Source organism: Passer montanus, unplaced genomic scaffold, assembly GCF_014805655.1.
Source record: "Passer montanus isolate IOZ18808 unplaced genomic scaffold, ASM1480565v1 scaffold56, whole genome shotgun sequence".
NCBI lineage: Eukaryota > Metazoa > Chordata > Aves > Passeriformes > Passeridae > Passer > Passer montanus.
The window spans coordinates 3,011,747-3,155,925 of record NW_024370595.1 but is presented as its reverse complement, the minus strand read 5'-3'; the positions used below and the strand labels follow the sequence as shown (position 1 = coordinate 3,155,925).

The 144,179-nt window shown below is 38.8% G+C and overlaps 6 protein-coding genes across 12 annotated transcripts in view; 2 read left to right on the top strand and 4 right to left on the bottom strand.

Annotated features, from left to right (window-relative positions):
* The window catches only part of CRLF2 (cytokine receptor like factor 2), an 18,734-nt gene extending 13,274 nt beyond the window's left edge, over positions 1–5,460 (bottom strand). Inside the window, exons 1-2 of one of the 2 annotated variants that reach the window (XM_039725705.1) lie at positions 5,360–5,460; positions 3,368–3,463 (exon numbers count right to left, since the gene is read on the bottom strand). In XM_039725705.1, coding sequence (XP_039581639.1) covers positions 3,368–3,463; positions 5,360–5,414 — 151 coding nt within the window. In that variant the 5' untranslated portion in view covers positions 5,415–5,460. Of the gene's footprint in view, positions 1–3,367; positions 3,464–5,036; positions 5,165–5,359 lie in introns of those variants that run through there. The other variant, XM_039725706.1, reaches the window with a different exon arrangement.
* A 25,544-nt stretch (positions 5,461–31,004) lies between these two features.
* On the bottom strand, positions 31,005–55,127 carry LOC120510180 (interleukin-5 receptor subunit alpha-like). The gene is made up of 12 exons (XM_039725707.1): positions 55,045–55,127; positions 46,846–47,043; positions 45,043–45,240; positions 44,551–44,705; positions 44,249–44,396; positions 43,589–43,697; positions 43,311–43,498; positions 41,136–41,272; positions 39,489–39,633; positions 35,641–35,728; positions 34,381–34,468; positions 31,005–32,153 (listed from the first exon to the last, which is right to left on the bottom strand). Exons 3-12 carry the CDS (start codon positions 45,143–45,145, stop codon positions 32,031–32,033), a joined length of 1,284 nt encoding a protein of 427 aa, XP_039581641.1. The 5' UTR covers positions 45,146–45,240; positions 46,846–47,043; positions 55,045–55,127; the 3' UTR covers positions 31,005–32,030.
* Positions 55,128–61,595: 6,468 nt separating this feature from the next.
* On the top strand, positions 61,596–83,713 carry LOC120510197 (interleukin-5 receptor subunit alpha-like). Its single transcript, XM_039725757.1, has 14 exons — positions 61,596–61,670; positions 63,447–63,576; positions 63,669–63,844; positions 64,558–64,697; positions 65,310–65,348; positions 66,084–66,225; positions 75,000–75,126; positions 75,218–75,396; positions 76,732–76,871; positions 79,706–79,744; positions 80,766–80,895; positions 81,947–82,043; positions 82,524–82,605; positions 83,389–83,713. The coding sequence occupies exons 2-14, from the start codon at positions 63,449–63,451 to the stop codon at positions 83,461–83,463; spliced, it is 1,494 nt and encodes a 497-aa protein (XP_039581691.1). The 5' UTR covers positions 61,596–61,670; positions 63,447–63,448; the 3' UTR covers positions 83,464–83,713.
* A 3,012-nt stretch (positions 83,714–86,725) lies between these two features.
* Positions 86,726–103,664, top strand: LOC120510186 (granulocyte-macrophage colony-stimulating factor receptor subunit alpha-like). Of its 4 annotated transcripts, none has more exons than XM_039725726.1 (12): positions 86,726–86,926; positions 91,354–91,451; positions 91,623–91,759; positions 92,735–92,855; positions 94,151–94,280; positions 94,372–94,547; positions 95,368–95,507; positions 97,282–97,314; positions 98,199–98,328; positions 98,950–99,043; positions 99,670–99,751; positions 102,489–103,664. In XM_039725726.1, exons 2-12 carry the CDS (start codon positions 91,364–91,366, stop codon positions 102,549–102,551), a joined length of 1,194 nt encoding a protein of 397 aa, XP_039581660.1. In that variant the 5' UTR covers positions 86,726–86,926; positions 91,354–91,363; the 3' UTR covers positions 102,552–103,664. The 4 variants fall into 4 exon arrangements, with proteins under 4 accessions (XP_039581660.1, XP_039581659.1, XP_039581662.1 ...); XM_039725725.1 differs by having other exon boundaries at positions 91,334–91,451; positions 91,626–91,759; XM_039725728.1 differs by having other exon boundaries at positions 91,334–91,451; positions 102,493–103,664.
* Positions 103,493–108,688, bottom strand: SLC25A6 (solute carrier family 25 member 6). Its single transcript, XM_039725729.1, has 4 exons — positions 108,504–108,688; positions 107,084–107,570; positions 106,265–106,405; positions 103,493–105,857 (listed from the first exon to the last, which is right to left on the bottom strand). The coding sequence occupies exons 1-4, from the start codon at positions 108,612–108,614 to the stop codon at positions 105,700–105,702; spliced, it is 897 nt and encodes a 298-aa protein (XP_039581663.1). The 5' UTR covers positions 108,615–108,688; the 3' UTR covers positions 103,493–105,699.
* A 3,053-nt stretch (positions 108,689–111,741) lies between these two features.
* On the bottom strand, positions 111,742–138,499 carry ASMTL (acetylserotonin O-methyltransferase like). 3 transcript variants are annotated; one of them, XM_039725722.1, is made up of 13 exons: positions 138,344–138,499; positions 137,120–137,251; positions 133,987–134,034; positions 133,306–133,370; positions 132,114–132,175; positions 130,018–130,126; positions 126,019–126,445; positions 122,883–123,045; positions 120,952–121,136; positions 119,138–119,267; positions 117,902–118,045; positions 117,281–117,403; positions 111,742–112,077 (listed from the first exon to the last, which is right to left on the bottom strand). In XM_039725722.1, the coding sequence occupies exons 1-13, from the start codon at positions 138,434–138,436 to the stop codon at positions 111,863–111,865; spliced, it is 1,896 nt and encodes a 631-aa protein (XP_039581656.1). In that variant the 5' UTR covers positions 138,437–138,499; the 3' UTR covers positions 111,742–111,862. The 3 variants fall into 3 exon arrangements, with proteins under 3 accessions (XP_039581656.1, XP_039581655.1, XP_039581657.1); XM_039725721.1 differs by lacking the exon at positions 111,742–112,077 and adding an exon at positions 114,168–115,156; XM_039725723.1 differs by lacking the exons at positions 111,742–112,077; positions 137,120–137,251; positions 138,344–138,499 and adding exons at positions 114,168–115,156; positions 136,292–136,295.
* Between the last annotated feature and the right edge of the window lie 5,680 nt (positions 138,500–144,179).

Genomic DNA, 144,179 nt, shown 5'->3' with positions numbered 1-144,179 from the left:
AAATTTAGACTGATTTTGCCTCTCAAATAGGTGATCTATGCTTGGGAATCTCTTTGAACCTGTGACTATATATCCTACAACATGCCAGCAGAGAAGTAAAGATCTGGTAAAGCTGTAAGCCACCACTCCATCTCTGTGCATGTCAGTTATTGAAATCCTTTTTCAGGGTGCCACATTTTCCCTCAATACCAATGTGAAAAAGACACCAGCATTAAAGCCCTGTTTCCCATAGCATTCTTTCAAGAGGGAGTATGATGTCTCCAAACTCTCAGTGGATTGTTTGAGGTATGACTGCTCTAGAGATGGATACTAGTAAGGCAACCAGAGGAATCCCATGGCATTTCAACACAGTACAAAGTGGACAATGACTAGCCTGTTGGAAGGCAAAAAAAGGCACCAATTAATTCTGAACCTTAAACAACACTCTTTATTCTCTATCTTTTCAAATATATTATTACTCTGCACTACTTATTAGAGGCTGCAATTCAGAGGTGAAGACTAAATCTTGGGTTTGGCAATGAACATTTTTGTATGGCAAAGAATATCAGTTTGACTCCAGTCCTGCAGTGATTTATTCATGGACCTAACTCTGAATAGTTGACTTCAGCAGGATTGGTCAGATTGTATCAACTTAATAACATAAATAAATATTTCTAAATCAGAACTTTTTTTCTGCAAAATATCCCTACATATTATGGATTAAAATCATGGGATTTAAAAATAAAAGTATAAACTCCAACAACTGCAGTTATTTGTGTACTGAAAATAAACAGTCTATTCTTTAACAAGACATAGAAAGTTAATTGAAATGGAATACAAATTATAGTAAACCATCTGGTTATATATACATATTCTTTCTTGTGCTCCAATTTTAAAAAAATTCATAAGAAGTCAGTGTCAACATAATTAAGTAGGTATGTAGGACAGAATCTTACCAATCTTTTATCATTAAAGACTTTGTTTTCAGAGCTCTAGTCAGAGAAATTTTCTTCTGTGATTCCTAATTTCATGAGTTGTGAAGCCTTTTTGAATGTAGAATGAGTTGTACTTTTTGTAAATGTACAGCAGGTATTTGCATGTGTCTTTTCAAATTATAACATGTATATTTTACATAATTTAAATTTCAGCATGAAGGCAAGCATAACCTAACTGAGTTTCTTTAAAGTTTAGCTTAAATTGGCATCAAATCCTCTGAGGATATCTACAGTTTATCTGACATATATTTTTTTCTTTTTGATGATGTTTCCCTTGTCATTAACTGAAAAGGTATTTGGTTTTAAGCAATTATACACCTATACTTCTGCAGGCAGAATCATTTGTATCTTCTGTTGGTGGAAAGAGAAAGAGAATAGAGAAGACCATTTCTCTCCCTTAATTTATGATGGAATTTGTTTTAATTCAGCTGTGACATCATAGATCATTCCTGGCTGATATGTCAGCTCTCCCACAGCAATTGCAAATATTTAAAGCCTTCTTCTAATTGTGATCCTGGAGTCATACAATACACCACACCAGCACATTCATAATTATTCTTTGTATTATAATAATAGGTAGATGAAAAGGTCAAAAATGTTATGAATGGGCAGTCCCTGGGCTAAAAGAGGTGACAAAACTTTCTGTCTGAAGATGACCTGCTGGTCTACCTAGGTATGCAGCATGCTGCAGTGCTGCAGGATACATACCAGTGCCCTGGGGCAAGAGCTTCACAGAGAATTATCCAAGCCTACACCTTCCATAAAACCAGACAGAGACTGGTAAGTTGCCGCACAAGACTTGAACACCACAGGCCCTGCTGGCCACCTAATTCTTCTCAGGACAGAGAAGCATGGAAAATACCACTATGGTGTATGGAGAAAGTAGTTCTACAGGGGAGAAAAACCCAACATTTCCTTGAGCAAAAAATTATGCAGATACAACCATGAGAAAGAGTATGAGCAATTGCATTCCACCTCCTTTCTATTTTTCAAAGTTTATTACTGAGAAAAGATGTTACTAAAAGGGAACATGCAAAAAGGCTAAATGTCATGGAACAAATTTTAAAAAAGAAAGGGAGAGGCAGAATATCAATCTTCAAAGATAACAGAATGAAACATGTATATACTGGAACAGTTGCAACCTCATTGATGCATAACAAAGAAGAAAAACCACTTTTGATTTCCTTACACTGATGGAACCTGATAAGTAACCACATGTTGAACTTCCACATATTGCAGTACACTGTAGAGAAACTACTGGAGAACAAGACCCAGATCTGAACCTATAGGCTTTAGTTACCCTTAATGTTGCTGAAGGACAGTTTTGTTTTTTGATAGGAACAAAAGTAAGCGAAAGTGCCATTTGTGCACAAGGCTGCTGAATTGAACACATAGGACAGAGAATGAATAGCAAACATCTTTTCAAGAAGAGGAAAAAACCAGCAAGTGAATGTTTTTTATAGACATTTTGAGACAAGGTATAATTCTTATAGCATAATTTGTAGAATCTACCAAATTGAGTGCTTTGGGGTTTTTCCCAGAAGGTTGCTGACCATTGCCAGGCATCACAATAAAATAGGCACCACAGCTCTAATTTTCAAATTTTGTTCCACAAAGGCATGCCATTACCACTGCATGGCTGTAGGTGATTGTCATGTCAGGGCAGAGAAGTCACCTTCCCTCACAGGACAGACAGTGACTCACGGGGACAATTAACCCTGGGGAATCAGGTGGTGCAGCATTCAGCATTGCCAAAAATGGTATTTACCATATGTATGGCAGAACACAGAGGTAACTTATAGGTTGATAGCATGAGATTATAACTTTAAAGAGTTTATTTTTCCTTATAAAATGAATTACAGGGAACTTGTGGGAAATTAACTAGAGTGAGAATTAGATTTTTGATGTGGGTGTTGAGCTTTACGTTTGATTTCTGTAATAATGCATTTATCTTTGACAAGCTATGACTAATGGCATTGCAGACAAATACCTAAGACAGAGATGTTCTTAGGCAGACAAACAACTGGTCTTTAATAATTTTGCTGTGTAATAGTATTTTTATCTTGATGCTTTCTCAGGAGAAAAGTATTGCTGATCTTTTCCCATAGTGTTCATTCTTTCAGAGTACTAAGTGCAGATGTCTTACTTTGAATGTTCCTTCTTTGTTCATTGAAGGCTAGTCTTTTTCGGCTGCAAACTACTCTGTTAGAAAACTTTCATAGAAATCTGTGTTTAGAGGACCACTTTTATTTCTGCTGGATATTAATATTTTTGATTCAATCTTCTAATCAGAAAAAGCACTGAATATTGTAACATATGAGGTAAAATATACACAGAAATATTGTTAGCTGATATATCAATTTCTAAATAAATATATGGGGATTTGAACTTACCAGATGACTGTGACTGAGAAGCCACCATGTTGCCTAGTATGAAGATCATTGAATATGCTTGAAAGATGGTTCTCATGGTTGAAATGACACAACAGACTGTGAAGAAATGAGTAATCATAATCTCTGGATTTACTATTTGATCACTTTATACCAGATGCTGGAGGGAAGCGGAGGAAATGACAACAGGAAATAAAAAATGGCTTATCTATAGCTACAAACAAATCAGAAATGCAGGACCTTCTTCATACAATGAAAAAAAATATTATCAGAATATGAGTATCTCTTTTCCCAGCTGTATCTTCTCACAGCTGTATCAATCAGAGGAGACCAAAGCCCTGAAGCAAACCAGGACAAGGCAGCTGTGCAGAGGTGTGACCACACAGAATCACAGAATCAATCACAGAGGCACAGAACAGGTAAGGTTGGAAGGGACTGCAGTGGGTCATCTGTTCCAGCCTCCCTGCTCAGGCAGGCTCATTCCAGAGCACATGGCACAAGATTGTGGTCAGGTTGTTCTTGAGTATCTCTAGTGAGAGAAACTCAACACCCTCTCTGGACCATCGGTTCTGGTGTTGCAGTCACATGCGCAGTAAAGTTCTTCCTTATATTCAGGTGCAATTTTCTGTGCATCAATTTTGTGCCCATTGCCTCTTGTCCTATTGCTTGTCACCCCAAGAACAGCCTAGCTTCATCTTGGAACCATCCCTTCAGAAACTGAGAGACATTGATGAGGCATCAGAAAATGTACAGTAATCTTTTTCTCATAGAGGGGCTCTCTTGGCAGATGATCAAGTCAGTCATGGTGCATGTGGAGTGCTCTGGGCACATACACCATGCTGCCTGAGACCCCTGAATTACATTTTGCTGCAAATTTCTTAAGAGTAGGAGCTTGTCTGCCATGCCTAGTACTACGTATTGATGGCTGGAAATACACCCAGAAGTGCTGCCATGATGTTTTTTAGGCTCATTTTCATTCCTCTTAGATCCCTACCTAAAATGTTCACAGTCCCAACAAAACTGTTTGTCCAATGAGACCTTTTTCAGCTTAGTCACATCATCAAAGTCTGTGTGTCTCAAAAATACCCATTCAAATCTCAGTAATTCTTGGAAACCCCAGTACAACTCTCTGATATACATACAGTATTATGTTAACTGTCTGGTTCCTGCTTTGATCAATTTCCTCCAGGGAGTCATTAATTCCTGGAACTAAAGTAACAAGCAACACAAACGTCAAATACTAAACTAGGTCGTAGGTGATAGTTAATGGAAAGCTAGTATCACTCATGGTTTCCACAGTTAGCATTGCAAAAGTCAGTGAGATAAACAAAGTCAAAGGTACAAAATCCTCAGGTTCCTCAGGACGTGGTAACCCCCACATGTCACCCTTTGGGTTAAAACCAAATTTTTCTTCCAAAAAATTAGTCTTATCTGTCCTTAGAGAACATGTGAGTGTGATGGAGCCAAATTTGTCCCTTTCTGCTTTTCACACAGGTAAAATACACTGGACTTCAGAGCTCCTAAGGTAGTTCATTGTTAGGAGGGAAGGAATAAAGGAAGACAGCAAACAAAGGAAAGATATCTAAAATACCTTCTGGATTATAATTATTTTGAGACACTGCATCTTAAACAAGGTCTAATTCTCAACCAACAACATCACATTTTCACTCACCTTTTCCTTACACCATGTATATTGGTACCACAAGTAATTATCCCTCCCACCAGTTTTGTCTTCTTTTTCATATACTGAGGTCAAACAAAAATGAGTCAAACAAAATCTCTGTTTTTACTACTTTGGAACCCAAACCTAGGGCTGAGGACCTGGGGAATAAAAATGACATCTAGGTCAAACAAACTGCTTGTATTAAGCTGGTGCACTCTTGAGCTATTTTTGCTGCTGCTGAGAGAAATATCAGATTTGGCACTTGAGGGATGTAGGGCTTTGGCACCTCCCACCTCCCTCCCATGCTGGCAGATACTGGCCCAACCACGTACCTTGGGTTCTGTTTACTGGAAGCCAGCCCTGACTACCTGATTTGATTTTTTTCATGATCCCAGTCCATGAATTGAGCAGCTGCAAGTGATACCATAAGATCTGTTCCCCTGGAGGACTTTTTCTGCCTGCCTGCAGGAGTGTGCTTGATTAACTTGCCCATGGCCTCTGGGTCATTGCTCTCAAGAGGACGAGGACAGGGCGTTCTCACATTGTGGCCCCTCTTCAGGGCTCACACACAGTGCAGTGTTGGATTGTTTGATCTAGAAAACAAGATTCATCCTGCAACTGCGTGCAGGAATAGGAAAAGCGAATGGTGAAGGTGAGATGAAAAGTAGCAGCCATGGCTTCTGATGTGACTGCTGGAAGAGAAAATTCTTATCAAGACACACAGAGGATGAGAACAATGCAAGTAATGCAAGCAAATTAAAAGAAGCCCTTTTGACTTCATTTTTTGTTTTGGATCAAACTGCACAAACAGATCTTGGCCCTCTGCCAGCTCATCTACCCACAGCAGCTTTTGGGTGGCTGTACTTGCCAGCTGCAACTTCCAGCACCCTTGCTAACTTTCATCAGTTTCCTTCCTCTCTTTTTATTCCCCTTTCTATAATGTCATTGTTGGTGTTAAATGGGTCTTGGATCACCACATAGTTCAGCAAAGAAAATTGTCACAGTTTGGCTTTTTCATCACTTACAGCCAAAGCAATTAATAGTCTGTGAGTAATTTTCATTTCTTTTTACTTATTTATTCATGGTCTTGCTCACAGCTCCCAAGCTCTGAAAAACAGCAAATTTATATCTTTTTGCAGAAATGACCCCTTTTAATTTTTAGCATTAACAGGGTGCGATTTCAGTGTTCTTTGAGTCAACTTGAGACAGTGCAGCCCATTGTTGTGACAGGAGAACCTGATTCCCTGTCTTAATATGCTGCAAAGTGCATGTGTAAATATCTCTACTGCACACTTTGGACTCATCTTCTACCCATAGGAAAAGCCATGGGGAGCAATCTTCAAGTGTTCCTGGAATTTTAAAAATTCGCACTCTTATACAATCACTGTAAAAAGTGCCACATGGTGGTCTGTCCTTGCGTTGTATCATCATGGCTTGGCCTTTCCTGTTCTCTTTTATGAATGACAGGAAAGAAGTGAGGGGAAAAATCCAAGAGAAAGTGGCAGGTGGACTGCATGGATGACAAGGAGCTCCTACCTAAAATCAGACATGAAATGGATTCTACACACAAGAGGTGGAATCTGGTTGAACTTTCAGGGACAGGGTTAGAGAAGTCGAGGCCAGCATGGAGTTGAATCTGTTAAGGGATGTGAAAGTCAACAAGAAAAGATCCACAAGTGCATAAACACTAAAAGGAGGGCTAAGTAACAAAGACCTGCTGCTGAATGAATCTCGTGCTGTGCAGGGCCTTGGTGTACACAATGGAAGTTCTCTTTGTTAATGTCTGGTACTGACATTAACTGCTCCCATATAAATTTCAAATCCTTGCCTAAAAGAATAAGCATGAAAAAATGTATCAACATAAATGTTCCATCAACAACTAACAAAAAGTAGTCTTTAAAGAATAGAATAGAATAGAATAGAATAGAATAGAATAGAATAGAATAGAATAGAATAGAATAGAATATTTTAGTTGGAAGGGACCTACATTGTTAGAAGGATCATCGAGTTTAACTGCCTGGCCACTTCAGGGCCCACCAGATATTAAAGCCTGGTATTTAGGGCATTGTCCAAATGCCTCTTAAACACTGACAGGCTTGGGGCACTGACCACATCTTTGTAGGAAGAGTCTGTTAAGTGTTTGACTTGCCTCTCAGTAAAGAAATATTTCTGTATGTCAACTCTGAAATTAAAAAAAAAATCTGCTGTCCAGAGTTAAGCATTTTTTTAAAATCAGAAACAAGCAAGAACCTCTACAAAACTAATAAGTGAATAGTTGAAGTTATATAGCACTGAAATTTAATTGAAAAAAAATTAAAGGATAGTATACAACAATTTGTTTATTAGATGGGATAACTTGTTTTATTTAGAAAAAGTCTTTCATTATTCCATTTAATGGTGCGTGTTCCAATTTTTACTATATTGCTTTGTTGAATTTTATCCTTGCTATGCATATCCTTAAAAATATTTATAACAAGTAATACATTTTTTTACTTTAAGTTGTGCTTTTGTTTTCTGGGGAAGAAAATAATGAAATTATAGGGATGCATCCTCTATTTTGGGAGTATTTTGCATCAAATGGAAACCTGACAGTCATTTACACTTCTATTCTCTTTCTCTTTTCCCATCTATTTATGTCAATGCCACATGCACAGTCCTTCAATTAAAAGTCAAAATGGCCAAAGTAAATTTTACAATACAGTCTATAAAACAATCTGTAGAAGACAGAGTAGTTGTGTACAAGTAAATTTATGAAGACCTTTTGGTTTGATTTTGATTTGATCATTAAGACTATGTAAGATTAGGATTTTCATTATTTAATATACCTTAATATGCATTAATTGTGAATAAGACTATGTAATTACATAATTGCAGTATTACAGTTCTGTAATGCTAGGAAATATTAGAGGTCAAATATAATTTCTGTGGGTTTCAGTTACTCTCTTTTGAAGAAGACTGCCGTTTCCATCTGCCATGATAGTGTATTTTGACCTAGTTTTGAGATTTCCAATCCTTTGGCACATTCCTTTTCAAAACACCCAACACATTTGCCCTTGGTCTTTCCTGGTAAAAGGTGGGGCTCCTATCATCCTGGAATAATTGCTTTGACAGGTGAGGGCCTTTATTCATATTCTCTAAAATAGTGAAGTTGAGAGGGATGCAACAGTGGGAACTGATAGTGAACATATATATGGGAAAAAGGTCTGAGTTATTAAAGAATGTATAAGCTGTTATAGGTAGGAAATGATGGTGGATTACATGGGAGAAGACAAAACCTAAATAGTCATTTTGGAATGCATTACTGGAAGAAAACATATTTTACTAAAGTGCATCCTTCTATCTAACTGTTATAGGTAGGAAATGATGGTGGATTACATGGGAGAAGACAAAACGTAAATAGTCATTTTGGAATGCATTTCTGGAAGAAAACATTTTACTAAAGTGCATCCTTCTATCTAGGTACTTTTCCCACACTTACATAAAAAGTAAAACAGGAGACAACAAGAAACTTCAAACTAGTTACTGGTATTTCCATTGCTAAAAAAAAAGAACAAGTAATGGAGGCAAAATAAAACCAGTCATCTTTTCCCACCATAAAGCTACTTCATCATGTGTACCTCATTTCTCCATGAGCTCTCACTTGCTGAGTGCAGTGGGCAGGAGACCACATCAGGAATCTGTCTGGGCATTATTTAATCTTTCTGAGTTTGAACTCTTTGGAATGCATCCGACAAAACATGCAAAGCAAGGTGGTGAAACACCTCTTAGAAATCACAGCATGAGTGGGGAAGCTCTGACGGTTAAATAACCATTTCAAAATGGGATCATAGCCTCTCCCATAAGTTACTTACCAACTGGGGCTGTGCCATGGAAATCCTGGCCTGTCTTTCAAATCATGAGGTAAATAGCATTGTTCCTGAAAATAACTTTTGTATCCCACACACCATGCACTGACCTATCTGTTGCAGAGATTCGTGACTATCACTGTCACCTTTTCACCTCCTGGAGTCCATAGTGGCATTCTGTTCTCATGTAGCAGGCTCACGTGAAACTTGACTCCAGTGGAAGCTAAGATGTTAGAAATGGTGTGGGAGGAAAAGAACAAGCTTTGGTCTTGATTTGCTACTGGTTTTATAGAGAATAGATACTGTCCCCAACGGTGAGATGGGAGGGATAAGACTGCAAGGAAAGCAGATGACAGCCAAAAAGGTTTTGCCTGTAACAGGTACACCATCTCTAGGGCACAAAGAAGATGGGCCACCAGACAGGCACTGATTTCATGCTTATATCCTCTGAAGGTGTTGAAAGCTCCTGCACATACTGCTGAGTCCCAAATGGTCAGGAAACTCCATTAAATGCACCCTGGGATTTCCAGCTGGCTTCCTTCCCCCTCCTCCCCTGACTGCTGCAGACAGAGATGGGGAGGAGATAAGGATTCAGTTTAAGAGCTCTTCCGGAGAAGCATCTGCACATGCAGTTATATAGGAGATACCGAAAGTAAGATAAGGACATTAAGAATTATTTTTTCCACAGTACTTTTAGTTTCTTATGAATGCAGTTACTTTCTATATTATGGGTAAATGCCATTGTTGGATTTTTCTGCTGTTGAGTGCCAAATTTGACATTGTGAGTCAGATTATTGAAGTAAAACTATTTTGTTGTTTACAACTGTTTGGGATATTCATTGGAAAAGGACACGTGACAGGTTGTTCCTGCAGCCTCTTGTGTGACTGAAGTCATGCAAGCTACAGCACCAGCAAACCAATGTAAGATGTTAATTTCAACATACACTGACATAGCCTTGAAAAAGCCAAATACCACCAGATTTTACCCATTGCTGATGTGTTGGCGTTTCAGAAGCTTGCCAGGTGAAGAATGTGTAGACACAGGCTAAATGCTTTCCATACTTAATGTCTCTTCTCCACTTAATAGCAAAATCTTTTGGAATCTGGAACATTTTTCTTTTTTTTAAAGAACATAACAGTGTGAAATGATGCTAGATTGAGTAGTAAATAATCTCAGGATGTGCCGAGATGACTGCAGATTCTTATCTATGAAAAGCATTTAAATCCTTGTCTCAGGTATTTGTTTTGAAAGACACAGGTACCACATTCATTTCATTCCTCAGACAGTTCATTGCATTGACTTATATATATATATATATATTTTTTTTTTTAGAGAAGAAAAAGCTGCCCAAAAATTACAGCATACTTAAAATTCCATTCTTTTGAAACTACTGAGCAAGGAATTTTGGAAACATAGGATTTTAATTTTTGAACTGGACCAGATCTCTCTTGGTGTTTTATTGAGAATTTTTATTTGTTTTCTCATATCATTACAATTCTTATCCCACATGGGCTTTGACTGAGGATCATCACTTTTCACCTCTAACATGCCTAAATTCAAAGAAAGATCTTCATTGCTGATATTTGGAACTGAGCCCTGTGAACCTGTGATACACTGAACAGTTCATTCTCATTTTCATAACGGACTGCATCTCTCATGAACTTTCTACTCCTGAAAAAACCCACATTCCACCACTGTTGTTAGCACTGTCTTAAAAATATTCCAGACTGCAATTACTGTTTAAAAATATTTTAGTGCTCTTGAGTTTAATTCTTGCACAAAATATGATAAAATCAAAGATATTTTGAACAGTGTTCCCTTGATCTTGAAATCAGGTGTTGAATTAATTTAATTAAGATTAAAATCAGCAAATATTTTAGACAAGCCACAGGGCAGTGCAGGAATCAGAATATGAGAGCAAGGAACCGTGAAGGAGAAATATGCAGAGAACAGAACCTCCTTATGCTGATTTGCTCTCAGGTAAAAAATACGCCTCAATCACAGCAGTGAATTTGTACCCCTGATTGAATCAAGGAAATACAAACATATCCTTTTGTGCAAACAGCCCAGTGTGCTGCACAAGAAGCATTTGCCACTGGTGGCAAAAGTCCTTAATTTTTCAGGGTTTTGAAGACTAATGGGTTTTGCCAGAGTATAAGGCCTGGGAAGGGCTTTCTAATGGTACTAAATCTCTGGAGAACCCTTAGAAGAGCTACAGATTAGCTGTCAAAGTTGTTCTAGAACAGGTTTGCTCTGAATATTGTTATCTGCACTGAGCAGCAAGCAGGGAGCAGAGATCCCTGACCTTGCAGACCAAGGAGACACCTACGGCATGTCATCTGAAAAGAGAAACAAGTTTTGTTCTTGCTCTAGGAAGATCATATTGTTTATTTGCTTTACTTCTTCATCCAATTATTTTAGCATCAACTATTTTGAATGTGCCCTATAGAACAGGCACATTTCCACTTTAACTTACCCTGTGTTTTGTGAAGGGTGGTTTCAATCTAACAGCAAATACTTTTCATGAAACCTGCTGTGATTCCTGAAACAATCAGTCGAGGCACCCCAGCAAGTGCCCAGCTCTCTGAAGCTTTGCTTGAGGCTGTCCAGGAAGGAGCAGAGCTTCTTCTGTAGCAGCAGGCTGGTGTGAGAGCTGTCATTGCTGGGGGGGATCAAGGGAAATCACGTCTTCCAACGATGAGAAATGGCTGGGAAAGCCTCCAGCATCTGGCAAGATAAATGCTAGCAGGTTTGGACTCTGATGGGTCTCAGTGGGACTTTAATAAATGAGAACTACTGAAAATTTGCCAGGTTTGATATAAATTAACTAAAATATAAAAGTGAGGTTTTCTAATATTCACAAAAGAAACATGAAATGACTACTTTTTATAACGTACCCGAGAAGTTGACCCTGAGAACTACTGAAAATTTGCCAGGTTTGATATAAATTAACTAAAATATAAAAGTGAGGTTTTCTAATATTCACAAAAGAAACATGAAATTACTACTTTTTGTAACGTACCCGAGAAATTGACCTTTATATGTTAAAAATAGGATCTTTTAAGGCATCCTGAACTGCACACCTGTCTTTCCACATTGTATCAAGGTCAAGCCAGATTTTCATTTGCACACATAATAAAATTATTTGTATCTTGCAGACAGCAGAAGAGGGAAGACAAGCCAACTGTGCCCCCTGGCTTTGGGCTGTATTCTTACTGACCATTTCCTGCTGGATTATGAGGGCTTCATTCTGCACCCTGTTTCTGTCTTTCAGCTCAGGGGTTGATATTCCTTAGATCTTTCAGAGTTCTTTCCTGAACTCAATTCTGAGACTGAGTTCTTTCCTAGTGTTTTTATGTTCTTGATTTTGTGTGTCTGTGTGTGCACTCACACACACATCTGTATGTACAGCTTCTATATAAATAAATACATAAATACATGTGTAATCATATTCTATGAGAGATTATAGCTATGTAGACATATGAACATACTCATGTGTTTTGTTATTTTACCCTGGGATGAATCAGATACTTATAGTTCATATTTCTGGATCCAATGAAATCAGATTTCAAAAGTGATTTCAGCACACCCCGCATACACTGTACCCTCCTCTGTCCTGAAAGTCTAATATGGCAGGTAATCTGCCCTCCTGGCTCACTCCCACTTGTGATGTGGGAGTGTTGAACACAACCAAATGTGTTGGTTTACATTTGTAAATTATACACACAGCAAGTGCAAGAACTCTCATAGCAGGTGGAATCACTGTCTATGCTCAAGTGCCTTCAGATGATGGACTTTATACCATAAGCATCACAAATTGGACCCAAAACTGGTATTTCTTTCTTGGGTTTGACCATATTTGAAGCACTAGCTGACAAGAGTCCTGACTTTCTGGCTATGCCAGGTCTCAGGGAGGCAGTGCTGCCCACTGACACCACCTGTGTCCAGTGGTCCTTGAGACCACAGCCAGTGTGGGGTCAGGAGCAGCTCTGCCTGGATGACAGCTCCAGCTCTGCACTCAGGCTTCAAACTCAGCCTCTTCCATGGGAGGACAAAGCCATGTGAACACACATTTCTGAGTGTCAGAATGGAGATGAACTGTGTGGGGATAAAGTCCTCCACAAACTCCTCAAGAGAACACAGACTCTACTTAAATTAATACTCTGCTGTCACTACCTAAGTTGTTGGACTAATGAGTAGCAACTTCATGGATCTCCAGTGAGGATGCTCTGGGGAATACAAGGAAATAAGATGGCTTTGAATGCTTGAGTAGTGAAAAGTTGAAAAGCAGATAAATTTTAAAAATGAACATTTGATTTGATGCAGAGCTGAGCTGACAAGTGGGATACAGCCAGGCACAGGCAGAATCAGCAGAATCAACTCCAGCTCTCCCAGTTTAGCCACACCAGCAAAGCCACAGATATCTGTATTTCACCTTGTTAAATTACTCTTGTGCTCTGTTTTACTCCTGTACTTTATTTCAGAATGAAATGAAGCACAGATTTCTTTAACTCATTCCATCAATAAGGGGTTCAATCTTTTTTTACATTTCATTGTATGTATTCAATTAGCAAACAAAATTAATACATAAAACATTATTTAAAATTATACATATTAAATTTTAAAGCATTTACATCACCATCTCTAAAGTTTTCAAGCGTTAAAATGTTAATTTCTCCAAAGTTCTGATTTCATTCAATGAAAAAATGAAATTATAATGGCAATAACATATTTAAATGCTTTTTATTAAAAGAGATAGAAATAAGAATGTCAGTAGTTGGGAGGGCCAAATACATAGTCCTCAAAAACATCAACTGCTTTTAGAGAAAACCTTCCTCTGCAGAATGTAGCCATGGATGAAAACACTGGAGCCTTTGCTTATTGAAAATGTTAGGCTTCTTTGAACACACATGAAAGTACACAAGCACCATTTAGCTGACAAAGGAAGACTGCAAGAATTATTCATGGGAATAATTAACAATCGTTTACAGACCTGATTACAGGACAGTGAGCTAATAAAAGCAAAAATAAATAGACAAACAGAAGTAAATGCACAAGAATTCAGAATAGCACCTCAAAAGGAAAACATTTTTAAAAGTGAAAGAAAAGGATTATTGATTTAGAAGCTTATGTTGTGCCTCTGTTTTGCATTTTGGTTTCAAATGTCTTCCAAAATATACTCATGATTTCATGCATAATCATTGTGACATGAAATTACAGTGACTGCTGATGCAAATGAGGTAATTGTGCACGCCAATTATGTGTAATATGCCTGTTGCCTTGTTTAAATAAGCAATTACAGAATTTATAGAGACAAACATGTTAACTAGGAATGCATATTAGGCACAAAATTACCACCACTTAATTCAGAAAATCAGGCAAAGTAGAATTTAGCTGGGGGAATGGTTATGAATCTTGGCATTTTTCCTAGACATAAAATTTTAGTTTCATTATATGAATTTCTTGCATTTATACTAGCCTATGGCTAGAAGTGATTTAGAAAATAAATAAGCTCAGGAAAATTCGAGACAATGCTTAGCTAAGCATATGAGTGGTCATTCTGATTACCTTGGCACCCCTCAAATTTTCATGCAAATCTTGTGGAAGCAGAGTTATCCATGAAGAGCTTTTAATTTTCTGCTGAGCTGTGGTTGCACCCCTGGCAGATTAAACAGTCCCACATACTGCCTGGCAGAGGAGAGACTGATGAGCCAACACGCTACAACCAAATTTTTAGCCAGAGCAATGCCTGATGCTTTTTACCTTTGGATTCTTGGCATCCTTAAATTGCTGTTTTTATGCCCAGTCTGAGATGTGCTGTCAGACAACCCCATAACATCACTCACAGTGGTGATAACTCTTGGATAATCCAGTCTTTCTGAGTGCTTTGGCCATTGGCTGATCCAGATAGATTCATTGGTGGTTTCCAAGTCTCAAAATGTCATGCATATCTAAAAACTTACTTCTCTTATAGAATTTGTAACAAATGAAGCTATTATATGCATTTGTCAGCTTGAAAAGCAAAAGTTTGTGTTTAATTTTTCCTGGTGGTGGTTTTTTTTTTTTTTTTGCGTAATCTCAATTCTAATTAGGTGTTGATTATTGTAATACAAAGATATCAATATAAAGAGAAAATTCAGAAAAACTTATACTTTATAACCTATTTCTTGATATTTTTTTTTAAATGAGTGTTTCACATTCTTTTCAAATTGCACACAAGATATTTTATAAGCACTTATATATATTCTAAGTGATAAAGTCAATAATTTAGTACTCTTTAAAGAACCCTCAAATGAAGACCACAGAACTGGCAAAATATCTCTTCCAGACCCAATATCACAAATTTGTTTTTTCCCCACTGAGGATATGGTGGTCCTTTCAATTAAGTTGTTTGCATGTGCAAGACTATGTATGCCAATCCATGAGGATAAACCAAGTATTTAGGAAATTGTCTGGAGGTCCAGATTATAGTTGAATTATTTCAGCTATTGAAAGTTTATATTTTTTGTGTTTTGTAAAACCAAGAGAATATGTTGGTGAAAACCAAGTCCCTGGAATATCTAACAAAGTGTATGGATTTGGGATCAATCCTTTAACCTGCATGGAAAGCTCAGCAGAAACCTGAAATATATCACCTAAGTTGTCCAGCTTTTGGCCCCTGTTGTTGATGCCATAAACTCCTGCATTTCAGCACCAGAGATTCATGTTGCATGAATATTACATTTTTAATACTGGTGGGCTTGCAAAGATGTGGAAACAATCTAGTTCTCTCTTTTTAACAAAACAAAGCAAACCAAAACAAAATCCTAAAATTCCCTATCATCCCCTCTCTTCCTTCCCCTCGGCTCCCTTCCCCTGTCCTTCAAGGCAAACATGGTGGGCCTGATCAACCTAAATTCTAATTTCATTTGTATGCAAAAGTCACCCTCTCTTACAACTGTTTCAGAAAATGCTAATAATTTATTTTGTTTTTCCAAGAGTCAGTCTATTTTATTCATTCAAGTTCATATTTAACATCAGTTGCTTCTCTGTGTGGCAAGATTTAAGACCTTATCACTTCCTCTTGTCTGTTCACTACAGCATTCTGATAACACACTTATGTTAAACTCACAGCAATTGTTTGCAGCCTCTATGAAGCCTCAGTATTCCTGTGTCCACTTCAGGTTAGCAAAAGGTTTCAGTGTGTAAAAGCTTCTGTGTGATTTTTTTCCAGGTCTGTGTGTTTGCCTTTCCTGACAACCTTTTTGTTACTGCATATTCCTACATAGACTTAAAAAATGCTTTTTAGTATAAAAATCTTCCTGTTAAAAATGGAAACATGATAGAAATCTTTTTTTATAGGAAAGTGCCATTTTCTTACTTCTCTTGTAGGAAAAAATTACTCTTTTTTTTTTTTTTAAGTACTTTGCATTGTTGTGGTTTCACAAAGACAGAAATGTTTCTAATCAAAAAGATCTGATTTCAGGTAAACTTTCTGAACTCTTGTAAAGTGCCACTCTGGTAAGTGTGTATATACAGTATATAGTGTTTGGGTTTGCCTTTGGCAGCTTTTCTACACTGGGTTTTGGCTGGAGAAGTTCAGGCATCTATGTTTACCCAGCAGTGCTGCCTTTATAAAAATATGCAAGAATAGCGCATAAACATCTGTCTCACTTGTTGAAGAGCTATGATTAGTGTTGTTTTTATCCGTGCCATATTTTAATTAGTTCTATACTTCTAGAAAATACAATTTAGTGTAATAGACCAGCAACAATTGAAATTTTTAGTGAAACAAGTCTCAGTGTCATGAGGTTTTTGAAAACCACACTTCTGTTTGACATACTATTGGCTGATGCAGAATTATGCTGATTCATGCCAGTCTTGTGGTGTTTTACAACTTCTTTCATCTGTTCTCAGGTGAACCCATATATGTAAAAGTTTACGACCATAAGATTGGAAAGTTAACTTTATGCATTCTATCTTACCTCTGGTTTGTATTTTGAACTGAGAAATCCCAACTAACTGTAACCTGAACTGTTTCCCTTTGTTTCAGACCATGGTATGCAACTTTTTCAGAAGATTAAAACTATGAAAATTCAACACTAGAACTTTTTAAAATAAATTTTTTTTCTTGTATTGTCATGAACAGTGGATTACATATTAATCCTATGTATTTTTTTAAGTCTATACTGGAATTCAAGATTTGTATTTTACGACTATGGGTTTAATTATTATTTTTTTATGTGTGTGTGTTTGTCATTTAATAAGATTTTATTTCTTTATTTTCTTTCTCATGTTGATTAGAGGTGAATTTCTAGTATAAAGTCCTCACATCTACCCACCAAGACTTTCTAAGAAGTCCCATGTCATATTCATCCAAAGTTTTGGGTTCCCCTAAAAATTATTCTGTCTCAATACTCAACAGATGGTGCTGGACACTTTGTGAGAGTTTTCTATCCTGCCTACCACTATCTTAGTCCAATATAGCAGAATGGGATATAATGACTGGAGGAGAGTTTGGGTTCTTTGCAACTGCAAAAGGCTTTGTAGTGGCAAAGGAGGCAGGGCGCTAAGTGGACATTTAATGATACTCCCTTGCACTGAACAAATGGCTGCTCATCATCAACTAGCTAAATATGTTTCTACTCACTCAGGTCCCACTTTGCCTGTAGTTCTGAAAAATTGTATTAGAATTTTGAATTTCAGAAGGTACTTGTTCAGTTACTCTTGGGTTATTTGTGCTCTAGGTAGTACTGAAGATTTAAAGCAGGCCTGGAGGGAAGAGCTGCTCAGGTGTGGAGGCATGAGTCAAGTGAACTCCATAGCTGATTCTACAGTAAAAAAGATGGAGATGTCATCCATCTCTCTGGACATCTGCCAATCCTCTGCCTTCAGGGAAAATAATTTTTCATCCAGGAATGAGATTCATGGTGTTCATCTTTTGTTATCTGAACAAATAATAACAAAATGTTCTCATACCCTTTAATGTCTGACTACACTACATTTCATGAATCTAGAAGAGCAAGGATGGAAAAATACTCAAAACAAGGTGATATCTTAGACTGCTGTGTCTAGATAGAGTCTTTGTCCATTTTTTCCACAAATGCCACTTTTTTGGGGGCTGGAAGGGAACTCCAGCCTGGAAATTTTCTTGCTTTGTTATCCTCTGATCCAGTTTCAGTGTCTAGTGACTCCTGAAGAGAACCTTCAGCGTAAAATTAACTGGAAATGAGCACACAACAATATTCTTAAGTGGGTAAATCTGCTTAAAGAAGGAAAGAGAAAACCAATCTCTACAGTCATTTGCACTAGTTTGCACTAGTAGCAGCTTGGGTTTTTTTCTCAATAGCTCCCATTTTATTTTCTCCGTGAGTTGTTTTAAAAAGGAAGCAGGGACCCTTCTCAGAATTGTAGCAAATATAATTGAATTAAAAATGTTGTTTTCAAACAAACAAACCATAGAAAAGTTGAGGATGGGGAAATATAAGCAAAGTTTTCTAAAATGCTCTTATGCAGGCAAACACATGTTTTGAGTTAGATGAGCTCATTTCTGGTAACAATATTAACTTTCTGATGGCCATGACCAGCAGGCATATGGAAAATGGAGGGTGGCAGTCTTTATCAAATTAGATCTAAAGAGGAAGAACATGTATTTAGGGTCTTTTTTTTTCCCCCTTAGCATTTTTTTAGAAGGAAATCTGCAAAGGGCAAGCAGAGGCTGGGAGGGCTCATGGAAAGATCATATGTTTTGGAGCTGGAAAGAAGGATTTTGCTTCTGTTGAAGAACATCTTTTCAAGATTATACTTTCTATTTACTTCTGTTTAAAATGTGGTACTGGTATGGAAAATCAGGCTGAAAATTTGTATCTGCTTTTCCTGAAAATTTTCTCCTTTGTCTTGATGTTTGGGTCTGACAGAATTCCCTGTGCACATAAAAGGAAGCAAAGTAGTTTCTATGCTACACAGATATTTCATAATTATATAGTTTCATAATTATATATTATATTTCATAGTTATATTCCATTATTTTCTTTTCTGAAACCTATTCAGCTACAGAGAATTTAATGAATCCATGGATAACTGCAAGGAAATACTGTTTGACCCAACCCTTTGCCCAATCCCAGTCCTTTACTGTAGAAGGTGCTTCAGTGATGTGGACTAGAGATAAAAAGAAGTTGTGGATATTCTAACTAAAAAGGGCTTCCTGGGATCACACACTCACAAAAGGCTGGAATGTCACACGTCTATCAGTTTGCATTGCCAATTAAAACCACTTCTAAAGCCAACTAAGAAGCACTTCTGAATTCTATCTGTAAGAGATTTAGAAGCAATAAGTACAGGCTTCCCACCTCTGCTGCTCCTCTGCCCCTCTCCCATATAAACCCATTTATGCTGCTTTAATGGAGTGGCTTTCAGAGCAGAGACTTTTTTGGTTCACTTACGTGACAAGAGGACCAAAGCTCACAGATAAGGAAGGGTCAGGCTGAATGCTCAGTGTGTTTCAGCACAGACATTGATTCCCTCCACTTCTGCATGAGTGGAAAACAATCCGATAATGGATTTGCTTCAGTTTTGTCTTACTTTACCCTGGTGTGGCCTTTGGTGCAAGCCTGCAAAGTGGGATTTTTCTGGTTTTCTCCCCATCCTTCAAGTTTCAAACATGAAACTATGAAAGACAATATTTTGTCAATATTTTCATAATATTTTCATTTTTCTGATTAAAGAAACCCACCTTGTGCTGCAAGGAGAGCTGTGGGTGGCTGCAACCCATCTCTGCCACCCCTCTCACCATGGATAGCAAACATTTTGTCGGTCAGGCTCATGATGTATCTCAGTTCTGTGTTGAAGTACAACCATAAATTAGGGATGAATATATTCAGATTAGTAGGGATGATAAACTGGACAATAAGAAATGAAACTAATAAATTCTGCTGAAATTAATGTCACATTAAGAAAGAGAAGCAAAGTTTAGTGGCATGTAATACAAACTACTTACAGGGAAAAAACCAAACAGATCAAGATAGAACTTTTTACTTTTTTCTCTTATCTCCAATTTTATTATCTCCTTTATCAATCAGCAAAGCAGAGAAAGCAGAACACATTGAGCAAGTTTAAACTTTTGTTTTGAACAAAATGGATTCTGTCTGTACCACATTCATGCTCAGGCAGCACTTTTCAAGGGGAAAGGAAGAAGGTAGAGGAGGGAGTCAAAAGATGAAATGTGCCCACTGGTTCTGGGTGACCCACCTCTGAATTCACATGCAGAGATGGAAGCTGCTGCAGCCAGTGATGTGCCTGTGCCCACAACTCAGCAGGAATAGCCCTGCCTGTGTGGCCATTAAAAAGGGTCACAGAAGGTCAAAATCACAGATGGCTCCTCTTTATGGCATTGTTACTGTGCCAGGTTATATTTTAATGATCACCATTTTTAGGAACTTTCTACAGACTTTCATTACACAGGTTCCAGGAAGAAGATACAGGCCACACCTACTCATACTCCTATTCAAAGGTGATAAGCCTATCTACACCTCAAAAACTGTATATTTTCTTCCCCTTGACAAGAGGTGTACAAACAAAAAGAGGTTGGATCTCTTTTCCAAATCTCTTCTCTGTTCCCTCCCAGGCAAAGAATGGCTTTGTCTCCCAAAAGCCCACTCCTCCCCAGGCAGACAGGGCAGATCCTTAGCCCCTCCATATCCAGTCTGGAAAACTCCATGCCAAAGCTGAGGTCCCAGTACAGGTGAGGAGGACACCTGGCACTGCTGAACCAACCTCCAGCTGGCATACCTGGAAAAGCCAAAGGAAAGATGTAAGAAATGCAGCATGCAACCTCCTCCTCTCTGGTTGGCTAAGAAGAAAAATAAGTCTATCCCAGCCAAAACCAGGACAGTAGCTCAGTGGCTTGTTGGGCCACAGAAGTGTGTTTGACTGTTCTAGATGAATTAAGGCTTACTGTATGAGATTTTTGAATCACCTTTTGAACCTATGCTCATCAACATTAATAGCACTCCTTGAAAAAGGTTTTTAATGATTAGCAATGCATGTTGTTGGAAGAAAAGTATCTGATTTGCTTAGTTTATACCCAGTTCTCTTCCAGGCCAAAGGATCCGAGGCCACATAGTTCTTTCTCAGTGTGAGCTGCTTCACACCTTTTACCTCTGTTGCCTTTCAATTTCTAGACATATTTTATGCTTCTAGGTTGGACAAACAAACCTGAAGGCAGTATTTGAGCCACTATTACACCCTGAAGTTTTACAATGTTATGATAATATATTCTGGTTTGCTGTTTTTTACCTCAGTAATTCCAAGAATTCTTCAAAACGAGAAAATAAAGCATACTCATAGAGCAACATCAGAAAAAAGTAGATAGAACATCAGTTTATCTTGACAGGATGTTTGTGTTATGATTCAACAAATCAAATTGCTGCTTTATATCACGTATCATCTGGCTTTGGAAAGAAAAAAGGGAAAAGAAAGCAACAAAACAGAAAACAAAACCCCAGACAACCAACCCCAGCCAGATAACCAAAATACACTTTAATCTTTTCCACTATACGATTCTGCATTACTTAAATATCATTTGTTCCAAGAACTTCAGATTTGTTTCAAAATACTTCCTGTTTACACAATTATACTGGCTTTTTTAGCCCAAAAAAATCTTCATTCTGATGTCATGCTCAGTTGCCACCTACCTGTCCCACCTTCTGTGGATGAGACTGGACTCTGATGTCAGTTTCTACCTTGCTGTGCTAAACAGCCAGATTTTCTGCAAGAACTATACGTACTTCCCAGTGTTTCAACAGAATAAAGAAATTCCATGCACTCGGTGAGAATTTTGCTATCAATTTCTTTGAGAGCAAGATTAGTGTGCCCTCATGAAGATTTCATAATTGTTTGATTTGCATTCAGCACAAGTGCAAAAATTGTATTTTAATGACAGAGTTGAACACATCTTTAGGATGTGTGGAACCACAGTAATGAGTTACATGCTTTTTAAAGCAGATCTTTTTAAAAACATGTTATTTCCAAGCAGCTCAGTGTTTATCTCATTTGGTTTCCTTGACAATTTCCTGATTTTAGATGCCTTGTAAAACAATTGATTTTGTTTTTCAGAGAGCCCTTTCACTCAGTATCACTTAAGGAAAGACCTTATACACAGTAAAAAAAAAAAAATCAGTGATATTTTATTCTTTACTGATTACAAAAGTAAAATTTACTCTTCAAAGCTATAAAGTATGAAACATACCAATTAGCTCATTAGCTGAAGACTGCTTAGTGTGCATGAGACTGATTTAATTGAGTTAAATAAATATAACCAACTTATTTACAGGTCAGATCATATGCATGTGTTTAGTATTTTGATAATTTCATTTTTCAGAACAGTAGTGTGTCTTCAAGAACTTTGAGCCTGATTCATTGCAATCAAATTAAGTTGGATTGATCCTGCTGTGTGTGTATACAGACCTATGTGTCTTAGTCACCTCTTTTTCCTCAATCTTACTTGCCAGATTCAGCTACAGTTGACTGAAAGTAAAAGACTGATAAGCATTCAGTGTTCACAAACATTAAAGTAGTCATCAAGGGATAGGGCAGACTCAGTGACAGTCCAGTTCATTCAACTTCACAGCCATGACAGGATCCTCATTGGCAAAGAATGCAGAGTTTTTTTGTTATGGTAGACTTCTTTTGCTCTACTTCAGCAGTAAAACACCAAACAGTGTTGCATAGCCATTTTGGAACAAAAGATCCACATGATCATTTGGATGGATATAATTTTTCTTATGACTGCATCTCATAGATTGAATCAGCTTAGCAGCACATGCTCTGGTTCTAAGTGAGGCAAAGACAACCCTTGTGACACCTGGTCAGTCTCAGGCTTCAAGCAGCAAATGAGTTCAAAATTCATCCACTTTTCTGGACTGACTTCAGACAGTTATAAATTACCATTTTAAGCACTCAGGAGAACATTTTTGGTGATGGTTATCAGTCTTGCAAGTTCACAAAAGAATTATAAAAACAACAGAACTTGAAAACTGGTGGGTATATACAGGTCTGAAGACAGAGGGCACCTGACAGCCATTTCCTTCTTTATCACTATAATGTTTCCTCCATCTTTTCATTTTCTACACTTAACTATGCTTTCTATTTATGCTGTTTGATATAACAACTAGTGTTTTTCCCTTATTTATTTTCAGCTGAGTTTATGTGCTGAACTAGAGTTCTTGCAGTAAGAGTGTGAGCAAGAGGGAGGTCATGGGATGTGGGGGTGTTCTGATTTTCTAACACATGCACCTTACTTAAGTGAAATGAATCTGGGCATAGGTGTTTGCTTGTTACTCCACACAGGACAGCTCTTATCTTGGTAGAAAGCTGTCATACAAACATTTCTAATTTTCATTGATTTGAGGAGCTGTTGTGGCCAACATGATGATGCGCAGCTGTAAAAGTACCCTGAAGTAAAGGGAACCAGAAAGTAATCACAGTAAGAAGAGAGGCACATAGATGTGGAACTCGTTCATGGCTGTTTCTTTTTATCACCAGGAAAAAAAAAATTACTAAAGCCCTGATGTGAGATCAAACAAACTAAATAAAATAAAAAAGACCCAAACAGTGATGATCAAGACCTCAAAGAGGCTGGTTCTCCAGCCCCCTCACCTTCTGCATAGGTCACTACCTATGCTCAGTCACAATGCATGAAGAGTGGATTGAAAGGCAACTGCTCTTGTGGAGGAGCCCTGCACATGGATTCATTGTCTCACAAAATAACGAGTACTGAAAAATCCAGCTCTGGTCTTTTAGTCCGGAAGTTGTTACCTGCCTTCTCTAAAGTAATGCCATCAATGGTCCTTGAATCTGTGGGCTGACACGTGAGAGAGCTGCACTAATCCAACCTTTAGTATGCCAGGATCAGACAGTCAAGAGCAGTATAATCCTAGCACCTGGAATATCACAGGTTGGGTGAAGAAAATTGTGTATTATGGAGTCCGCATATCATAAAAGACATTCCTCCTCAGACGCTCACAGCAGAGATGCAGTAATTTTAAATATATGTGTAAAAGAATAAAGATCATAATTGTAAAATACAATCCTTCATGCACTCTAGAGTAGGTTTCCATTCAAGCTACACAGTGGCATTTTCTTAATAGTTCAGTATTTGAAATTACACACATATATGATTCCAGGAAAGAAAAACATGTAAATGTGTTTCAAGAATAGGTAATAGATTTTTGGAGGACTACTGAGACTACTGAATTAAATTGTAGCTGAAGAGATTAATAAGAAACCTCAATACCTACAAAGTCAAATTACAGAAACTCTTTAAATGACCCAGAGGATGTATGTGTCCTGACATCTGGTGGAGCTATGAGCATGTGGGACAGGTCCATGATGCAATCCAAAGGGAAAGCCCTGTGCACAAGTCACACAGCAGAGCTATCCTAGATATCTGTGCTGGGAGCTGAGTGAGGACATGAGTTGGGGTCCTGAGGCAGTATGTCTGTAGTCACACAGCAGTTTGCTTAATCAAACAGTTCCCCTTGTATATCATTATTCTATGGAGAGAGCTCTGTTATCACCATCTCTTGAGGTACCAGATCACTAAAATCTGGATTCACAAAACGGGAGATTCTCAGTGTGGAGGTGCCCTAGAGGCCTGATCTATTAAGTCCAGTGGATCTTGCTGCAGCATGGCACTGTGAAAATTTCATATTTGGAGAACTGGCAAAAAGAGAAACTCAAACTATTGGCAGCATTTTAAAGCATTTTTATTAAAGAGCTCTTATCTGTCACAACAGCTTTGCTGCAGGCATAAATTTGTATATGCCAATGATAGCCTGTGGGGAACAACCTCCACAGGTCAGGATGAGTGTGCTTTCTTTTGAAACACAAGTTTTTTAGAAATGGTACAGAAGCTGAAGTGGAATGGGTGAAAGAAAGAGGAATTTATTGGTCACCTGTAACATTAGACAACAGATTAACAAGTATTTTATCATGACAGTGTGAATGCTCATAACAGAGTATTCAAGGCTAAAGTGTGCAAGCCTCTTTATACAAAAGGGTTTTCTTTATATTTCCAGGCTCTGAGATCTGTCTAAACAGCCCTATGGAATAATTGCTTCACCTGACTTTGGCACAATTGTAATTATTTAATGTGTACATTATTTTACATTATCTCTTTAAAAGTTTTTACTGCCAAAGATGAATGTGCTGGAGCTTGAGAGCATGCCTTTGAGAGGTGACTGACTGACACCTAGTGTTTAAAATCTGGTCACACTTAAAAAACAAATGTACATATACACACACAAAAAGCAACCAAAAATGTTTATTTCTAGCAAGAAGGGCTCCCATTTTTTTCAAAGTACCACCTCATCAGCATTGCTCCAAGTCAAGGGCTGAGATGTTCCAAAAAGCAGCATTTAAAGAGACCACATGACATACTGTCTTATTAAGTCCACAATCACCTTGGTCTGATAATCATCAAGTTTCCACTAATTTAATCACCTGAAGTGTGCTGCCTCTACCCCAAATCTCCCTGTGCTGGTACATCTAACCCATTGCTCTAGAGCTGGGAGGGAAGCAGCCTATCATTCACTGGAGAAGTGACCCTGGCAAGTCCATGATCCCACAGAGCCCAGCAGTGCCCCACTTTCCATTGCAGGAAGGTGGTTTCATCAACACTTTTATTACAAGTTCCTGGAATAGAAACAGGGCAGGAGGGGAACAACAAAAAAATCCCCAAAGAAGTTTTCTTGAAGACTCTTAGTTTCAAATGACCAGCAGTAGCCTTATTACCAAGCATAGCCCTTTCCTATAACAGACACTATCTTCAATTTCAAGGAACCCAAAATATGTGCAACATATGAGACAGGTATTCTCTTATTTTATTTTTATTGGTTTTCACAAAAAAATCAATTGAAAGACGTAAGGATGCAAATAATTTACAATTTCTGTATAACCCTGAAGACTTCATAGTTTCCAAATTCTTCATTCGAGTAGAGCAGGTTTACAATGATCCAAAGCTGACTGTGTTAACAGTATAATGAGTATATGTTATTGTAAATTCTCCCCAGCCTGCAGAAAGTGGGCACAATTTTGCTTGTGTCCATCTCTTTCTATTGTTACCAGATGTTGAAACGGGCCGTGATATATATATATCACTATTTTTTTTATTAAATGTCCAAAAGGGATCAGGGATGAAGCTTTTCTATCCTGTGTGTTTTAAATAAAACTTTTTTTTCTATAAAAACCACCTTGTGAATCAAGATGCTACAGAAATTATACAAATAGATAAAGACCCTTGCCAAACTATCACTGAAAGTCTGGATAAATAAAGTTTTCCCAGAAGATGAAGTTCATTAATGAAGATGAACTGGAATACTCTATGAAGCCAAACAGTTCTGCTGGTTTTGGGGTTTAGGTGTTAGCTGAGTGTCAAGTTTTGCTCTTCTCCTGAGGACAGAAGTTGCATACTTGGTTTCAACATTAGCAGTGAGCTCCTTAATCCCTCAGTTCGGAAGCACACACGATGCCTCAGCCATTCCTCCAACTGCTCCAAAGATATGTCTGACCTTGACCAGTGGTCTGTTTTCTCCCAGGTACTGCCTGTAGCAGGAGCCCGGGGAGAAGGCAACAAGAAGACAGCAGTATGCTCCCTGTGTCTTGCAATTTTTGAACAAATAACCACATGAGTCACAAGAGTTGACATTGTATCTAAAAAGTCTTTGATGGATATTTTTTCATGGTTTTGTCAAGCTTCCTTTTGAGTACATGTGCATTTTCAATATCCTATAGCAAGTAGTCTAAAAACTGAAGAAAGGCTTCCCCACATAGTAGCCTTCTGCACAAAATCAAGGATGAAATGAATATTTGTTAGCTATTGTGGTCTAGAATATTTACATAATCACCCTATTTCTCATTTTTGTCATTGCTTAGAAAACCAAATAACAGCCAGAAGCCAAAACAAGCTTTAAAACGTAATTATTTTTCATCCATATGAATGCAAAGTGACAGCTTGCTGAATCCAAACTTATTTTGTGAGTTAATGAAAACATAATAATCGTGCTATATGGTCTGGAATACTAATTCTTTTCATTCTTCCCCCCTACTTTCCTCTGTTCTTTCCTTCTTCATGAATGTCTTGTTTTGCCTATCTATTACACTTAGTATTTTTTAATCCTTGCATGTTTTGATTTCACTGGAGCTAGATACATATGATTGTGGTTTCTTTAGAAACTTTTACGAAATTAGAGAATATTAAGAGGAAAGTTGAGTAAAGCTATGGTAGTTTTTACTCAAAGATGTCAATTGCTTTGCTGGTTCTGTGTCTCTCTGTGTCTTTCTGAACTAAATACCAATATCATATTCTCTAACTATTTATCCAGTGGGTAGGGATTTGATCACCTGCCAAGTTTCAGGAGAACGAGAGCATGGTGACAGGCTTTATATACAATTGCCATTCAAAGCTGTGACCTGGAATTTTTATTGAGATTACCAAAAATAGGCTGATGTATATACTCTGACAAGGTGCAGTAATGTAACTCTAAGCACAACCCTGTGCTGCATCAGTCACCAAAATATTTTTATCTTCCAATGTCACCTTTATCTTTATTTTGTAGGAGCCGTCTGGTTCCTTTCCATATAAGTAGACCAAGTTGTATCAGTCAGCTGGCACTGGCTGATCAAATGCCAGCAGATAACTTGCACATCAGCAATGCAGAAATACAAGGCAGAATGGTAAGAACACCACATGGACTATAGACTTAGTCCTAAGGAAAATTGGTGCTGTTTTCCATACAAACAACATTTCCTTGGCTACGCGTGTGTATCCACAAACACACACCTACACATTCCCATGCTCTTCATGTGATTGACACATTTAAGTATTGCATCCTCCAGCTTCTCTGCTTGATAATGATAAGAATAAAATTGTGAACCCAGGCTTCAGACAAAACACTGTGGCCAAAGTTTGTCTGTCCTTGCTCTTGAGCAAGGGTGTTTCTGATCAAAACTGGTATTGCTGGCTAAATAATGCTGGTCTGAAACATTATGAGATATGAACTAGGACATCTTTAACTGTGCTGGGAAGACTCCCAAATGCAAAGGCTGTAACTGCCACACAGCTCTTCTTTGGCCAAAATATCTCCTTTCACTAGGGCAGAGAAAGGCAGAATAACCAGGTCAAGAAAATGTGGGCATGTACTCTGAGTCTGATCATCATCTAGTGTTTAATAAGAAAGAGGTGATCATTCTGCCTTGGACACCTGATCTAGACTGAGATTGCTGGAGATCTTCTCTGAAGATCCCAGAGCCGTGGCTGGATCTGTTTGATTAGATACCCAAACATGAGGAAGGAAAAATTGGAATCTTATATCTTGTAGTGTATCTTATCCCTAATAAAGGACGTCTTCAAGTTAGAGCAGGATGTATATTTCTTTAATTCTCTCAGTGCAGTTAAAGCAACAGACTTGCTCCAAATTAAACCAATTTGGAAAACTTGAGGAACATTTCTGACTGGAAGTAGGTTGTTTGTAGAGCAGGTAGCAGCTTTGGGCAACCAGACAAGCCTTTGTGCTGAGTCCCAAGGCTGAAGGCTGCTTTGCTGACTCCCATCATCCTCTTGAAACTATTCTCCTTTAAAAACAAAGAGAATGGGCTGTTTTTCCTTCAGGAGCTTCAGTAAGATAAGTCTGATATCTACATAGCTACTGATGTTCAGGGAGAAACATGAACACCAAATAATGCTCCTAGCCCTGAGTTCCTGTGTGCTATGTGTCCTTTACTGAAGTGGGGACATGGAGTTGAAAGCATAAAACCAGAAGCCATGACATTTCACCTGATTTTATGACCTCAGAAAAAGGATTTTGACTCTGTGCATGCATAAGTGGAGATGAAGAGCAATCTATGCACAATGCACTGCCCAGTGTCTCATAACGTCCCACTTCAGTACCAGAAGGTGAAATCTTATACATGAGAGTGTCATTCAACTGGAGCAAGAGCTTCATTGACAGGAGAAAGCAAGCCAAGCTGAGTAGGGGTTGGAAGGGACCCTTAAAGACCATCTACTTCCAACCCCTCACCATGGACAAGGACACATTCCACTAGATCAGGTTGCTCAAAGCCCCATCCCACCTGGACCAGAACACCCCTAGGGATGAGGTATGCACAACCTCTCTGGGCAGCCTGTTCCACTGCCCCACCATGCTCACAGTGATTTCCTCCTAATTACTAATCTAAACCTGCCTCCATTCCCCCTTGTCCTACCACAGCATGCTCTTGTGAAAAGTCCCTCCTCAGCTCTCTGGTCAGCCCTCTTTAGGTATTGGAAAGTGCTGTAAGGTCTCTCTGAAATCATCTCTTCTCCAGGCTGAACAACTCAAACCTTCTCAGCTTGTCTTCTTAGGAGAGGTTCTTCAGCTCCCTGATCATTTTGGTGGCTCTCTTCTGGACCTGCTCCAACAGGTCCATGTCTTTCCTGTGCCAAGGATGTCTTCTTAGGAGAGGTTCTTCAGCTCCCTGATCATTTTGGTGGCTCTCTTCTGGACCTGCTCCAACAGGTCCGTGTCTTTCCTATGCCAAGGACTTCAGAAGTGGACACGGGACTTCAGATAGGGTCTCATAGGAATGAAGTAGAGGGGGAAAATCACATCCCTGCTGTAGTTTGCCTTCTTAAACATCATGACATTCCCATAGGCCAGGTGCTAGAGCTTGACCAAGTCCTTCTGGATGACATCCTGTCCCTCAGATGTGTCAACCATACCACTTCTCTTAGTGTTGTCAGCAAATTTGCTGCGTATTTGTATAGACTGAGGTGTTTAATGGCAGCAATATATCAATTTTGCTCTCAGATCGTTACCTTTCTTTATGCATGTATTGCAGATTAATCCACTATTGGAGAAAAGGTGTTGGATAGGTTTAGAATAATATTTTATTTTAAGGAAAAGTTATACCATTTGGGAATTTGCTGGTCAAATATTTCTTAGAAGGTTCCAGATTATGGGTTTTGTTTTATCAAATTTGCACTTTAGGATTAATTTTCAATACAACTGATATTATCATAATGTTTTATGTGATGTGTCTCTGGAGGCTGTTATGTTCATGTGGGCAAGCTCTGTGTATTGACCAAGGCCTCTTGTAAAAAAAGCAATTTTTATCTGAAAGAATTCTATTTAATTCTTCTATTTTCAGATAACATAATAAAATTCCTTTAATCTTTATATTCCCTGTCTTATTTTAAATCCTGGCACTGCTTTAGGACTTCAAGCACTGCAAGCCAAAACTATATAAAATATATGTATAAAAATATATTTTTATATTTTAATTGAATTTTAATGAACAATATTTTAATGAACAATATAATATTCACTGTGGCCTGATTTCACTCTATGAAGTCTGTGTTCCAGATGTGAGTGACCAGTGTAGCTCTCCTCTCCCCCTCTTAACTCACTTATATTGTGATATTTTCATTTTATCCATTCTATATCCTCACCAAGAAAGGAATTTATACGTTCATTTTGCTTTCTAAATGCCTCCTCTAATGATTTTTATCAGAAAGAAGGAATTCTTTCCCCTCCTCTTGAACAAACATGTCTGAGCCTTGAACCATGGGATAAATTGTATTGTCTACCCACAGAGATGGTGTCTGATCATCCAAAAGAAAAGTTGCTATGTTGACTGAGAGTTTTCCCCTCAGCACTCAAGACAGAGGAGATACGACAGGAGTTGTCTCACTGAAACTTGACTCAGTATTTGATATCTACAATTTACTTCTGCCTGATGATTTGTGTGAGCACCAGGTGTGGAGGGGGGAGCACTGGTGTCCAAAGGTAAGAACACCCTTACCTTCTGTGAAAATTACAAGAGGAAATGTCACATTAGCTACTAAAGCCGATTGTTCTTTTGAGGTCATTAACTGATCTTACAGCAAACAAAGTCACTTATAGTCCTTCTGTTGTTCAGACATTTCTAAACTGAGCTTTCCACTTGTCACCCATTCTTAATAATAAAGGAGAAACAGTGTAATCTTCTCCATTGTGAACTTTTTACCAAAACAAAAAGCACATTTAAGTAAATCAAGAGTCAGCACCAAAGTGTATCTTAGAAACTTTATATTTCAAACACACAAACAAAATTTTTATATTGTTATTTCTTCCAATTAATATTATTCTGACCTGGAAAAATATTACCAGTAATGAAAGCAAGTAATTTTTAGGCATCTTCCAAACCTTCCAGACAATTATGTCCATCATTGATTTAGATTTCCCACTTTCAGAAAAGAAATACCTTCCTTGCAAAATCAATTCATTCCCTTCTAGTCAAATAAACACACTCCCAGCTAAGAGTTAGAATAATCTGCCCTGATTGTATACATGAAAATGAACTAGCATAGCTCATCACCTCATGGAATCAGTAGGAATGATTCTTTAATAGGATAGGGAAAAATAAATAGCAAAAATTTGTCAGTTCTGAACTTATAACTTCTCTGAATTAAACTTACTTTAAAAAATCACAATACATCAGAAAACTTTGTTTTCTTTACCACGTCTGAATTTTTCTCGTCTTACTTATTTTACCAACTGCAAAGTCTACAACATTAAAAGACCTTGTCTTCACATGTATCTCTCCTTTCTGGTTGATGTGTGTTTACACAATGCAGTGACTCAGAAAGGGATTTTTTTTTTGTTTTGAGTTTTAGACAACACTTGTGAGATTCTCTTGCTGTGTCCAGAAACATTTATTGCTTCTACCATTTCTCATGACCACTTCAATCTGATGTTGAATAGCTAGCATGAGATTTGTATGAACAGCCAATCTTCAAAAGGTCTTGATCTATCAGACAGTGCTTGGAAGCTATTGTAGTATTATGAAATATTCACTCTAATTTCATTTTAACCCAAGTGGACCTCAATATTATGCAGACCCAAATGGACCTCAATAACATGACCGCTCATGTTTTCTGAGATGCTCTAATTTTACTGGTTTGAAGATCAGGTTTTTTGAGACAAACTGCAAGATATCGCTTTGCGTCTGTGATCCAAAGCATATTTTAAGAGTTACATGTTGTCAGAGCACAAGTTATTGGGCTCAGACAAACTCTCCTATCAGGTGTCCTTTTATCTGTTAGAATATTGTCCATCTCATGGAAAGGTACACTTGCATGCAGATAAAAAAGGCATGTCATCTCTACAGGTCTTCTAACACAAATTCCTTCAAACATTTCTGAAGTTCAGTGTTCTCATCTCTGTTCTCTTCTGCTGTTCCCAGAGTAATCTCTGAATTCATCTCCATTTGCATTGACATAGGTTGCTGTTGGATAAAAATTATATTATACACAAAATCTGCATTCATTGGTATGAAAAATTCTGTGCATTTTTACAAGCACTCAATTTATTTGGCATATATCTGGGATTAGTACAGATTACTTACTCTGTTGCAACTCTAATACAAAGATTATATTAATTACTCTGTCAATCTACAGGTTGCTCACAGGCAAATTTGTTTAGTTTTTCTGAGCCTTAATGTTATTTCTTGGCACTCTCCAGGCCAATATGACCATTGTGCCACCAACAATCACTTGAATCAAAAGATCAGAGTGTCATCCCAGTAATTTGTTGCTATCATGTAGACAATGACTCCCCAGCTATGCTGAAGTCTTCTGTCAAATAAACATTTGACAGTATTTGTAATAGTTTGGGGACAGAAAATGCTTCTTTCTCTGTCAACAACATTAAATATAGGGTTTTTTTGTGATTATATATTGAATACAAAGACCCCTACACAGCAGTTTACACAGTACTAACGTGAAGGGAGATACAGAATATAAAGCTGATGATGATGATTCTTTATTCTGCAGCCCATATTCATAGCCACAATGGGAATTATCTATAACTATATATTAAATTATAGCTAATTTGCTCACAATTACTGGTAAAAATGGGTGAGAAGGACTTTAGCACAGAAGATGTGATAAATGCACTCTTTGACCAGCTGAGCTCAGGGTCAATGTCACTTTTATCATCAAATTTGGTCAAATTATATTGACTAGAAATGTCCTAGAAATTATTCTGAATCTTGAGAATAAGAGACTTGGCCTCAAGCCAGTTCTGGAGCTCTTGAGCTTTTCTGAGAAGATGAGTGTAGTGAAGAAGAGGAGCACAGTCTGCTCTGGAACCCAGACAAAGGCTTGTGGAATGAGCTCCAGGTGCAAGTTCAAAACACTTCAATCTTTTAATTTGTCATTTGATTACATAGAATATGTGCATCATTTCCCCCATAAATTTGTTTTGAGAAGATAAAATAAACAAAACAACCCATTCCTCTTGCCTCACACCTCAAATTATGATTCCTGGATTGAGATGATCTGTGGTTTCTGTCAGAGTTTGTAATCATTTAGATTTATTATTAAGAAAAGCCCCAAACCACAATATTGGAATGCATACATCTTTCTCTTGGGAAAGAAAAAACCATAAGGTAACACACTGGAAATTGCTAGTTAAATTGCTGAATGCTCTACTAGAACATATTTTGATATTGCAGCGTAAGTACAATAATATGGCAGGATAGAGTAAGATTTACAGAAATCCTACAGAAGCTCTGAACAAATATTTTGAGCACACAAAGCAGAGAAAATCCTCATTACAGTTTTGTATTTCAATGGTGTTTTCCACCAAAAAACCCCTAATTTGGGCACACCTGTGTCTTCTCCTCATGTGTTGCAGAACTAGGTAAGAAGCAATCTTACTGTGCCTTCTAGCACACAGTTCACTGTAAAGCTTTTCTGAAGTTGCACAGGTCTAAACCACTGCTTGACTAGCACATTTTTCCCTGCAACTCACAAAAGGACAGCAACAAAAAACACTGAATGTGCAAGCCAAGGAGCTCCATTAATGACAGTCACCAAATACTGTAAATATTTAGTCCTTGTTTTGCCAAGCTGACTAAAGACTTGCAATCTGGTGTGAGATAAGCAAGCACCTGAACTCATAGTGCATCAGGTCTTTCAAAGTGAACACCTCTGCTTGTGGCTTTGTCCTGAAGCAGGGGCACAGCTGGGGTAGGTTATATTGCATGCATTGTGCAGCCTCCTCCTCCCTGCTATAAGAATGTGCACATTTACTACTGCATAGCCAGTGACTTGCAGATCGCCACAGAAAATTCCCCTTGATAACTGGCTGACATGCTTATATGTGTAATATCCCATAACTGACTATTTCTCAAGAACTAAGGGAGATCACTCCTTAAAATTTTGGCCCACTGAGTGTGGATATGCTGAAACACCTTGGAGCACACTGGAAATTTTAGTGGGGATTTAGTGAGGATTTTCTCCATCCTGTCTACTGACATCATTGGCCTATTACCTCCACAAGGTATTCTGTTCTCTTCTGGCTTCACTACAAATGCTGTACATACCTTTTTCCCTCTTTTTTTGTTTGTTTTTGTTTTAATTACATGCTGGTCCAAATGCAATGTTGGACCCTCTGATTGCAAGTAACATTATGCGTGTCAATGTGGTGAGAGAAAAAAGACACACTACCTGGTGGTGAGTCTCATCTGCTAACCACGTTTTGATATTATTTGAAGGATGTGGAACAGGTGTGGTTAAAATTTCCAGGCATCTGTACCTGCAAGACAGTGATACAGGCACGCGACTATTCTTGTCTGCAGGAACAGATCAGACATTAATGCTTTGTAATATATATTCAATTTCCAAGACAGGCATCTACTATTTCTAAAGCCATTTAACTTTTTTTTTTCTTTCTTTTCACTGTAGACACTTTTCTCAATATTTTCCCTAGGTCTTCTTTAGCCCAACTGGTTTCTAACCTGCAAGAGTTTTAAAAGGACTGGATGTATAGAAAAAAACTTATGATTTCTACACAAATAATATTTCCAATGAAAGTGAAAACTGGTGGCATGCTACTGTGTCCGTAGCTTAAAAAATTGTTCCTATGCGCTCTTTCCGTAATTAGAAATTGATAATTTCTTTTATACAAATCAGGAATAATGATTAATTATTAATTAAATGATACATTTACTTTTAATCGAGGATCCACTTATACACTGCACCTTCCAAATTTTAAGATATCTTGAGTTATCATTCTATCCTGGACAAGTTTATTTCTCAGTCCATGAAAGCCTTTGCTGCCATATGCAGATGTCAATAGGAAAGCTGTGTTGCCAGACAAAAAGTAGTGGCATAGAGAGAGTTAGCAGCATTAACTGTTCGTGGGTGTGGGGCCACTACTGTCACTTTGCTCTACTAATGGTGTTAATAGTACAGCAAAGGAAATTCATTCCACCAGCCTGACTTCCCTCTTTTATTTCTAGTAAGCTCTCCAGCTTAGAGTGAAAGACTGCTTTCATAACACCCATGGATTATGAAACGAAATTGGACAGCATGACATGCAGTTCATCTCTGGTCTGATTAATATAGGTGGCCTTGAATGCAGAACCAGTGAAAGTATGGGGTAAGGTCACACTGAAGACAGGCAGTCAGCTGTCAGAGTAAGATTTAAAAATACCATTTATAGTGGCAGAAATACATCAGAGAGTAAGGTGTGAGACTGGATCTGTGAGGTACTGTGGTAGCGGCTGTGAGAGAAGAATTACAAGTGCCAGTGTCTTACACTAGGTCATAACATCAAGCACGAGTTTGTTAGAACAATAGTTGGAAAACCACAATTAACTGCTTCCTGAGAAAATCTGTGTTTGAATTTTATTCATTGTATGGTTTACTCTCATCCTGACCCCATCCTGACCAGAATTTTATGCGATCATCAGAAATGCACACTACCTTCTACATGCATGTATCAGCAGACCTCCAAGGAAAGCCAGAGGACAAAACAATGCGAGGCTTAGCAGTAGAATATCCACTGTCTTTTCTTAAAAAAAAAAAAAAAAAAAAAGGTAATGTTAATTATATGGGAGATACTAGAATAGTTAATAAGTTGATGAATTACATATGGACTCATAAATATTGCTCTATTCCTGAACTGTCATAGATTTAAAAAATCATTTCCTGGAGATTTTTTTAGGGGAAAAGGGCTTCTGACTTCAGCACTGTTCCTTCCTCCCCTTCCTCCTTTTAGCCCTCAGCCTTGCTGCTGGTTTTGTCCAGCACTTCCTCTTGCTTCATTCTGCTCTCATATCCTGGGCATGGCCTGTCCTGCCACTGGATATTTCCACAGAGCCTTGATTCCTCTGGATATTAAACCCTCTGTCTGTCTGCTGTTGGTACTTCTGCTGCTGCTCCAGCTTCTCCTGAGTTCCTACTGCTGCTGCCTCCCATCTCCACAGACCATGGGTCCCCCACTTCTGCCTCCTCACCACTTCACACCTGTAACTGATTTAAGGAAAAATGAAAATAAAAGCATTTTGTCAAGTAAAATATTATTTTTGATTCGAGAAGCAGCATTTGGTTTCTATTATACTTACCTTTTTAATCCTGCTTGGCATGGTGCTAAAGAAATGCCATCAGTACATATTTATATTATTCAATAAATACTACTACTCTGTACCTTGCATTTCTTCCTCCAAAATACCCAAAATAGCAATGTATTTGGTTGACTCAGAAATGTTTTTCTGGTATATTTTATTTCTTGTTTAATATCTAGCTTCAGAACCACAACTAGTTTGGACTGATTTTAACTAAGTATTTTGAAGAAAACCAGGCAAGGACAGCTCTTAAAACATTTATAGTCTGAGGCCAGTTAAACAATGGTTTTAGGATCAATCTAGATTAAAAATCAAAGTATAAAAGAATAAAAGTTCTGAGTTTGAACCCATTTATTTCCACAAATTTCATATGAAACCAAGAAAAACTCAGAAACTTGTGGGCAGAACATATAAGAATATGCCTTATCTTATTTAAATTACAAAACTACTCTTTATTCACTTTAAGATCAAAAGGAACTTACTTTCTTCTTGCTGTCTGCGATGAGGGCTCAGAAAACTTATTCTGAACCACCTCTGAACCATGTAGTAGATGTTTTTTTTTTAGTTTGTGGTAATTTCTCTGCATCATTCTGCTAACTCTACATCATGCACACACCCAGGAGAAGAGGAAGTCCTGTTCTTATCATCAGCTGAACCACAAAGAGGTTTACTTCTCCTGCTTTCTTACTTCTTGCATTTTGGAAAGCAGCAAGAAAAAGAAGCACATACATTCTTTTGGGTAGACCATTTAATGGTAGGGTTTGTTTGGCTTTTTTTTCAGATGCAAATCCTTTAATTTTGACAGAAATAACAGAACTTCGAAACCAAAACAAGTGGCTTGGTTTGCAAAAATGCAGAACACTTCTGAATTACTACAAACTTCAAAGTGATCTATGAATGCTCATCAGCTCTAAAAATTAGACCAATTATTTCAAGTTTCTACATATGAATAAGCTGATTAAACATTTCTTTTTTTAGCAGAAAGTTTCTATAGTAAACAGCTCAGTTCAGGTTAAATTGTGAAGGTTTTTTTTTGAGGGCATATGCTAATTCCAAAGGAGAATTAATTTTTCCTCAAGAGAAAATTAGCAAATTCTTTTCATGTCAAAGGAACATTTCAGAACAAATATTTTAGTTATGTTTTGAATTATGTTATTTCATTTTGATGTTTCAGCTTTTTTTAAATGAAGGCTAAAATGCCTTTTTAAAATGCCCTATTAAAGAAATGCTGCACATTTGCTAGATGAAACAATAGAATGTCAAGGAGATGCAAACAGAAAGCAGGTCATGCCACGCTTCTTCAAGACTTTCAGTAGAAAGAGATCCTGTAACACCAGAAAACTCAACATGTTCCAAAACAAAAATATAGAATGGATGTTTTCCTATTCCAGTTACTTGCATAATGTCCATTTATACATGTTTCCAATTAGAAGCAAATAGAATAATTTCCACAGAATACAGAGTAAAATGGACAGAAAAATTTGTCTCAGCATGAAAGAAGGTATGTAAAGAGATTTAGCTGAGCACCTGACCCTCCAATGGAATATGTCCACAGATTCATTTTATAAAAACCACTGATCCTTCCTGAGTAGGAGGGAGGGAAATTGCTGCACCGCATGTGCAGTATGCTCCAGGGTAAATCATCCTGCTGCACTGAACACATGCAGATATTACAGCTTATGTGCCATCTGGGTCTTGTTCATCATAAACTTTTCTGAAGTGGAGGAAACATGCTGTGATTCTCAAACCTCAGCAACAGCTGTAAAGGAAGCTGGGAAGGCAGTAGTGTTGGAAACAGCTAAAGGAGACTGGCAGATGCTGAGAGCAAGTTTGGGTAGGCTGGAACCAGAGTGGGTGACTGCTCAACTCCATTTCCTTCTTCAGCTGAAAGGCTGGCTGGGAATGACTAAATCTACATGCCTCCTCCCAGAGGATCTCTTCTGATTTCCCCTGTGTACACATCAGATGTGTCTGGCCTGATGCCAGGCACACAGACCAGGCAGATGCCTCCCAGGCCATGCAGTGGTCCTAGGCTCTCTCTGTCTTTAGTGAGAGGAAAGGGGAGTCTCTAAAGAGGAATTCAAGACTCAGGGCCTGAAAATTTCTCTCCTTCACCACAGTGAAAATGAAGAGCAGTTAGGTTTCTTTCTCCAGATATTTCACAAGTGGAATGCTTTTGAAATTAAATTAATTAATTTAGGCCAAAAAGGGTTTCAGCAGACCAGTGGGATTCAATGAGGCATCTGATAGAGCAGGCAGCCAGTATCCAGTAAACTCTACAAGTGAATTTACAGTCAATCCATTTAAAACATAATGTCTTGCCTGGTATTTCCTGTCCTCAGATAAATATGTATTTGAAGCTCCAAGATTAAGAGGACATATTCCAAAATACAGTCTGTTGTATTAACTAATGATACTCACCTTGTTTTATTTTACTACCCATAGTACTGTAGGTTTTTTTTTGCATGTCGACACTCATGTTTGTCTCTATAAATACAGCCTCACACCACTGTACTACTTCCCCTCTCCCTAACCTTCTCCAGAAGCAGGAAGCTTCTGCATGTGGAGGCTTTTTTGTCGTCATGGAAAACACACCAGTATTAGGGTTTTTTTTCATAGAGGTTGAAGGAAAAGTATTGCAAGACTCTTGTTTATTTTGTGCTCGAGTTGGGGCCAGAGCACATATGTTTAAATGAGAGCTAAACCATTTCCTATCCCTGTCAGATACGAAATTATTCCATGGGTGTAATAAGGGACATTTTGGACTTGGTCCTTAAAGACTATATAGTTTGATGAATGGTAGGACTTTTGTGGATCTCTTGGCTTACTAACTCCAGTTGAAAGTATTTTTAGAGATGTGTGGGCTATCCTTTGCAGGGCGAGGCAACAGGGTGGAGGGATGATGGGGTTAGGACTTAGTCAGCTGCTGACCATTATTATTTCCTAAAGGTTGTCACGAGTCGGGTGTAACTTAACTCAGGACAACAGTTCTGTAAAAGTCACAGAAGTAGAACTCAGACTAAGGACTCTCCTTACAGCAGAGCTGTGTGAGCCTGGTGTGTGCCAAGGACCCCTAGGTAGAGTTACGCCCCAATACCAGGCTGGAGAAGAAGAGAGGCAATAATGAAGTAAATAATTAAGTAAATATAGTAAATAGTAATAACATAACCCATGAAAACAGTTATGAGTAGTAAGTACATAACTTACCATCATGAATAATTACTGGTTCACTCCATTCACTCCAGATCTTGTTTGCTATGCAAATCTCTTTCTTTACCCTCACTTGTGCTGCACATCTTTTTACTGGCTTATGAAATGGATACTTATAGTTCTCATCAGTGACATTTGCAATCTATCAAGAGAGGTTTAGGAGATTACTTTAAAATATTTTACATTGCAGTTCAAACAGATATAAACTAGGGATGTCAAATACTATTATTTACATCTCTAACTAGTAGGAAGAGATTTTCAGAACAAGTCCTTATGTCCAGATACAATTTGACTGTCATCTGATGTGTGTTAAAGCTCAGAACTGAACATGAAGACAGACTGGAACTGATAAGATGCAAGGAGGTATCATTTATGGCAGGGCATTAGGAATTTGAAAACACTGATTCCCCTTTCTTTTTTTATCACACTACATATAGGATGAACACAGTAACTATGGAACTGCAAGTTTCAAGATTTTGGTGGGGGTAGTGTGCTACACTTGCTTCTCTGTTAGAATAAAATTCATTTTTCAGCTGAAGAATGTCCATTGTTTTTGTGGCTATCCTGAAACATCTTTAATTGTCCCTATGGAAAAAAAGCACATCACTTCAAAAGATCAATTCCAAACATGGAGTGGTGGAATTTAAAGCAGAAAGATCTTTAAATAATCCCTAATCACTTTTAAATACTGAAGCAAACTTCTATAAATAAACAATGTTAAAATTTTAGGGGTAATAAGAAAGAGAGAAAGCTCTTGCTTGTAGAAGTTAAAAGTGATGTTGGAAGGCTGCAAAGAAGTAGAAAGTATGAATCTCATACATGGAGAAGCATGGAATCTTTGCTTCCTTGGTGCTAGGAAAGCATGTTCTGTTCTCTTCATACTGACTGATGTGGTGTGGATTTGACTCTGTGCACCATGTCACTTCTTTCTCTTCCCTTTAAGGCTTTTCTAGTTCTGGTGTCTATTAATATTTTGTGGTATCCAAAGCACAATATGAAACTTCAGGGGAAACTCAGCACCTAGATGGGCAAATTAGTCACAACCTGCATGTTACATGTGACATGCTGGTAATATATACTTGAACAACATTTGACCTTTGCCTTACACGGAATGATTGACTCAGTCTATGGTTCAATGCAATCCACAATCTTCTTTCTTCTGTGATGACTCCTATATTTTAATTCCTTATTTTGTGTTGACATATTTGACCTGTATTTCCTAATCATAGGATTTTCCTTATTACTGAGTTTTGCCTTGTTGATTTCAGACTTAACCAGAATTTCAAATTCTAATCTTGTTTTCCATGGTACTTGACAACTTTTCCTAGCTTTCAGACGATACTTATTTTTCTATAACAAAAAAGTCAATATGATCTATGTGATAATGATGTACAATTCAAATTTCATATAGAAGACAAAATCTTTGAATTCATTTCAATGCAAGCCTGACTCTGAAAGATTTCATAAATTTTAATTTTTAAAGATTTTAATTTTTATCAGAAAGACAAGTTGGATTATTCATTAAAGACAATGGGATTTCTTTAAAGTTTGTTTGGGATTAAATTCTGTTAATTTTGAGGGATGCCTTGTTTCTGTGGAAGTTAAATTGTACAGACTAAGTGTACTACCAAGGAAACTGATTACCTTGTGATCTGTTATTTTCACTTGGTACAAAAAACACTTTTTCCTTGCTGAACCAATAGTAGGTGGAGGTTTCCAATGAATTTTAATACTTCTGTTTTCAATCGAAACTGAGACATTGATTGGTGGGTTCAGCTTCTCTGAAAAATAAAGATCACATAAAGACCTTCTGTACCTCATGCTCTTTCTCCTATTTAAACAGATGTAAAACAAATGCAAGTACATCAGTTCTTAAAATACACAGCTGAGTGTTTTGGAGTTTGCCCCACCCAAAGAAGACAATCTAGCGAGTGACGCATTTTCTTTGAAGTTGCTGTTCAGTAAGTGCCTCAAAATAAGGGGACGTAGTCGGGGTTTTTCACATATCTTTCTAGGAAAGGCAGAAAAAGTGGAAGGAGAAGAAGGACCTCTCTGGAGTCAGTGTTGGTGTTGAGCAGACCTTGATTCTGCTACTGGCTTCCTGTCATGTAGGATACATGTGTTTTGTCTACCCATAGTCCTGGTATTATTACTTAAAAAAAAATAGAATTTAATCTCTCACAGAAAGATTACAGAAGGGGCACTTAGAAATTCTTCATAGAATCTTAGATGGGTTTGGGTTGGAAGGGACCTTGAGAACCATCTAGCTCCAAATCCCCTGCCCAGGGCAGAGCCACCTCCCACTAGAGCAGGTTGCTCAAGCCTCCATTGAACCTGTCCTTGAACACTTCCAGGGATGGGGCATCCACAGTTTCTCAGAACAACCTGTTGCCCAGAGAATTTGTCTGATTCAATCAGGAAGGTTTCTGAAGATGCTTAAGAAATATCCCTTTCTCTCTCCTGTAGAGGAGCAAGCAAGCACTTGCTCTGGAGGAAGTAGAGTATTGGAAGCAAGGGACATTTGTGTCCCCAGGATTTCAGCCTTGGATTCATATAATCAAATCTATAGTTGTTTTTTAGCATGGCAAGTGTTAGAGCACTGCTCCTGAGTGTGTGCTCAGTACTCAGGCATCCTTCTCAGCTGCTGCTGCATTTCTATGAAAGGAGGAACTCCAGCTGGAGTTTTCTGAAAAATCCCTCCCAGCAGAGACAGAAGTGCATGGCAAGTTTCTGCAGGCGGGGTCAGTGAGGTCTGGGGATGACAGGGCTGCAATGTGAGAAAAGCCAGACAGAGGCAGAGAGGGTGAGTGTCAGCATTCACTCAGACCCACCCCAGACAGGTCCATGCAGCTGCTGTGCTTGCTCTAGCAGCCTTTGAGGGCGGGGGCACACCATGAGCCCTGAGGAGACATGAGCCATGAGAAGAGGAAGAAGCAGGGGTTTTATGTTTAATCTCTAAAATGCTGCTGCCAGACCATTCTCCATTCTGTAAGGATGTCAAGAATAGGCAGCAATTTCATGTCATCCTTCTGTCATATGTCAGATTATAGCTGGCTCTGATTTCAGTGTAAAGATTTAGGTAAGCAAACAACTCTAATGTCTTAGAAAAGGTTACATGAGATCTAACTCAGAATAAATATTTAGAGTTTTGAATTATATTTTTGCAATCCCTTGAGCTATGACTAATTCCCAGGTTACAGGTCTGGAAGATGATCAACATGTTAAAGACTTAAAAGGCATTTAAACTTGCAATCTTTTCTAAATTTCAGGTGAATTTCTTACCCATGAGATTAATTCAAACTTCCCAGACAAGTTAGGAAAAGTAATTTTATATGATCATTCAAAACTCTCAATAATTAAAAATAACTGCCAAGATATTTTTAACTTAAAAAATAAGTTAAAATGCTACTAATGTTTGAGAACATTCATATTCTTAAATTCAGATTATAAATGAGACTTGTGACTATTTATGTTCTTTTTCTTAATCACACTTCCTCGGCACTATAAAAAAAGGATAGAAAATTTAAAAAATGGAGAAACAAGGGTGCAATGCTTATAAATATTGTTTCCTCACATTAGCCTATATATTATTTTAATTAAAATTATAGATAAACAGTGTTATTAAATCAGGAAAAAAAATTAAATAGACTTCAGCCCTAATCCATTTTGTTTAATGTTTGTGTAATATGCACACTAAGATGAATGGCAAAATAATTAGAATTAATATTATGATTTTGTCACACCTATTTCCTTTTTTGCTTTTCATGAAGTAACCAATAAACAAACTTTTCATAATATAGAATAATAGACAATATTTACCTATTGTCTGAGGTGTGAAAGATTTGTAATAAGATGGTCCTCTTGAACTATTTGTCAGATTCCTCACAGTTATATTTAAATTTATTTTCCTTGATGGTTGGAAATGCATTTGTTTCATATAGCATCCAATATTTTTCTTCCTTGCATTTTTTATATATTGCTGGCATGCAAAAACCTTTCCTACATGTCTGTGAGAAGGAAATATAAGGGTTTTTTTTTTAATCAAAGACTTAGGTCCAAAAGCATGGTTTCATACTTATTTTGCTAAACATCCTTACTTGTATGAGAAAAAGATCTGGATGTCTTCAGGAGCTTCTGCTTTGATGTGCCATGTGCAATTGAAAAAAGAAACATTATATATGATGCACGAAAGATTCTGAATGTAAACTGCAACAAAGAAATGGTAAAGAGAAAGTCATGTTTAGTATAAATTGATTTCCGGATAACAACCTGATGATTGCCTTTACAAACCCATTATATTGGCTTATTTCTAGAAGCATGAAAAAGTACTATGTGAGAAAAAATAGGTCTTTTTGCTTTTTAGACAGTGCAGACTGGTAAGCATATCAGCTACTAACACCAAAGCCTTACTAACCCACTTAAAAATAAATTAAAATCTCTGATCATTTAAGAATTGCTGAAATAATGGGATACAGAGGGCAATCTTTATGATACATGAGTTGCTAGGGAAAATGAAAAGAGTGTTTGGGTCATACTGACATCTTTCTCAGTGGAGCTGGAGTTTTCTGAATCTGAAGACATCTAATAAAGGAAATAATTCTGCAATATCTCAAGGTATTATGAACCATATTCTTAATATATCTGTGCAAAAAAAAAAGTAGCAGAAGATAATAATGAGATTTCAGAATTTCTCCAAGTAAGACAGGAAATTATCATAAATGCTTGGATATCCTAACAACAAGCAGGAAATAGCTGACCTGGAGGTGCCTCATAAGTAAATTCTGTCCAGTCACTCTCCTCAATCATGTCTTCTGTTTCTTTTGCAAAAAGTTGTGTCTTAACTTTAGCATTAAAACCAGAATGTAATTGAAGACGTATTATTTTTTCCTTCTCCTGCAGTCTTTCCTAAGAGGAGGAAGAAGAAATTCCATGAAGGCAGACAGTCCTAAGTATTGAAAGAGAAATTATGCAAACTCATCTACTGAATAATACAATATATTATTTTACTTTACACAAAATACAAAATATTTATTTTATGTGCAACCTCTGAAGAACTTACTTTCCTTTCCTTAGAGGTATTGAAGAACTTATAACTCAAAATATACTTCACAGTGTATTTCTTGGTTTCTTCTTTTGTCAGGTTATTGTTCCAGGACAAAATAACTCTTGAATCATCCTTGGTGGCCCACAGAACATTATGTAGCCTAAGTGCATCTGCAATTACAATGATATTACATAGAGAGAGGATCCTCCACTGTGTACACTAAGGAATTGTCTCTCAGCAAGGCTTGCATGCCCACTAGCTCTACCAGGACCTCTGTTCTTGCATGGAGTGGGAGCTTCTGAGCTTTGCTGAATATGACTTTCAGCAATGGGAACCATGCTGCTCTTTGCAGCTCTCAAAAATAATTGATTCACTTTTGCCTTTCTTGGACACCTCTCCTGCTGCAGGTCTCTGTTTCTCTCTCTGGGCTGTAGAAAGTGCTTTGACACATTCGGATCAGACATGTGGGAAGGTTAGCATAGGGTGAACTGTTAATAGTCTACTTACCCTTTATGTCTTCTTTTCCACTTGCCAGAATTGTGCAAAACAATGTCTTATGTTGGAAAAAGCTTAATATCAGCAGGACAGGAATGACTGCAATGCATGCCATAGCAAATGTTTTGGGCCACAGGTCTGAGGAATCTGAGACTTTACTTCCAAGTTTGGTTGAAAATGTAGTTAGAAGATAACTTTTTCATTTTGCATCTGTGAAATATTAGGAAACGGTCACCTACATGCTTAAAAGGTGTCTCAAGTACAAAAGGTAAATATGAAAATACATCTATTTGACAGGTCTTGTTGATTGGTGCCTGCTGTCGCCAGGATGTTTGCATTCAAGCCCACTCTTTGACTGGGTGCCAGGGCCAGAGAGAACGTGTGCCACTGAGCACTGGTTCTGAGTCACAGCACAGCTTTGATTGCAAGCCAACAGCACAGATATGACACTACTGACACTGCAAGTGTTTAGGCAGTTCCCACCTGACATAACCATGACAAGATTTAAGCCCAGTAGCTCCACTTGTATGTGTTATCTGGCCTCTTGTGACCGTAGAGAACTGTCATTTCTAGACTGTGACTTGTTATCTGGTTTAGCAGGATATGAACCTTAAGAGATGAATCCTGCCATTTGAAAAAGTATCAGCAAGAGAACTTCAGGTGTTTGCTAAATTTGGAATACAGTGAGCAAACAGATTCAGACTGATCAAAGTTAATTTTAGCAAGACAGCATTGCTTTTTCTCTGAAGTGTCTCATTCAGAGATTGCTTTAATGTTAAACAACATTTGATACCTTTTGTGTTCATATGCCTCCATGTTCAGAGACTTTCACTCACTGACTGATTTATCTTGGCTCTGATTGTTTTCACTTTTAAATTCTCAGACATACTGTATCCAGGGATCAGCACCTGGAGCCATATCAAAAGGTTCACAATACATTGGCTAATAAGTGGCACTGGTCATGTACAGGAAAATGTGTGAATGTTTAGCACATCAGAAAAATCTACAATGGGGTTTCCTGGAGAAAAGAAATACACATACACTTAAAATTACATACATATACAGATTAATTTATAATGCTATTTTATCACAATGCAGTGAAAAGGAGGTCACTTAAGGAATACTGCCCTAGTTATGAAGAGCTGTGAAAAATCATAGCAGAAAACTGTAAGGCAGAGGTTTCCCCATTCTGTTCATTCTGGAGTGATCTCAGCTGTAGCACCAGCAGCAGCTACAGTGTGCAAGTCACACTATGCACATGGCCAGCCAAAAAAAGAGTAAATCCTCCTGCTTGGTGTGCCCTGGTAAGGAGCCAATTCTAATTGTCTGGAGAGGGAAGGGGTGAGCTGTGCCATTATTGCTGTGCTCCTAGAACAGTATGGAGTGGCAAGAGGAAAAAGTCAGGAAAAATATAAAATAAAAACAAAGAAATTTTGATGGTTTACTATTCAACATATAGTGGCTCATCCCTCTCCATGGAACGCAGCAATCAAAAACAGTCCTAGGAACACCTAAGTACTTTATTTAAATAAGCAGAAATGGAAAAATGAGGATGGAAAACACTAAGAAAGTTAAAATACCTGTGGCTAATATTAACATGATTTTTTTTGAAAACACAAGTCAAAAGGGGATGTGGAACAGGAAAAGGAACAAAATAAATCTTACAGTAGCAACGACTTTTGGTGTTAGAAACAAAAATGGACATAATTTGTACAGCAATATAAATACATTCATAGCTGGAGAAAGGACACACAGGGACAGACAAGGAAGACTTTTAAAGTAAGTCTGAACAAGCTTACAAAAAAGCCAACCAACCTGATTCAAAGAAAGGCATTTCAGGTGAGACCAGTGCTGTTTCCCAAAGGTGAGTTTCTCCTAGGAGTACCTTTTGTGTAGGACTGAGAGGCACCTCTGCACTCAGTGTGCAGTGAGCACTTGCACCTTCTCCCAGCGACACCGCGATGCTGGGCAGTGTGAGCAGGCTGCAACAGGAGCTGGCAAATGCATAGAAAGCTACAAAAAAAAACCTATTAGCGGTGCATGCACAAGCTCACATCCCTAATTCAGCAGCTGTAGGTGCTGGGGGAATACTTAGGGAATGAGCTGCAGGAGGTGGCCAGAGTTGGGGATTGCTCCTGAGTAACATCTCCTGTTCTCACTGCTGCAGGCAGAACAGCAGAAGGACAGCTGGGCTGACCCCACAGGGTATTTCTTATGTTTATATACAATTAATTAGTCCACAAAAATAGTAAAGTGAAAGCGCTGCAGCATAATTACACCCAAGGTGACCAGGAGGGAACAAAACCTATCCACACATAAAAAGCTTTTGATTCACAACTTGTCAAAGAACACATATTTTCATTTATGCCAGCATAGATGAGCTGAAAGACAGAACATTTCTTCTCAGACATATGCAGACAGGGCTTTGTGTTCCTCATCCTGTGCTACAAAGACGTTTGAGTTAACATTTGGTGCTGAAATTCAGTCCATGATGTGCAAAATAAAATTCAATGCCTGACAATTTTTTTCTGATAAGACTCTCTGGCTCTTTTGTCTCTGAAAAAATTCACACAGGCCAAATATACTTGCAGACAGACCAGTTAATTTAGTGAGATAGAAATTATGTCAATCTAAATAATCAAATAAATAACAATAATGCAAAAAAGCAACCAAACAAAAAACCCCAAATTCTTTCTAAGCTGTGTCCTGTCAAAAATGGGGCTTTAAAAAAATACTATATATATTTTACTATTTCTTTTTTTTAATTTGTCCCATCTCTTTCACTTCTGAGCTTCAACTACAGCTAATACCTGTTGGTTGGTGCCCAGCAATATCTGGTTTACAGTAGTGCATTGCTGGAGTAAGAGAAAGGGAATAGAACTGACAGGAGCTGCCAGCTCATCCACCACTGCAGCTGCAAATGTTGTTTGTACAAAATCCACCTGGTGAATTTGGGAAGTAGACAGAGAAAGAAAAATGAAAATAGCTAAACTAGCTTCATAAAATTTAAGAGCTGTCAGTTCAAGTGGCAGAACATTAAACTATTTAATTTTAAATCTGCATTATATGTGTTTGAATAAAGCTATTTTTGAAAAGTTTCTGGGGCTAATTTTTATATCCTCCTAAATGCAAAAGTTATTTTTTTAAGAAATAGTATACATACATATATATTTTTTTTTCTTTGAAAAATAAATAGTAAAATTGTCAAAAGAGACAATTTCAGGTTGTCTTGAAAATTACATTATGCCAAATTTGAAAAGTAAATGTAACCATTAAACAATGAAATCTTTTATTCATTGTTATATGAATTCATTGTATAATGCACAGTCTTAAATGAAGGCAATCACTGGGACTGTTTGTCTGATTAACATTACCTAAAACTTAGACTTCGTTTAAGGTTGTCAGGTCATATTTTTCAACACTCCCCATCCCCATCCCATATTTAATAGCAGAAAATGTAGAAATTGATCAATGAATGATTAAATAATCAATATAGGTCAAATGAAATTTAAATCTCTTGGTAGCTGAAGAGTCAAAAGAGGAGTACCATTTACATTCTTTTTTTCAAAACTTACCTTGATTTTAATGCTTGTTAAACCCTGGGTACCTATGCATCGTTTGGCCTGAGAAGGGGGACAGATCAGCACTGGAGAATGTCTTGATGTAGGACTACAATGAGAAATCGATTCAAGAGACTTCCCTTTTTGCAAGGCACTCCCTCAGAAAAGCCCATTGCAAGGGCCACTTCCCACTGAGGGGCTGAAACACACCTCTGAATAAAACAAACACTGCCTGGAACCTCACCCAAGGTCTTTGGACTTCTAAGGAGACACATCTCTGCATCATTAACTCAGAAGTCAGAGCTGTTACTATTTTCCCCTTTTTGTATATGGAAGAGAAAGGTTTCAAAACTTTTAATGTATTTTAATAAGCTTTTATCTTTTAAGAAGAAGTTAGATTAAAGAAGAAATTAAATCACACAGTTCAAATGGGACCTATGAAATTAAAATCCCAGAAAGATCTTACCCTGCTTGCCATTGTTCTGCTGGTTTTTAGTGGCTAATATACATCTTTCAGAGTGCACCAAATTAGACCAAAAAAAAAGTCATAGAACTAATAAGGAAAAAGAACAAATAAATCTTGCATCTTGAACAGGTCTGTTTAATTCTTCATATCTGAGGGTTTGCCCAGCCTAGTCTCTGAAATTTCCCTTTTAACTGGCTTGCTTTATAAAGCAAGTTAATTTCCAGTTAACACAAATGCAATTGTGAAGACACAGTGACAACTTACAAATGTCATTCTGGGCGGAGTTGACTGACTTGATAATAAGTGGGCTTGAAATCAACAACTTTGTTCAGACACACTGATATTTTGCATTCCAACTTTCCAGGTTAAGATGGATTTGGAGGGATAAAAATAATGGATAAAAATTGTGGTGGTTTTTTTTTTTGGTTTTTCTTCAGTTGGTTTTTTGGGGGGTTTTTGGCGGGTTTTTTGTTTTTGTATTTTGGCTTGGAATACATATGAGTCATTGTTCACATAAAAAAGTTTATTCACTAAGAGTCTGACCCCAGGTTTTGGTGCAAAAATGAACTTAAGGTGTCAAGACTGCAATATTTTTTGCCTTTTCAAAAAATGCCAAATTTAGACAAAATATTTCACAAAGGGCTTCTACAAAGGGCTGAGAGGTCAAATAATATAGTTTTTGTCATTTGCTTGCTGGTGTGATCTTTTCCAGAGCATAGAAACTAGCTCTTCTTTGTTTTCCCCATCTTTGGGTACTGGACACACAGCAGAGAAATGCTGAAAAAGGAAGAATCCCATAAAACACCTTTGAGGCTTATTCAGTGAAATTCTAGAAACCTACAGATCTTCATTGTAATCCCAGGCAGAGGCTGTTACAGTTATGTATAGAAATAGTTTTATTCTTTCAGTATGTGTGTTAAAAATACATGTTTCAAAGAAAACACAAACAAATGAACAAACAAAAAAAAAATCCAACTATAGAAATGTTATAGACAAGATCAATTAAATGTTTTGGCTTGTTAATAGTACAGTCTTAAAAAGAGCTGCTTTGTCCTTTGGGTGCATCTTTCTTTCAATAAAATATTTTTGACAGTGATTACTCTGACTGACTTATATCTAGATTTTCCTGATACATAGCTCCAATAAGTTAATCTTGATTTAGATTAGAAGAGCATATGTTTAGGTCCATGTGTTTTTTGATTTTTTTGTGGATGCTAGGTAGTACAATTCAAGGTAAGGCTAAACCAACTTTACCTCAAGTGCTTGAAGCCAATTGCTTCCTTGTTCTGGTGTTAATCAGACATGATCTTATGGTGGGGATGTACAAAACCCACATTTTTCTAATGATGAACTAAGATAAAGGGAGGTAAATGCTTCTGGAGAACTCTGACTATATTTAGAAGTATGTCTTATTTAAGTGAGAAGAGTGTGAGTTGGAATCTCAAATCCAACGGTACTAGTGCAAACCTGACCAAAAGTCCAGTACTCAAATTTTTTAATGTAGAAAACTTCATTTCTCCTTGTATCTTCTGTTTATCAGAAAAACATGAAAATTTTGTCTGGTTAAGGTGTGGTTTGTACTTTGAATTAATGCTAGCAAGTCCACAATTGCAGTATGTTTCTTCCTCTTCTCTTACACCATAACTCACTGCCATTACTGACTTCAGAGAAAAGAAGTTAATTACCTTACACACATTTTCTGGAGCTCTCTCAAAATTTTAAATAATTAAAGATTTTTATTTTATTTTTCAAGTCTTCATATGTTGTTAATTTATTCAGGAAAGTCAGAATGGTAGGAATTGAAAACCTTTTTTCCATCCTTAATAGACTCTCACACTGAGTTGTGTTACAGTTTCCATCAAAGCGATGCATTGGAACCACGTGTGGATTTGGGCTGATCAAAACAGCCAGTCATGAAAATAAAAATATCCATAAAGGTACTTCAGCAGGGTTTAGGTGCCTGAAGAAAGGAAGGACTGCAGTGCTTAGTGCTTGACAGCCCTTTCTGTCTCAGTCCTCTGAACCCTGTGTGGGGCCAGTGAAGTCCCATGCTTGTGACTAAAGGACAAGGTCTTTCGCTTCTCACAGTCCCTGCAGTCTAGTTTGTTCTGGCAGCACAGCTAGTGTTTGCAATCATGTGCTGGGGATATTTGGGGTGGTCTTGAGTTCCACCTCTGTTTACACCAAGGGAGGAAGAGGGAAAAAACTCATCTTTTGCTTTGTACTGAAGTGAAAATGAAGTTTCAGAAATGTGGGCTGTTAGTAACACATTTCACTGCAAAGGAGTAGTGAGGCAGGCTTGAAGGATAGCTGTAAGGTAAAGGGAGAGTCCTGAAAGTGATACATGCTTGTTAACAGAAGGGAATTTTGAAATCACAGCTTTCTACTGCAGTGACTAAATTTCCACCATCTGGGTCTCTTAGTTCTGTTTTTAATCTGATCTCATGTTTCTGTTTCATATAATAGGGATGGCAGTTGTCATGCAGCCTTCTACTCTGAATCTGCAGTCTCAAAATGTAACATTTCTTTTGTCATGGATTATTTTGTCATACTTTTCAAACTATGTGTATGTGCATACACCAATGCCAGGCTTGAGAAGAGATCTCCTGGAGGAGACATCTCTGTTTTCTTAAAATTAACAGTTGCAAGAAATAGCCAGCTGTTGACAGTGAAAGTCAGCCTTAGAGACAATGCCTCTGCTCCAGTTTCTCTCAAATCCTACAGGAGATTTATGAGAGAGCAATGTGCAGGTTTCGGGTACACTGTAGGGTATGGTGACCTTGCATCAGAGTGAGAAAGAGTCCTATAAAGGAGTGCAATATATAGCCATGTTTGGCCTTGGCTAATCAAGAGAAATCAGTGAAAGATTTCAATTATAAGAACAGTGCTGTTAGTGTTGTGAGTACAAAACCATTAGACTAATCAAACCCATTTAACACCTGCCTTAGGATATCCACTGCATTTAACGGGAGAGATGGAGGAGGGCATGAATACATTAAAACAGATCCTTAATCTTTCCTGAGTGAGGAACTGAAACACAGAGAGATTATACAAGTTTTCCAAATCACACCAGATATATCTGAAATAGCTAATTGCTACTATTCTGTCATTTCCGTTTTAAATTTAATGAACTACATTAAAAAAAAAACCAACCTCCTAACACTGGTCAGAAGCTGATGTCTCATTATGCACACAAATTTCCTCTGGGATGATGCTCAGACTCCTGATGCATCACAATAGTTGTGACTACAAGCAGCCTAAGAGAATAAGGCTTGAAAGAAAGATTTATCTTTTATCATTAAAAAAATAGCTATGAATCCTGAATATTTCTAGGAAGATATCCTTCTGTATTATTTCAAGGGAATTGGTGAAATATAGCCTAATACAGAGAAAATTCCTAGGCACTTCAGAATATATATAGCATCACCTGATTATTAATTTGTGTAACTATTCCTGATCAGATATTCAGGTGCTGACAGCAAAATAGTTAATGTCTGTTCCCCCTGTTAGTATAAAACCTTTAAAACAAGAAAAGTTTTCTCCATTCTACTCTTTTCATGAATCATTGTTAAATTATGTCCATGTTGCTTCTATACAATTAATATAAAAATGTCCTTCAGAATTATTAATTCTATTTTTGTCCCTTGTTGGTATGCAGAAAATATTTCAGGTACTCAAGAACACTCCCTACAACATTTTTAAGCTTTAGGTCCTAATTTTCCTAAAAATGCCACCATCAAGAACTAGGACTGGCACTGGCAAAACATTTATTGATTTACAAGTAGTTACTAAAAATCTGTTTCCTGTCTTGATTTCTGATATTAAATAAAATGTCTTCTAGCGTTCCTGCTAAAAATGCCACCATCAAGAACTAGGACTGGCACTGGCAAAACATCTATTGATTTACAAGTAGTTACTAAAAATGTCCTATCTAGATTTCTGATATTAAATAAAATGTCTTCTAGCACTCATGTTTGTGCTTGTGGCCTAACCAAATATGACAACATATATGAGGAGATGGCATTCTCAGTGAAGACAAGTATGTCAATGTTCATTATAAAACCAAACATAGAGAAGAAAAATGTCTATCCACCTGCCATAGCCATCATTCTAGGAAAAATTTTCTTACCCTTGTAATACTCCTCCCTACCTATCTGCCCAGAGCACAACAGTGAACACTTTGTTCAACATTTAATACTCAGTTGAAAGAAAACTGACTCTCAGCCAAAGAGTCTGGTGATATAAAATTCATCAGAGACAGGCAGAGGGAAAATGTCCATCCATCTGCCAAGTGAAAGTAAATAAACTACTTGTTTGTGGAACAGCTTTTGCTCAGTTTCAAAACATGTCAGCTTCTTCACAACTGAACCATCTAAGAAAATAATTCTTCTTGGTCATTTCACCCAGAGAGATATTCAGAAATTCATTCTCTATTAGATAAAGACACATTTCTAGGGACTTTGCTCATCAGTATTAATTATTGGTCAACATTGATAATTGTGCTTGTTCAAACTCCTTATTGCTAACCTGGAGCTCATTAATATAAATTCTTCCATTGAGGTCTTGTGTTGGCTCAGCCTCTGCTCAGGGCCAATACACTGAGAAAGAAAGCCCACTGAAAGGCAGTTTTGAGAGACTGGAATATTAAAATGGTTAATGACTTAAATCAACAGGCTATTTGCAAAAGTTTCAGGTACTTTGATTACCTTGACCATGCCCAAGGTAATCATCAGGTGCAGAGAGGGTGCACCATCACCAGCAGAGGCTACAAGCTGGGGTTTGAGCCAGGTAAGGGAAGAGGCCTGTAAGAAGCAGATGGTGTGAGGTGGGACGTGCTTTTACCATGTCATGTGTCCTCCCTTACACAAAGGACTCAGTGAAAACTCCCTCCCAGATGAGGGATTTCACAGGCATTCAGATGTGGCCTGAAGATATTTATCCCATCTGATGGGCCATAATTGACTCAACTAAGGTAAGACAGAGGCAGCTGAAATGTCTTATAAGGTGTCATAAACCATCAAAGACCCCTTACTGCCTCGTGATCCACAGTCTTGCATCAGACAGTGGAAGACTCTCTGCCCCACGGGTGGTGTCTCAGCATTCTCACTGAGCCTGAGCATATATTGATGCACTGAGCTTTGTGGTTTTTGAGTTTCCACCATCCCCAATGGATTAAGACTCTGACCATCACTTTGACCAATAGGCATGAGGGATATCAAAATTGCAACAATCAAGTCTTGTTTTGGGGTCTATGGGTGGTGATATCTTTCTACTCTTATCCTTTCTTTCTTTGCCCTTATACATTTTCTTAAGTGTTATTTTTATGCTTTTATATCACTAGGGATAATAACCAAAACCTGCTTTCCATTGCAACCAAGAGAAAGAATAAACCATGCCTATTAATATTTCTATTATTTCTATTTCTATTTCTATTCTTTCTATTTATATTATTTATATTACTTATATTTATATTCACCTATCAGTCAATGTCATTTCATTCTAATCTCCCTGGGGTGGATTGTAACAGCAATAAGATTTGAAACAACTATATTCTCACCCAAAAGATTGACCTATCTACTGAAGCTGTTGTTTGTCATCAGTTAAAAAAAAATAGCTAGGAAATATTTTGATAAAGTCCTAAAATCTTACATCATTAATAAATATGTTTTATTCTAAATTTTAGAAAGATTTGTAATGAGAGCCATCTGAAATCTGCACCTCTGCTCAAAATAACTTGAGAGTGCAGAGTGGGAGTTATTTTTCAGTATCCCAGTGGAGGGAACTTGATTTTTCTGACTAAAATATAATTTTTTGTTTGAGGATTAACAAAAAAACAATGAGGGTGGAGGAGAATCTGGGTTTAAATCTGTCAGACACAGAAAGGCTGCTCCAGCACAGATAAATGAGGGAGGGCTCCTGCCTCTGGAAACTTGAGAGAACCGAGTGAATTGTGCTGACATTTTAAAAAGAAATGTTGTTAGGACTTACCTTTGGCAGAGGTTCACAGCGGTTTCAGTCCATCCATGGTTTTCACTGCCCCAAGAAGGACACATGCTTGTGTGATTGAGAAGATGAGAGGATGCAGCCCTCTATGACGCTATTTGAACTATGAAGCTTATATAATTCCCCATTTAGAGTTCTGGGAAGTCCCAATAAGACATACTCTTCATTCTGAGATGATTTCTCAAACTCACTATGGATCAAGCTTGCCTTAACATTTTCAAATCCTTTCCCGCATTCTGTGCAATGTTACTTCCCTTTTCCCATAGACCAACTTACTCACCTCCTTGTGTGCAATCAGATCAGCTAACTGGTCAATCAGTCAGATCTCTGCCCTTTCAGTCACAGACATTACTTTTTTTCCCCCAGCCCTTACCAGTGCACTTTATCATGCAAGCACTACCACCAGCTCTATTGACATCAGAGTTCCCACGTTTGCCCTGCTGATTCAGGATTATCATTCTTTAAAATGTTCCCTGCATTAGGCTGAGTCACACTAGTTTAGCCACTTCCACTTCATTTTTATCTGGCAAGTGTGTGTGGCTAAACATTTATCTTCCTTTTAAACCATTGCTCCTTAGTTTAACAAGGTTTTGTTTCTGAGGAAACATAGAATCATAGAATGGTTTGGGTTGGAAGGGACCTCAAAGATCATTTCATTCCTCCCCCTACCATGGACAGGGACATCTTCCCCTAGACCAGGTGGCTTCAAGCTCCAACCAAACCAGCCTTGAACACTTCCAGGTGTGGTGAGTCCACAACCTCTATGGACAACCTGTTCCAGTGATTCACCGCTCCCTCAGGAAAGAATTTCTTCAAACTTATCCAATCTAAATCTACCATCTTTCAATTTAAAGCCGTTGCCTTATCTCAGGTAGATTTACCAATACCTTCAGGAGAACTTGCTAAAGAGGTGGTTTTCTCTCAGAGCCATCCCTTCTGCTGGGTGAAATACTAACATTGATTATCTCCCATTAGAACAGACCTATGATTACATGGCTGAGTTTTGTACATGTCCTTTGAACAAAAAGATTAGCCAAATCAGGAAAAATTGTGGTCAACAGGTCAGTAAATAAGGCTGCTAAATTTGAAAAGGACGTGCCAATATAGCAAAGATGGACTGCAGTCGGGGATCTTTTCTGCTTCCTTTACAGCTAAAAACTGAGATACTTTAATACAGTGACTGTCCTCAATATGGGTGGAAAGCACACTAAGAGCTACTCAATATTTAGGGTTTTAAGAGCACTATATCTTTTCTAAAAATCTCACAGAAAAAAATACAACGAATTTAAAAATGCAGGGAAAATTGTTGTTTGAAAGACTTGGAAAAAAAAGAAAAGCAGAATTTGCTTGAATAGCGTATCTTACAAACTTCGACAATGAATCAACAAATGAGGTGCATCTAAGAATAAAAATAGCTCAAATGCAGAATGTCACTACTAGAACATGATAAGCCCAAGTCTTCTACGAAATACAGAAAAGTGGAGGAAGAACATAATTTATTTACTTCCTTAATATTTTCTCACACAAAACTCACAGCAGCCTAGACTGGAAGTGACTTTAGCAAAATTCTCTATGAGAGAGAGTACAGTACTGAGTGGGAAAGAAATGCAAGTACCTATGTGCTGTAGAATAACAATTTCAGACTGATGCATATCATCTTTCTAGGAATAATCAGGTAAATGTCACTGTAACTTGAAAGGCAAAGGAATTCTCTAATAAAGAATTTTCAGTCTTTTCTGTCAATATATTTTTATCTACACAAATCAAATGCAGCTATCATTATTTTCAATTAAAATAAATACACTCTGATAAAACAGCACCCTCGTCACCCTGTTTTTTTCACCCACAAAGAATCCATTTCTGTTCACAGAGTTTAAAATTAGTACAGAATCTCGTAACTAAATTATAGGTGAATACAATATGGAGTGTTAATCTACACTTTAGAAATTAATCCCATATTTGAAGTCTGCTGCTTTGAAGTCCATACATCCACTGTACGGAGCTTTAATTCTGTAAAAAAATTACTTAATATTAAAATAAAATTATTAAAATAAAATTACTAAAATAAAATCTAGGACTAGGAACTAATGATATTGGTAGCTAAAAACTTTTATTTATTCTGATACAGAAATTGGCTGGATAGAAACCTTCTAGTACAGTTTTGAGGATTAGAAAGCAACAATTTTTATTGCAGCATGCTGGTCACTGCGAGGATATTTCCTCTAATCAATGTGCTGAGCATCAGGTGAACAGAGATTGTACTGATTGCATATTCACTAGATATCCTCACCTCCTTGATTTTATTTTACATAATCACACCCCTTCTGGGATGCCCTTAGGCTGTTCTTTGGGCTGTCTTCAATTCCTGGTGTCCTTTTTAGGTGGCTGTTCTTCAATCCCTGCACGGGCTGTCTTCAATTCCTGGTGTCCTTTTTAGGTGGCTGTTCCTCAATCCCTGCGTTTGAGTAAGCACAATATCATTGCTTTGCATAACAACTGCTTTGTCAGCCTTGCAGAGCTGAGCTGGCAACCTGCTGGCATTTTGCATGATTTCTGTCTGCCTAATTTACATCCTTTATCTATTTCTTCAAGGCTGGGTTTTCTGTTCTACTGTCCTTGATAAGAGTAAGATGTTATTCTGTTCTACTATCCTTATCAAGTGAGGAAAATGCTGTTCTGCCCCACTGTCCTTATCAAAACTATTTTCAATTTTCCACTTTTTAAACAATTTGTTGTACATCAAGAGAAAGCCTAAGGTGAAATGTTAACACCACAATAAATATCCACTTTGGCTGGAGGCTAGATTTAGGTTTCAAATTGTGGTAGACTCCAACTCCAGTGTGGATTATTGCCTGATAAAATGCTCTGACAAATAAACCAGTTTGGTTCTGCAATGAATATACCAACCCTGTAGTTTCTTTCAAATTACTATTTTTATCATTGCATGAATAAAAATCTACTATAAGTACCTTTACTTACTCGGTGCAAAGTTTTCCTTCATGGTATAACCTTGTATGACCTGGAGATCTCTGTTCCTACCCTGACAACTGCAAATATAAAAAACATATAAAAATAGATGTTTTCCATATCTGAGTCACAGTCTGAAATACTAGCTCAGATGCATGAGCTTTGGAGAGTGTTTACTGAAATCACATTTTATAAAATACCAAAATCTAAGACTGATTTTGATTAGACGAGATATTCAAACATTGTCTAGTCCAACTCTGCACCCAACCTGATCTTGAACACTTCCAATGAGGGACCATCCACAGCTTCTCTGAGAAACTTGCTCACAGACACTGGGGATTGCCCAAACCTGGGATGAGGACCTTGTTAATTCCATGAAATTTACATGAGCCTGCTCATTGTCTAGTCCAACTCTGCACCCAACCTGATCTTGAACACTTCCAATGAGGGACCATCCACAGCTTCTCTGAGAAACTTGCTCACAGACACTGGGGATTGCCCAAACCTGGATGAGGACCTTGTTAATTCCATGAAGTATACATGAGACTGCTCCTCAAGGCTCAAGGCTGTCAGGTCTCAAGCCTCCCTCTGGATGACATCCACTCCCTCTAATGCAACAACTGCACCACTCAGCCTGGTGCCATCCGCAAACTCACCGAAGGGTGCCCTTGGTCCCACTGGCTGTGGCACTGCTGAAGAGGTAAAATGGTGCTCAACCAAGCACGGACCTTTGTGGGACACCACTTGTTACTGGTTTCCACTTGGGCATTGAGGCTCCGACTAAGTTTTCAGATGAGCCCATCCAGCCCATCCAGATGTAACCATCCATCTGTCAAACTGAAGTCTCTCCAACCTAGAGGCAAGGCTGTTGATTGGGGGACAATATCAGAGGACTTACAGAAGGGATTTACATGGGGGTGATTTGAAACTGAGTTTGAAATGTGTGGGTAGAAATGTGTTTTAGACCCAAGGCTGCTACTTACAGAAAAATTCTCCTTCTGAAATAAGGTGTGTTTTTTCAGTATTTGTAGGGGGGAGAATAAAAGCAGAATAAAATAGACTCTAACCAAAGAACAGAATGTCTAAATAAGGGATGACTGAGTGCCATCAAGAAGGAAAATTATGCCCTCAGAAATCTCCAGGTGGACTTCATCTTGTGTGCAGGGAGTGCCTTGCTGCTTTCCAGGCTCAGTAAGTAATGAGCCTTTGTTTCTGTTACTTGGGAAGATTCTCAAAGTGGCCACATGATGGTAGCCTAGGATCAGATACAAACAAGCTAAATCAAGAAAGTAAAGGAAATAAGGAGTAAAACTAACACTTGTAAACTAAAATATCTGGATGCATCATCCCCACACATGGAGGACCTGAGCTTTAATTCAGTGTAGCCTAGGATCAGATACAAACAAGCTAAATCAAGAAAGTAAAGGAAATAAGGAGTAAAACTAACACTTGTAAACTAAAACAAATATCCCCACACACTGAGGACCTGAGCTTTAATTCAGTTTTCAGGTGTTGTAATATCCAGAGCAGAACTGCCAAGTGTACCTACAATGAGAGCCCTGTACTGAGACATGCTGTATTTGGAGCTCTTTTGTCCTCTTGTAGACAAATTCATATCTAGCAAACTTCTGCTTACACTTTCCTTCCTGTTTCTAGATACCTCACATAAAAGGTGACTGGTTTAAAATAGATTAAACCAGAGCAAAGAAATCAGAAATGAAGCAAAGATTCTATTTTGATTATTAACTTCTTCATTACTGTAACTGCAATGTTCACACTTGGCATTATCTATGAAGAAGACTAAATGCAAATTGTGGAATTCTTATGTTTTAAATTAAAGGCTACAAAACTATTCACATAAAAAGTTTTACACTTATTCTGGTTTTAAAAAGAATACAGATTGATCCAAAGAGTCTGTGGTAAAATGTGCTGGTCTTGAAAAGGATGCCTTTAGACTACTCTGGCATGCAACTCCCCTCCCTTTCATTAAGCAAATCAAGTCAAATCAAATCAAATCAAATCAAATCAATTCATCCCAATTCATCATTCAGACTGCATAGCAGCTAAGGAGAACTTCATCATCAGGTTGAAGTCATCCATGTCTAGGTCAAACACTACTATGAAACTCTAGTTAAGAAGACTGGGATGCTTGTGTAGTACCCCAAGTCTTCTGCAGAGGTGATCTTGAAGACAACCAGGAAGTCTTACATTCTATACAATTAATTAAATTGCCTACACTGAAACTGATAGAATGTTGTTTACTCTGTATAAATATTGAAGATTCCACCTTTTCCAATATATATTAAAAATTTTATTAAGAAAAAAATACTTGAAAATTAATTAAGTCTTTTATTCCAGCTCAGCTCCCAGTAACCTCATTCCCTGTAGCACGTACACCATCACCCAACTTCTCTAGTACTGGGACTCAGGGTTCCAAGAATAATTCTGTTCTGCAAACAGAACAGGGTTCAGTTTCAAGAATTACAGAAACTGAGTAGTTACAAAAGTCTCGGCATTATCACAGTCCTCCAGCAGACCTCTTTCAATTCCTCTACAGAGCAGCAATCAGAAGTCCTTACTTCTGCAGGTCCTGAAATAAAATGTCATAGCAGGGTACATGATAGTGTCTTGCTGTTTACTCTCTGAATAAAATTGAGGAATCGAGACCTAAAGAAGAGGAAATATCTCAAGAACCATCCTCTACCTATTCCTTCTCTGCCCAGAAGAACAACAAGAACAAAGACTGATGGGAATGAAGATGTACAACACACAGACAAACAGAAGGAGAACAGATTTTATATAATTTACTGCTCTTCCAGTAAGATATAACACCAAAGAGTAGTACATTCAGTGAACATTATAAACAATGAGATTTAAATGTTGTTGTCTACTTTAATGACTTCATTTTTCTGTTAAAAAAATTTAAAGATGAAGAAGGACAAGGGGCTCTGTAGTCACACTGTACTATGGGTACATGAAAAGGCAGGTTCTGTGCTTCTCAGTTCCAGGATGCCAACACAGACAAGGGACATACTGTTGGTTTGGTACGCTCAGGACATTTCATACATACAGAAACTTTTCCAGATCTGTGCACTGAATTTACCCAACCCAGAAAAATGTGGACACAAAGCAGGAAGGCTGTCGAGACTGGTGACATGGTTTGTTACCCACCTACAGGGAATGAATCTGGCTAGTGCAAAGCTGGGAGCAGCTCTTCTGCAGGCCGGAGCAGTGGGCTGATACTCCTGTACAGGGCAGCATCCCTAAGCAATAAGCAGAAAACAGTGGAATGGATTGACGCAATGATAGCCGGCCTACACCCGAGCCAGAAGGAAGACCCATGTTCATCTATCCTTCAGGTGCTGCCCTGTACAAACATTTACATGAAAAATGAGTGACAGAAAAGGCTGAAAATTATGTGAATCAAGTAATGAAGAGGGTGTCCCTCTATTCTGACATTTGTCCCAAGGCCGGCAGGGACCCTGCTTCTCCCCATGGTTTAACGGAAGTAAGGATAGGGGAAATGAGGCAATGAAATCACATTGTCAAAACATGCAAAAATACATCAAGGCAAACTCATAGTTTCTATCCTTCTTGTTCTCCATTCCTGTAAGCACCACAGGGATACAGATTTCAAGGACAAGGTAGGTTTAATATTGTCTGGTTTTCTTTTCTATTTTCTTTTCTGTTTCTTGTTTATTTTACTCCAAAAATGCTAGGAAGGAAATACTGAGTTTTGTCATTTCTGCTAGTTTTAATGTTAAAATAACTGTGAGGGTTGGATAGACACTACCTAATGGCAAATGCCTGCTTTCCTCTGATGAATGTCTCAGCCAATATTTTGATGGCGCATTTTTTCTACAATCTGAAAATAATAGTATAATTACATTTTAAAATTTGCAATTTCCAGTGTTACTGGTCTCATCCACATAGCAGTACTTTGTTTGTTAAGTTAAACCTGAATTACAGAATTATTAGAGACTGTGTTACTGTCTCTTGAAAACACAGCCAAATTGGAAATGTTTGGATTTTAGGACTTTGCATCCACAGAGAAAAATTACTAAATGGACTGAACTCTTTTAGAAGCACTTCATTTAGGCACCAGTAGAATGGGAGTATGTCAGTATCTTTTCTCTTTCATGATTTAAATATTTTAGAAGATTTCATATACACAATTCCCTGAAAACGCTGCAGGAACACAGGCATAATCTTACCCTCATAGCACATCCAACATGGATGCAGTAATTCCATTTCATATTTTCCAACTGACAATAATGTCTTTCAAAATCTTTCAGGAGCAAAGCTGGGAAATGAATCTCAGAGGTCTAGTTTAATGTACTATACTCAACACAGACTTCTCTTAACAAAAAATAGTCATATTGAAAACAAAGTATAAGTTTGGGGTTGGTTTTGGGTTTTTTTTCAGTTACAAACCTTCCTTTTCATTGGCTATAAAAATCATAGTGGGATCAAAATATGATAAAATATATGGCTTTGCGTTACTCATATTAGCAGGTTACTGGGCAGTTTTTATTCTCATCTAATCACCTCTAGAATCAACGTAGATGTGATTGGACACTGCAGCAGCATTTCAGCTTTTGAATTCCTAACACAACTACCCCCTGTGGAAGGGTTCAGGCTGCTCTGAGAAATAATTTGTGCTGTAGCACAGAGTCTAGCAGTAGCCAATTCTCATAGAAACTTTATAAACTATGGTACAGGAAGGAAACAACTTCATACAGAAATACTTTGATTTTCCTAAAGATTTTCATCAATAATCTGCACAGGAACTACTTGAGATGTGGAAGGAAGTTTGAAATGTCTCTGAGGAAAACAGTACTGTTCTACTGAAACTGTTTTCCTAAAGAGAAGCAACACATGATACTTGCACAGGTATAAAAATGAGGAGAAAAAGACATTTTCAATAATAAATTTTCAGTTGAGAAAATAATAGTGGCAGTATTTTTGTTTAGTAATTACATGTGAATTTCCGATGAGGAAAGAACGGAAAGAAATGAATTCTCTTGGATTTAGCTGACAGAGGTGGATAGCTCAGAATTAGAGAGATTCCTCTGAGCTATATTTTCAGTGAATGGAAAAAAGTAAATATGGTAAAGTCTTTATTCATCTCTTGTCCTAGAATGGATTGAATAAACCGGTCTAAAGTAGTTTGGTTTATTTTCCAGGCAGTGTTAAGGCAGTATAGAATTACTGGTTTCCTTACGGGCATCTATACAGCTTTTGGGTATGTTTAAGTACGACAAAATCTACCTCACACCTAACAGCATCTTCAGAGTTAAGTAGAAATATTAAAGGTAGCTAAAAAATTGCTTAAAAAAATTTGCAAAGACCTGTATTATTTGAGCAGTTATTCAGTCTTTCTGCAGAGTGGACATGGGGTATTATTTCTGTTTTTGCAGGCATGAACGGGACAGCCATTGAAAATTTTGCTTGTGTCATTTTTAATGTTTCCTTCATGAACTGTACTTGGCATGTGGGCAGGACTGCTACAGAAGACACCCAATATTTCCTGTACTGGAGGCCCTCGAAGTAAGTAGGCCTGCTTGAATATTGGGAATTTTGATTTGTGGTTGAACATGTAACATGGTCAACGTTTTATTGATACAATATTTAATGTAAAGGAAAGAAGATGTCACAGAATGCCAAAATTACATCAAAGATGCCTGTGGAAGGCACACAGGATGTCGATTTCAAAATGTGATGATAGACAATATCAATGCTTATTTCCTGGTAAATGGATCCAGAAGTGGACAAAGCATTCAGTCATATGAGAAGAAGATACGGCTATACAAAATTGGTAAGCATTTTTTGTTGATTTAATTTCCAGTTATATGTTAAAAGAATGAAGAATTCATCCCTGGGAAAAGTATGCATTTTGAAAAAAAATTCTCCTCATAATAGTTTGGGGTTTTTTCACTTTTTCTCAGCCCTAAAGTATAAGAATGGACAAAAGTTAATGAATACAGAAACAATCTGGAATCATAGGTCAGAAAATTTTGAACACTTCAGTTAAATATTTATTCTTTGAGAGAAAGGTGTCATTTTTATAATTAACTAGCTCAGGAGTCCTAAGTGGGACTATCTAGGTCTTGGTCTTATAATCTCATAATGCTGTTCATCCACCTAATGAAAAGAACCAGTTACCTTAATGCTGTGAGCAAAAACTCCCATTTTTTAAATGGAAGAATGTTAATAAAAAAAATCTGTTTAATTTGAATACAAAAATACTTAAATTCGAGAAATAAAACCAAATCTGCAGAAATCATATGCTGAATTCAGTAAAATGTAATAAATGTCTTGTGTTTTTAGTTTTCCTTACTGTTGCAGCTGGTACTCCAGGATCCTCAACTGAAATGTTAAATCAGGGGGTCCTGTTCAGAATATGGGGACAATATAGAAATTCTGCTAAAGTTACATCTTTGTAGATCAGTTGCTTGAACATTTATGTATATTTTTAAAAGCAAAGAGAGCTATTACTAATCAATAGTATTTCTGGTTATATTCTTGTAGAAAAACTCACCCCTCCATTAAATGTCACAGTGAACTGTACAGAGGCTTCTCACAGATGTATTATTTGGTGGCAACCACCTCGTACAAGTCATGTGAAGAAAAAGAGTTGTTTCATATATGAAATTGTCATAGAAAACAAGGTGAGAATAATTGTGACATTTAACAACATTAAATGTCTGTCTCTATTTCCACACATAACACCATACAACCCTGTTCTCATCCCCTTCTTTTGAAAGTTTGAATGAATATGGAAAGTGATATTGTATCCTTCAAAAATAAAGTTCAAAATATTTGTGAGCTTATTTTTCTCCAACAGTGAAAAATTAAAATAAAAAAGGAGACTTAACTTAGCTAAATTAAATGTTTAAGACTACAAAAGATACACAGACAAATAAACAATGAAAAAAACATTTTCCTAGTTGATTTGTAAATTTTAGATATATTGTTTTAACAACTAAAATATTAACATTTTGTCAACCTCAGCCTTTTATTTCTTTTGTTTTGTGCCTTGATGCTCAATTCTTTAACCAAATTTAAATGGTGCAATATTTCAGAGCATCAGTGGAGAGGAAAAGCCACTTACTGGAAGAACAGCTTAAATTTCACAGTTTAAATGCCATCTTTAAAAAAAGGCATTTAAAATATTACATACACTTTTTGTTTCTGAAAATCAAACACCCATGAGAGAAGACCCTTTATCATACAGTAGCAAAAGAATAATTCTAAAAATTAAACTTTTCTTTTGTTGTTAGGCTGATGCTGAGAAAAACAACAAAACCACATCTCAATCAGTAAGTCTGTATTAATCTAAGATTTATGCCATATTGAAATTTCTTCTGTATCAGAGTGTCCTCCAGTCAAATTGGCTTGGTTTCACACTACTTGTTTCAATGTACTGCACGTGCCTTATTTTTGACAAGTTTTCTAAATCTGAAGTTTTAAACTGTATAAAACTTGGTACAAAAACACCTGCACATGTGAACTTTGATATCACGTCACTAAATCTTCCATTTTACCTTCTTTTTTACTTCCTAACAGATTCACATATATATGTGAAAATATGGATCATGATTCTGTGTAACACAAAAAATATGGGGAATTTTTTCCTTTGTAGTACTCTCTGGAAAGGATTGAGATGTAAGAGAAAATATTACCTCAAAGATTAGGCCAATATAAAGATGGAAGAAAAAAAAAGTCTGGCTATCAAACTCTACTTCAATTCTGAAAATATCCACTGTAACAAAGTGCCAGATCTTTAAAGAACTTTTTCCTTTAGGTCCCATTGCTTAGCAGAGTCTAAGGAGCCAGGGAAACATACAGCAAATTTCAACCTCATATTACCCAGTAATGAAAATATTCAAACAAGGGGAACTAAGATGAAACAATCTAACTTATTAAGGGATGTTTTTCTAATTATTTCACTCTAGTCTGTTCTCAGAAAGATTATATAAATGTAAAGTATAAAATTGTATCATAATTATATTAAAATAATGCAAAAACTCTCATTCTACTTATTTTGCATTTAGGCAGCAATCATTGAAAATAATTCCTACCTATATGAAAGCTTCAGCTCAGAAAAAAGGTACAGCGCCAAAATCAGAGCAACAGATGCAGGCTTTTGTTTAGTAAGTTCCAACTGGGGAGAGTGGAGTACACCTGTGGAATTTGGTAAGAATAAAAATCCCTTCCTGACCTTGTTCAGTTATTACCTGTCTGCCTCATTTTTACTTCATGCTTACAGATGGAACCACATTGATAATTGCACATTAATTTGCTAGGGCAAAGAGAGTCAAAGAAATGCCATGTCTCTGACTATTAGGGGGTTCTCCAATCATTTTTGGGAGACAGTGCTTATTGCACTGGGATAGTGAATGAAGCAGACCTTTTTGAAGTCTATTGCCATCTGTTTTACTTCTTCTATCTCTGCTCCTGACTTTATAATCTCCTTTTTCTTGCTATTGCGGTCTGCCACCTTGGATATTTAAATACTCTGTAGGACTCAGTTCCTCAGGTTTCAAGTTTCTGTGGACAGCCCACATACTGTTCAGCCATTCTATTCTTTTGCAATCCACAAAAGGTGGCTGTGCTAAAGAATTCATCCCTTTATACAGTGTTTGGCACCCTGTGCAAAGCAGATTGCACATAGCTGTGCAATAATTCGTGTCCTGTGATGCTAACCAACACTTTGATGATTGCTTGATTTTCAGGAACACAACAACTTACATCTACATCATCATATATGCTGTTTCTCATACCAAGCCTGGCAGCAGGTCTCACGCTTCTCCTTTGCCTGACAGTGTAAGCCCTATCTCTTGTGCAAAATTTTCATTATATAGTTGAAATAACACTTCCCCCAACAGAAAATTTCTGGCTTCTTTTTAAAGGAGATGAGGGAGGGAGAAAATCGACACTGAGCTATACTAGGAATCATCTGTTGGGTGTTCCTCAAGTATGCCCTATACTTCTGATTCCCAACTTTCTTATCCACTTGATTAATATAACACAATGTTTTCCAATACTGGGCAATATTAATACCATACATAAGTACCTCTTTCCTACCATCAGCCTCTGCAATGTAGAGGGGTGGTACATAAAATTTTTCCATGTTTTGACAAAATTTCCCTTTCACATACTTAAAAAAACCAACTTCCTATAAGGCCATAGGAAGTCATAAAATAAATAACTGTCGTCTAAATTCTGAACAACAAAATTATAACATTGTATTCAGCCTATGTAATTTTTAGCTACTTTTGAATTAGAAGAATACTGCTTATGTCTTAGAGAAACAAAATAGTACATCAGGAGCATTTTTATAGTGTTCGTGTGTTTGCAAACTGTCTTTTCTTCACCAAAACTTTTTGTCACTGTAGAAGGGCTTATTTGAAAAAAACATCTGCCACAGTACCACAGCCAAGAGACCCATTCCGTGAGCCCTCTCCAATGGGCTTCCAGGTATGCTTTCTTTCCATTTGCCTGAAATTTAAAAATTTAGTCTCAAACGTATGACCTAACTGTCAGAAAGATGCACACAAGTAAGAATCAAATTTCTTTCTTTTTCTTGTTCTTGGGATATGGACAGAGAAAGTCCACACACAAATAACTTGTCTGTTTTACCTTTTCCATTATGAAATAATTGTCATCTGTCTACCTGGAGCATTGGAGAAAATGCAGTTTCACCCTGCTCTCCCTATAAGCCATACGCTATCACTAAAATAATGTTGAGCGTAAGTTTCTCAGCAAAATGCAGAGTCAGGTAGGGAAAGAAGGGACAAAGAAATGTTCAGTAGTTTTAGCATGCTAGTATTGGGCAATGATGCTAAAGGAGGTAAAAGTTTCTAGGATATGGTAAGCAAGAAAGTAGAGCAGAGTGTTGAGAGGGGCTAACTTGTGTGGAATGCTGGAATGACTCATGAGAAGGAACAGACCGACTGCAGGAACTGCCCTTCTGGAGAGCATGTTGCAGTTTGCTGCAATTTGCAGTCTTTAGGTTGGCTTCAGGCAAGTCTGGAAGACATAATTTGTCTGCAGACATATGCTGAATCTTTATAAAGTGAACCTTCATAAATATTTTTATTTTCTCTTCCTTGATCATGTTAACTTTTCTATGTTTTAAAAGATAATTTTTCCAGATTTTTACTTGAAAAGTCTTTGCTCCTCTTTGGGAGCTATATGGAAGGATCATCTAGACATGTCTACCTCAGTCTTCTAATTGACAGAGTCCTGATGCAGGTTTTATACAATAAATAACAAATTTGAATGACAGAAGATTTATAAATCATGACCTTGTAACTAATCTCTAGCATGAAACACTAACAAAATGTAATATTCTTTCTTTATTAGGTGGAATATATGAATTTATTAAACCAAAAAGAAACTGAAGAAATAACAGATATTGAAGAAGTGATGGAATGCAAGTGAAATGAGCAACTTGATTTTCTTCAAGCTTATATACCTTATTGGCAATAATTAAAAGGTTTTTCATATTCTCTCACTCCTGGAAGCAGGGAGAAAAGCATGGGCCATAAAGAGAATTCCCCAAGATTGGACTATTTCTGGTTTTTATTATGATGAATATTGCAGTATTTCATAAAAAATAATATCTCAGTATTGCTTTGGAAGCTATTTTACAGTTTTCCAACAGCATGCAAAAGAATAAATAAGAACAACTAAACTTAAGGGGTTTATTCAGGATCTTCATTGGTTCAGTGTACCAAAAAAGGTACAGCCGTACTGAGATTGTAGTTTTCAGGAATGAAATTTGACATCTGTATGAAAGTTTGCTGTATGAAGACCAGCCAAGATCAAACCTCCTAAGATCACTTGCTCATACAAAGTGAGTACTATTCAAGAGTTCTGAATGCAATCTTCCCATAAGTCTATTTGTTGCCTCCCATTTTTCATCCCTTCCTATCTCTGTTAGATGAAAAAATTACTTAATATATGATTGCTAACAGGTAGCAGATGTACATATGTATATGTATTGAGTGGGAAATGTTGGAAATTGAGCATTTGAGCTCTCCAGCAGAAGCCTGTCACTTGTTAATTGTGATACAGGCAAGTTGTGTGTTTTTATAACACCTGCAAGAAACAGAAGCATAAGCATAGCCTGAATCCTCCAACTAATAAGGAGATATGAGAGAAAGCCCTCAATGGGTGTTAATCACATATTTTGACCTTCCTTTTGCATGAAATTGAATATGAGTCAGTCCTTCCCTGGCAGCCAGAAGGGCCAACCTTGTTCTGGGCTACATCAGACATTGCATGGCCAGCCGGGCAAGGGAGGGGATTGTCCTGCTCTGCTCTGCACTGGGGTGGCCTCACCTCAAGTGCTGGGGGCAGTTTTGGGTGCCACAACATAATAAAGATATAAAACCATTAGAGAGGGTCCAAAGAAAGTCTACAGAGATGATGAGGGGCCTTGAGGAGAAGCTGTATGAGGAGTGGCTGAGGCCTTTTGGGCTGTTCAGCCTGGAGGAGACGGAGGGGAAACCTCATTTCAGTGTGCAACTTCCTTGTGAGGGAAAGTAGAAGAGCAGGCACTGATCTCTTCTCTTTGATGACCAGGATCCAGGGAGTGGCCTGAAGCTGTGTTGGGAGAGGCTAATGTTGGGTATCAGGAAAATGTTCCTCACCCAGAAGGTGCTTAGGAACTAGAACAGGCTCCCCAGAAAAGTGGTGACAGCATCAGCCTGACAGAATTCAAAAAGCATTTGGACAACACTCTCAGGCACATGTTGTGACTCTTGGAGCTCTCCTGAGCAGGGCCAAGAGTTGAACTCAATGACTTTTGTGGGTCATTTCCTACTCAGGGTATTCTGTGATTCTATAATTCCATCAAGTCTCAAGATGGTTAAAGTCATCTCAAGTAGCTGAAATCCTGTTATGGAAAATAGAGTCCTCTCAGTGATAAAACTCCACTAGACTGGGATACTGTCAAGAGACCATCTTTGGAAGTAAATTTCTAAATGAGCTTTCAATAAAAAAATATTTTTAATGTCTTTTTAAAACAGAACCAGAGAAGGATCTTTCTACTTAAGTTAAAATTGACAAAAGATAAAAATACCTGCATTAAATGGGAAAACTAAAGCAAACACTCACTGTAATCTAAGGACAGTTAAACAGATACAGTCTATTGGATCCTCTCCATCTTGCTTCACACAGAGTTGATCATGGCCATTGGTGCACCCCTTACATCCCCACTGCTTTCACTGTGAAAGCTGCTGAGACAGAGAAGTCATTAAGAAAACTTGTTCACTACCAGTACACTAGCAAGAAAACTATAAACCATGAAACAGTGGCAGTGGTAGTAGGTGTGGGACTAAGGTATCACTTTACCATCCCTGGGCAAAGACCCCAAAATCCGTGGGAAAGGATGGTCAGGCTTTAGAATCTTTTAACTAAGCGCCTTGGATGCTCACACAGGAAGAAGTCCTTTATACTGGTCTCCTATGGCTATTCCCCTCTTCTGTGCTAAAAACTGGGAAGTTCCTATGGCAAGAAAAGAATTAATGGTCTTGTCTACTATTTGTATTTTTGTGACATATGCAGAAGATGCAACACACGAGTACAGCAAAACACCAGACAGCTCTTGAGAACATTCCTGGTTTTGTTGGAGCAATAAATTATTCATCAAGTTTTTGTGAGTTTTGAGAAACATTTGGTTTGATAATTTTTCTGCAATGACTTCACTCCCTGTAGAGCCAAAAGTCTGTAAACAGCCCTAGTGTCTCTGCCCAGGTTTCTCTTCTCTCCTTTATCCTTCTTTCTCCTCATTTTGCTTCCAGCTCCTGGGTGATATCAAGGTTACTCAAGTTGTCTGGTCTCTGAAAGATGACAGACTTTGGTAGCACCCTTAGTAGCACCCTCTTTGCTTGGGAATTTTTAAAATGTGTTTAATTTGTTTGCATTTTTGAAAGGCTTAGGTAAGGAGTTTGCTTAAATATAGACAAGAAAAGAAATCCCCTGGGTAGAACAGTTCCCTTTTCTGCAAAAACACCACTGTCCTTCTGGGCTGTTTGGATTGTTCTGCTGCAGTAATTCCAGTTTAAAGACAAAGTAGCCAAATAAAAACCTCAAACTCCACTCATCCTCACTGTGTTTCAGAGATACATAATCTGAGAGAGCACACAAAAACATGCCGCTTCCCTGCTGTCTTCTCTGCAGGCTCAAGAGATCTTCAGAGTGGGAGCATAGAAAAACAGGCAAATGAAAATTCTGACTTCCTTAATTTTCCAGAGTCCCATTTGATTCTCTGTGACATTTCTTACAGCTCTGATTTTATTACTTGGGTACTTGTCACTCCCTTTCTCCATGAAAGGCAGTATGCTACCACCACAAAACTGAGTGCTTTCTTCCAAAGATGAGGACAAAATAAACGGTGGCGTTTTGCATTTTTTGAGATCAGAAGTCCTTTCTTCTGTCTTTACAGCACAGTCAGTGTTAAAAAAAAAAAAAAGTACATGGTTATGTTTGGAATTTATTTAATCTGGAAGTAACATGAACCTTCTGAAAATGGACTTCTTTTTTCTCTGAACAACTATAATAGGCTCAGACCTGATGTCCAAGCTTTCACTTACTTTGTCTGTTGACATCAATAATGTGATAGGAGCAGTCATAGTGATTCTCACCAAAATGAGCTACTTATTTGACTAAATCTGCTTTTGGTAGAATATCCATCTGTACATACATGCTTGTCACTCCCACCCTTTGTCTCTTAGATATGCTTTAGAAAAACTCTGTCACATTTTCATTCTCTACTAGCATATGAAGAGAGTGAATGTCCATGAATTGGTCCTTATAGAGCAAACATTGCCTTAGGTCCTTCCCTCTGAAACCACAAAAGACCAGGCAAGGCTCTGTTGATTCTCTCATGGTTCTTAATTCTATGGATGACTGGAGTTTTTGAAGTTCTGGATGCTCAAAGTGAGTTGTTCGTCACCTCAGTTAATACCGAGATATTAACAGATGTGATTAAATGCATGAACACAACCATAGAGTGCCACTTAATGCATCAGTTCTTTTTTCATGCCTTGCTCTATGGTTTTAGTACTGCATGTGAGAAGAAGTGAGGTAGGTTAATTTTTTTTTTTTTGGTAGAAAATAATTTTGCAGTTAAAAAATTTCCAATATGATGAGTAGACTTGCTTCACTACACCTGTTCACTTTAAACTACACGTGTTGAGGAGAAGAAAGCATGTCAGATATCCTCTTTGTGGTGTTGGCTGGCCTCAGCAGCAACTCAGTATCACTAATATTTACAATCAACATGAGATAATAAACCCAGAAAATGATTGCTCACTTCTAGCTCATCAGTCAACAATCTCACACTCTAGCCAGAATCCAGAAAGAAGAAATACTCATGAGCCTGGGCATTTCTGGGTCTCTAGAAGGTAAGCCCTCTTTGTCTCCAAGGAAAGACAGCACCGAGCTACCCTTGGCTTCCACTCTTGGACATACTTTTATCCTAGTCATCTGCGTATAGCTGATACATAGAACTGCTGCTGATATGGTTAAATCATGCCATATGCCAATAAAGAAGCTATAGGATTGGAATGACCTTGACATTTTGATAAAGGCAATTCCTTTCCTGGACTGTCCTGGAAAACTGTTGTGCAATGGGTGAATTTTTCCATATATAGTAGCCAAGAAATGGGAGTATTAGAGAAGTACATGGACTGTACTCTTTCCTACAAGTTTTTAACTCCAAGCAGAAAGGATCTGTGTGTTTTTAAGAGGAAAATGTTGACATATCTTGATGTTTGAAAAATGTCATATTTTCTAGTGATGTTTCAAATTCAATGTGAGGAAATGAAATTACTTTACATGGATTTTAAATCTCCCTATTATGCAAATTACATTGCCTTCTGTGAAACAAAGCTTTTCATGGTTTAAAGGAGCTTTTGATGTTTTATACTATTTATAATAACTCTCTTCTTTAGAAAATGCACGGCTGTGACCCAGAAAGGTAAATAAATGCTCAAAAGCAAGGCCTGGAGAGGCTGTTTGTATTTGGATGCTTACTACCTGCAATTTTTTTCTGTTTTAGTGGCAGTTTGTATTTTGGCTATTTTCACACCAGGAGAAATGAAATGAGGACAAACGCACATCACACTTTCTAGTAGAGATATATCTTATCTGAAGACATCATATCCAAGATTTGATATCCCCTTTTTCCATCCACTTAAAGAACACTTACAGTTTACATTGTCACTTCCCTGGGAACCCCCACAGACCTGGTTATCCCTGCCCAGTCCCTGGAGCTTCCCCATCATGCCCAGAGCCCAGGACCCCATATCAGCCCCCCGGACCCATCATCCTCTGCCTATTGATATCACAGCAGAGCCATTCTCCAGGTTCCCACAGCCCTGTCCTGCCTGGACATGGCTCCTGCCAAGCTGGGCCCACCCTCAGGCCCATGGCCCATCCCAGTCCCCAGGGACACGCCTGGTGGTCTGGGCTGGTGCTGCCCTGGGTCCACAGCTGCCCTGATCTGGGCTGGAGGTGACAGCTGGGACTGCCAGGCCTCACCCTGGTTGCCTCCATGGAGAAAACCCATCATCCATCCCCCAGAGATGGTTTGTATGGAGAGATGCTTTGTACTGGTCAGTATTGTTTAGAGCTGGAGAGAAATAACCTGTAAAAGTAAATTTAACCACATTCTGGTGTCCCAACACCACCATACTCTGGTGCAACAAAAGGGGAAATTTAACCAGCTAACTTCTTGTTCACGTTATAAGAAATCCTGAGTTGGGCAATTACAAAATTTGCTATGAATCAGGGGGGAAGTGATGAACATTTATTTTGCAACACTTCCGATGCTAAGATGGTTCCCCAAAACACAAGCAGCAAGGGAGACAGCCCTATTTATAGATATACAGTCTTTTAAAATATAGTCTTTCCATCTTCTCTGAACCTGAAGATTATAATAGAAAGATAAACGAGGTAAAGGCATTTTGAAATAAAAGGTAGGTCCATCTTTTTCTTTCCAGCTCTTTTGTTTGCTGAGGGATTTACTGAGTCTCTAGGAAGTCCAGGACTGGAGGGGTGTCTGGATGTCTGACACAAAATCTAAAAAGCTGCCAGAGGAATATATGGAACTAAATTGAATGAAGGTTTTTTTACAAATAAAGTACCTGCTGCATGCTAAGAAAGATCCTAGACTCAATTTTGATTTTTTTTTACTGGGTTTGATACTGAATTTTTAGAAGTGACAGAGTGTTCCTCTATTATAGAATCATATTCACAGAATGATTTGGGTTGGAAAGGATCTTGAAGGTCACTTAGTTCAAACCCCTTCAGGGACTGTTTCAGTACACCTGGTTGCTCAATGCCCCAACAAACCCAACCTGGAATACTTCCAAGAATGGTGCATCCAAGCTTCTCTGGGCAACCTGTTCCATTGCCTCACTGCCCACACAGTAAAAGTTTTCTTCCTTGTATCTGATCTACATCCTTGAAAACATGTGAACTAACACCCTCAGCAAACTTACCACATTCAGCATTGGGTGACTTGAGTTGATGGATATTACTGTGACCTATTTTGCTATTTTCTCCTTGCAGCTATTTACCCACTTGCCTGACATCTAATCAACCTTAACTTTATACATAGCAGATAGAAAAACAATCTTTAGACCTTAAAATTGCAGCCATCCAATGTATGTCTATAACGTTTATGCAGTGGTCCTGAGATCACCAGCTTTTTTTCACACAAATTGTTTTGTTGCAGCTATAATCACATCTTTTGGGGATTTATCCATTAAAAAATTCTTCATTTAATCTATCAGGGCAAATATCTTTCAGTGTTAAAAAAAAAAATGAAAGAAGTCATTCCTAACCCAAGCAATAACCACCTGGAGTCTAACATACCTAAGTGTGTGTCATGGTGGTCCAGCTTGGAGGAGTCACATGATTTTTCTTCACCATGGATATTCCTGTGTTTGCAGGCATGAAGGGCTCAGCCATTGAAAACTTCTCCTGTGTGCTTTATAACATCTTTCTCATGAACTGCACTTGGCAGGCAGGAAGGGATGCTCCAGCAGACACACAGTATTTTCTCCACTGGCAGAAGTCAAGTTAAGTAGCTCTGCTTGAGACAGGGAATTCTGAATTCTCATTCAACACATCACAGTGCCCATGTTTAACTGAAATATTTTGCCATATACAGAGATGAAGAGGAAATGGAATGTGAGCTTTACATTAAAGATGAAAATTGCAGAAATGTGGGATGTATATTCCAAAACGTGAGCATAGGGATTGAAAAAGCTTACTTCCTGGTGAATGGGTCTAGCAAACACTCTCTGATCCAGTTCTATGATGAGTACATTGACCTGTATAAAATTGGTAAGTAAATAATTTATTTTAGCTTTGTTTCAATTGTTGTATGAAAATAGTAGGGCATTTATCCCTGAGGAGGAACTGTGTATTCTGTCTCACCTAGGGTTGAGAGTAAGAGACTGTGGCTTCCTCAAGAAAACCTATTCCCCAAGCAAAAGACAAGGAGGGGAATTAAACAGGAAAGCTCCACAGCTGCATTCTGTCTCAGATTCTTTAGCAATCTACCCTGATGAGTTTTAGGTTTTTCTGAAGCAAGGTCCACAAGACTTTAAAAACTACTTTCCCCTGCTGCCCTTTCAGTGGTGGCCAGACACCTCTCAATAGAAGAGAGAGGAGACTTTTTAGAAGTATATCTGAGCACTAAATTTGCTTTTCTTTGCCAGTGGGGATGACATACAGGACACCATACCCTGGAGTAAATGAATTAAGACATGTACAACATGCCTTAGGCATGTGGTACTTGAAAGCATCCTGTGCAGTTTCTGTTACTGCAGCAAAGTCTCACTGCAAATGTCACACTGCTTCTGGTATTGTTCTAAAGTAAAGGTTTTGTTCTATAAGAAGAAACTGAGCTGTAATATCACTCATGGCAAAAAAAACCAAGTTTGTTCTTTCACCAAGTAGCCCCCCACAGACAGGTCAGCCTGTCCCTAAACACTGATGTAAAGTAGTATTCTAGCTGATACCAAATTTTCCTCTGTCAGCCTTTTGTCACCCTTTCTGCCATAAGTGACTGTCTTCTGCTGTTCCAATAATCAAGTCATTGGCAACGATCAAAATATAAAGGTCCTCATACTTTTGCTTACATCTATGAAGTGGGAGGCAATACATGAAGAAGTTGGCTAGACTATTAAAAATTGAGTGTCTTGCTTGAATTTTGTATGGCTATTTCTTTTTCAAGGAGGGAATAAACTGCATAGTTCACAACAGACTGAAAGCAAAACCTTCATGTCACAGAAGCATCGTGAGGAGGCTCAGAGAAAAAAAAAATTTGAATTTCTTACTTCAGGGATAGATAGCAGCAGCTAGTTCATCCACAGTAATAAACTCTCTTAAAAAGAAGACAGTATTTTACCTTACTCCTCTAGAAAAATAAATGGAGGGGAATGTTTCTTTGTATGCTCCTATATAATGTTTCCTGTCTTAGTCCCTTTTCTTTTGTTCTATGATCCTGTGTACATGATTTAGAAAACTTTGGTCTTTAAACTATTTCTAATAAGTCCTAAGAAAAACAGGTGTCTTTGTTCATAGAGGTGTTACTTGCAGTTTCACTCTCTTTCATCAAATAAAAAAGAGATAAAGTGATTTTAATTATTTGAATTCTTGGTTATATTATTTCAGAAAAGCTCATGCCTCCATCAAATATCACAGTCAACTGTGATGAAATGAAAAATGATTGTATAATTCAATGGCAACGACCCCAAATAAGTCATTCTAACAAGGACATGTGCTTTAAATATGAAATTAACATAAACTATAAGGTAAGAATGTCTTCACTTACACTGAACGTTCATATATTTGCATTTACCAATACACGAGTGAAAAATAAATAAGTCTCTCTTCTGTGATGTAGCCTTCCCCATAAATAGCACATTATTCCTTTGTGACTGCACTTTTCCAGTTCATACCAAATCCTGCTCTGTCATACTGCCCCATTTTTATTTTTTTTAATACCTGCCTCCTTGAGTAAGATACTGCTGGAGATACACTGGATGTCTGGGACAGTCCCAGAGGAGAAGCATGGTAAATCAAGATTCAAATACATCACAGTTTTGTATGTGACAGCACTTAGAAAAGGCACTTATTTCACTAAAACTTGTTGGAGTTGCCCTGGATTGGGAGTATTTCCAGTGGAAACTGGATCTCTGTGGACGGCCAGAGCTGGGCTTTAAAGAGTGAAAATAGAATTGGGCATTCACTTAACAATTTTGAATTAATAGACATGAATGAATTTCTCCATGTATGAAATGCTTACCCAGATATAAGCATCACACCTGTTGGTCCAAAAGTTGAAGATTTATCATGATAAACAAAAGGAAAATAAATGTGAAAGAAAGGAGAAAGGCAGCGTGATTAAGGACAGGTTAGTGGTGGGTGACCTTGGCTTTGCAAGTCTTTTGGCAGCAGCAAGGAAGGAATGGGATTGCTGCTCTCCACTGCGGCAGAGATGCACCAAAAGGCCACAGGGTGGCAGACAGAGACTACGGAGGAAAAATCTTCCTGAACTACAACCAGATTTGGCCACCTACTTAGTGGCTGATTGAAGGCATTCTGGAATTTGGAGTTTGTTAGTCTGGGTTGGGTTTACTATTTCACAGACGAGTCTTTTTGCAAGCCCAGCTAACTGCTTTACTTCTCTGAATCACTTGGCTGTTGTAACAAATAAACATTATTGAAAACTCTGTCTGACATTGGAATAAAATCTATTGCAATAATGCAATACCTACTTTTTAATAACTTTCAATATATGCAATATTCATTTTATGAAGAATACTCAATTCATACTTTGTCTGAAATTTCTAGCTATTTTTTCATCATCATTAGCAGTTTTCACCAAGCTAATTATGTCAAGGTACAGCAATTGTTCCAGCAATTGAGCAGTGTAGGCTCCTTTGACACTTATCAGATGCAGCTATAATCATATATTTGAAAGATTTACCCATAAAAATGTCTTCTGCCAAGTGTATTGCTTTATCACTGACAACTCTGCTGGTCTGTCCCCTGATGCCTACACACAGGTTCTCTTACTGGTTCATTATTTATCCCAAGACAGAGCTCTGTGCACACAAGGCACTCCTTTATACACAGTAGAAGGCCCAGTTGCCCAAACCTGTTTGCAGGGACGCAATCACCTTCCTTGGTGAGATGTATCTCATTCCTGCCCAGTAGCCCCTCTTTCTCAAAAAGGATCCCAAGGTCATAACCAAACCCTGCCGGTAGCAGCAGTTATTCAGCCAGGTGTTGACCTGCTGGATGACTGCAACTCTGCTCAAGCCTTTCCCTCTCACTGGAAGGCCTGAGGAGACACCATCAGGACACTTCCTGCCCGTCACCATCCCTCCCAGTGCTCTGTAATCACTTCACTGAAAACTTTCAGGTTGCCCCTGCACCAATAAAGAAGAACAAGTGGTTCATTGGCCAGATTTTTTTCCTAGATTGATCCCTGTGCATAATTTAGCTTGACTGCAGATACTAGAAGGTGTCCTGGACAGCAGCTTGCTTTATAAAATCTTAGAATGGTTTGGGTTGGAAGTGACCTCAAAGGCCATCTAATTGAATCCCCCTGCCATGGCAGGAACACCTTTCACCAGACCAAGTTACCCAGAGCCCCATCCAGCCTGTCCTTGAACACTTCCAGGCACATCCACAGCTTCTCTGGACAGTCTGCCCAATGCTTCACCACCAGCACAGTAAAGAATTTCTTCCTAATATCTAATCTAAATTTACCCTCCTTCGTTTTAAGGCCATCCATCATGTGCTATCAGTACATACCCTTGTGAAAAATCCCCCTTCAGCCTTCTTGTGGGACTCTTTAGGTGCTGGAAGTGCTGGAAGCTCTCACCAGAGCCTTTTCTTCTCCAGGCTGAACAGCCTCCTGTTCAGATGCCACATGAGCATGCATGCAGTTATTTGAAAAAATAAGTCTGGATTAATTGAGTTTTGTTCTAAAATGGTGTATTACAAAATAATTACAAAAATACCTAACTAGTTGTCTAATGGAGAGGATATAGTCTGCAGTCATCAGTTGTCTGTGGTCAGTACATTATGTGGTAGTTACTATAGCTATTCAAATAAGATGAACAAATTTTATTCTATCTATCAAAAATGTAGTGGAGGGCAACCAAAATATCTGTCAATCCATGCTAGTGGCAAATATTTTCATCTAAAAAAAAAGAAAATATTATTTACATAATATTTGCAATTACATACAGTGACATTTATTGTAATATTAAAACATTAGATGTAAATGAAAAAGTTTATTTCACAGATTATTTCTTTTTTTTTTCCTAGTGTGTATAAGAATAAGTCTATAGTTTTCATTTAGGTCTGGTTTACTTTGTGTTTCAATTTGAAATAATATTTATATCTCAACTGTGAGGACAAGGAAAACAAATATCTTTCCATAGCAGAATTAGTTACTATGTAAACTTGGCATTGTAGATGAATTAGATATTGGATACTAAATGTTATACAAATCACTAGTTTGAGAATGCAGAAAAATGGAACAGGAGATAAAAATTAATTATTATTGAAACATAAAACAGGCAATGATAAAAATAAAGTTAGTTAGTTTTCTTTTTCATTCAATTTACAGGACAATCCTAAAGGAAAACCCATATATACTTCCATACAAGTGAGTCTGTTTGTTTGTTATTCAGCAATACATGTTCATTTCATTGTCAGCTGTGAAAAATAAATAGTATGAAAATACCTTTAAATCAGTATGTGCTCAGTGTCCTGTGCTTTATGGGAACCTTATTTATAGATTTCATGAATGCATCAAACCTCTGAATCGTCATGGCATGTTTATTTTTGTAATTTACTACACATTCAGGGGCAGAACATTATTGCTTTTCTGCAAGTATTTTGAAAAATCTCCAATTTTTCATTATATTGTCCACTCTCCTTCTCAAATACTTGGAACAGACTTTGAAAATCACTGACTACAGAGAAAAGATAAAGTATCTCCTAGGAATTCAATTTTGTTTATGAAAAACATAGACCACAAAAGTCCTTTTGGGATGGAGGCTGTCATCCAGGCATGCCGCACCTCCTTTTAATCAGTGCAGCTTGCACATCCCACATCTATGCAAAAACCACCAATAGAAAGAGTATTACATTAAATTCTGGTAACACTGAGTATTGCAGTCATCTACTTATTTTATAGGTTTGGCTGGAAAGGTATGCTTTTTCTGAAAATTCATAATGTTGACACTGAGGCAGATGCACAGACACTTTATTCCTCAAATCACTCAGTTCTAGCAGTACTAAAATGAGATGGTTAAATATGTTTTTCTACCTCTCTATGTGCTTAGGGAAGTTATCAATAAATCATATCATAAGGAATCACAGGTTATATTTTTATAGTGTAAAAGATGAAGTGCTTATAAATGTAAAAAGTTACATGAATGTCAGGTTATTTTTGAAATACATATTTTTGCATATATTATATATATTTGTATATATATTTTTTGTATATATTTTGTATGTATTATTATAATAATAATAATTATTTTTTCTCTATTAAAACAGTCTTCTTTAATAAGCAATGCTTTCATAGCCTCTTAAAAATTTCACTGGTAAATGGCATATGCATATTATCAACACAGGCATGGAACAAAGAAAAGCAACTCATTTTTTGGGTGTTTTTTTAGGAAGGGGGAAATCGTAACCTATTTCTAAGATCAAACACAAGAAAGAAGTACACCTTGAAAATGAGAGCAGCTGGCAGTGCCTGCTTTGTGAACCCAGCCTGGGGGGAATGGAGTGCACCTGTTGAGTTTGGTAAGAACAAACCCATGGCTTGGGCTACTCTTCCTCCAGGGATGTCCTGTCTACCTCACACATTGTCACACACACTTAAAAAGGATTGGTAAATCTTTTGTTTCTCACCACGATACAGAGAAGAGTGGGAAGAGACTTAATCGATTTCTTAACATTCCAACACTGGAAATAACATTAAAAATTACACCTTTGCAGCTGTAGTGAGCTCCTGCCTACTCCAGGAGGTGGTCATACAGGATCAATGTTAATTCTTCCCATCAGACATTTATGATAAAGTGATAAATTACAGAATTATCTTTATACTGAGTGAAACCTTTCAGACATTCACCACAGTCAGCCACCACAGCAGATGTTTGACACAGCATGAAGTTCAACAAGAACAACAACAAGTTCAAGGTGCTGCACCTGGGTCAGGACAGCTGCTGATACAGTCTGGGGGATGAAGGAATTGACAGGAGCTTTGTTGAGAAGGACTTGGGGGTGCCAGCTCTGGGGTCCCCAGCACAGGAGGGACTTTGAGTTGTTGGAGCAAGTCCAGAGGAGGGCCACAAGAAGGATCAGAGAGCTGGAGCACCTCTCAGAGTCTGAGAAAGCTTGGGTTGTTCTACCTGGAAAAGAGAAGGCTCCAGAGACATCCCGTTGCACTCATCTAGTACCTAAAGGGGCTACAAGAGAGCTGGAGAGGGAATTTGTGCAAGGACATGTAGTTGTAGTTCAAGGGGGGATGGCTTGAAACTGAAAGAGTGTAAATTTATGTTAGATTTTAGGAAGAAATTCATCCTATGAGGGTGATGAGGCGCTGGCACAGGTTGTCCAGAGAGGTTATGGATGCCCCATCCCTGAAAGTGTTCCAAGCCAGGCTGGGGCTCTAAGCAATCTGCTGCAGTGGAATGCATCCCTGCCTACAGCAGAGTGGCTGGAATTAGATGATCTCTAAAGGTCACTTCCAACCCAAACTCTACTATGTTCTGTAATTCTATGATCTATTCCTCATATTACTACTACTACTACTATTACTACTACTACTAATTTATGAATGTTCCTCTTTCAGGAAATGAGGAAATTATATCTTCTTCACTATGGATTTTACTTGGGATAGCAGTTGCAACACCCTTAATGGCAATCATCACATTTTTTTTCTGCAAAAGGTAAACTTAATTTATGCATGTATTTTATTTTCTTTGTGTGTGTGTAACACCTAAAGTTTTTACACAAATAAGGTGGAGGTATCTCTGTAGGAAAATAAACACCATAAGTGAAACAGAAACGGAAAGAAAAAGCATATTCTCCTGTATTATGCACTTTGCATAGAAACGTACAGTAATTCAGAGAAGATACAGCTCTCTCAGTTTGTTAAAACTTTATCCCCACTTTTCACTGTTCATAGTGACATAGCAGGAGAAAGATTACTAGTAAATCTTCAATCAAAAATTAATCTATTACCTTCTAAATTATTAATGTTTTCCTGATATATGTTCATTCTGTGTTGAGATTATGTATATTTTTCAGTTTACTTCTAAGAGTGAAGAGGAAGATAAGAGCTTCTTCAAGAACGCAATAGTGTTGTCACATTATGGTTAATTTTTAAATTAATTTTAATTTTTTATTCAATACATTTTGATTTCCAGGACTGGCTGTTGGAAGGCAGCATTTCCACAGATTCCAGGACCAAAACCTGCTTTCTTTACACTGGCTGATACAAATCCAGAGGTATGTTCTCTTTCTATTTTTATATTAAATGTGTGAAATACATACAAGGCTCTACTGGCTGAATTTTTAAATTATAAGTAACTTATTACAGAGGGTCATTCTTCTCTTTACCATATTCTGAAGAAAAAGAAAAGAAAATCAGCAGGAGAATTTTTTTAAGGGAATTCAAATGCAGTGCTCTTCCAGAACCATGAGGTTTCTCCCATTCAGTCTCACAGGTGCACAGGCTGATGCTCCCATTGGTGGATCGGGGCAGCAGGAAGGGCTGTCCACTGTCCCAACACAAGGACACGGACAATGACACAACAGGGCACAGTGAGGCAGCCAGAAACAAAACCAGCACAACTGCCTCCACCAGCACCTCATCAGCACCAGCAGCAGTCTCTAAAACAGGGTCCTAGACATCACAGTCCTCCTGCTGCTCCCCAGCCGAGCAGGGCTGAATTTGCCACTGTGTTTAGCACATCTCCTCACTCTCTTCATCTACAACCACCACAGAGTTCCTCACACCTGACCCCAGTGTCTGAGCCCTGTGTCCCCCCAGGTCCCTCCTCCAAGCCTGAATCCCTCCCAGATGCACACCTCACCTAGCAAGTTACACATGCAGGAAAGAAAAGAAGGCGACACAGAAAAAAGTTCAAAATAGGATTTTGTAAGGAAACAGGACAGACTGTGGCAGTCACACAGAGCAAAAATAGGTGAAATACTCTCAGAATTGTGCATAAGTAGAGGCTGACCTAACATTACCTATAAAACTGATGGAAGTTTTTATTTTCATTTCAGCTGATGGAGAGCAAAATACAGTCAATAACATCTGAAAATGAAGAGATAGTATTAGTTGCTGACATCGTGAGATAACCAAGAAAAATGAAGGAGTCTGAAAGTGTATTTCTTAGACAACTGTGTATCCCTGTGGAAAGTCTTTACTTTCTTTACTTTACTTTCTTTACTTTCTTCTTTTTCTTACATAAAAGCATGATGGATCCAAGAGAGAATGATACCTCATATGCAATCTCTTTAAATGCCATTGTATTTGCTTTTAGTTTTGGCTAATTTTGACTGTTTGGGTAAGTTGTCCTTATTGGATATTTTCTATTTTGTAAATATGATTGGAATATTTTATTCAAGAAGTTTTAGTTATGTTTTAGTCTTAAGGAAAAATAATTGTCTTTCTATTTCATATTAAAAATATTAATTATTAATTTATTGTGTTGAATAAAATTTTTAAAATTCTGATGCCTGAATTTCACTGTTCTACCATCAAAAATGGGTCAGCTCATACTAGAAGTTTCTTTGGAGCTCTTCAAGTACATATGAGCAACTAGAAAAATGATATTTGCTCAGATTTTTACACTAGACACTTGAACATCGCTATTTGATTATTGGACTAATTTTATAATGGTACTAGAGGTTTTATTATTAGACTAAACATTCCTGGGACTATTTTCTTGCAAAGGGGCCAATTTACATATAAGAGTCTAGACACACTTTCTTAAACCCCTAAATGAAGTGGACACATGCAAACTACCTTTAGAAATTAGCCCTGGCCTGAGCTAACCTCTGGACTATGTCCAGGAGCTGTTCAGGACATTACTTGTAAATCCTGGCTGAACTAATGCTGGGAACAGTTGTTCCTGGACATGTTCCAGTGCTGGGGAGCCTTCCAGTGTTGTACTTTCTGCAGCTTATACCGTGGCTGAACACAAACAGCTCTTGGCACACCTATTGCCTTTGACACAGTTAATGATTACCTTTTGGTCAAAGACTCACCTGGGAAGTTTTTGCAGCAGGTCAGAACAACAAAACAAATTTCTAAAAGAGGCTGAATTCATGCTGGACACACTTGTAAACCATCTTTGTATTTTTCCCAGTATGCAGCAGTGGTCAGAGTGGAAATGCTCACAGTAACTTGCTAAAAGGGTGGTGGGGTTCTAGCAGAATGGTTTATATAACCTTGCACAGTAACTCTCCTCTTGGGCAAAATTGCCAGAGTGAGGCATAGTTTGGCTCCAGTCCACCAAAACCTAGCCATGAACTATCAACAACCATTCCGTGGCTCAACCTGAGAAAGGGAATAGTAAAGTGTAATAAAGACAGTATCAGGACACTCAAGAGATGGCATGGGGGTCTTGTTAAGTAGAACCTAAACAAACTGCTCCTTTGTTTTCTGTTTTCTCCTGGAGAGGGATAACATATTCAACTGATTCAGGAAAGGTGTTACAGACAGAATCCTGATGAAGTAGTCCAGGATACAATGTAAAATCATTGAATCACAGAATTATCAAGGTTGAAAAAGCCCTCCAAGATCGTTGAGACCAACCCTTGACCTAACACCACCACCTTTTCAACAAAGCCATGCAACTCAGGCCACATCCAGTCATTTCTTTAACACTTCCAGGGATGGTGAGCCACTCCTCATATGGCTTACAAATGGATCAGTTAAAACTAATTCAGCAGCCACTGTTTGGGGAGCCTGAAGGTCGGGTGATGCTGTAATATCACCTTCACATCACCTAGAACCTCCCCAGGCATGCCATCACACCAGCATGCAAATCCCCTCATCAAAATTAATCAGGCACCCTGACACACACCTTGCTTCACAAATATGTGTGACATGGAAGGGTGATAGTTCAGAAAGGTTACTCAAGGTGGCAGTGGTCACTGAGGTGGGTGGTGGTACCCATGCAGAGCACATTTGATGGATAGACAGTTTCAGATCACACTGAACTGGAACTACAAATGTACAAGATGTGTTTCTTTTAGGCCACATAAAATAAGTAAATTAAGTCCTTTAGTGAGTAGAAGATTTGAAACACTCATGTCTTGTTCCCAAGGTACTGAAAAAGCTGACAAAGACCAAGCCAATGCCAGTATGTGGTTCTCTAGAAAAAATTCTGCAGCTGAGCTCTGCCTCACACATGCTGTGACTAAACTCTTACTCATTTCACTTACCTAGTTTTTTCACTCAAGGGTTTGAAAAGGAAAATAATGTAAACATGTCCTTCTAGTGGGAATCACTGGGTAAAGGTGGGCAAGATGAGCAATGTGAACTGAAAGGCAAAGAGGTTTAAAATTTGAAGTCTCTAGTTTGTTGTTGGTGGATCTGGGCATATACACTAGGAATACAAACAAACAAACAAACCTGCCCTACAATTTTGGTTCAATGATAGCAGGGTTAGAACAGTTCTTCCTTTAGCAGACTGCCTACTAAGGATCTTCCCTCACTCCTTAGAAGGCTGGGGAATTCTTCACCTTGCTGCTATTGTGCCTGTGTTGGGAGTGGAAGGCAGGAGTTAAATGAACTCCTGTTTGCTAAAAGCAAGGCTGGGGAATTCTTCACCTTGCTGCTATTGTGCCTGTGTTGGGAGTGGAAGGAACTGGAGGAAATAAAAAAAAAAAAACCCATTACATGCAGATTACATAACTACATGTCAGATGTCATGTAAAACAAATGGGGAAGTAACTAAAACTCAGAACCACTTCTGAAGTTGCTGAAAGTTAAAGCAAATAAAATGGATTATGCCTCTTATATTTACATGACTGCAAAGATTTTTGTGAATGTAACATTATGTTATTCAGTAAATGTTTTGGAAATTTAATTTCTGCAGTCAGACACTTTTTCACCTAACATGATATTGTAGCCTAAGATGAACCAAACAAAACCAGCCCATAGCCAGCAGTGAGAAAGTTCAGAAATTTGGGTCTGGTATTTTCCTTGGCATTTCTTTACCTGCAAATATGCAAGACAGACATTTCTTGGCTGATTGCATGTAGCTGCTAAGGACTGATCTTCCTAGAAAGAGAACTTGAGCTTGTGCAGGGACCATAACCAACATAGGCAGGCAGTCACTTTAAACATTGACTAGTCACACAATATTGCTGTTATTTCCAGAACATATTATTTATGAAAATCTGTTTATTTACAGAGCTGGTATTTCTATGAGCCTGTTGATATACTGTGACCCTACTGAGTCCTTATGTATTTTTGGGTAATGTGTTTGCATAGTGTGACATTAATGCTTAGTTCATCTGACATAACAGGAAGGAAGAGTTAGTTGCATGATCTCTTCATGCGAAGTTGTTAACATCTGCCAATCAGGAAACTTAAGTAAGCTCAAAAGCAGCAAGGGAAATGATAAAGTAAGCAGCTTTCTAACTTGCAGCATTTGTTACTTAATACTGTCATGCAGTAAAACAAAGCTACCTTGCAGAGCAAAACATTTACAGATTCCTGCATGTGACTACTACTACACGTTAAAGCGTCCTTGTTGCTGCAAACCAAAACCAAACAAGATACATGAGGAGAGCTTTCCAAGAGGAGGTACGTCTCTCTATGCTGTGTGTTGACTTTTTTGTGCCACGGAAGATTTTTTGCAGGATACAAATATTTTCCAGGGATTAAGTTAGGTACAGTCATATTTGCACACGTACAAAACGTGGATTAGTGTCCTTTAAGGAATTCTAGAGAATATTTTGAGGATTCTTTTCCCTATTTGATTAAACGTAGAAATGTGTAAATAAAAATATCTAAAGATTTCTGCAAGATCCAAGGAAGACTATGAAATGTCTGTAATATCTATTGCACTATTTTACATTTTTTTTCTGACATCTATTTTTTAAAAACTGAAAGAAATGCTATTTTCTGTAAATTAACCCTTTCTATAAATTAACTAGAAATATGTAGATTTCTATTTCTTGGGGGTGAAAAAGTAGATCACAAAATCATGGGATGGTTGAGGCTGGAAGGCACTTCTGGAAATTGTCCTATCCCAAGCCTTGCTTAGAACAGGAGCAGCTACAGCAGGTTGGACAGGGCATCCAGTCAGTATCTCCAACACTGGAGACATCAAAGCTTTCCTGGAAAACCTGTTCAAGTAGTTGACTACCTCACAGTAAAAGGTGTTTTCTAGTGTTTAAATTGAATTTCCATTATTTCAGTTTTTGCCCATTGCTTCTCGTCCAGTCAGTTGTCACCACTGAGCAGAGCCTGACCCTTTCTCATTCCCCACAGCTGGGTGTTTGTACACAAGGATAACATCCTGCTGGGCCTTCATCTCTCCAGGATGAGCAACCCCAGATTTCTCAGCCTATTCTCATGTGTCAGAGCCCTTTTGCTGGACTCCCTCTAGTAGCTCCATATATTTCTTCTTCTGGGGATCCCAGAACAAGACCTGGCACTCCAGGAACACCTCCCTTGACCCGCTGGCAGCACTCTGCCTCATGCAGCCCAGGGTGCCTTTGATCTCCTGTTCTGCAAGGGCACATCATTGGCCCGTGGTCAGCCTGTGCTCTTTGCAAAATGCTTTCCAGGTGGATCTCAGCCTCTGCTGGTGCCAGGGGTTATTCCTCCCCAAACAGAGGACTCAGCACCTTCCTTTGCTGAATTCCAAAAGATTCTTGTCATCCCATTTCTCCAGCTTTTCCAGGTCCCTCTGAAGCAAAAATAGTTGCATGGCACCCACTTCTCCCAGTTTTGTATCAGCTACAGGAATCAGAATACTGATCTAAAAACTGAAATAGTTGTATTTAAGCAGCAATTTGATAATAATATTTCATTACTTGTTACGCATTTTAAGGTTTCTATTCCTATTTCAATGCTTCCAGGAAGGCTTAGCCAGTGTATGATATTCTCCATATCTCAGCAATGTATAAGTGTCAGTTTATCCTCATGGCCCCCTATGAGTAAAATACAAAGTTTCATTTCTGGAAGTGTGTCAAGGGCAGGAGTAATTTTCCCAGAGACATTGAAGCAAATAAGTCACTGGTCTCAGGTGACATTTTCTGGTACCATCCTGCATTCACAGCCTAAGAGCAAAGACAATAGACTAAGAGGGTAAGAATTGGCAGTGCTTAAGTCAGTATTTAGTGCATGCTTTCTGTAGAAACCACTACAGACTACCCAACAGTATTTTACTTCTGACATATTGATAAGGTGGATAGACTGGGCTTATAACAAACTGCCCTGGAGAGAGCTGTGGAGTGTGCTAAGAGTTGAGGTGTCTGGAAAACAGGTGCTTGAGTCCCCCCTGAGGCTCTCCCCTGTGTAGCAGGATAGACACACACTTCTGTGGCTGGCCGGGGGAGAAAGAGGAAAGAAGAAAAGCAGAAAAAATCATCCAGTTTGGGTATCTTCATACCAATAAAATCTATTTTGATTAAATATGAGGAAATACTTCTGCTTACAGCAGAATATGTGTGGTTCTTCTGGTCTGATCCTCCAAATAACACCCACAATCATTTTGACATGAGTGTTCTTTCTGGTACCTTCAATAATGAGGTGACTTCAGACCAGAGAGAGCTTTACTACACTTCTCTGAAGAAGAACAGTCTGGGAGAGGGTAGAGGTTCTGAAGGCAGAAAATTCCTAAAAATATGATGCTGGAGCCACTTGTTTGGCCACTGTACAGAAGGTCTGGCTTGCTCAGCTGAATTGCTCAGGGCTCACCACAGCTCCTACTTCGCCCATCCTGCCTGCAGGCAGAGAAAAAACAGAGAACCTGGTGCTTTCAGCTGGAATGGTAATTTCTTATGAGGAAAGGGAATCCTTACAGGCCCTGCTATTCCCACTGCATGTCCAATGAAATGTCCAGAGTGTGGAGACAATGATGCCAGAAAACACTTCTCTAAGCAGACGGGGCTGTGGACGATTCCTATGGCAGTGTCCCAGATGAGCATTTCCCTGAAAAAGCATGAAGGGTACTTGCAGCATGGGGCTGCAGTCATGTGTAGGAAACCTGAGGGAGATTTTGAGAGAACAGGAGTAATCAGAACAGAGCGAGGGAGAGCTCAAGAAAAATTAAAAAAAAAAAAAGAAAATAAACGAAAGGTGAGCAGACAGTTGCCAAAGAATAGGAAAACAAATGCCTAGAAAAGGAACATGAAGAAAGGAAGGGGGAAGTGTTGAGTGACTGAACAGAAGGGACAAAACAGAGAAAACATGATTAAGAGGCTAACTAGAAGGACAACAGGTCTCAAGGTTCTCATGTGCATTACTGGGGAGGTCTCTGAGACCATGGGAAAGTGGAAATGACTATTGAGACAATATCTCACAGAGAATTCAATGGCCAGTCCTCCATACTGTTTGTACTTGAGATTCTTCAGTATCACTTCGTAGCAGCCTTGGCCACATCCTCGCTGTAGTATGCTGATTTACAAATATGGATGCTGCAAGAGATAAGCAGGTTGCAGTGAAGAGTCTCTCTCTGTTGCAACCCAGGGTGGTGTCCCGGCCCAGCTTGAATCCTGGGGACTGTGATGGAAATGTCACATCAAGCCAATTTCCAGGAAATGCGACATGCCTTCTGAAAATATTCAAGATTACAGAATGATTTACTTGGAACATCAGGGTGGGTTTTTGCTTTCACCACAAGTGGAGTCAGTTTGAAATCAGCATTCTGAGATGACCATAAAAATTAATATAGGAGGGTTGACTAGTAACAAAATATTAACATGTTTCTCTTTTTCCTGAGTTTGTAAGAATTTAATTTAGTTTTAGAATTATCCTTAGTACTATCTGTAATCAAGAAAATTGCTACTATGGAGTTGCACTGCTAGACAATGCTAAAGCAAACACAAATTTAACCAGAGTTGCTTCTTCATGTAAAAAAAAAAATCTGGAAATAGAGAAAGCTTTTCTAAAGAGTTTTCACCTCCTTGGAGAAAAGGAAAATTGTACAAAAGATGAGAAATGTTTGACAAGACCTGATGCCAGTGTTTGACTAGCTTTGCCCAGTCCTCTGTAGGAGATGAATGAATGTGGAATCACCCTTTGCAGGTGCTCACACTTCCTTAGTAATTTAAATTGCCTACAGTGATCTGGAACTCATTTGACTCCTTGGTTTCTGACACTGAAGCAAGCAAAAATTTGAAGGAGACTCTTGTGTGTGGATGCAAACCTCTTGGAACAGTGGGAGTTATGTAGTTTGGAAAGCAGAGGCCCATTTGTGACAGCAAACAGGAAGAAATACTGTGGTGTCCTGACCTTGGCTGGCCACCAGCTGCCCACCAAGCTGCTCTCTCACTCCCCCTCTTCCTTATTCTCTACTTCCTCTCAGCAGACAATATTCAGCCACTCCCTGAGACCGGGGGCTGCAGTACACATAGCAGTTGCTTTGGATGTCAAATATCTGGACAAGAAATGCCTCATCCTTCTTTCTCCCACGTTTTATTGCTGAATATGCTGCCATATGATATGGGCTACCTCTGTGAGTTGGGGTCAGCTGTCCTGACCATGTTCCCTCCCAGCATCTGGCTCATCCCTGTCCCACTGACCTCTGCAGAGTTGGTGGGATGGGGTTGGAGAGACAGCCCTGATGCTGTGCCAGCACTGCTCAGCAGCAGCCAAAACACTGGTGCGTTATCAACACCATTCTAGCTGCTGGTACAAAGCATTGTGATGTTCACAGGATCAAAAAGCAAGAAATCCTGACTTTCTGATGGTACAGTTAGGATAGATATGTGGGAAAAAGTAATTCTCAGTCATGGTCTCTGCACTGAATACAGTGAGTGTGTTTATCATCATGAGCGTCTGTGGCTTCTTTATCTCAAGCTACTTTTATAGGCAGCATCATGGCTATTCAGTTAGTTCAAAGAAGAGGTGCCTGAAGCACATCCTCTGCTTGGCTTTTCAAAAGAATCTTTTTAAAAAATTAAGTTTTGCAAAACCAAAATAGACTTCAACATGATTTTCCTTTCATTTTTGAAAATATTTTCCTTTTTCTTTCTGAAGGTTTCATTATCTCTTTCCAGAGAAGGAAATATGTTTGATACTCTTGGACTCATTTGTATGATTTCGTGGTATATGATGCTATTTCATCCCTTGTATGCTGACATCCAGTGTATGGAGTGTAAGTAGGTTTTTGCAAATATAATCTGAGAAACAATGTTTAACTCTTCATTTATCAGAGATACTTGCAATGAAACTGGCAATTGCTGTCTTAAGCCTGACAGATACTATCCTCTGCATTGAACAAAAGCAATAGCATATCCTTACTGAACTTATGCTGCTACACTTTCAGCAGATGCACAGGAATCACCTATTACAAATGTGAATGTGGACTGGAGAAAAATGAAACTGTCCTGGGAGAGCAGCAGGAATTTCTCTGAGTACAAATGTATCATCATGGACAGACACATGGAGCATGAGGTCACAGAGGTAAACTTGCTATTCATTGAGATAAATAATTGTACCTTTTATCAACTTCACTTACTTTGAAAAAAATGAATGTCGCAGATAACATCTGACATGTGGCTGTTTGCAGTCTATAGCTTGATCTCTTAGGGGCTGTGGAAAACCATCAGCGATTCCAGGGTGCATTTACTGTGAGATGAGCACCCAATACATACTAAAGAATTGAAATTCTGGCACCAAAGTAGAAAGAAAGTGATAGCCTGAAATGCAGCTATGTTGAGTCATGAGTAGGGATGTAGCTGCTAAAAAAAGGGGCTGTGAGATTAAGTGAGACTTCTAGTGACTTTAAAGAGACATAGCAAGAGACACCCTCGCAAAAAAAAAAAAAAAAAAAATCCCAGAAACACTGCCATGGATTATGGTTATCTTAAGTTTTTCACTTGTTTCCCAGTAAACTGGACCATGCCTGCAGCACAGGCTATGCTATAAACCCACATTATCTAAAGAGGAAAATAGGAAGCTCCACAAATAGAGATGGCTTGTTTAGCCTAGCAAAGCAGGTGCCCTAGAAATACACACTACAAAATAGATCACGTCTTTTTTGGCAATTATATGTATAACACCATAGACATTTTTTAACCCCTGGGCAGGTCGGATGAGGACTTTTATTTTGCCTAATCCTTTGGTTAAACTCCTTTGTGGCTCCCTTACATATTTGCCATCTTCTGTTGTGCCACTTGGCTACTATTAGTCTCCTAAAATAGTGGCACACTAGTGTAGCATCCAGCTCCTGAACTGCAAAGCTTTTTGTGTAGTTATGTTTTTGATTCCTCAGTTCCATTCTGTATCATCCTTGAGTGCTGAAGGAGAGAGATAGTTTTTGAACCAAAAACATACATATACATGGAATTGCATTCCTGAGTTGCAGTTCCATAGCCAGCCTCATCTAACATCAGAAGAGCAAAGGCAGAGAAATAAAATATCACGTTCTCTTTACAGGTGGATAATCCACTGTGCAGCTTTCCAGTGGATCTACCCATGCCTATGCACAAAGGGGTAACCTTTATCATTGAAGTGCCAAACACAAACATCTCAAAACAATGCAGCTTTCTTCCTGGAGGTAATGTATCTGGTCTGGCTAAGGTTTTATGCAATTGCAATCTTTTAAAGGTAAACATTGCCTTAGAAAACAGTTACTTACACAGTAGATAACTGCTGTATTTTCTATTAAAAGCTTCTTATTTTCAGATCTGTTAAAATTATTTGCTCTGTAATAAATGTCTCCATCATTCTGCAAGAGAAGTATTACAACAAATGTATCCATAATGGGATTATACTCCTTTATACTAAGGCTTAGAAATCCTAATAAATTACAGTAGTTTAAAGGTGGATACAAATAACTCTTCTGGCTGTTACAAATTAAGATGCTAGTACTTATTTATTGAATGCCTTTCTACTGGGCTGTTGATGAGCTTGTTGTGACCCATTTTTCCCTTTCTTCTCAGCTGAGTTTTCCATTAAAATTTCCCAGCCACTAGGGGTGCAGCAGCTGTGTATAACTGGGGTATTTCAGACATGACAGAGGTGATGGATTAGCAGATTTCTCACGTCTGAGAAGAGAAAATGCACGCTGCTCTTCTCTTCCTGTAGACTTGCCAGCAGAAACACTCATGGTGACCCTCAAAATATAAGCCAGAATGCACAAAACTTCATCGCATCTCCCCTGCTGGCGCTACCTTCCAAGTGTGCAGCTTCCCCAGAGGATTCCCCTGTTCTTCCATAGGGTTGCCCTCTTTATTGGGCACTGGAGAGGGCTGGAGTCAGTAGCAGAGGAAGCCTCCATGCATTCACTGAATTTAGGACATAGCCCAGTAAGAAGCAGAAAACTGGTTGAAGAAGAGAGGAAGAGGCTGAGCATGCCTGCACAGCCCAGCCATGAGGCGCCTTGCAAAGAAATGAGGTTCACATTTCAATGTGCTCCAGGAAAGCAAAAGAGCAAGTCGCTGTCACCCACATGAAGGTGGAAAGATCTAAGGAGGAGCCCGCTTGATTGGAGAGCAGGAAAAAGTCTTAAAAAAATAGTCTCCGCTTTTTTAATCCTCTGTGTAAACCCGTCAGGAGTGATTTCTTGGGCATTAATTGGAAATGGAGAAATACTTATCTTTCTAGCAGCATGGAGAGCATTACAAGGCAATGTGCCTTCCTCTGCTTGTGGAATGCTTCACTGAAAGGTTTCACAGGGCAGAGGCAGTTAAAGTGGAGTGAGAGTACAGTTTTATCTCAGTTGTCATTCTTAACCCAAGCAATAACTAGCTGGGCTTGCAGGTATCTAACATACCTAAGAGTGTGCCATGATCCTCCAGCTTGGAGGAGTCACATGATTTTTCCTCACCATGGATATTCCTGTGTTTGCAGGCATGAAGGGCTCAGCCATTGAAAACTTCTCCTGTGTGCTTTATAACATCTTTCTCATGAACTGCACTTGGCAGGCAGGAAGAGATGCTCCAGCAGACACACAGTATTTTCTCTACTGGCAGAAGTCAAGGTAAGTAGCTCTGCTTGAGACAGGGAATTCTGAATTCTCATTCAACACATCACAGTGCCCATGTTTAACTGAAATATTTTGCCATATACAGAGATGAAGAGGAAATGGAATGTGAGCTTTACATTAAAGATGAAAATTGCAGAAATGTGGGATGTATCTTCCAAAACGTGAGCATAAGGGTTGAAACAGCTTACTTCCTGGTGAATGGGTCTAGCAAAGACTCCCTGATCCAGTTCTATGATGAGTACATTGACCTGTATAAAATTGGTAAGTAATTTCATATTTTATTTTATTACTGTTTTATAAAATAAGGAAGTGGGGAATTTTTCTCTGAAAAGCATATTAAAACAAAGTCTGTAGCTGTTGCAGCATCCTGCACTGTAGGGCAGTCTTTGCTTCCAGCAGCTGACAGAATACAGCTCCAAAACTTGACCAAAACATACAAAGACAGAGGCAGCCTGAAAAAATTGCTAAGACAAGAGGTGTGGACATAGTCATGGATTCCAAGTAATGAAACACAATGGGTAGATTTTCAAGGCCACCTTTCTTAAGGGCCTGTTTTACCATGCCTTAATCTCACACCTGAGAGCCACAAGAGCTACATGTCCTAAAACCAGAGTTTGGGCTCAGTTTCCAAGTTAGGGCTGTGTTTAAGCCCCAAGAGAAATCAAGTCACACTGAGTCAACTGTATTATAGGCACTCCAATTCAGATGTCTTGAATGCATCACGAATAATACTACATATACAAAAACTTCCTTCCTTTTTCCTATGGAAACTAGCACTGTCAATATGAGGTTGGAAAACAGATGTAGAAGAAAATGGCACTCTGCTGATTGCACTGCTGAATTACACAAAATCTTTCATACCTTTTCTTTACATGAACTTCATTTACTTCAGATGTCCAAAAACTGCGTGATATATTCTCAAGTTTTGGTTAGGTGTTTTATTGCTCTTTGCCAGATAACTTCAGTTAGCACCAGCAGCACACAGTTGTACATCAGCTGCCTCACCTTCACATGCATTTTGCTGTGAAGGCATGAGTTGTAGCTGACCATGCCTATATTAATTATTCCATTTTTTCCCCAGAAATACTCACTGCTCCATTAAATGTCACTGCCCATTGTACCAGAGATCCAACGGGCTGCTTAATTACATGGCATCCACCCCTTACAAGTCATGAGAAAAAAACAAAGTGTTTTCAGTATGAAATTAGCATACAAAACAAGGTAAAAACAATTTCTTAGTTTGTGTTTTGTACCGTACCTGTGCTCATGCTTATCTATAATATGTACATTTCTGACTTCTTTATTTATTTTTTTATTATTATATATTATTATTATATATATATATCATATAATATATATATTATTATTATATATTATATTAAATGTTTTATATATTAAATTATTAATTTTTCTGTCATAAGCTGTAGTGTCCTCCTGCTACAGTTTTTCTGGTCTCATATCCCACCTGCCATGAACTTCTGCAGCTCAGAGGCTCACCATGGTGGCAATTGCTCAGCTACAAGACCATTAGAGGAAAGATCAGCTAAAGGTTAAACATAAATATACAACTGCAATAAAGCAACACATCATTAAATTTTGTTTGTTTATTAAAAATGAAACCAACGCCTTGTAGGCTGATTGGAATATCTGGGTTGTGTATCTTTCATGCATTAATAGCATCTACCTTGGTACCTATTGGTACAAGGAGCAATTGCAGCAATGTAGCTTTCCAGCTGGTTGGAATAATTTGACAATAATATCTTGTGTGAAATACTTACAAAGTTCTACATAAAGATATAGATCACAATATAGCAGTATTGTGAAAACATTTATTTGAAAAAAATACACATTAAATCTTGTTTCCTGTGCCACAATCAGAATGGGTGGGGCTCAGTGTAGATTTCTACGTTTGGGTAGGAAATTCATCTCCTAGACTGAGACACCTTAATGCAGATGTCTGCATAGGAGCACGAATATCTCCTAAGGGTCAGTGCACATCAGGGCTCCCTGCTGTGGAGTAGTAGGTGCCTCACAGCCCTTGAGGTGCTCAAGGTACCAGCAGTACTGACACAGAGATGGCAGCTAGAACTCACACCTTTCAGGAGGGGCCAACAGAGGTGAGACAGCTAAAGCAGCACTACACATCTGTTCAAGCAACTCTTTTACACCCTGCTCATTCCCAGCACAGACTGGTGACTTCCATCATGTCCTAAGCTGAAAGCACTCAGCTGACAATGAGTGATGGGGACGTGTTAGTCTACTTTACAGTAAAAGACACACTGTGGGTGTGTTTTCTGTAATGAGACATTCCTTCCAGTTATACCTTTCTGACTTTTCCATAATGCTGGCTATCCTGCTATTACATGTCATAGATGTTTCCAGGACCTCAGCTTTTCAATTCTTTCTGAGATCGTTGCTAAAAGTCACTGCTATTGAATTTGTTCACTCATTTTTGAACCTATCCTTTTCTTCAAAATTTTCAGGTTCTTTGATCCAGGTCAATGTTTGATTCCAGTTAATTAAATTTTGATTGTACAGGATGTGTAAGCAGCTCTCCACAGAAAGCCCCTGAGCATGGATAAGTCTAACAGAGACTTTGACTGGAAGGAGGGTAAATTTGCTATTCACATCAATTTTCACAAACTATTGTGAAATTGCAGCTTCCAGATCTGCTGTGTTTGTAGCATGATGTGATTGCTTATGTAATTTGGATATGGATGAGAATGCATAGTGTGTATAAAAATACACTTAGTGGCAAATGCAGCTTCTCACATCTACTGATAAATGTTTCCTTCCTTTTTTAAAAGAAAATGTAGGAAGACAAAATTCTGAATAAAATGCTGTTATTCTGGGACATTTCTGGACAGTACTATCTGATTGATTTTTCAGTTAAAATAACCTATGATCTTCAAAAGCAAGAAAATAAGAACAATATAGAGAAATATTTGATTCATAAGAAAATAATAAAAATGAAGATTTTGTCTTTGTTTTGCAGGATGAGCCCAAAGAAGAGAAAAAGTTTCCTCATGTAAGTATTCTTGTCAAAATTTGCCACATACAAATTTGTGGTTTTGCCAACTTAAGCATATAAATACCATCATGGAAAATACACTTACTTATAGAACTACAGGTTTTGTATCAATGTACCAATGAGAATTCAGAAAAATATGTTCCTGTGATATCTTTAAGTGTAAAGTTGATATATCCCTTCAGCATAGCATAGGCAAAATTTTCCATGGATTTCACAAAACTTCATACATTCCATCTATTGCACAAATAGATTTTGTTCCTGACAGATGTGACATTTTTCTTACTAAAAATCTGAAACACTCTCATTGGAATAATACCACTGTTAGCTCAGGACAGCTAGGCAAAGGGAGTACAACAGTCTTCAAAACCTGGGGAATTCAATAAATACTGTCAGTCTTCCCTTGACAAATGAGTAGTCTTCTAAGCCTTGGAAGGGCTTGACAGATTCGACTTTATACAAAGAATCATCAGGCCAAATATTACATACCTGTTATTGTATTATCTCAAGAACATTAAATATTTTTAGCAATGACAGACACCAACCTGTTTAATCCCCATGAAGGTTGCAAGGGGAGTTTCCAGGGTACTTCTCCAATTTCTGCTTTGTGTCTTTCAGATTTCCTTAGGGTCCACAAACAAGGACACACCAAAGAAAAAAAAAGTCCATAAAGCATAATAAAAGAAATCAAATAAAAAAAAAACTTAAAAAAATTTTTGCCTTCAAAAAACAGTTTTGCTGCAAGATAGTACATACCTAAAAAAAAAAACAATCATACAAATAATTTTTTTTAGAAACTGTACCAGGAAATTTACCTACAAACTTTGTTAATAGTTGCCTATGAGGTGAAATGCTGTCTGATCGTCTGATCACTTTCCTGTTAGGTAAGGAATGACAGATATGAATTCCAAAATTACAATGAGAAAAAAAGATACACTCTGAAAATCAGAGCACGTGGAAAAAACTGTCTCGTAAACTCAAATTGGGGGGAATGGAGTGAACCCATTGAGTTTGGTAAGACCATGAATTTTTTCTTTTTCAGTATTACCTTGTTTGCTTCCCTTTCTTCCTCATAGTCACAGAAATGGATAAAATCCTAATTTTCACCCAATTACAGAAGGAACTGGGGGGATTATATTAACGTGGAGGAGTAGCTCCAATACCCTGGCAGCAGAGCCTTTGATTAGCTGGGATTGTGAAGGCAGCAGATACTCAGAGCCAGGGGCTACAGAAACAGCCTGAGACAGACCCACCCTTGTCTTTGGTCTGCTGTGATGAGGCTGCCTCTTTGTTCTCTTAAGTTTTTACATGAATATCATCCCCTTCTTCCTCCATCTTTCTTTTCACATTTTACACTAATTTTGCTCTATTAATTGTTCTGTAAGTCTGTTTATTCTTTTTTTCCAGAATTAAAAAAAAAAATTTTCCAAATCTTGATTCTCTAAATTTTAAGTATTTGAAAATGTTTAAAATGCATCAAGTCTGTCTGCATTTTTGGACAAAATTCTATAATGAAGTCAAATTGAAGTCCTCTAGAACATCCGAAAAATGTAGTGAAATTCACATTCATTGCATCATACAGTCACAAAGGCAGCTTTTTACCATTCTAAAATATTTCTCTCTCGGCTGTTTCAGGTCAAGGGAAAGATTACTTTATTTTTGTGATTTTATTTCTGATTGCACTTGGAACAATCTCAATTGCACTTCTCCTGTACTGTCTTTTCAAAAGGTAAATCAACCTTTTTTCTGTAGACACTACTGGCAGAGTATTATCTATATGAAACACATTCCTCCAACCTCCTACTTTCCTACCTGCAAATTAAAATAATCTGATTATCAATGTCATGAACTATTATGAACAGGATTGCTGTGGAGGGCCCTTTGGCATGAAAAATCACTAAATAGAAAAGGGGGAAAGGATGTTGAAGTTATTAAGTGATTGATTCTACCAGATTCTACAAAAGCCTTTTTGTTCTTACTTTTAAGTATTTAACACCCAGGTAGCTTTGAAGCTATTGGCTGCATACAGTACCAGACAAGAAGGAATCCAAATTAACATATTGATATTTTGAGAAAACTTCTCACTCAGTGGTGAAAGTTATGTCATGTGATTTATTCAAAGTAATTTATTAATAACTTATTTACTGTGATTCTAATCACAAAATAAATTTTAATAACCCAAATGCTAGGTGTAATAATAGTTACCCCACTGAAAATATTTCTCATTTAATTTGTAGAGCAATAGATATTTAATCTTGAAAGTAAAAAAAGTCCTTAAGTTACACCACAAAATATTTGTGTAAGTTATATTAGCAATATTTTCAATTTCTTCACAATCCCATTTTCTACCCAAAGGTACTGCAGTTTCAAGAACCTATTTCCTCCCATACCACAACCAAGAGACAAATTCAATACATTAACTGATGAAGATATCCAGGTACGATTTCTTCTCAATTTAGTCAAATTTGTTAACTACAAACCACAACAGGCCAAAGACTAGAAGAACTGACTTATAGAAATAAGTGTTAACATTTGGTCCAAAGCTAATTTCTGTCACACAAGCTATTCTGCTTTGAAACCTGAAATGCTCTATGCCAGTACTAAAAGTATTTTCCTGGAGGTATTTGCAGACATATTTTAAGACCACAATTTACACATTTACTGAGTGTAAATTTACTGTAATTTCTGTGTGTACCAGTTTTGCAAGGTTGCTGTTCATACTTTAAAAAGAACCAAAGTGAGGATGCATTCCATTAGCATTTTCAAACACCAATGGTCATAAAATAATGTGAATATATATTTCATAAGCCTGACCCATACCCATATAAAAATCCTGTCACACATTGCAAATCAACAGGGCTGGAAAGACTTAACAGTAAAACTAACCTTCCTCTTGCTTCAACACATGATTTGCAATTTCAGTGTTTTGTTGAAGTTGTATTTGACCAGTACACTGTAGCAGCCTGGTGCAGCCTATTCTGTGTGTTTATTTAGCCTAACTTTTAAAAAGCCTTTTAATAGCTTGGTTTAATGCACTTAAAATCCAATGCTTTTTACCCTTATTCCTTTCCCGTTTACAGTATCTTACACACCTGCACACTGTCAACAGCAAGTAACTCTTCTGTCTGTCTGCACACATCACGACAACCAGGCTCCAAACCATTCATGCTTCCCAAATCCATCCATTTGGGCAGTGGTTTATATGGTGACTGCATAGTGAGGCAATGCTTTCCCTCAGCTGGCTAAAGCAAAGACATACTTGAAATCAGTAAATCAGGTTAGTCATTAATTGCCAAAAATTCAGTGGGCAACACCACACATTCCAATGAGGATTCCTAAAGTGACACATAAATTTTTCTTCAATCATTTCCAAAGAATCCCCAAATCTCTGAATACTAAAACTCTCTCCTTTTGGTAACTACACAGCAGCCTGCTGTCCTGATTAATTTGTTTTGTCCTACCACCTTTGGCTTCCACAGAAAGTAGGTAGGAGTGTGACTTAGATAGGTTTTCTCATACACCTTAAGTCATAAATACCTGGTTTCTCACTTCCTACTAAGCTGCCAGACCTAAGGCTACAGAGCAGCAGCAGTATACAGCCCATTACATTAAATAATAATAGCTAGGAAAGTAACAAGCAGTTTTTGGAAAATTGCATACTGATTGCTTGCTTTTCCTGAACTTGAGTGGCTTTCAAATTCCTGTGCATATACAGTACCAAACAAACTCAAACCACTCCACTACAACCCAGAGGCCTTTGTGGATGAGATCTGCAAACTGTGGCACAGGAACTTCCGTGCAGGGAGCAATGCAGCAGCAGCAATTGCCAGTTAAATGAAGCCCTCACATTACCTCACACCTGCCAACCACCACTGTGAAGATAATTCATTTGATTTTGACATGTTTAAACAGTTTGATCTACTCTTAAAACCTAATTTTATTTTACCTCTTCTCTCCAAACTCAGTACCTTTAACACTGATTGAATGTTGTAATTCTTCAAAATTATTAAAATAACACAGTACAGAAAGTACATTTTCAAAAGCTCTCCTCCACTGAATACCAAACATTCTCCCTGACATTTAGTGCTAATGGTTTTTTGAGCTGTTTTGAAACCTGCAATATCCTTTGCTAATCACACCTTTTTAAAGCTTGCATTTTCTCATTTTCCCTCTATTTACTCAATGACTTTTCACATTTTCTAATTCTTTTCTCTGATTACACAATGCTTTTCCTGAGATCACTGGAAAAGCTCATGATCAAAAAAACCTAACTTTCTGCACTGCATCCTTAAAACACTCATGTTAAAGAACTGCCAATTTTATTTACTTTAAGATCCTACCAACCAAATCATTCCGTGCATCAGACAACTTGCACTCCTCTAATCCATTTTATTTTACTCATCTTACTACAGACCAATGATTTTCTAGTCATTCTCCCCATATGCTTTCCTCACCATTCCCAAGTTTTATCACCTCTTGCCTGGAGTTAAAATATATTCCAAGAACTTGCAAGACACACTCTGTGCATTTTCCTTGGAGAACAGTAAAGTAGCCCAAAACACCATGACCACAAAGCCCTGCAGGGCTTTACTCATTCTTCAGCTTTCCTAGAAAAAAAGTCTCCAGAACACCCTGGTTTGATGTTCTGCAACACACCCTCAGTATGACAGTAAGCTTGTTTTTTTACCTTTTTTTCCCCACCAGTACTAGCCCTCCTTTTTTTTTTTTTTAATTATTTATCTTCCCTCAAAACTTGAAACCCCAAGTGCTCTGCGTATTACCATCTTACCTAGCAGCAGGCACTCTCCTAGAACTCCAGGTTAGCCAATGTAAAAATGTCTGATAGCAACCAAAATATTTTATCTACATGCCTAGCCAGCACCTACATATGGAAAATTCAGCAAATAGTAACTGAATAAATTCCTTCTATTGTCTCAGCTAAGGCTGTTCAGTGTATAAATCAGCGTCTGTTCCTCCTCCTTCTAACAGCCAGTACTGCTCAGTCATATTGATACATTCATTAACGGTCCTTAAAACTGTTTGCTCCTGCCTTGCAATCATTTATTAGCTATTAAAATACTAAGATGTGATGCTTTTGGTACTAATGAAACTAATGTTCAGAATGGTATCAACTTGTAGCTTACTGCATGATACAGCATTTTCTTTCCCTTTAGACAGAATATATAAATCTACCAACAAAAAGTCATGCTGAGAAAATAACTACAATTGAAGAATGATCCAACATTCCAAAAACACACCTGATTCCCCAACATGGAAGAAAATTATGAATCCTGCTGACAAGTACTTCAAGCCAGCCTATAAAAGGACATAATCACCTACAGAACTGTGTGTCCCCTTGAAATCCACATAAATGGGAGCAGACGGAAAAAAGGGAGAAAAATCAGAAATTTGCTCTTTTCCCTTTGTTCAAACCCACAATGCCTGGCAACTAAGCTTTTCTGCAAGCACCTACTCTGAAGTGCTTAAACCTTGCTAAGAGGTTCTTCACAATGTGAGACAAGTCCTCTCAACCAGAATAAAGCTGTTATTTCTTGTCATCATTGCTGTGAAGCTTCTTTCATTATAATGATTTCCTGTAGGCTGACAGCCTTGCTGTATAATGCCACAGCAATTTTACTGTAATTTTTATATGCCGTTATTTTCCAAAGCACAAACCAGCTATTTAGAATGTGTTTAAATTTGGTCTTTGATCTTCCAACCAGTACCACCAAGCTATCCCAGTACGTGCAACTAACTTTATGCAAGACAAGAACAGAATATAAAATTATCCTTGTCAAATATAATTATTAATACTGGTCTCAGTCAGCAATTTCATGAGCTCAGTACTGCAACTGTAAATAGCCCTCTGCAACACCGTGATCCTGTGCAGTTTTAGTATGTACTTAAGTAACAAATAGCATTGAAAGCCTTCAAAAAAAATCCCAAGTTGTGAGAAATGAAATAAAATCTAGTATTTAATAGCTAGATCTTAAATGTAAAAATTCCTCACAAACGTATTTTAGTTTCTCCCTTCAAAGGGTGCAAATGCTATTTCCAATGCCTTTTAAAAATAATATAGGCTTTAGATGTCAGCATCTAAACACTGGACAGTTTCCTGTTCATACTTTTCAAAATGAATGTATTTCAGTGTTTCAATAAGACAGAGAACAAATGTTTCTTTTTAAAAGTCTCATTTATTGTTTGCCTCTTACATCCCTAAACTGCATCACACATTGGAAATTGCTGCTGCATGACTAAGGGAAGCCATATATTAAGAAAAAAAAAAACCCAAAAACCTGAACACCACAAATTAGTTCATATTGAATGTACAACATAGGGAAATTGCAGTTCCACTTAAAACTCTTTGTTCTGGTTTAGGGCAAATTTGGGAGGATTTGCTTCTTTTCCTATTTCTTTTGGTTAAACCTTGTTCTGAAGGGGAGATTGGGTGTAAAAGCCCTGTCCCTGTCAGGGGCTGCTGAAGTAACTACATTTGGTTTTTCCCACAAAGCTTGGGCTCTCTTACAGGGAGGTATCCCATCATTATCTCTACCCTTGCAAGGCACTGATGCAGAAAGAACCTGATTAATATGTTTATGTAGACAAAATGTCTTCCCCTGCTCCCCAGCACACTGACTGGCAGGATTAACACCAAATGACCTGCCTGCGCCACAGGGAGCTGCTACTGCCACACAGGATTTAAGAACCACTTGCAGCAGGTACATGAAGTTTGCCAGTAGCCTGTGTACAAAGTAGCTGTGTGATGTCCTTACATTCACATAAAGATGTTGAAAGCAGTGCTTGCGCAACCGTGAAAGGAAAAAGGTAAAGTACACTCAAGAGGGAGGTAATAACCAGCCAAAGCCAAGCAGGTAATTTAAATACTTCATCTGGAATAGCAATCTCAGAAGGCACACAGAAGAACTCAAGACAGCTCAGTCAGCCTTCAATGAGTCATACAATGACACAATTTTCCTTTCTCAAGCTATAGGGAGAGCTCTTAAAACATGAAGATTAACACCTTGTTTTCCTCTACTGGTCCCTCCACAATGTCTTTGCAGATTACAAAGTACAAAAGATTATATACATATGAAGAACGGCACATTATCTCAAATATTATTACATTATCTCAAAGAGCAGTTATGAGAAATGACTCAATCTGGTCTTCTGACCATCCCTAAACATTAATCAGTTAATACTGAAGGCTGACCTACTTTGATCTATTATTTTACAGCTACATAGAAGCACACATTCCCTCCCCCACAACCCTTCAACTTCACCCATTAGACTGCAACTCATTTCAGATTAAATTAAACCTTTCAGAGCTACTGACCACTGCTACAGATGAGGCCAAACAGTATCCTGAATGGCACTATCAACACTTCCAACCAGCAGCAACAATACAATATATAGGTCACTCAGAAGTTGAAGGCATTTACTGGGTTCCTGGGTTTTTGCATGAATGCCATGATGCTTTCTATAGTGATTTGACAAAAAAATTTTATTTTAGGCCGTTTTACCAAGGGCGAGAGCATTACTTTTTAACAGTCCTTGGTACTTTGGGTTTTCCTAGCACTACAACTGAACCATGACCCCATAATTTTACCTCTATAGGCTTTAGATGTCAGAATCTCATAATAGAAGATGTAAATCAATCTCTAAGAATCATGCAAAAAGCCACTTGCAGCAGCCCATCATACACTATCAGGCACAAAGAATGGGAGTGGTTTCTATTAGTACAACCCATGCTTCCCCACCCCTCCTCCTAAAGATGTCACATTTATTTTTTTAAAAAGCTTATTTGTGTAAAGGTATCAGAGGACCCATTATCTGAAACAAGTTTTCAAATACAAGAGGCTTTTCCAAAGCTTTTATGTAATAATTTCAACACAGACCGAGTAAGTATGTTTATTGTTTTACAGCAGAATGCCCCAATTTAAGAACAAAGTTGCTAGATGTTCAGCTGTGCAAAATGGTACATAGTGCTTCAGTACAAGTGGAAAAAAACATGATTTGTTAGCAAATGCTTTCAAATACAATTTTATGGTCCTATAAGATAGGACTTGAAACTGAAGACTGATCCACAGGCAAATGATTTTTTTCTGCCTAAATTGGACCTAACAACTTTGGACCCAAAACCAACACCACTCATTCCTTACTGCTGTAAAGAAAAACTGTCACACCGAATTGCCAGATTCAGTGTTTTCATTCGTGCGTGTTACAGAGAAGTGGATCAGTCCTCTATGTCAGTTTCTAGCCCCATCTAGAAGTATCATCTGGCTCCGATAAATAAGACTCACAGGAATTTCTTGAAGGTCAATGGTCCATAATGGTAGTTATTCTACATGATCTGCTCAACTTGATTCCCAATTCTATTTAGGCTGTTTAAATTACTTTCTTGAATTCATCGTACAGCACAAGCACGAAAGCACCCCCCATGCCTCTGAGAACATTGGACCATGCACCCTTGAAGAAGGCCTTTCCTCCTTCATCCCTTGCAATCTTCCGCCAGCAGTCAATTGTTCCAGAGTACATGATATCAGCTGCAGAAAAAGAGCAAACAGTTATTCTTAATTCCCATTTCATTTCAGGTAACTTTAATAACTGCCCTATTTTACTCAACTGCTTTGTGATGTCCCAAACCACAATTCAAAAATCTAACACAATACTTACTAAAAATATTATGCCTCCTTTTTAATCTTTGTTTAATCTAACAATGCAAATAAGAAGTCCATTTTTTCAGTGTCATGTTCCATAATGAAAAGTCCTCAGCACACATCCTGACAATCTCAGGTTGACCTTACTGCATTTCCTCATTTGAGTACAATATAATAAACTAGATTTATGGAACAATGAACTGTAACTCTGAGGACGGCTGTTAGTAAAAAAGAACTCCATCTTGTTAATGCTGTTTCAACAGCGTGAGCAGCTCTGTGGATTTACAGCCTACCTCCTTTGCGTCCTGACTGCATCATCATCCTACGCCGCACTGTGTCGAAAGGATAGGAGACCACGCCAGCCACAGCAGTCACTGTCTGGGCGATCATCCAGCTGATAACAATGTGAGTGTTCCTGGGATCTGGGAGCATGCCTGCAGTAAAACAAAAAGGGCAATTAGCTTTTTACCTTGCACATTCTCCTCTGGCTCACTGACTGCATGACAGCTATTCTACTAGATGAACTAGTATGAAACACTGTAGATCCATACTCTAAATAAAACTGCAGCATAACATTTCACAAATTTAAACATACTGAAGGCGTATTTAGAAGATTTTCTTCTCAGTAATCACAGCAGGTTACAATTTAAGCACAAGCATTCTTTTTAGACTGGCATGAAACAACTTGACTATTCCCTATGCTTTTAGTAAAGAAACATCACTAAATTTAAGTCACTGTCCATGTGGATAACATTACATTACAAACTAGCATCAACGGCTTATTTTCCCTAATGTCAAACTTAAAAATTACTTTGCCAAACAACTGCTCAATCCCATTCTGCTAAACATACTTGGACTGGTCTGGGGTAACTTCAGTATGCACTGAACAAAAAAGAAAATATTCTAATACTCTCAACGCCTTAGGAGCAACTGCTTGAAGTACAAAGCCAGTACTTGCAGGCAGGCTGCTGCCGTTAACACATGCACACATTTCCCCTCGTATACAGCAGTATCACAGATGTGGCACTGGTATCCCCCTTCACCTTCACATATGCAAAACCAGACAATACAATTCTAAAACCAGGTTTTTCAGATCCCCTCTGAAATATTACCTTTTGCTGTATCATAGATCCCAAAGTAGGCAGCTCTATAGATGATGATGCCTTGGACAGAGACATTGAACCCCTGGTACAAGCCACGCACACCATCAGACTTGGTGATTTTCACTAGACAGTCCCCGAGACCAGAGAATTCTCTGTCTGCGCCAGCTTTCCCAACATCGGCAGCCAAACGGGTTCTTGCAAAATCCAAGGGGTAGACAAAGCAGAGGGAAGTGGCTCCAGCTGCACCACCAGATGCCAGGTTACCAGCAAAATACCTCCAGAACTGAGTGTGCTTGTCTACACCTCCCAAAAACACCTGCTTATACTTATCCTTGAAGGCAAAATTAAGAGCTTGAGTTGGGAAGTATCTGATGACATTTGCCAAGTTTCCTCTCCAGAAAGACAGCACTCCTTGTTCCTTTGGAATACGCACTACACAATCGATGATGCCCTTGTACTGTTTATCAGCAGCAATCTGTTTACTCGCATGTTGCACCTGCAAATAAAAATACAGATATTGATCACTTGCCTTGACAGGTCTATGCTGCAGATAGGCTTAAACCTGCTTCTACTATAAAACAAAGTTGTTAATTCTGAGTGGCCATTGTTGGTATTATAAAGAGACTTAAAATTGCTTCCAAGCCTCAAAGTTGTTAAGTCTGAGTGGCCATTGTTGGTATTATAAAGAAAGAGACTTAAAATTGCTTCCAAGCTCTTTCAGAAATCAGGACTTGGCAAAACAAGAACAGAAAACTAAAAGCAATTCCTCTACAACTTCCTGAAGGGAGACTGAAGCAAGGTGGGGGCCAGCCTCTTCTCCCAGGCAATTAGTAACAGGACAAGAGAACACAGCCTCAAGCTGTGCCAAGGAAGGTTTAGGGGGAAATAGGGGAGGAATTCCTTCAGACAAAAAGTGATTAGACTTTGGAATGGGCTGCTTAGGCACTGGTGAAGCGACCATCCCTAGAGGTGTTTAAGACTGGACGTGGCACTTAGTGCCAGAGTCTACTTTAAATTAGACTACGTGGCATTAGACTGGGCTTTATGATCTCTCTGAGGTCTTCACCAAACTGATTCTGGGAGGTACAAGGGCAAGTATAAAACAAATACATCACGACAAATACATCGGGCATACATAAAGGCGAGAGCCTTTACTGACAAAGACAGGCCTGCGGTGGGAATCGCCGGAGCGAGCCGCGTCAGGCCGACCGAGCAGCCAGGCGGAGGGGCAGGGCCTGGGGCGGAGGGAGGCTCGGGCAGCCCCTCGGCCGGGCCGGGCGGCCGCGAAGGTCACTCGAGTCACCTTGGGGCGCCGCCGGGTCACGCCGGGCCGCGGCCCCCGCCCCCGCCCGTCCCTCCGGCCGCGCCCGGCCCGCCGGAGCGGAGACGGGCGCCGCCCGCGCTGCCCGTTCTCGCCCGCGCCGCTGACCTGGAGCAAGAGCTTGACCCGCTCGATGGGCGCCACCGCAGTCTTGCTGATGGCGGCGGCGACGCCGCCCGCCAGAAAGTCCTTGAGGAAGGAGATGGCCTGGTCCGCCATGTTCGCGCCGCGCCGGAGCCGCCGGGAGGAAACGCTGCTGCCGCTCAAGCCGAAAGGGCGGGAGCGCCCCCGCGCATGGGCTTAATGCCGGGCCGCGCCGGCCACGCCCCCCCGCCCCATTGGCCAGCCCGCCTCGGGGGCGGGGCTTGCGGCGAAAGGGCCCCGCCCCTCCCGTCGCCCTCCGCCCCGCTGCGGCGCCAGTGTCGCAGCGCCGCGTCATCCGCGCCGGGCCGGCCCCGGGCCTGCTGCTCACACCATTGTCCCCGCTACGGTCGCCTTCCCAAGCGCTCCGCGATCGCTGTCTGACACAGCCAGCAGCGCCCGCAGCAGCCTGCGCAGCGCGGCGGGTCCCCTCTGCACGCAGGCTCTGCAGAGGGATCTGGACGGGCTGGGTGGGTGGGCGCTGGGTTTATGAGGTTCCACAAGGCCAAATGCCAAATACACTTGGGTGACGACAGCCCCGTGCAGCGCTACAGACTGGTGTCAGACTGGCTGGAAAATGCCCCGCATAAAAGGGACGGGGGTGCTGGTGACAGCCTCGGGAAATGAGCCAGCGTGTGCCCAGGTGACCAGGAAAGCCAGTGGCATCCTGGATAAGGGGACCAGGGCAGTAATCCTGCCCCCGCACTCGGCACTGGTGAAGCCACTCCTCCAGTACTGTGCCAGTTCTGGGCCCTTTAATCCAGGAAAGGCATTGAGGGGTTGGAGTGGATCCAGATAAGGGGAATGGAGCTGGTGAAAGGTCTGAAGCAGAAGTCCTGTGAGGAGCAACTGAGGAGCTGGGGCTGGTCAGCCTGGAGAAAAGGAGGCTCAGGGGTGACCTTGTTGCTCTCTAGAACCACCCAAAGGAGGCTGTAGCCAGGTGAGAGTTGGCCTTTTCTCCCAGGCAACCAGCCACAGGAGAAGAGGAAACAATCTTAAGCTGTGCCAGGGGAGGGTTAGGTTGAACGTTAGGAGGAATTTTTTTCACAGAAGGGATGGTGAGACATTGGAATGGACTGTCCAGGGAAGTGGGGTAGTCAAAGTCCCTTGGTGAAAAGAGTAGATGTGGCACTTGGTGCTATGATCTGCTGACCTGGTTTTGGGTCAGAGGCTGTACTTGATGATCTGAGATTTCTTTTCCTACATAACTAATTCTTATGATTCTGATTCTGTGAAGCTTTGTGTGAGCTGCTGGAGCACTGGCTTTGGGGTGTGGGTCTGTGGGCCCAGGCAGTAGTCAGTGAGCATCACAAGCAATGTCTAGAGGGAGGCACAGCTTCCTGCATGGGGTCCCCGTGGGGCAGCAGCAGCTGTCAGGTGGAGGGGTGCAGATTTCGGGCACTGTCCAGGCACCAGTCAGTTTTGCTCCATGCTCACCACCCTCTGGGTAATGCTGATCTATGGCATATCCTTGTTCCCAAGTTCTGTCCCCACCTCCTCCTTAGCACTGCCAGTGCAAAGGGTCACATCATGGGGGTTTTCTGTATGTCACTGAAATGATCCAAGACAATGGAATACCGAAGGACTTAGCTGCAGTTTCCTGTGGGACCATAGAGGGACAATAGGACAGGGTGGTTCCAGGTTCTTATATGGGCACTCAAAGTTAGGTGCTGTGAAAACCTACTCTGCAGGCTGTCAGAGCAAGCACTCACAGCAGGGACTCAGGCCCTACCAAGCCAGGCCTGATTTCCACCAGTAACTTTGCTAATTTTACTGTATGCTGAAATTGGTATTTTGAACCTTTCAAACTTCTGTCTGAAATTATACCTATTCTTTCTAAAATGTGTTGAAATTGTTCTCGCTGGAGGACATTAGTTCACATCACCTGCTTTCACTTTTAGTGGGCGTTTCCAACCAAAGTAAATAAGGCCAAACCTTTCTTTTAAACATGACTGGTGAACCACAAAGTTGCAGTAGCTGAGGTGCCAGTAACCGCTGCTTACACATGTATGTACTTTGCAGGATTTCAAAATGAGAGCATGTCTCTCAAGAGGGCATGTTGTGAGAAGAAAAGGTGCCAGGCATAGCCTTTGTCTCTGCTCTAATACAAGGTATGTCACTATAATTTCTTTTTGCACACCAGAAGATCAGAAGTAAACTGTGTGCTCTTCTGAAGCACAATAGATTAACTGAAGTGACTCCTGTGCTCACAGAGGGTTATGCACACAGGGTGTTAGAAGACCATATTCTGAACATAATTTATGAAATGCTGTGGTACATTCATTCGGGGAGGCACACACAGTGTGGTAATTTTTCCTTTAAATAAACTCTTAACTGAATGTTAATACTCTCTTAGCACAATACCTTGTCTGCAAGACTGAGATTTTGTTTACCATAAACTTTTCTATTGATTTAAAAAGAACTTCATATTCTAAGACTCTCGACTATCATCAGTGTGAAAAATGAAGGTAAAAGGCACATAACTTGTAATGGGGAACTTTTTCAGTAGTCATGTAGTTGTCATGTTCTGTTCAGCTTGGGAGCTCACATGCATATGACTGGGGGAAATCCTTTTTCTACATCACCATGCTTTTTTTTCTGTTTCTTCACCTTTTTTTTCCTCGTAATCTCATATTCTGTTATCTACTTTTATAACAGCTCACAAATTAAGTAGGGCTAAAAAGGTGTAGGATGATGTTCTTGAAACAAACTCGGTGCCCTCACATTTAATATCAAATTACAATCACAGATGAAACTTGGGCTTTTATATAACTGCCTTTTTCTTGGAAACCTCTCTCAAAGCAGAGGCTGTCTTGACTCTCTCAGGAAGCTGCTGCTCCAGTTCTTGTTTCCAATCTTACACCATTGCAGCAGCAATTTCCAGACTTGATTAGAGAGTGTTTTTTACAGCAGAGGGTGTAACATAAAATGATATTAAAATGGATGGCGATGGAGCATTAAAATGATACCAGCATTAACCTCCTGGAACAGGGGCAAAGCAATGTGTGCTGGTCTAAAAACTCTACTAATTGCACCAAGTATGAAGAAAGTGACTTCTCAGCAGTGTGAATACTGCCCTTGGGCTGATGACACCATTTGTGTTCCACACGTGTTGTGCAGCCACACAATCTCCTGCATCATTTTATTGAAGTCTAAAATAAATGTAATCAATCTTTCTCCCTTTTTAAAAGCAATACCACAATGCTGGTATTTCTTGTTACATTTCTTGTTTATGATATTGATGGGAAGTTGAGAATGTATTTGGATAATTACAAAACATCAAACACAAGTATAAGACATCCAGACTATTGCTTAATGCATTTTTTCTAGGTCTTAACACAGAGAATGACATCCAACAAATTTCCTGTTATTCTGATTTTGACATTTGTGAATCCATGTTGTTCCAGCAAAGCTTGATATTCAGAGCCACTTCTCTCCTTTCCCTCTGTCTGCACAAGCATGTTCAAAGACTGCAGCAGAGCTGTGCTCCTGTTCTTCTTTTCATCATCCAATACCATTTCAGCCAGCAAAACTGCACAGCCTAATTTAAAAACAAATACATGCAACAGTTCTAATCCATTATCAGGCAAGAAAATTTGTGCTGCCATACAGAGGGGTGCAAACTACAAGGTCTGGGTGATTTCTTATATCATTTATGGATTTGCTCTCCTATTAAATGAGTAATCACTGTTAAATGAATAATCCACTCCTCTCACAAACGGCAGGAAATTCCCTTTCCCAGTATGGACTGATCAAACACTCACAAGTCAAATCACGTCTCTGTTTTCAGGGGAAAAGGGGATGACTTCTGTAGACTTGGCATGAGGACTATAGAAAACAGTAAGACAGGAATAGAGTTGCATCTCTTTGGGATATACTGCTGCTTCACATTCATATTGAAATGATGCCAAACAGAGAGAAGAGTGGATGGCAAGCATTACAGAAGCAGAGAAGTCAATGTTTCTGTTCAATACATTCTGTACATTATTTCTGTAGGACCCGAATTCTTTGTGGTGGGACTGACCTAAGGATGAAAGCAGAACTGAAATGATCTGATTTACAGTCTTCTCCATACTCAGACCTGTGAGGGGAAAGGGAAGCCAAGAGAGGGCTACTGACAAAAGTATTGCAATACCTACTTGCCTTTTTTGGCCTGACGCCATCTCAGATCCAAATAGCAGCAGTTCACAGTGATTTTATTATGAAGTGCAGCATAACATTCATACCTTTCTGACCTTTAAGGCAATCTCCTCAGAGCCATTCCAACTTGTACAGCTCAGATATTCAGTAATGATCAAAATGTTTTAAAACTTAACTCCCCTTATTCTTCATGTCAGGAACATTTTCCTCAGTTATGCATATTGCTTAGAATCTTTTCAGTGTTAGACCATTAAACCCACTCCTTCTACCAGTCAACAAAAGATATTCAGAGCAACTGAAAAACTTAATTTGTATATTAGTACGATGATCTTATAATTCCTCAGGTGACTGGGCTGCATTGCATGATTGTAGAGCACCTGAGCCTGAAACAGACCACAGGAGATCTCTAGTCCAGCCTCCCACTCAGAGCAGGGCAGCTCTGCAATCAGCTCAGCTTTTTCAGGAGTGGCTTCACACATAGAAGCCTCCAAGGACAGAGATTCCACAACCTCCCTGGACCATCTGCTCTAACACTTAATTATCCTGAGAGCGTAAAGCTGTGGTATATGACCACAGACACCATGCCCAAGGGACTAATGCTTAGTGTTGTGCATTAATCACAGAGTAAATGAAGGCTGGGTGGTAGCCAAACACATTCTATTCAGATTTTACAGTCAGAGACACAGTACTTAGGGGCACAGTTTTAAAGTCTGTGACAGTTACAGGTGTGCCAAATTTAGGATTTGACTGTTTCTGACTCAAGCAGCTTAGAGCAGCTTAAGGAACAGCATTATGAACTTCATGAGTAACTATGAGACACATATGATTGACAGGCTGAGTCTCAACATACAAACCTGTTAAGCTAAGAGCAAGCTTCATGTCAATGTGGAAAAGAAGCATTTTAAATTTATTAATTTGTTGAATATTTGGCCTTATCTATTTTAAACGTCTGTACATATGAGATTAGTCAACACTCCATTAACAGAAACCTTCTGCTAAGAATTAAAAACCCCAGTGTGGTAAAGTTGGACATTTCCCTGATTTTGTACACCTGAAATGCTCTGTAGGAAGCCTGCTTCTCCTAATGAGTTGAGCCACTGTGGCACTTTTTCTTTACCCATTGGTCAAGGAGCAAAGTAACTCCTGATTAACTAACACCTGGGCAGATGCAACTCTTAACCTTCCTCATCAACCCTCTCTGATTTGCTGAGGTTGGTGATTCAGTATTGGCACAACCTCTTGCACACTGGTTTATTGGAACTACTGCTGTACAAGTGACAGGGAAAAATCACACAACTGGTAGAAAGAAAGCTAGTTTGGAAGTGAAACTTAAATTTCCAGAGAGGCTTCCATTACACTTTAAAAAGAAAAAATAAATATCAATGAAGTATCAGGAAAGAAAAAAACATTAGGAGAGGTGACATTAGTGAAAAATTACTTGAAGAGATTAGATACAGCATGCACTTCTCCAATTAAAGACTGAAGCATGAAGAAATTTTTAATTTTTTAATTTTCATACAAGGTTTTATACATAAATCCTAAAACTCATCTCAATTAATGAGACAGAAAGCATATATGGCCATTCAACCATATTCAGAAAACCCGAGAAGTGACAGTAGGCAATATGAACAGCTCTCAGCTGGAGCCTGTGCAGGTACATACTGTGGCTGGGGGCCAGAGGCTGCTGAAGTTTCACTGTGACAGTGCAGCTATTGTACTAACACGTTTGAGGTTTGTTCTGTTTTCACTTTTGCTTGTGGAAGAAGTGCTTTAAAAGACTATATATGAGATGTTTTGGACTAAAGTCCCACACAGCAGTGAAAAAGAGGACTATCATCCCCAAATTCAGGCAGATGGTACAATATTAATTTTTAATTGCTGATAAAAACACTGAACACACTACAGAGGGGGAATTCTCTTTAATTTTATGGTCCAAAAACACTAAGGTATTAATGTAGCTCAGTACAAGCAGTACTTGCATTTTTAACCTGACATGCTATACACAGCTATGCCAAGTCTAAGTTTGCAGAAGAATTGGACATTAAGGTATTTCACATGCAGGAATTTCAGCCTGCTCCAGATGCTTTTTAAAATGCACAGAATTCACTCTGGCAGAAGCTGCACTCCAACTTGTATCCAAGGCCTGCAACAACTATGCTTCAAAGGGCCAGAATGATCCTCAACTGCCAATACGAGCTGGTTGATGATGGTTGTATTGCACAAGGGGTGAAAATTCAGCATCCCAGATTGTTTCTGGGCTCACTACAGTGACAGATTCTTCTTGAAGCACAGAACAGCATCTAATAAGTTTCCTGTGATCTTAATTTGTACATCTGTGAATCCGTATTTCTCCAGTAGCTGTTTATATTCTGAGCTGCTTCTCTGCTTGCCTTCAGTCATACTGAGGGATTGTAGCACAGCTACAGAAGGGTGCGTCTTCTGTTCATCAAGCACAGTTTCTGCCACTAGCAAGGCACTTCCTGCATTTCCAAAACAACCAAAAGTGGTTCTGTGTAAGTATTTTTAGCTTCAACTTTAAAGTGTTTTTTTCAGAGACAATTACAGATTGATTTTTTTAATGGTCTTCAGTGGAAATCAGTAAAAGAAGTTTACTTTCAGTCCTCTCTTCCTGGAAGCAACCATTTAATTGTTAAAAAGAAGGGAGAGTTTAGAGCACTGTCTGCAGAAGTTCAGATCACTTCCTGCCTATGCTCTTAAACTCAACCTTGCTTTCATTTGAACCAAACAACTCCTGTAAGCATCTGTCATAACCCAAAATTTGCATAAGATTAAGACAGTCACCCAAAATTTTCTTTCATAATTTATAATCAGGATTATAGTTTATGGGCTAGGTCTTATTTTGCATCCTCTCCTCTGAAACAAATGTCAGACCTACACTTGCATTAAGGCATCAGATGATCTTAGTGGTCAGGCTTTTCTGCTTTTTGTCTTTGATGTTTAACACTGGATGAATATGAGTCAGCAGTGTGCCTTGGCAGTCTAAAGGGACAACCATGTTCTGTGGTGCATCCAAGCACAGGATCAGTAAATTCTGTGATTTAGTCAGGTGATCACTAAACAGGCGATTGTCTCACTCTACTCTGTGCTGCTACAGCCTTGCCTGGATTACTGTGTACAGTTTTGGGCAGCATAATATTAAAAAAAAAAATTAGACTATTGGAAAACATTCAAAGGAGGGCCACAAAGATCGAGAATGGTCTAAAGGGAAAGCCTTGTAAGGAGAAGCTGAGGTCACTTGCTTTGTTCAGCCTGGAGGAGATTGATGGAAGACCTCTTTGTGGTTCTCAACATCCTCATGAGGGGTAATGGAGGGCAAGTACTGATCTTTTCACTCTTGTGATCAGTGACATGACTCAAGGAAACAGCATGAAGCTGGGTCAGGGGAGGTTTAGTTTGGGTATCAGGAAAAGGCTTTTCACCCAGAGGATGGCTGGGCACTGGAACAGGCTCTCCAGGGAAGTGATCACAGCACCAAGACTGTCTGAGTTCAACGGGTGTTTGGACAATGTTCTCAGGCACATGATGTGACCCTTGGGTCATCCTGCATAGGGCTAGAGTTTAGACTTGAGGATCCCGATGGGTCCTTTTCAACCCAGCATATTCTTTGATTCGGCGTGTAATTTTGGGTGCCTCAGTGTATGTGCCAGGATGGTGAAGGGCCATGAGGCCAAGATTCAGGAGGTGCAGCTGAGGTCCCCTGATCTGTTCAGACTGGAGAACAGAAGGCTGAGGTGTGACTTCATCACCATGTACAACTTCCTCAAAGGGAGCAGAAGAGGGGAAGGTGCTGCTCTCCTCTCTCTGGTGCACCAGTGACAGGACACATGGAAAGGGAATGAAGCATCAGGGAAAGTTCAGACTAGACATTTGGAAAAGATTTTTCACCCAAAGACTGGCAGGCACTGGAACAGGCTCCCCAGGGAAGTGGTCACAGCACCAAACCTGCTGGAGTTCAAGGATCATCTGGATGACATTCTTAGTAATATGAACTAGTTTTAGTTAAGCCTTCAAGAAGTAAGGACTTTAATTTGATGATCCTTATGGGTCACTTCCAACTTGTGAGAATCTGATGATTCTATGATTCAAACGTAGTAGAAAGTCAAAGAGGCTGCATATTTCTTAGAGTATGTGTGCATAAAGTAGTACTGAACTTCAGCCAGTTTACCATATTCTGGACACTACTGAGATAGCAAAACAACAGCAAAACAAACTGCTGCTTCTTGATTTACCCAAAGGAACTTTAGTTAGGCTAATTCTATGTATAGAAATAAGCACATGCTTACTTAATTGATGATACAGGGCTTAGTAAGAAAGAGTGGGCATGACAGAGACTGTGGATATGATACAATTGTATGTGAAGCCTGCACCTATAGTAAAAGCTTATTATATATAGTTTTATTTGCAGTTTTGTTTCCTTCTTTTTCTTAGTAGGTATTATTATAATGCAAGCCCACACATTCAAGCAAAGGCTACTATGACTGAACAAAAAACACAGTAAGTTCATTCTAGAAAAGCATTAGTCAGTGCTTATTAAAGGTACATTAACATGCACCTTTAAGTTCACAAGATGAAAAGAAACATACCTGGTCTGCAAACAGCTGATATCTTACTTAATAGCACATGTATCTTTTCATCTGGCCAGTCATGAAGAACACGTGAAAGGATGTAAAGATCTGCTTCTGGAAGATTATCCTTGAAGAAGTCACCTGTTGGAAAACAGAGTTAGTACATTCCTAGAGAAACCACAGAGTACATACTGCAAAAACAAGGCGCTTCAGCAGAGTACAGAAGTAACAAGAATGAACAGGTACAGGTATGCCCTGATTTGCAGATAAGGAAAGTGTAGTTAAAGAGCAGATCATAGGCAAGAACTGTCTAACAAAAAAATAGAGAGCAAACATAAAGCAAGGAAGGAGACAAAGTTCTTTGTAGTCACCATTTTGATCTTGTCTAGAAATACCTCAGACAAGCACATGCAGCCTTTGCTTCCAGTGGTATTAAAAAATTACTAATTCATACCTATTTAGCCACATTCTCCAACCATTTTTTTATCCCCACAGTCTTGAAAAATATTATGTCCCCATTTAGCATGGGTGAACCTATATTGCCTTGTACTAAGATATGTTTGGGGTTGGAGCAGCAGAAAAAGAGCCTCTTTGTGCTCAAGGATAACAGAAACCAGAAGACTCATGTGCTACATTTACCTGACACAAATGTCACTGGAGCAGTGTGCTGTCCTGAAGGCTGAAAGTAAGAGGTGTTCGCAATGACTTCTGGAAGGTCAAATACTGTGACCTTGAGATTTGGGTATACTTGTACTAATTCATGAGCCAGAGCTCCAGTGCAACCTGTTAAAAGTTTAAAGAAGTCAAATCAAGTATTTTCTCCCAGAATTTGCAGACATTTTTAAAGACAAGGCTGTATGTAACACTGTGAAATAGAGACATCCAATCAGAACCAGAGGTAGACAGCTCAACAATGAACATGGGCAGCAAGACTTCCTGGTTGATAAAGAAAGGTTTTAAAGCTTGTGGAATGCAGGCATGACTCCTTACTAACACAGAATTGCAAATGTGACCTTTGATATCAGTACCTCAGGGTTTTTCTGGGGAGTATCAAAATGTAAATGAAAAGGCAAATACTTCTATTTGTTGAAGAAGAACACCTCTAACTGTTTAGCATATACAAAGCACTGATACATTAAATTTGACAGACACTCTCCAGCATAGTAAAGATTGTCAAGTTCTGGAGTCTCTGCACAAGTGGCAATGGTTGTACTAGTACTGGGTTAATTCCTCTGAGACACTGTCCACCTCCTCAGGCACCAAATAAAGTATTCTTCCTTCAGTGGATCTTTCCCTATATAATAACACTTCCTCTGTGCAGCTCCAAACACAGGGTTTCCTTTAAAAAAAAGAATGCTAAAAAGCAGAGTTTCTTCAAGTATATCATTGGTCTTCATCATTTTGATGGACATATTAGATATTAATAACCACAACAATACACAAAACAAACCCATTAGAAAAGAATCAGAATTTTTGTTTTAGCAGTGTTTTAAGTTTGACACCCCAGTAGTGGTGGTTCACTACTTGCATTACTTTTGAAGATGTTGGATGTGCCTAAGGAGAGCAGCAACACTGCTGAAAATGGCACTCCCAGCCCAATGCTGTATCACCTGAGCCACTATCTTATTTTCTGCCTTGAACTGTGTAAGTGATTGAGATAAACATTCACTTATCCTAAGCTATTCTAACCATTTAGGTAACTCTGCTTTCAATTAGCTGCACTGTTCTTTTATCCTGACATTGCAATATCAGAAAAACAACAGTAAATAATATTACTGCAGTACTAGTAAAAAAGTGTCTTTTAAGTAATAAAATGTGGAACTGAAATCAAGCTTTTCCCTTAAATTTGTATACAAGTTCAATTACAAGCAATACCTCCTAAATCACAAGCAGATTTAAACCGTGAAAGATCAAACGCTGTAGCCACATCTCTTGCTGTCAGGTGAGCAATGCTGTGCATGGCAGCCATAAAACGTTGCTTTACCTCCTGGCTGTGATAATAGTCCTAAAAAGGGGGAAAAGCAGTGCAATTAAAGTTTATTTTCATAGTTAATTAAAAGTAGGTACAACCAAGGCAGTAGGTGAACATCAGAATTCCCAAAATAAAAGGTCCATTAAAAGTGCCACTGACTATTTGTTCATTCAAATCCTTTGCTGCAGTGATAAGCAGCTTTTTGCATCCCCTCAAGAATTCTGATCACACAGACATCTTAAAAGGACAGATTTAGGAGAATGAAAGAAAAATTCTAGTGCTCCTTCTTGATATCCTCACAAATTGCTTTCATTTCACTCAAACATTTATTTTCCCATGACAGAAAAATAACTAGCTAATTGGACCATGCATTAAAGATCATTCTGGTTTTTTTTTGATTAGGGAACAAGCAAGCATTCAGTAGCAGAATGTCATGGCTTTACCTTTTCAAGGACACATATACATAAATCCCTTTACCTTTCACCTTTATACAGATTTCACCAGGTATGGCTGGCTTTGCAACAACCACAAAGTGGAAGTATCTCCAGGCTGTGGTGTGCATAGTGCCATTGGCAGCCCATAGATTCTCCTCAGGCACACCATCCTGTACACATATGGAGCCCAGGTCCAAACTGGACACAAGCATCACCCAAGCAAAGTTAATAATCCGGATGTTTAACAAAGGATGAGCTCCAGTGGTTAACTAAACCACTTAATTTGTATATAAATCTAGACATCTACTGCAACAGCTATCCTAAAGCAAAGTATCTTAACTCCCTTTCATGACACTTTGAATGATTTCCAATGGAGTTTTTGCCCTCCAGTTATTTAAGTACTAACATGAAGCTAGCAGAGCTTTTAAATCTCCAGAAGTCCTTATTTTGTTCCATTGACTATACATGAGGAATGTAGACATCTCCTTCAGGAGACTGCCTTCATCACCATCTTGGAGTTTAATACAAATTAAGGCCCTCAGGAGGTAGTCTGAAGTACAGTTTAAGCCAGCAGTGCTGTCAAAGACATTCTCCTGCTCACACCACCAGCTCTCTGCTTACCCAGGCTCAAATATTTATGCCTCTCAACCTGCTTCACCAGATGGGTAATTGACAAGTTAGGCTAGTTACACCCCCAAGTGATTCTCCAGTCTGATCACATCAACTTGGGATAGCATAAGGAAAGGAATACCAGAGACTGAAACAGATGGTAGAAGGATTACAATTTTATCAGTAATAGATATCAGCTTGAAGCTTATACATAGCTACAAAACGTCATAAAGGAGATTAGATCCCTTATCCATTGTATCAACACAAACCAGCTTTGACCACACAGCACAGCCTAAACTGAATGCACATCACTATGAACTGACTGGCATCCAATATGGAAGGAGTGCATGTGTGGTAAGGTACTATCTGGTGTTATAGAAGGGACACAAATGTAATTTAAACAGGCACAGAGGTTGTTCTGAGAGTGTGCCACTGGGATGGGCAACACTTCATCTGGAAGTGTCAGCACTCAAATTTCCCAATATATTCTGTGATCGCTCCACTACTTCACAGCCTAAAGTTGAAGGGAACAGAAACCTGGGACCAGTGAATTGTGTTTCTACCATTTCTGAGACTGACAAAACTTTTTTTCAGACAGCTCTGTCTCCATTTGTCCCTAGATCAGTTCTGGGCTCCTCACAGCTGGTTTTGATACTAGTAAGAGTTAATATTACCTTAAATAGATCATCTGCTTTCTTTCCAAAGGCTCGATGATTCTGCCTGCTCCCTTCTTTGACGGCAGACTCCAAGTTTGTGAAGAGAGGCCAAAGGTGGTCATTAGAATGGATAATGTAGCCATGAAGTGAGTATTTGCCATCTGAGCTCAGGTAGGTATTTGCTGAGTCTGTATTACTGTAACCTTATGGGAAGAACACAGTTGTAACCAATTTTCTTTCAGTAGTTTGCAACTGTTGTTGAAAATCTGAAGGCATGTTTCCCTGCGTAAAAACTAGTAAATCCTGATCTTACGATCTATTACAAAAAATTTTGCACAAAAAGTAATTCTGAAAGTCTTGTCATTCTTAAAGGAGCAAGTACTTAGCTTCAAAAAAGACTTTAGATGCTGGAAAATATAGATACACACTGATTTTTTTTTTTTTTAAACCAGAGTACCTCAGTTAGATACCTAATATTCAAGGGACAGTATTAGAAGTTCCTCGTTCTTGACTGTACTTTTGTTTAGACTATGGCTGCTTCTTCTCTGAATTCAAGCTTTCTCCATTTTGTCTTTAGGTCTTAGTCTTGTCCTCTAACAGAGTTAAAAAGACTCCTTTATTTTCTTTTATTCACACCTAATAATTTCAAGTCTTACTATGTAAATGATACACATGGAAACTTAAAACTACACAGTGTTGATTGAAAAAGTTAATCCTAATATTGACTCCCTCATTTACAAACAAATTCATGGACTGCTCCAGTTAGGAGCACTAAAATTTAAGTTGTTGTCCACAAAAAGGGACAGATTGCAGAACTCTCCCCATTAAAAGCCTGATCCTCTGCTGAAAACTGTCGGCACTGCTGCAGCAGGAAATGGAATTTTGACAGTCACTTCAGATAGATTTAGATCACTTCAATGGAAAAGCCTTCTAAGGTTATCAAGTACAACCTTTAACCCAGCACTAAGTCCACCACTTAACCAGGTTCCCAAGTACCACATCTACACACCTTTTAAACACCTCCAGGGACGGTGAGGCAGCCACTTCCTGGGCAGCCTGCTCCAGTGCTTGGCCATCCTTTCAGGGAAGAAATTTTTCCTAATATTCAATCTAAATCTCCCCCGGCATACCCTGAGGCGGTTTCCTCTTACCCTGCTGTTAGTTACTTTTAAAAAGAGACCATCTCCCACCTGGCTATGTCCTCACACATAGCTGTGGAGAACAATAAGGTCTCTGCTGACCCTCCTTTGCTTCAGGTTTAACACCCCCAGCTCCCCCAGACACTCCTCACCAGCCTTATGCTGCAGACCCTTCATCAGCTCCATTACCCTTCTCTGCACGTGCTGCAGCACCTCAGTGTCTTTCTTGTCACGAGGGGCTCAAAACTGAACACAGGATTCAAGCTGTGGCCTCACCAGTGCTGAGTACAGGGGCACAGTCACTGCCCTGGTCCTGCTGGCCACACTACTGCTGATACTGGCCAGGATGCTCATTGGCCACCTGGGCACACACTGGCTCATGTTCAGCTGCTCTAGAACACCACCAGGTCCTTTTCCACTGGGCAGCTTTCCAGCCACCTTCCCCCCAGCCTGTAGTGATGCATGGGGTTGTTGTGACTCAAGTACGGACGACAGATCTGAGCTATTACACTGTTCCCTGGGACTGTCCATGCAACCTCTTCTTAGAAATTTGGTCAGTATTATGTCCAGAGAGCAGAAACAATCTAAGGTTTCCATAAAGGAGTCTTGAATGTGTTCATTATATAGAGTCTTCCCCCACATGAAACAATTCCAGCTACTAATAATGAAAGCAAAGGAATCCATTTCCCTCTGCCCTAAATATAAGCTACCCACAATATCAAGTCAGAACCTGTGACCTTAAAAGCATCTCTTCCAGGCCTGCCTGTCTTTTAGTACCATATACAGTTGCAGGGAGGGTAAATTAATCACCTTGTGGTGTTTTCTTCAGCAATCCAAGAGAAGCACATGCATCAAGGAGTCTTTCAGTTCCACATACAGAGGCTCCAACATCATTTGCAATATCCACAGCCTTCATTGGACCTTTATCTTTCAGATGATCAAATATCTTCAGCTTAGAGGCTACAAACAGAGCCTATGTGTAGGTAAGAAATTGTTATCATGCTGTGTTTAAAATACTGCAATCAGAAAACAGAAGAATTATATTGTTTGCCTAGAATTATTCTACACAACTACTGTTAAACTACTGCAACATAATTTAACAAACCTAAAAATTGCTCCCTTCCTTCTCAGAAGGTTTCAGTATCTTGGCCAAGTAACAGAACCTTTAACAATAGTGTTTGGGAGAGAAGGGAACTAACAGTATTCTGGAATGCAGCCTACAAATTTTGTATGAAGACCCGCTTCCTTATTGAGATATTTAGCACTTTCCCAGCTATATGGCTGTTTGACATAACAGAACATTCTTAAGCATATGAACCAATACCAAACTTTGATAATAAAAATTACTATTAAATAATTATTAAAATTAAATCTGATATACCCAAAGCATAAGAAACTGAAAACTCTCCACTAACATAGTGTAACAGCTTCAGCTGCTAAAATACAAGTCTTTATTAAAATTAAGGAAAACCCCAAAATATTAAGAACAAGAAGAATAAAACTTCATAGGACAACTGTACTACAGGCACCCCTTAACAGGATGTGTACATGTAGAATGGGAACAAGAGAACAGCTAGTGCTTGATGGTAAGGAAAAGCTCATGGGCAATGGCTGCCTTAAACTGAAAATCTTAGCTGAACTTTTTTAAAGACATGCTAAACAAACTAGAGAGTAAAGTTAATGAGGTATGGTAATATATACCTTTCCATTCAAAATTAATTTGCAATTCTGTAGTTTCTGTATTTTGAAGCAGGGAAAACACCTAAAACGAAGGAACTTATGGAGAGCATGACAGCAGAGGCAAGCACAGCAATTACAGAACCCATTTCTTTACAACTGCAAGCAACTATAAGGAAATTTAAATCTAAAGGTAATCAAGGAAAGAAGGGCCTTGACATTCTGCTTAATAAAAATCAAAGGGAGAAAAAGAAATTAACTTTGAGAGGTAGGTCTGCCACTGCATGTATTTATATTCTATAATCTTCACATATTTTTATTCTATTTTATAATATCTTTGTTATTCTAATAAGAACATATAGCAGGATTAATTATAATTCAGGCTTTCACAATACTGAGCCAATTATATATAGCTGGGATTTATTATATTCAGGCTTTCACAATACTGAGCCAATTACACCCAGTTTACAACCAGATGGCTTCTGAGACCTGCCCAGTCTTTGGACTGATACCAAGTGGAAACTATTAGAACAGGAAAAAGAAGGTGAGAAGATAAGGCAGAAAACTTGGCTGACCAACCCATTCAGTAATTCTCAGTTCCAAAAAAAACCAAACCAAAACAGGAATTTAAGAAAAATGTAAAAGATCTGAGTACAGATCAGACTACGTATATTTGGAACACAGCAAACTTTGAATTTTTTTAACTCTGATCTCCTCCTGTTCTGCAACAGAGAGGTTCAGAGGAAAATAGCCAGCAATACCTTCACCTGTAGGAGATTTTACTCTGCTTTATAAAGTTCTTGAAGTGACACCCAAGAATCAAAATGAAAAAAACTTGAGTTTTTGTGGAAATAAATGCTTTTGTGTACTTATACCTGTTCTGCAAATGGAAACGCGATGAGTTTTGTCAGATCGCAATTCATCACTACTGGTAATTAATTTTACAAAGATCCATTTAGTGAGAAAAAAATCCCATTAGTTCAACATGTGATTCAGTACTTCATACTATGACTTTACACTAGAGTAGTGAGAAAGTTGTTCCTTTTGTTTCCAGCCCCCACTGTCTTTCACTGCACAAAACTATTCAGCATCACATCACTGTAAACAGTGTAAGTAATGTACAGCCACATGCTGATCATTCTCCATGTTTATTTTTACTTAAATTGAAGAAATGCTAAGCATCATCTCACCCATTCAAATAAGTCACTCCCCATAAGTACACAAGAAGTTGACAAATGCAGCACCCTTAAAGCCACTTTATTCCAAACCTCTCAGGACAGCTTTGTATGCCTACAAAGCAGCACACCCACAGAACGACACCACATGATCACACTACAGTCTTCCTTCAGAGCTGAGCACAACTCTCCACTGTTTCAGCAAAACTATTGCTCACTGTCTGGTGTGCCCCCCTCCATTCACCTCAAAGTTCCTGGATCTTAGCTCCAAGTTTGCATTTCACTGCCACTTTAGCACTTTTTTCCTCACATCTTCCTAAAAAACAAGTAACTTTGAGACCAGTGACCTATTAGAATGATCACTGTTCACTTCTTCTTCCTCTTCTTCACTATTGTCTTTGCCACACTGGAACTATGTAGAAAATCTGGGAGTACTTAAAATGCATTTCTCATCACGCCTGGCTGAAACACAGAGCATGTGACCTTGTTTGTGAGCTGTTATGAGTATGCCTCCATCAGATACAGCATGGATATTATCAGTTAAATATGGATATTATTAGTTAAACACATCCAGAACTTGAAACACGTTATTAAAAAATAATATTCTGAAGAGGCAATTAAAAAATTAAGACCTTCCACAAAATTCTAATGCAAAGCATTAAAAGTTACAAAGGAAATATAATACATACAATTCTTGTCACAGTTTTAAGTCAGGTGAGTTAACCACAACAAATCGGTTTTTTTTGAAGAGTATATAATTCCAGCTTGGTTGTGTTCTGCTGAGCAGTTAAAAAGGAAAAATCTGCAACTTCTTTTCCCTCTCAAATCAAGGGATAAAATTATCCAACAGGTAACTGAAATTTCATAGAACACATAAAAACAAATACAAAAAGACAAACCCAGCAATGTTTGCACTGCACCAAAAGTTTCAGCTATCTTAAGATTCTACAGAACATCTGTGGTCCTTTTTTACTAATTAGTAATACATTCCTTCCCCAGCTGAAATATTTCACAATATGTGTTACATAGTGAAGTCCAGTGAAACAAATGTATCATACAACAATGTAATGAGTAGTTTTATTTTTTTCCCTTACCTTTGAAGCTCTAAAGCCATCCATCAGCTCTAGAATTTTGGATGGAAGTTTTGATGCGCTCTGTGACACTCCATTCTGATTTTCCAAAGGTACTGTAAAACCAGTTCTGACAGCAGAAGTCTTTTCAGAAGTGTAAGCAGCTCCCGAGGAACGCATCCCACTGTGGTCCAACTTACTAACAACTTTGTGCTCTGTGAAATTTGAAGATCCACTTTCTCCATCACTTAGGTTCTCAAAAGTGTCCACAGAAGGGATAGAGTCATATTTTTTATGTTGTATGTTATGTTTAGAGGGCGGATAGTACAATTCTGCCAGCTTTTTGCAGAAGTGATTCAGAGGAAATCCCACCACATTCAAGAAGTCGCCATGGACATACTCAACTAACATTCCACCAAGGGCCTGGATACCATATCCACCAGCCTTGTCCCTGAGGAAGAGAAAGCAAAACCAGCATAGATCTCATTAAGGTTAAGAGTAGAGATATCACAGAACACTAATGATACACCAGTACTGCAGAGGCTGGAATAAAGACTAGTGTGCCTAAGTTACAGGCAGATTAAATCTACTAGGTAGGCTCAACACTTCAATTTGTAAATTAGAAGATAAATATAAGGATCAGTATTCCTACTAAGGGTGAGGAGCCAAAGGTCTTGATGCTTCAGACAGTGCAAGTGCAACAGTCACCTAAGCAGCAGGTGACTGCAGAGTGTGTTGTCATAGGTTACCAAGTTGTGGCTACCAAAAAGGTAATAGTGCCACCAAAAGCAACATTGCCACTGATACATAGTGACCCTCACCCAATTCCAGAAGAGTCTGAAAAAACCTTCAGGAATGTTTAAAGGAACCTTTTAGAACACAAGCGACTGAGTTCTGAAGTCAGAGATTGCAGATTGCATAGATTGCAGATCTCAGTCACAGGAATACCTAAAACAAGAATTGGGAAGACAGGACTTTCTTGGAGAAGAGCAACCTATTCAAATAAGATCCACCACTGTATTTAGCCCTATCCATCCATCCATCCATCCATCCATCTCTTGTGCAACCATCTGAGACAGAATAGCGTTGTGGCTCACAACACTGGGCTCTTAGATGTCATGGTAATACTGGCAATTTGGCACAGGAATGTACATGCACAGAAACTAAGCTTGGAAATCTAATTTGTCTTTAGGCTTAATTATGCAAATTCCACAGATTAGAATGGAAATATATACAAGTCAGATAAGCTGCAGTAGACCCAACAATTTTACTGTTCTCATACAAGGAACAAGGCAGTTAAAAGTATGTTTCCTACATAACAGCACAATCTGAAAGCCTACGTCAGCAAGCTTAGAAACCAAAGGTCAGTCAGTCTCAGATCTGTTAAGGTAGTATGGAATTACACAGACTGCTTGAGAAAGAAGGTTACTACACAAAAAAATTACTGCTAATGTTTTCATCTAAGACTTGATCAGAAATAGCTCTTTATTTTTAGTACTTACCTCTGGATTCTCTTTCTAATAGTATGCTAAAACAAACAGAGGAATCAGTATACAGCAAGTAGGATTTTCTGAATTGCTATAAATTGTGGAATAGGAATTTTCCTTTAATCTTGCATTGTAAGCACTACCTTATAACTTTGTCATTGTTTAAATTATTTCTTCTTTTATAACATTCTTATGATTTACATAAACTAAATTAGGAATATTATAATGACTAAAATGTCTTCTTATTTTTCAATGAAGCTATAGTTATTTTGGTATATGCTTACAGGTAGACAAAAAACATTATAACCATCAAAAGCAGCAGTGTCACACTCCCAGCAAGAACATTAATAGAAATGGCTATATATTTATTTTTCTACCACAGTTTATGTTCTGGGATTGGATCCTGAAAAGAACATTTATGTTCTTCATTTTATTCCTTCACAGTAAAGTGTGAAACTGTACAGCTTCCAGCTGTAGAGCTGGAAGGTGTCATCACCTCCTTCCCAGACTGCAGTAGAGTCCTTTGGTTTCACTGCCATCAGAGGAGAACTACTGAAAACACATAGGATTTTCAGGCTAGCAGTTGTAAGCAGAGACAGATAAGGCTGTTCATAAGGGAAAGATTACAAAATAAAAAGCTGGGTCAAAGTCTACTCATTATACGAGCCCAAAACAGTTAGGATTACTGTGGCACAACCTTCTTTCTACAGATACACAGAAAAAAAAAAGGAAAGAAGCAGTGTTTGCAAGGAGAAAATTCTTGGTTAGAAAGAGGAACAGGAATAAAACAAAAAACAAAACATCTTTCTGAAGCCAAAATTTGAGGGTTTTTACAGCCTCATCACAGACTACCTTGAGACAGCAATTTCCCCTCCTTCCTTGCCCATACTTTATATCAGCTATGCATTTCTCGTATTACTCTCTGTCAACAGTGATCAACTTAAATAATAAATACCAATTTCCTCTTGCTAGAAAAAGAACTCAATTTAATCCCCAACAGAACTAGTAATTTTTATTCTATTTTTTTAATGTGATTATTAAGTCTTGTATTATTGCAGAAAATTATTTTGCCATGGAATTTTTTTTTAATAAGGAATGGTCACTTTTTGTTTAGAAAAACTTGTATGCATAGAATTGTGTAACCTGTATGAGTGGACATGGAGGAGGGAACAAAAATAACCAGAAAAAAAGTGCTGTGAAATACTTCTCCTTACTGAATTTTGCAAAACTTACAGGACACTGTGTTTAGTAGCTCCTGTGCAAAGTCAGAACACGTGCTTCCTATTATATACACATAATAGGAAGAAATATAAACAGGGTTATATAAACAAAGATCAATTTGCTTCTGCCTCAGAGTAATAAAATACATTCTCTGAACCTTTGGTCCCTGATATCACACACCTTTTTTAGGAGGATGAACAGAACAACCCAGCACGGCTCACGAGCTGTTTTGGTGCAGCAAAGTACTGCTAAAGCCATTTATTGCAAGCTGTAGTCTTGCCAAAATATTCTCTCCATATAATCCAATTTAAAATCAGTCTATTCAATAAGCTGTGAACGTTCCATGTTCACAAAGTATGCCTCATTTACACATAAGCACTGAACTATATCCAAAGTCTACACTGGTTTCTTCTGCCCAGTAAAACGTGGCTTTATTGTTTTATAGCACAAATGAGTTTAAAAACCACCACAATTTCTTACATGGTCAGAACTGAAGCTACAGGGACAAAAGTTCACATCAGATCACCTGATATGCAGTCCATAGGGCTATCTATGCCTTCAGGCAGGTCCAGCTAACACAAAGGGAAGACAAAGTCCTTTCCCATGTTGTCTCCAAATAAGTACTCTTTTTTTTTCTTTTTTTTTTAGCAATCTAGTGAACTTCATCTTTGGAGTAGTAATCAAGCATTCTGTTCTCATCCTATTTCTTCCATGGAACTGTTGGCTGGTATATTGTTTTTGCAAATGTTGCCTACATAGATCAGTAACAGTATTACCAGTGTAGCAGAAACGCATAAACTGAAGGACAATTTTGACACAGCAACACTCACAAACTGTGTTTTCACTTTTCCCAGGATAAGTAAGAATTAATCTGGTGTTGCTTGCATTAGAGCAGTGCATTTGATAAACTAAATAACTTTCTCCCAATACAGTTCCATGATGCCCTGATTATCCAGCACTACCTCTTTTCACCTGTTTATAATGAACTATGCATTTTCTTGGGCATCCTGATCCCTGAATGCCTCTGCTAACAGAAAGATAATCGTATATTGCACAAGTCCTCGTTCTAATCCAGAATATTTCAAGTCTTCACTTTTCAAATCAGTTAGGGTTCTAAAAAGGTAGCTCACTTTCACTGGAGAAATGACAGTTTTACACAAGAACAAAAGAATAGTGCCCTTGCATCACTCATACTATCATTTCTCATACACAGAAAAAATTTCACAGAACACAGGACAATGTTTTACACTGGCTTAATAATGTACCCTAAGGCCTATTCTCAAGTGCTATGTGGTGGCATTAGGGTCTTACTTACATTGGCTCCCCACTGTGAATGTACTCCCATAAGAGCTCTTCAGACAGATCAGAAAATTTTACTTTAGTCTCTTCATAGAAATCGGTGATTTCCATCTCTAGCTGATTGTCTACAGAAAGAAAAAGGTTTTATTAGAAACAGGAATTGTAGTTTAGAGAGCATAACATCTAGGCTGCATTTCTTAATAATTTCACAATTTTGCTTGAGAAAAATTAAATATATTGCACAGATGTATGAAATGACTAATAATGTTCTTCAGGGACAGTGAACTCAACTTTCCCAAAACAGTAAGAGTTTGCATTTTCAACCTCTGCAGTCCTGTCTCAGGGATAATAGACTGCTCTTCCTGTGTGGAATATACTCTTAATTTAACAGTGCTTACACAAAGCTATTTATGGGTGCTGGCACACATATCCAGCACTGAGTATAAAAAGAAGGCTACAGCCACCCTTCCAACTTTATGAGTGTTGTCAAAGACCTCTTAACAATGTATCAGAGTTCAACATGTAGCTGTCATAAAAGTAGGTATGTGCAGCTGCACCTGTACTTCAGACTTGCATATCCAGCAGTCCCATCAAGACTTCTGTCATCTTCCTATCATCTCTGAAGGAAGGAAGGAATAATCACCTCTACTATTTCAGACTTCTGTAGCTGAAAGTGGATGAGGGAAGGTGCAACAAAGTACTGCAGACCTGGGTATGGACCCTGCTGCATGTGGTACACTGTAACCCTGCTGTCACTGCAGACAGAGGCTTTTACCAAAACATGTTCAAAAGGCAGCGGCCTTGCAGAAATGAGTGTGCACATTGCAGATTATTAGCTCTCTCTACTCTTTTCTATAAACACCAAGCATCTCCTGATACCACAGTTCTGGTAGTAGTGGAAATGCTTGAGGAGGAGTAAGAAATAGCTACAGTACAGACCAAAGGAAGAACGCCAAGCAATTTCTAATGGTGATAGCATGAAGCCCGAACAAAATAAGAACATTTGTGCATATGAAGACATAACCATGTCTTTCAGTATTGATAACAAATTCTAGTCAGCTCAAAATAAAGACTTCATCTTTAACAAGTTTAAAAATACACTGTAATTATAAACTGTAAATACAGTTTATAGTAATTCTACAAAACTGTTCTATTGGTTGCATCTCTTGGGGAATGTGCAGACTGAAGGTATATGGTTATTCATCTGACTGATGCAGTTCAAGTTTATACACTTCAAATGAGATGTGCTACTATAGTATCACTACTACAGTTGGGTGCACTTAACTTTCTTCCTAGAGTAAACAGTTACAGGTGTTATTTACATTGCTGGGATGCTCACAGGAAGCCCTTGGTAACATGTTTGGTTTCTTTTGCAGCAGCTCTCCCTCTACTGTACTAGCATATTAGCAGTACTGCATCACTAAATTTACTTCTATTTTACAAGACTTAAGAGCAACCATTCCAGAAAAGATTAAAAACTGTTAATTTGTGTACAGAAAGACCATGTCCACTGAAACATCTGCAAAAGCTGTACTAAAAGACTATTGGCACAATTATCAGACAATGCCCTTCAAGCACTCCTCAAATTTTATTAATGGTACAGTTTCCATAAAAACAACTCACTTTCTCTACAAATGATGTGGTAAAGAACATTGGTGTATTGCTCCCTACAGCTTCTTAACAGTCTGAGGCATTAAGCCTCAACTGGTGCAAGCACAACACAGAATGAAGTTGATATGGATCACATTCAGCTCAGTCTCATAGTCTGTAGTACCTTACTTGAATTTAATTTAGAATATTCCACAACTTACAAGGGACAAAAGTTTCAATTAGTCTCCTCCTTCAATTAGTCTCTTTCAATTAGTCTCCTAACTTTCTGAGACAGTACCTTCTGAACTCCATTGTGTCTTGTCACTTTCCTTTCTGTATGAAAACTGAATACGGGAAGAAGGCTGGCTTTTGTGGGGAGTCTTTTATTTATATTTTGATAAGGGAGCTCTTGAGTAGAAAACCAATTCAGACTGCACATGAAACATTTTCATCCTGTTTCATTACTTGTAGAAGTTATGATGAGAGTAATTTTTAAAACAAATATTGAGTTGTAATGCATACCTTTACTATGGCAGTGTATAATAGCCACTCCTGTGAAAACACTGTGCTCTTTCCCATTTAACCTGTCAGGCAAAAAAATGTCCATTAAGCAACAGTCTTATGAAATATTCTACATGATTATATTGCTACAGCCTGAGAAGCAGACCATTACATTAATGTACCACTCAATGGATCTGACACGCATCCTAAACAAATAAATTTTATTTCAGTATCACTGAAAAAATACTGGCAAAACAAACAAAAAAAACCACATAAAAAAACACTACCAAAAGTAATTACAAGTGTCCAAAATACCACTTGTATAAGAAAGTCCATGGTATCAGCTCATTCCCTGTACATCAAAAGACTAAACAAATAAATTTTATTTCAGTATCACTGAAAAAATACTGGCAAAACAAAAAAATAACCACATAAAAAACACCACCAAAAGTAATTTCAAGTGTCCAAAATACCACTTGTATAAGAGGGTCCATGGTATCAGCTCATTCAGTGTACATCAAAAGCGTGACTATTCCAAGTGCATTAGAAAAGGCCAGCTGGCATAAATCCTACTGTTAGGGCCAGTGTCACTGAAAGCTGGCAATAAATGGCTAGGTGATGTAACTCAGACTAAATATGTAATAGGGAACTAGAGCATATGTTCTCATTTCATTCAGACTGGCCTCCAGAGATCCCATGGCAAGACAGAGAGCAGAGGAAGAGCCCAGATTCCCTTACCCGTGGCTCTCTCTTGTAGTGGCTCCAGAGTGCCACACTGTGGCCAATTAGTTCTGAGGATTTTATTATCTGCTGTATAAGCAACAGATGTATAATAACAAGAGATTGTGAATCTTTGAAGGGACTATTTAAGGAATAATCTTGTAAAGATTAGCCATGATATTTCTGAATGAGATCAGAAGCATCTCACAAGACTCCACACAAAATTGTAATGTGAAACAGTGCATGAAAATTTTCATTTGACATCTTGGATATATGCAAAGATGCATCATCTTGTCTGCACTTTTTCCTGGAATTCTAAAAAGTTAAATATTTAAGTGCTTTTCATATCCCTAATTAAGAGATTAAGCTACTAAACGTAAACAAAACAAAACCCCCAAAATTTGCATGTATGCCTTCTGTGGAACCCTTTTGAAAATCTAAGCGATGGAGAAATTGCATCTTCAAATTTCACATCTTATTTAAAACTACAGACCTTGATAGCATCCTGTAGGCATCCTGCTTATCAACAGGTTTCTCCAGGATCTGCTCATCCACAGACTAAAACAGAAAAACAGAGTGAGTATACTGCTTTTTCTCACTTCTCAAAAAATGAGATCAGAAATTATGTTCATATCATGATTTCAGCCAGGGTTCAAACTTGATTCTACTGAGTAGAGCAAGAAGCACAGATACTTTGGTAGAACAGGTAATTTAGTGTCAAGCACATGAGTGCTATACTCTGCCCTCCAATGTCTGCACCTCTCAAACAAAAGGACAATTCAACTTTATCTGTCCTTAACAGTTCACTGCCTGTGAAGTTGTCAGGTACAAAGTGACCTCCTCCTGCAAAGCACAACACAGAACTGTTCACATGATCTGGACTTCTTGACAAACAAATCACCTAGGAACAGAACTTCCATTACATATTAGAAGATCCAAGGCAGTATTAGTGTCCCCAAAACCTGTAGCAAGGCTTCTAGCTCTCAAGACTTCAAAAATTCCACAGTTGGGAAAAAAAACCCTAAAAGCCACATCAACAAACCCCAAAAAGATGTATCATAATGCAGGTATAACTTCACAGTGAAGGCAGCTTTCAAACTTAAATCTAAAGATATAAGTATTTTCTACACTTGTCATAAATTAAAATAATGCTAAATCACTAAAGGCTTCTTACCACAATAGTGTCTGCTCCTATGACAATATCAGGTGTTCTCATATGCTTCTGCAAAAGCAAAATAAGGCATTTGTCAGAAGATGCAAAGGGAAAAAAATATTTTAAGACATAAGGTGAGAAAACAGCAGGTTACTGGTTTAGAAGGAGGGCTCTACACTGACCTGAAAACAAGACAGTATTTCTCCTTTTGCACTGTTCGCAAAATAGAAAACATTTATAGCACCATAAAAGTGAGACTTGAGCACACCACTCTCAAGCCACAAATTTTCTGAAATTTGTTACTGATAAATAAATGCACCCAGGAAATAAGGTGCATTCTCAAAAGTCAATCTGGTCTTCAAGGTGGCAAACAATTCCTTTAAAGTGCCTAGTACTTGGAAACCAGAAAATGCAGCCCTCGAGGACCATTTCTCCAAGCAAAATTTTATTGAAAAATAAATCCCTTTTTTTAGCTACACGTCGTGTTTTTCTCTTAAAAGGGAACACAATCCATTTTTTAAAATATGAGAGGTAGTGATATATAAGAATTCTTTGTGAACCTTTCTTGACTTTAAACAGTATCTGTCCTTATAGCTAAGTTTTGATTTACCTGCATATTTTAAGTTATACCATTGTTACTTATCACAGCACAACATGAAACCTGTCTGTAAGGGTGACCATTATAATAAAACATTTACAGGAAGGCAATTCTCTAGACAAAGACTTGATGTACTCAAAATTGTTTAATAATGTCCAGAATTAGTTCTACTAATTCCTGTATGAAGAAGCACTTGAAATCCACTAAACTAGCATTATCACCAGCACAGTGTTTTGCAATGAAAGCCCAAAGTAATTTAGTGAGGTTGGGTTTAAAATCCATTCTCCTACATTGTACCATTGTCTGTAAGGTAGTTGACAGAAAACTGGGTAACGATTTACACTAGAGATCATGCAATATTTGCTTTGAAGAATGGTGACATCTGGCAACACTGTTAATTTAAAGTGTTCAACAGCCTTTTCTAGCAGCCTTTTCTGCTGCTAGAATAAGATCAGCAAACACCCTTCTCTTTCAGAGCTATATTATTCAGAAAATATTACGGTCCATTTTGTGAGATTTAATCCACTCAATTTTTAAATGGGTTCTGGTAGCAAAGAGCCTTTGTTCAAACAGTGATCACAATGGTGACATCTGGCAACACTGTTAATTTAAAGTGTTCAACATGCCTTTTCTGCTGCTAGAATAGGATCACCAAACACCCCTCTCTTTCAGAGCTATATTATTAAGAAAATATTATGGTCCATTTTGTGAGATTTAATCTGCTCAACTTTTAAATAGGTTCTGGTAGCAAAGAGTGTTCAAACAGTGATCACAGCCAAGGGCATAAGTCAAACACCACTGAGAATGTAAGTTGCATCACTGATTTTGATAAAATTTAGGATACAAAATGGATGCCTTGTGTAACAGAATCTGAAATAATATCAAGTTCTCCCTTGTTAAAATTAGGTAGACAAATTCTGTTTTAAAACATTCTAGGCAAAGTAATTTTTTTCTGCTTTCCTCCAGTACACACAACTTCTGAGTTATTCTTGTTACTCCTTCAGTGAAAGCTACAGCAAAGTACTGGAATCACTCAGTGCTCTTCTGTGGAGTCTGTCTCCACAATCAACAAATACGTGGAATGAAGTTAGCCATACACCTGACAGTTGAAAAGAAACTATGGAATATATATCCTGCACAAGAGTAGGTATGATGCTAACAAAAGATGCAGGCTGCTTCAGTTTGTAGAAAGCCTGAACTGCAGGGAGGAGACTTTTGATTAGGCAATTTCAAGACACCATCTTCACAAATGACAGGAAAACATCCATTAGCCTTCAGTGGAGAAAAAAAGACTTTGGGATTACTTCAGCAGGGCAAGCAAATTAAACCACAGTAACATACACCACCTAAAGACCAAAAACTCAATGCTGTAATAGCTAGTAACTTACTACATGCATTCTGTTTGCTACTTCAAGAGCTTTCTGTTTTGCTGTTTCCACAGCATACTCATAAGGGGCTGTAAAAGATGACTTTTCTAGTGTCTCCTTAAACCAGGATGGAACCACCTCAAACCGCAGGCCCTGTAACACAGGAAAGTGATGCAGTCAATCTGACTTCATAATTAAACAATTGCTCTCAAGGTATATTAAGCAAATAGCAAATTTGACATCTGCTTTTTACATATTAACACACCTCACCCCCAAAGACACGGAAAAAAAACCCCAGTCCTTCTATCAGTACTTAGTGCATACATACAAAAACTCAATGCTGTAATAGCTAGTAACTTACTACATGCATTCTGTTTGCTACTTCAAGAGCTTTCTGTTTTGCTGTTTCCACAGCATACTCATAAGGGGCTGTAAAAGATGACTTTTCTAGTGTCTCCTTAAACCAGGATGGAACCACCTCAAACCGCAGGCCCTGTAACACAGGAAAGTGATGCAGTCAATCTGACTTCATAATTAAACAATTGCTCTCAAGGTATATTAAGCAAATAGCAAATTTGACATCTGCTTTTTACATATTAACACACCTCACCCCCAAAGACACGGAAAAAAAACCCCAGTCCTTCTATCAGTACTTAGTGCATACATATCCTTTACAAGCAATCTAAAACAAAACAATCAGAACTTTAAAACTGATGTGTATATTTGATTTTGCCCTTATTTATTAGAACCTAATCACATTAGTAATTTCATTACTCTTTGTATAATAACTAACAGTATAAGCTTACACACTTCATAAACACAAGACTATACTACTGGATTTTTTTTATTGAATCCATCCATAGCACTTTACTCATGTAACAGCAGTGCATATTCTTATAGGAGCTTTACTACACATCACATGTCCTTACACACATGATAAACAGAAACTAAAACCTTTCAGTATGTGATTGGTTTTGTCAAACAATGCACAACTATTCTTCCAACCTTTTGCCTTTTTGATTAGGCAATTTCAAGACACCATCTTCACAAATGACAGGAAAACATCCATTAGCCTTCAGTGGAGAAAAAAAGACTTTGGGATTACTTCAGCAGGGCAAGCAAATTAAACCACAGTAACATACACCACCTAAAGACCAAAAACTCAATGCTGTAATAGCTAGTAACTTACTACATGCATTCTGTTTGCTACTTCAAGAGCTTTCTGTTTTGCTGTTTCCACAGCATACTCATAAGGGGCTGTAAAAGATGACTTTTCTAGTGTCTCCTTAAACCAGGATGGAACCACCTCAAACCGCAGGCCCTGTAACACAGGAAAGTGATGCAGTCAATCTGACTCCATTATTAAACATTGCTCTCAAGGTATATTAAGCAAATAGCAAATTTGACATCTGCTTTTTATATATTAACACACCTCACCCCCAAAGACATGGAAAAAAACCCCTAGTACTTCTATCAGTATTTAGTGCATACATATCCTTTACAAGCAATCTAAAACAAAACAATCAGAACTTTGAAATTTATGTGTATATTTGATTTCGCCCTTATTTATTAGAACCTAATCACATTAGTAATTTCATTACTCTTTGTATAATAACTAACAGTATAAGCTTACACACTTCATAAACACAAGACTATACTACTGGATTTTTTTTATTGAATCCATCCATAGCACTTTACTCATGTAACAGCAGTGCATATTCTTATAGGAGCTTTACTACACATCACATGTCCTTACACACATGATAAACAGAAACTAAAACCTTTCAGTATGTGATTGGTTTTGTCAAACAATGCACAACTATTCTTCCAACCTTTTGCCTCTAGCTTACACTTGTACATTTACTATACCCAGCAGGCATGCTATGTTTCTGGTAACTTAGTGCATGACTGAACGACGGTGCTTCTGCACACATTCGTATTTTGAAGTTATTTCTTCTACTTTAGTTCAACTTAATAGTTGAATTATTGAGAATGGTAACACCAAGCTGAATAGGTAATACCCAATTGCTATTCAAAAGCCTCCGCAGCCCGCCCAGCGAGGCCGACACGTTCCTCCGCAGGGGCTGAACGGTCTGAATGACAGGTTACGGCCTCCTCTGCTCTGCACCAGTGCATTTCAGAACGGACACATCTCCTTTATTGCCCCGCTCCCCTCCCTCTGGTCTCACGGAGCGGCGGGCCGGGAGGCGTCGGGCCCCGCAGGCCCGACAGGTTACGGCCTCCTTTGCTCTGTACCAGTGCATTTCAGAACGGACACATCTCCTTTACTGCCCCGCTCCCCTCCCTCTGGTCTCACGGAGGCGTCGGGCCCCGCAGGCCCGGCCGGCGCTGGCGGCCGCCGCCACCCGCGGCCCCCGGCCCGTGCGAGGCCAGCGGCCCCGGCCGCACTCACCACGTTGGTGAGGATCTCCCGCCGGCGCGGCGAGGCGCTGGCCAGCACCACCCGCTTGCTGACCAGCTTGCCCAGCACCGGGTTCAACACCATGGCGGCGGGCGGCTGCCCTCAGCCTCTGCTCCGCGCTGCTCGGGGGCGGGGATGCGGCGGCGGCGGCGGCGGCGGCCTTATGCGGCGGCGGGGCCGCGGGGCGGAGCCGGGCCGAGCCGGGCCGGGCCGGGGAAGCTCGGGGCCGTAGCCCTGACCGCGCGGGGCGGCTGCGTGTCGGGAAAGCGGCTCGGTGGCTGCCCTGTCGTGAGGGAAGGGTTGTAGCTGCGCATCAGCTGACGGCAGCCTTGAAACACAGAATCGGTCGGATTGGAAAGGACCTCGGAGACCGAGTCCAACTTATGACTGAACATCACCATGGCACTGGTCCAGCTTTTCCTTAAATACCTAAGGATAGTGACTCCACCTCCTCCTTGGGCATTCCATTGCAATATCCCATCACCCCACCTCTGAAGAGATTCTTCCCTCTGTCCAACCTAAACCTTCCCTGGCACAGCTTGAGCCTGTTTCCTCTTGTGCTGTTGCTGGTTGCCTGGGAGAAGAGGCTGATCCTCCTCACCTGGCTACAGATCTTCAGGTGGTTGTAGAGAGTGATGAAGTTCCCCCTGAGCCTCCTTTTTTCCTAGGCTTAACAACCCCATTTCCCTCAGTCTCTCCTCACAGGACTGGTGCTCCAGACCCTTCCCCAGCTCCATTGCCCTATCTGGATGCACTCCATCACCTCTGTGTCCTTCCTGAATAGAAGGGCACAGAACTGGACACAGTACTTGAGAGGTGGCCTCACCAGTGCTGAGTACAGGACACACATGATGGTTAGCATCTCATCCCTTCTGCTCCCCTAATGCTTGCATGAAGTGTTTGGAACAAAGATGTTATCACTTTTTCTTAGCTCAGAAAGAACACTAACATAAGAAGGACATAGGGTTGGAGCAAGTCCATAGGAGGCCATGAAGTTGATCAGAGTGGGAGCACCTCTGCTATGAAGAGGGCTGGGAAAGCTGGGGCTGTTCTGCCTGGAGAAGATTTCATGGAGACCCCATAACAACCTTTTAGCACCTGAAGGGTGAAAACAGGGAAGTCAGAGAGCAACTTTTCATGAGGGCATGGAGTGATAGGATGGAACATAATGGGTACAAACTGAAAGAGGAAAATTTTGGTTAGGCATTCAGAATAATCTTTGAGATCCCTTCCAGCCTGTACCATTCTATGATGCTGTGACTCTGTTTTCATCATCAGCTATTGCATTTTCGTCAAACTTTAAATATCCCCTATTTGGCCTTTTAAGTGAAAAAGTAGAAAAAGTAGTAGAAAAAGAACATAAAAACTCAGATTACTTTCAAATAGTGTGATGCTGCATGCTTTCTCAGTTGGCTCGGAAGAAAGTGAAATGTATCCTCTAGCATTAAAAATATGTCCAGTCATTAAAACAGCAGTTTGCACAGCATCTTTGGATCTTTTGACATCGGTCTCAGGGACCATGTGTCTCATTGGTGGAGCCAGGCTCTTCATGGTGGTGCCAAGCAACAGACAAGAGGCAATAGGCAGAAGCTGATGCTCAGGAATTTTCACCCAAGTACAGGGAAGAAGTTTAATGTGCGGTTGACCATGCACTGGGACACACTGCCCAGATCGATTGTGGTGTTTCCCACATTGAAGATATTCAAGAACCACCTGCACACATGTGCTCTAGAGTGGCCCTGGAGCAAGGAAAATGGACCAGATGATCCCTTCCAACCTTTCCCATTCTGTGATTCCATGGTTTGTGTTAAGGGTTGCCAAATCTGACAGCCCAGTGGAGGTGAGGCTGCCACAGCCCTATGCCTCAGGTGCAGGGCTGAGAGTGAGTTCCATTGCCAGTAGGCAGGCATGCACATACTGTGTGGCACGTGTGCTTGGAGACATGGAAAACCACCTGGAGCAACACAGACAGGGACACTAAGAACTCACACAGGCACAAACACCACCAGGAATCTCTTTATTCCCCTCTGGCTGATCACGATGAAAAGCTTTTTTGTATGCACACACATTCCCCTACCTACCTATTGTATATGTGGACCCCCCAGTAGAACAACTTGGACAGGGTTCCTGTGGCACCTGGAGGGGCTGGGACAGGGGACTGTGTTGGCCTCGTGGGGCTGCTGGGGCTCCCCTCAAGCTTGGGCCTCCTGCTCCTGTCATGGTGCATGGGGATCAGCCATTTGTCACCATAATCTGACAGGTTGTATATCATCCTAACTACCAGGATTTAAAGTTTGACCTCAAGCTTGGGCCTCCTGCTCCTGTCATGGTGCATGGGGATCAGCCGTTTATCACCATAAATTGACAGGTTGTATATCATCCTCTACCAGGATTTAAGGTTTGAACTTTTTTTTTTTTTTTTTTTTTTTTTTTTTTTTAGTGGAGATGGTGAGATGGTGACTTGAGACCAGAATTGAAAATTTAAAGACATTTTTTTCTCAAGTTATTACAAAATGCAAAGAACCTAGGGAAATTATGCTGAATTGAAAACAGAAATTAAAAACTTAGATTAAGTACAACCGTGAATGTAGACAGCTGTGCTCTGCATATCCATAATACTGAAAATAATTTTGGAATATCTGGAGAGTCAGCGAGGAAGATAGGGCCTGTATGAAAAAGAAATAGTGTATGCTTGTCAAGACAAATTCACTATTCCTTTTTCAGGGCTGTGAAGTGTGACACTGCTCCTTGCAAATGACAGGTGTGAAAGATGGTGCAGAAATGAAAGCCATGGTATCTTTCTTATGATATCAATATAATTTTTGATGGAATAAAAGGACAAGGATATCATCAAGTAACAGAAGCTTATATTTCCTGGCACACACTAGAAAAGAGTTATTCCTCTGGGAAAAAATATTAACGCCCTGAAAGTTTAAAGTAAATGTAAATCCTAATATATGTACATCTTCAATGTGACTGCATTACTAACCAAAGAAAGGGAAATTGCAATTGTATGGCTGTTCCTAGAATCTGGGACATATTTCTTATCTAGTCATCTTTCTATACTATGCCTTGCTTTATGCTGAATATAAGCAAGCATAATAAACTAAAATCAGACACTTCAGAGGACTAAGATGATAATGCAAAGGTTTATATATCAAATCAACAGGCCAAATTTTCTTTTCTTCATTTTATTCAGTCTTCCAATATAGTTTGGCTATCATAGCAACAGAGCAGTGAAGCTGTGACTCCATCCCAATCTGTGTGTATGAATAAAGGAAAGACATGAGATGAATGAAGCTCCTGACAGCTTCTTTTGAGAGAAAGGAACAAAGACAGATCTGTCTCTAGACACCTGTGGAGCCTTTAGAGATGCACCCAACATAACTCCTCTTTCTTAGGTGTGGCATCCCATTAACTGAAGAGTAAAACAAGCCTGATTTGTTTCCCTTAGCTGAATTCTGCTTTGCACAACAGAGGTTTTGAAACTTAAACAAAAAAATGGGAAATATGTGGAATTTCTATATATTTTTCATGAAAGTTACGAAAATGCCCAAAACTAGAGACCACCAAAAGAGTTTTTTACTTGAAAAAAATGAGATGTGGCTCTTGGATTATTATTTTTAAGGAGTGGTAATTACAAAATCTGTTATTCTGTTAAACTGACATGGCAAATGGTGATTTTGTTTATTTAAAAGACAAAACCACAAACCTGCTGAAATACATATTTCCATTTACCACATTTATATGTTATTTCTGCTGGTCCGAATGTCAAGCTAAAAAACCCCGTGAGAAAAGCTAAACCACATCACATGAGCTGCCACGGTGGGGAGAGGTTTGGTGGAGAGCCGTTAGCTGCTCCAGGGCGGCCTCGCAAGCCAGGCACAGCAAGTGTGAGGCTGCAGCGAGCTGACCGAGGGGGAGATCAATGACACCAGCAGTTATCAGAAAAGGTTGTGTCGTGGCTGACTGTGCTAGTCAAAGATTAGCTTGTCCAAGGTTGGTTATGAAACTATTGACTTTTTCAAATATCCAAGGTATTTTGAGCAGGAGCAAAACAGCAGTTAAAGCTCTGAACTGCAGAGACCTCTATATTTTGTTCTGGACTTCTCTGCTTTTCTGTCTATGCATTGACTTGGTGGCCATGACAGTAACACCTTCAGGCATGTAAAGAACACTGTGATCATTAAGTTCTTGTGCCTAATTTTGTGTGTATTGTGATGAGTGTATATATTTCAACCCAGATGTATAATTTGCCTGAGCCACCTGTGCAAGCACAGGATCATCTTGTTTGGGGAACAATGCACTTCCACTGTGAGAAAATTAGTGAACCCTGGGGGCTTAGCTATAAAGTTGTTATAAAAGGAATGAGCATTTCACCTTTCACAGGGCAGCTTGACTTTTCTAGGGTAACTTCATCAACTCAAAGAAGTCACACTTACATTTTTCAAGGAACCTTTTTCTGCCACCAAAATCCTTGCCATAGTATAATGTGTCTGCCTAGCTTGTGAAGTAATTAATACATCTTGTTTTTGCTACTGTAGGGGAAAAGATCTTCAGTTGTTTGCAGATGGATTCTATTGCATCAGCTAATCATCAGTAACTCTGTTTAAAATCATGATTTCATTTAACGTTCCCCGTCCCGTGTTTTATTTTTGTCTTTTTATATACAGTTTGTATTTAGCTAGCAGCCTTCTGAGCAGAGTTACCTGCTTCATACAACACTCCATCTCCTTGATATTTTAAGACTGCTTTATATGTTCAATTAGATCTTTGGTTTATGAAGGGGTATTCTAGATTTTTCCAGACTCAGGGAGTGCTTTTAGAGCAGATGCCCTAGATTTCTTTCTTAGCTTTGTGGTCTCATAGGCTATTTTTAAGAATCCCTATTAATTTGTCAGCTCAGGTACAAATGCTCCTTCCTCCTCTTCTGTTCAGCTTGGAAGGCTTGTTAATATCTCAATGTCTCTAGGTGACCATGTCCCAGAATATCCTTTCTATTTGAAGCAGAGTAGTACTATAATCTTATCGAGACATTTTGTGGAGAGTACAGGAAGTCAGATGAAATAAGATTTAAATACACTGTAGGGTAAAGGCTGTAGGATACATAATGTCCCTGTAAATGTTTTTACACATACTTAATTTGAAGATCTTTGTCTTCACAGCATAGTTATCAAAAGACATCATACCTTGGGAAGAAACTTCACAACTGCTGAGGCAGTGCAGTATAACTAGTACCAGAAGAATACCAGCCCATTTGTCTGCTTCATGTCTATCTCCTGGGACAGGAAAGCAGCTACATCAAACATGTATATAGCAATGCCCAGGGGGAGGACATGGCCATTCACAAAGCAACTTTTAACAATACAGAAATCATTATCCAAGCCCCAAAGAGTCATCCTTGGCCAGCACATTTAAATAGTTTAAAAAGTGTCATTCCAAGAATAATTTAAGATAGAATGTTAGGAATTCAAACTAACTTTGCTTTTGGCCTCTGCCACAAAAAAGATATTGTAAATTGGAGAAGGCTAGAGCCTTGAAAAAATTTCAGTGTGAAGACAACTAAGTCCTAGTAAGAGGAGCACAGAATGACAGATTTTGTGCCTGTGCTGGTCAGGAGGATGAGCTGCCAGGTCCACAGCAGCCACACAAGATAAAAGAAAGAAAACAATGCTTCCTTCCTGCTAGTTTCTACCTGATATCAAATAAGTGCTATATCCTCCTCCAGTATAAAGTGGAGTGCTGCAAGCACATCCCGATTTACATGACATAGAAACAGCATTACAGTTACACACAGTGCCAGTGTTGACTTTCCCAGCTGTTGCCA

Excerpts from the sequence above, each read along its gene's own strand:
- LOC120510180 (XM_039725707.1), bottom strand. The coding sequence starts at position 45,145 with ATGGCATGCATTGCAGTCATTCCTGTCCTGCTGATATTAAGCTTTTTC. Across the intron at positions 44,706-45,042 it reads TGGAAAAGAAGACATAAAGG|ATGCACTTAGGCTACATAAT; the intron begins GTAAGTAGACTA and ends TTGTAATTGCAG. Across the intron at positions 43,698-44,248 it reads TACTTATGAGGCACCTCCAG|TTTACATTCAGAATCTTTCG; the intron begins GTCAGCTATTTC and ends TCTTTGTTGCAG.
- LOC120510197 (XM_039725757.1), top strand. The coding sequence starts at position 63,449 with ATGAACGGGACAGCCATTGAAAATTTTGCTTGTGTCATTTTTAATGTT. Across the intron at positions 63,577-63,668 it reads CTGTACTGGAGGCCCTCGAA|GAAAGAAGATGTCACAGAAT; the intron begins GTAAGTAGGCCT and ends TTTAATGTAAAG. Across the intron at positions 76,872-79,705 it reads AAATTAACATAAACTATAAG|GACAATCCTAAAGGAAAACC; the intron begins GTAAGAATGTCT and ends TTCAATTTACAG.
- LOC120510186 (XM_039725724.1), top strand. The coding sequence starts at position 86,903 with ATGAGGAGAGCTTTCCAAGAGGAG. Across the intron at positions 94,548-95,367 it reads CATTGACCTGTATAAAATTG|AAATACTCACTGCTCCATTA; the intron begins GTAAGTAATTTC and ends TTTTTTCCCCAG. Across the intron at positions 95,508-97,281 it reads AAATTAGCATACAAAACAAG|GATGAGCCCAAAGAAGAGAA; the intron begins GTAAAAACAATT and ends TTTGTTTTGCAG.
- SLC25A6 (XM_039725729.1), bottom strand. The coding sequence starts at position 108,614 with ATGGCGGACCAGGCCATCTCCTTCCTCAAGGACTTTCTGGCGGGCGGC. Across the intron at positions 107,571-108,503 it reads GGGTCAAGCTCTTGCTCCAG|GTGCAACATGCGAGTAAACA; the intron begins GTCAGCGGCGCG and ends TTTTATTTGCAG. Across the intron at positions 105,858-106,264 it reads GCAGTCAGGACGCAAAGGAG|CTGATATCATGTACTCTGGA; the intron begins GTAGGCTGTAAA and ends CTTTTTCTGCAG.
- ASMTL (XM_039725721.1), bottom strand. The coding sequence starts at position 138,436 with ATGGTGTTGAACCCGGTGCTGGGCAAGCTGGTCAGCAAGCGGGTGGTG. Across the intron at positions 134,035-137,119 it reads TAGCAAACAGAATGCATGTA|AAGCATATGAGAACACCTGA; the intron begins GTAAGTTACTAG and ends TTGCTTTTGCAG. Across the intron at positions 126,446-130,017 it reads ATTCACAGTGGGGAGCCAAT|GGACAAGGCTGGTGGATATG; the intron begins GTAAGTAAGACC and ends TCTCTTCCTCAG.